The sequence below is a fragment of the Equus asinus genome, chromosome X (genome assembly GCF_041296235.1).
Source record: "Equus asinus isolate D_3611 breed Donkey chromosome X, EquAss-T2T_v2, whole genome shotgun sequence".
Lineage (NCBI taxonomy): Eukaryota > Metazoa > Chordata > Mammalia > Perissodactyla > Equidae > Equus > Equus asinus.
In genome coordinates this window covers 39,634,948-39,779,126 of record NC_091820.1, presented here as the reverse complement: position 1 = coordinate 39,779,126, position 144,179 = coordinate 39,634,948, and the positions used below count along the sequence as shown (strand labels likewise).

The following is a 144,179-nucleotide window of genomic DNA, read 5'->3' as shown; positions in this document are numbered from 1 at the left end:
CCGAGTCTTTGACACCTGGAGGGCATGGGAAGAGGACTTGTCTGTCATAGGAAAGGGGGCCCTGTCATAGAGAAATTTGGAGGACATGCCATAGAACGGAAGAACTGATTCTGAACACAGGGAAGATTCCCAAGGAGGATGGTGACATATTGTTTCAACTGTGGTCCTGTGGGAAGAGAACCCTGGAGGCAAGATGGATTGGCCAGTCACATCTCAGACGCAGGAGTTCGTTATGATATAAAACATGGGAAATCTGAAATAGGGCTGTGGAATTGGGAACGAAAGAAAACAGCAGTAAAGAGACATGAGGCATTGGAGAAGTAGGTCTGAAGTCAGAGGTGAAGAAGAGCAAAAAGCTGTCCAAGACTCATTTGAGTGGGCCACAGTAATGAAAATAATTCAAAGCGAGGTTAAAACATTAGCTTGGACACAAGTAGTGCTTATAAACTTTCATGGCCATTGAAAGGTAATACTTTCTTTAGAGTTCACAGACTGCTTGAGTTCAGCTTGAATTTCTTACCTCCTGCCCCAACCCCTAAACTGGGTTTGAGGTAAGCTGTGAAGATACAGCTGGGGACACTGTCATTAGATGCCACACTTGAATCAGGGAAAATAGTTTCTTAACAGACATATCTCAACATTTTTTGAACTTTGCTTTTCTTGTCAATGATTAGTTAAAGGTAACTGTAGTGTAAATTACAGAATATATTCCCTTTTATCTTCAAGGAATAATATTGAGCCAGATAGATTACAGTAACTGGCCGTTTTGCAACAGTACCAGAGGGATAGGGTCTGTGATGCATTCCTTTGGTCACCAATGGCTAGTGGACATCCCTGTGTGCCAGGCAGTAAACTGGGCACTGGGCAACCAGCAGTGACCAAGGCCAACATTGTCCCTGCCCTCATTTCTAGTGAGGAAGACAGACACAAAACAGTTATGAGAGGTTCAGGAAATGCCTCCATTTCCTTCTTAATTTCAAGATTAAAATAAAAGGAACATGCTTTCTATTATAGTCCATAAGTTCACACAGAAGAGGCTGGTCATCCAGATGGAAAGGAAGCAGAGAGAGCTTCCAAGACCGTGATGCCAAGGCTGGGTCTTGAAGAGTTTGTGGGAATTAAAAGGGCAGTGCGGTTGTAGTCTTTCACAATGAGAATATATTTTTTTCTATTTTACCTTTTGTTCTAATATACTTTTCTTTATTTTACACCATTTAATTGTGTATAAGATTGGAATTTTTTACATATTCATGGTGAATTAAATCATTATGAAATGACCCTTTCGAGCCCAATAGATACTTTTTGTCTTAGTCTTTTTAGTCTGATATTAATATACCTGACCTTGCTGTATTTTGATTAGCATGTGCCTGGCAAATTTTCTTCCATCCTTTTATTTCAAACAGTTCTGTATACTTATGATTTGCTAGGTTTGGCATAAACAGCATATGGCTGTATTTGTAAATTTTCATCCAAAATGACAATCATTGACTTTAACTGGAGAGTTTACTCCATTAACCATTTTTTATTACTGATTATGTAATAAAATATGAACTTAAGATATGAATTTATTCCTACTTTCTCACGTTTTACTTTGTTTTTCCTGCCCTTTCTAGAAATCTTTTTCTACTTTCTTGACTTTTAAAAATTGATTTATGTGTTTTTGTTTGTTTTTCTCATTGCCCACTTCATGATTAAAATAATAGCAGATAGTAAAATAGCAATAATATGAAATTACTCAAAATAATTGGAAATGATGGGGGATCAATTTTCTTGCCATATACAATAATGCAGTGATCAATCACTCCAATATAGGAAACAGTGAGATGCAGGTGTCAGAAGAGACAAGCGTAACCACGCAGGACTGTGGCGGCGTTCCACAGACGGCGCACGTAGTGTAGCCACATGGTTTCTCGGTAACTACACTCTTTGAACTTTAGGCGGTACAGCCACTCCACAGGGGTCGTGAGCAAGCGCAAACCTTGCACAGTCAAGAAGGGGCAGGGCTAGAGTTGATCCCAGAGCCGGAAGTACCTCTAGCCACCTTCTCGCTGCACCCGCTCACGAAGCTTCCCCCGGTTTGGCGCCAACTGGGCGCTGAGGTAGTTTTCGAGGACTTTGACGAGGGCCTGTGGTTTTGTGATTGGAGGGGTGGATGTGGGGTCAGTGAAAGGGATTTGGGGGTTGATCATAGGGGCCCTTGGAGTCAGGATAGGGACTCGTCCTAAATTGAGTTGAATGCTCGGATCAGTAATTTCCGTCTTTCTTCTTTTCTAATATTCTCATCTTAAAGTTCCATCTAAGACCATAGTTGGGTATGTATTGTTTTCATTTCTCCTAAGTTCTAAGTATTTTCTAATTTCGGTTATTTTTATTTTTACCAAGAGTTATTTAGAAGTGCCTTTTCAATTTTCAAAAGTTAAGCCTTTTATTAATTTCTAATGCAACTTATCTGTGCCCTGTGTGATGCTTATTAATTTGAATGTGTTTAGACTTCCTTTAATGCTAAGTCTACGATCAGTTAGTAATATTGCCTCTCTAGCTTAAAAATAGTATGAGTTCTCTAATTGATAATTGTCTTATTCAAAACATGTATATTCTTTCTCTGTGTGTGCTTGCTCTTTTAATCACTGAGTAGTGATTTGTTTGCATGTTTGTGCATTTATACGCCCACGAATGTTTTTAAAAATTTGTATACTTATGTATTTTACTTGGTGTTACTGGGAACAGGTAGAAGTACTTTTCAGAATAAAGATTGACAGATGATTCTAGGTGAGTGAGGGCAGACAGGGCACAGCTTGGCATGTGCAAGTGGGGAGGGGGACAGGGCTTGGCATGGCTCAGCATGTGGGAGGTAAGACAGACCCTGGTATATGCAGGAAGAGGAGAGGGGCATATGAGGCTGAGAGAATCTGGGAAGGGGGCGGGGCATGGCATGTGGCGGGGCTGGGTGTGCCCTGGTACAGTGTATGGGGCCCACAGGGCAAGGAGCTTAAGGCGAGATAGAGTGTGTTCAAGAGAGCAGGGTCGGGTGCTGGGCCTGGAGAGATTATGTGGACTGGGCAGCGCATGAAGGTGAGAAGAGCATGTGGAGGGGCCAAACTATGAGTCTTTGGGTGGGCTGGGCAAAGGTGGCTTCTGTGGGTCCGTGGTGCAGGGCAAGCAGGGTAGCAGGTCCTGGAGGGTAGGGCAGGGCAGGCTGAGTGGAGCAAGTGTAAGGGGGTGGAGTCTAGCTTTTCTGGGCGGATAGGCAGGGCCTTATGCATTCAGGTGGGCAAGGTGGGGCCAGATGGACCTGTCAGGTATGTCTGGATAAGGTGGGCAAGTCATTCCCAGGCAGGCAGGATACCTAGTGTATCCAAGCAGGTGTGGTGGGCCCCAGCCGCGTTGGCCAGAGGCTGAGGCCAGGAGTGTTGGGGCAGGGTGAGCCTGTCCCCATCCACTTAGTGCTGACCCAGAGCCCTCCTCCCACCAGCACAGGAACCCTACTTGTAATCTCTGGTCTCTGGTGAGTCCAGGACACAGGGTGGATGAGGGAGTGGAGCGGAGCGGAGCTGGTGCGAGCTCAGCTCTTGCCTGTAATACCCTTGGAGACTTTGCCGTGGTCCCACTGGGTACTGCCCACTCAACCAGAGCTGCCTCAACTGCAGAAGTCCAGGGCTGTCCCATAAATACCAGATGGTGGCGATGCCATTGGCAGTAAAGGAGGCACCTGAGACAACAGCCACACTCCAGCTGTTGTCCGAAGAGGACCTGCCTCAGGACTGAAACCTATACTAGGACTTTTGTGTAGGGGACTTTTGGCAATCCAAGCCTGATGAGTGTATGACAGGGCCCCTGGGTAAAAGGATGGTGACAGTGAAGGCAGACAGTGAAGGGTGAGCAACGGGGGAGAGAGGAGGCAGGGAGTGTCCAAAGACCATTTAAGAAACAACTTGGAGACACCTGTCAGCATTTTCCTGGCTTACAGCCCTGGATGAGTAACACTGAGGAGCTCCCTTTCCTGGATCCTGCACTGCAGAAGAAGGCAGTGAAAGTGAAGAAAATGGAGAATTTGAAGAAAAAAGTGGAGTGGAAGGTGACGGAAATGGTGGAATGGGGGGGGGGCATGGAGGCAGAGATCAGGGGCAGCATGCAGGGCAAGGGGTCCAGGGTTAGGGGGCTGACATTGACCCACCCCTACCCCTGCCCTGCCCACGCTTCTCCCACAGAAGGAGAAGAAGCAGAAGCTCATGGACAAGAGGAAACACCCAGAGCAGACAGATGTCAAGGACCCAGGCTTGCTGCGGCAGTGCCTGGGACCTGGCTGTGTGCATCCCACCCGACCAGGCTCCAAGTACTGCTCCGATGACTGTGGCATGAAGCTGGCAGCTGAGTGAGTGCACCTGGAGGTTAAGCAACAGGGAATAAAGATGGCATGATCTATGCCATCTGTAAGTCCATCCATCCCCTCTACCCATATATCCTCCCACCATTCATCCACCTACCCACCCATTCATCCACTCTTACAGCCACCCACCCATTGAACTACCCATCCACCAACTCACTCATCCATCCTTACAGTCATTTGCCCACCCAGCCCATCCACCCATCTATCCACCATTCAATCACTCATTCACCAACATTCACTCATTTACCATTCATTATTCTGTATATTCACCATTCGGTCACTCATCCATTTCTTCTTCCTTTGACATCTCCACCAACGCATTCCATTTCTTGCTGCCTGCCCTTCCAGCCGCATCTATAATATCCTGCCCCAACGCATCCAGCAGTGGCAGAAGAGCCCCTGCATTGCTGATGAGCATGGCAAGAAAATGCTTGAGCTCATCCACCGTGAGCAGCAGAACACCTACATCCGACTGAAGGATGCAGAGAGCCATTTCCATGAACTTGAGGCCATCATTCTGCGTGGCAAGCAGCAGGCTGTGTGCAAGGATGGGGAGGTGATCAGGAATGGGTGGGGTGGAGCAGAGAGGTACCTGGTATCTTGCCCTACCCGTCCCCACTCTGCACTGCTTCACTGGCTCTTCCACTATCCTGTGCAGAGCAACGAAGATGAGAGGAACAGCATAAACCTGCAGATCTTCTGTGTCTCCTGCGGGCAACCCATCAGTAGGCATATTGCCCTGCGCCACATGGAGCGCTGCTTTGCCAAGGTTGGGGAATTGGCTGGGGGCAGATGGGGCAAGGGTGTTTTTGGCTGGGTGGGGTCCATGGGGACGGGGGAAGGTTTGGTGCCAGGATGTTTGTTGTAGAAGGGAATACAACACACACACATGGCTCCACCCATTTGTGCTTTTCTTCCATCCCCAGTATGAGGGCCAAAGTTGGGGCATCAGCCAGTGGTGATGGGGGACGTTGGCTGGGCAGACAGGAGCATAGAGTTTACAGGGGACAAATATGTTGTTTGGGGCTTTGTCATGGGAGGGCATGTGGTGTACATCCACGGTTCCTCCCATTTGTACTCTTTCTTTCCAGTATGAGTGCAAATCGTCCTTCGGGTCCTTTTACCCCACTTGCATTGAGGGGTGAGTGTGGGTGCTAGTCAGGGTCAAAGGCATGATGTGAGCAGGGTCAGGAGCATGGTGGGCAAGATCGTGGCAGGATGTGGGTGGGCTCATAGGCAAAGGTGGGCAGGTTAGGGGGGTTGGAGGATTGGGGACAAAGTTTGAACAGGGTTACGGGTGGGACCTCCCTCCTCTTGACCCTTAGAACTTCACTTTCGACTTCATCCAGGGCCACAAGGCTCTTCTGTGATGTTTATGACCCACAGAGTAAGAGGTACTGTAAGCGACTCCAGGTGCTGTGCCCTGAGCACTCGAGGGACCCTAAGGTGAGACTCTTCCTTCCCTACTTCATCACCCTCCATTCCTCCCCTCCTCCCTGCCTGACTACCCTATTTTTCTCTTCCTCTCTGCTTGATTGCCTCCTATTTCCTCCTTCCTTCTGCCTGACTGCCTTCATATGTCCTCACCAACCCCTGTATGTCTCCTCCTCCCTTCCTGTCTGCCCCCATTCCCTACTCCTCACTGCCTCATCAACCTCTATTCTTACTTTTCTCTCTGTCTGACTGCTATTTATTCATATCCACCTTGCCTGACCCCCTCCACCCACATTTCACTCTCCCACTCTGCCTGACCACCCTCCGTTGCTCTGCTCCTCATTGCATAACCATTCCCCATTCTTCTCTTCTCCTTGCTTGACCATCCTTCATTCCTGTCTCACCTCCTTCCTTACCGCTTCACATTCCTCCCCTCCCTGCATGGCCACCCTCAATTCCTCTCTCCCTCAATTTCTGACTTCCCTCCATTCTTATTTGCCCTGCCTCACTGCCTCCAATCATCTTCTCCCTGCCTGTCATCTCCTAAATCTTTCCTTCCTCCCTGTTTAACCAGCCCTCACTTCTCCCACCCTCCCTGCCTCATTCCTCGCCTCCTCCATGCCTTACTAACCCTATTCATCTACTTCTCCCTGCCAGACTTCCTCTCCATCCTTCCTCTCCTTCCTGTTTGATCTTTTTCTTTTATTCTGTCTTTCCTGCTCGATCACCTCCATTCCTTCATCCCTGCTTGGTTAACTTAACCCCTCCATCCTCCGTGTTTGGTCATCTCCCTTTTGCCCCCTCTTCCCTATCTAATCACTGAATTTCTCTCTTCCTCCCTGCCAGGTCGCTCCCCATTCTTCTCCTTCCTGCACGACTGCACTCCATTCTCCTATTCCTCTCATTATGGCTGCCTTATCACCCTCCATTGCTACCCTCCTCCGTACCTTATCGTTCTTCATTCTTCCCCACAGGTACCAGATGATGAGGTGTGTGGTTGCCCACTAGTGCACAATGTCTTTGAGCTCACTGGCAATTTCTGTGCCCTCCCCAAAATCCTGTGCAACCGCCACTACTGCTGGGAGAAGCTGAGGCGTGCTGAGGTGGACCTAGAGCGCATTCGTGCGGTAGGCTACAATGCTGGGTGGGGCTGAGGGCAGGATAGGATCCTAGAATCCCCCTCTCATGCTCACCTCCCACAGTTGCACAAGCTGGAAGAGCTGGAAGAGCAGGAGAACAAGGTGCGCACAGCTATGACAAATCGGGCAGGGCTGCTGGCCTTGATGCTTCATCAGACAATACAGCATGACCCGCTGACTTCTGACCTGCGCTCCAGAGTAGACAGCTGAGCCCTGCTCAACTGAGGTCCTGTACCCAACACCCTGTGCAAGGGAGACACTCCATGAATTCCTCACACACCTGTTCCTCTAACCACTTCTTTCTCAGGGCATCTCAGAGTTTCTTTGTGCTTCTCTGTTCACCATTTGGTCTCCTGTCTCTGTCTAGTACTCCTTGGGAGGGAGGTCCTCAAAATTCCCCTCTGTTCCTGTCCATTCCTCCATCCCTCTGTCTCCTTCTTCCCTGAACCTAGGCGGGGCCAGGGGATCTGCCCTTCCCTCATCTCACGCTGTCCAGAGTTTTGTTAATAAACTTAGGAAGAACAAGAGCTTTTAATATCCCCTCATGTCCCCTAAACCTGTCTCTCTGGCCACAACCCAATTCCAAACCTCCGATGGTGGTGAGTGACAGTGCAACTGTACTTAGGAGGGGGTTGCAGTGCATATGCAGAGATGGTTGTGAAGTGATCCCCACTCAGTGCTCGGTGGATCTTCTTCTGTTAGGGGAGATGTGACCTTACAAAGGGGGAGCCAATGACCCTTGTTCCCTGCAGTCCTCCATCTCAGGCCATCAGGTATGTAGTTGGCACCTGATTGGTGCATAGCCAATTCAGCAACTTTTGTGTAATTGTTAGTATTCCCCAGGCCAGAGATGTTGGAAAAATGTTGAGGTGGGGGACAGGTGAGTGTGGAATAGTCCTCCCTGATGAATCCACTTTGGGACACTGAGGAAAATTCAAGGGGCCATGGCAATCATGCCCCTGCCCCCCCATCTTGTTTCACTCCTCACCATCCCACGAGGTCCCAGCCCTTTCTGTCAGCCTTGGCCCCTGCCAGTCCAGTCCTGGTCTGTCCATCTCCCCATAGCCCTGCCCATCACGCTCTGTCCTTCTTCCCCTACCGTCTTGCTCTGGGTCTGCCTTTTCCAGCCTGCCCTGTCCATTGAGTCCTCATCCAGTCATGCCCATGTCATGCCTATAGGGTTGCCAGAAGAGCACTGGGATCTTGGCCACGTCTGCCTTTGCCCACCCCAGCCAGGCCTCCTGTGAAGGTGTGTCTGGTAACGCTGCCTGTGGGTACTGGTATGTCTCAAATGATAAACTACTTTTCTTATTTTTCCTATACTCAATCATCCATTACTGGATTTTTTCATAGTTACTTTTTTTCTCAGGGACTCATATATTTCACCTAAAATGTTACCTAAATGTTTACATATATTGCTCTAGACTTACACCTCATATTCCACTATAACTAGTTTATATTACTACCTATCTGGTGCGAGATCTCCTTTTTTATTACTAATATTGTATTTTTTTTTTCTTTTCAATTTGATCAAATTTGCCAGGGGCTAATCCATATAATTGTTTGAAAGGATTAGCGTTTGTTTTATTTATACTCCCTAAGATTATATTTATTTTATTTATTTAAGCTTTCATTTTCATTAATTGCCATTTCTTGATTTTTTTATTTGTTTCATTTTCATGTGTTTGCTTAATTTTGTTGTTCTTTTTCTAATCTCTTGAATCAAATGCTTAACTTGATTATTTTTGGTTTTTCAGTCTTTTTTTTGTAGTAAAGGATTTGAGGCTGTACAGTTTCCTCTGAATGCAGCTGTATCTTAGAAACTCCGATATGAACTGTGCAACTTCAGAATTAATTTCTCACTTTGATCCTAACTATTGAGGAAAGTTTCTTAGTTTCTAACTGGCTAAAGTAGTTTGGCTGATTTTCTTTCTTTCTTTTTTGTCATTATGGATTTACTAGGATCAAAGAATGTAGCTGTTGAATATGAACTTGTAAAAATTACTCAAGATTTTCTTTGTGGCCCAGATTCTCAGCTGAATTTTGTAAAACTTTCATGGATATAAGAAAAGAAACTATATTCTCTGTTAGGTACAGATTACTCGTTAGGACTTTTCAATCTAGTTTGATGATTAAGATTTCTTCACTCCAATTTTTTGTCTTTTTGTCTACTTCAGCTGTTATATTATCAAAAGATAGAATAAATGTTATATTTTTAAAGAAATTTCTCCTTGTAGTCCTGTGTTTTTTTGGAGGGAGGGGAATCCTAAAGTGTGTATCTTAGACCATTTTGCACAATGCTATTATGTATTTTCCTTGTTTTGTCTTTGAGTGCTTTTTTTTTTTCCTGAGGAAGATTTGCCCTAAACTAACATGAGTGCCAATCTTCCTCTCTTTTGTATGTGGGTCACTGCCACAATGTGGCTGCTGACAAGTGGTGTAGGTCTGTGCCCAGGAACCAGGCCCGGGCCATGGAAGCAGAGTGTACTGAACTTAACCACTAGGCCATGGGACTGGCCCCTGTCTTTGAGTGCTTTTGACCTTGAATTTCCTTTGATGACTACATCACCACTACCACTTTTCTTTTGCTGCCACTAACCTGCTGTATCTTTGCCTAAACCTTTATTTTGCATTTTTCTCTTTGTTGACGAATACTTCTTGTAGGGCCAACCCGGTGGCGCAGCGGTTAAGTGCGCACATTCCACTTTGGCAGCCTGAGGTTCACTGGTTCGGATCCTGGGTGCGGACATGGCACCGCTTGGCACGCCATGCTGTGGCATGTGTTCCACATATAAAGTAGAGGAAGATGGGCACAGATGTTAGCTCAGGGCCAGTCTTCCTCAGCAAAAAGAGGAGGATTGGCAGCTGTTAGCTCAGGGCTAATCTTCCTCAAAAAGAAAAAAAGAATACTTCTTGTAACTGTGTATATTTTTTGCCCTAATCCCATATTCATGTCTTGATATTCAGTCCATTTAAATTTGTGTAGTTATGATAATCTTATCTTTTTGTGTTATATTATGCTTACTATTGGTTTTACTATTTCCTAAATACAAATTTATCCTTTTCTCCTTCCTAATAGCTCAATGAAGTTTCTGTTCATTTCTCTCCTTTCCTCTTACCTTGTTAGTTTGGAAATTTTATTTTTACTAATTGTCCAATTATATACACTTTGATTTCTAACAGGCATGATTTAACTTATTTTTTCTCTATTATTTGATCAGAATATAATTAGACCTTTCTTTGTAGAGAAAAATGCTCTATCCTCCATATTTGCTTCAGCAAGATGAACAGTATTATTTCTGTATTTTCTAGAAAAATTTAAACTGCTTATTCGAAGAATATATTTTCTTACATTAAGTCAATTCTGCTTCAAGAAAACTTACTTAACATTTTTATTCAAAATCCCGTTACTTTATCATAATTTAACTATAGCTGTATGAATGTGTCCCCAAACGTGTGTATTTTACAACAGTCGTTGCTAACCGTTGTTTTGCTCTCTTATTCTGAGATCTATCTTCTGATTTAGTATTCATTTATTTAGAATACTTCCTTTAGTGTTTTCCTCAAACACAGTAAATTGCTGGACTACTTTTCAAATGTTTTATGTCTCAAACTATCATTCTTTTGCCCTGACTGAGGAATGGTAATTTGGGAAGGGATATAGGATCTCCACATTGGCGTCCTTATTTCTCCATGATCTATGGGAAGTAGCTTCTAAGATGGCCCCCAATTATCCCTGCCTCCTGGCATTCATGGCTTTGTGTAATCCCCTCCATTTGAGTAGCTTGCTTCTAACAGATAGCATACCTTAACATTGAGGAGATACCATCTTGTGATTAGATTACAAGGGATGGTGGCTTCTGTCTTGCCAACAGGCTCTGTCCCTTGTTGGCTTTAGTGAAGCATCTTGCCATGATGGGCAGGCCTGTGTAGCAGAGAACTGAGGGTGGCCTCCAACTCTCAGTTAGTAGGAAATTGAGACTCTTAGTCCAACAGCCCAAATGAACTGAATCCTACAAACAACCATATAAATGACCTTGGAAGAAGATCCTTCCTCAATTGAGCCTTCAGCTGAGGCCCCAAGCCTGGCTGACACCTTGATTGCAGCCTCATGAGAGACCCTGAAATAGAGTACCAAGCTGAGCTGTGCTCAGATTCCTGACCCACATAAACTATGAGATAATAAATGTGTGTTGCTTTAGGCCACTAAGTTTGTGGGGATGTGGAGCCAGGCAATTGGGGCCTGCAGGGTCAGTGATTTTGTGAGGGACACTGGGTTGGTTTCTGGAATGGTAGCCATAACATCCTTCAGGAATGGTCAGTGTTTGCCCTCTCCATAAATCAGTTTTAGAAATTATGTGCATCGCTGATTGGCAGTCTGGACAGATCGATGATTGGAAACCTGCTGGGAGTGTGGCACCGGTGTGCCTGTGTTGGGCATTGTTCGAGGTTCCCATGAAAGGCAGCTAAGGGCCCTTGCTGGGATGTAGTAATTGGCCATCACTGCGGATTAATGATATGAGGAGCCTGAGCCATGTCAGTGATTGGGGGACTTTGAAGTGTCCTCTGGCAGTCTTTGTGGTCCAGTGGCTCCTGCTGACCAGTGAATCACTGGAAGCCAGAGGAGTCAGGTGCATTGTCCAAGAAATTTGGGACCTGAGGTGACCATAGATCAACAGTCTTGAGTAGGTCAGTCACTGGGGGACCTGCTGCACACCTGGCTTCCAGCGTCCAAAAAGGGGGTGGGGAGGGTGAGTTTGAGTTTTCATCTCTATCACAAAAGACGGGGCTATGTACGTTGCCCTGGATGTGCACTGAAACATACAAAAGCTCAGTTTATGCACACAAGATGTTACCCCTCAGCCTGAACATTTTGAAGACAATGGAAAATAGAAATATTATTTATTGGAAGCCGACCCTGTATGGAGGTCAGTATTGCAGAATGGCTGAGTGTGGGCACTTTATGATCAACTGACTGGCTTAAATATCTCCCTGTCCTGCTACTTGCTAGCAGTGTGCCCTTGGGGGAAATGACTTAACATTGCTGCCCTTCAGCTGTTTCTGTCAAGTGATCCTAACGATAACCATTGTCATGTAGCTGGCAGGGTTGCAGTGAAAATTAAATGAGGTACTTGGTATCGGTCACCAGGGCCTCAGGGCAGGGCAGATGGGTCACAGAAGCGGCAGATTCCAGACACGCTGCCCCTGAGACAGATCACCATCCTCCTGCTGAGTGAGCACCATGTGGTTGATGTCCAACATCCGGAGCCCTGTGTGTTTCAGTGGAAAATGTGATGCAGCTGATGGAGGAAAGGTGGGATGGGAGGGTCAGCCCCACACCTGGGGGAGGGGAATGCAGCTCCCTGCAGGGTGTTTGTGGGTGCAGTTGAGGTGGGGGCGGCCACCGGCCCTAACCAGAGAGATGCTACCCACTGACTCCCAGCACAGACCCTGCACTCTCCATTGGCTCTTTGCAGATGCTCAGCCGATCCTCACCAGACCTCCTTTTCCCCTGATCTATGGGGATTTGCTGATTTCTCCTCTGTCTTGATCTAGAGCAAAAGAATTCTTTTCTTTGGAACTTAGAGGATGGCAGGGTAGTAGAGTGACCACAGTCTCTAGGGCCCTTCTAATTCTTCCTCCTCCTTTCAAAGATGAATAAAATGGCCTGAGAAGGGACAAGACTTGCCCTGCCACCCAGATCGTGAGTGACAGCAGTGGAGAGGAACCAGGTCTTCTGAATGTGTCCCCCACCCTCACCACACTACAGCCAAGACCAAGTTTCCCACTGAAAATTCCCCTCGAGATTCTGTAAACAGAGGAAGACGATGAGAGAGCCAGACCCTGCCCGACAGCTCCCTGTGGATGCTGTCAGCTCTGGCGACAGGCTGATTGTCACAAGGACTCAGGGTCATGTGGTCAGTAGGACAGTACACATTCTAAAACTCCAATATTTTGGTTTTGTTTATTATAAAAATAATTATATTCATAGCAGAAAGTTATATACCATAAATAAGTAGAAAGAAAAAAGTTAAAATGACCTCTAACTCTATCATCTCCTAAATATAAATTCTATTAATGTTTTGATTTATTTGCTTCTAGATATTTTTTTTGGGTATGTGCCTCGGTGTTTATGTGCAGGAGTGTTTAGTATATTCACTCATCCACATTTAGCTTAAATGAAAACTAGAATCATGTTTTTTGGTTACCTTCTCTTTTTGCTTTGTATTTTAACTTAAATATTTTTCCACATCAGCAGATATTTTTGTATACAACTTTAACAGCTGCAGAACATCGAGTCATTGAATGTATCATAATTTATATAACCGATATACTGTTAGTAAACATTTATGAAGGATGGTTTTGGTTCTGATTGTTACTAACACCACTGTAGTAAAATTCCTGGATTTAAATCTTCACATGATTATTTTGTAGAAATCAAAATCTTGGGTCAGGGTGCAAGAACAGATATTAAATGGTAAATGACTTGGGAGGGGACAGTTGTACACTTGGTCCCAGTGAGAAACCTGCCCTTTCCAAGCATCACACGATTATATCAGTCACAGATACACAGGGTGTGGTCACAGAAACGTGGTGTTTCCTGGGCCTACCAGAGGGTGTGGCCTCTTGTCCAGCTCAAGTGTGGGGGTTTCCAGGCTGGTGAATGTGAGCTCTGCAGTGCCCCTGTGCATCCTCCTCTCTGCAACTTTAACTTCACAGACTCATGCCCCTTCCCAAGAAAAGCAGGAAATAACCAAGTTTTTCATGAGTTATCATCGATTTATGTACAGTCATGCATCGCTTAACGACAGAGGCATGTTCTGAGAAATGAGCTGTTAGGCAATTGTGTCGTTGTGAGAACATCATAGAATGTACTTACACAAGCCTGGATGGTGTAGCCTACTACACACCTAGGCTATATGGTATTAATGTTATGGGACCATCATTGTCTACGCAGTCCATTGTTGACCCAAACATCATTATACAGGGCATGACTGTAGTTGTTTGTTGCACCCATTACTGTCCATGGTTTTTAGGGAGCATTTTAGAATCTCTGTAGTAAAATGTCCATGTATGGCTCTATAAAAATTAGGTCGGGGAAGATACAGACAGAATGGAGAACATCAGCACCAGAATCTATTTGGGCTGTAGGCATTTGTGCTGTATGGTTTTGCAGAGTAATTAAAATTAAGCTGCAAGTTTGTCTCTGATCTTCCTACCAGGCACAGCTGGAAAGGAAATGCAGTCATTTGTGGGATTTACTTTGTCCAAGGGAGAAAATAGGGCAGTTCTTCCAGGGTAAACATTTTCTGATAATTGAATTTCAAAAACAAATTTGACGTCATTATGGATTATAGGTGAGGTGACCTATATCATCCAAATCAAGACACTTTAGAAAGTGAAAGGGGTATCATTTATAATTATTCCAGAACAACAAGTATAATCTGATCAGGGGGTCAGCCTAATGATAAAGACAGAATGTTGTCAATGGTAACCTTGTCATAAGTGCACAATAGGGTCTGCCACAGCCGTCTTCTAGAGCAATGGTTCTCCCGGTGTGTTCTCTGGACCACCAGCAGCAGCATTTGACAGATTGGTAGAAATGCAAATTCTTGGGTGCTACTCCAGACCTGCTGAATATCTAACTTTGGATGTGGGGTTCAGAAATCTGTGTGTTGACAAGCCCTGTAGGTGATTCTGATACACACTCGAGTTTGAGACGCACTGATTCAGAACTGTCTTCAAAAGAAGCCAAGGGCATAGGGTCAAAGCAGAACTCAGTGGACAGGATTCTTCTTGTGCACACCTCACTGATGATCTTGTTTCAAACCATCTACATTCCTATTTTCCTCAGAGCCTCTGAACACTGCTCGGGCCTTAGGTAGGTCAAGGTAAAAGAATATACTTATATTCAAGCGCTACCTTGTACATCTTAAACGTATACAATTTTTAATTTGTCAATTATACCTCAGTAAAGCTGGAAAAAAATTTTAAAAAGCATATTTGGTCATAGAATATGTCATTTTCAGCATAGACTTAAAACTGTGCAATGACCCTGTTCATGGTCAGTGCTTCTCTTTATGTTGTTAAAACCTAATCTCTATTTTAAATATGACATCCTGAGATATAAATACAATTGCAATACGGAATATAATCCTTTCAAGGTACAAAAACCAGTTCATATTTCTTCCCCACATATATAATCCCTTAGTGGTAATCCATTAGTTCAAATAAAACATCAATACTTTTTCCATGATGGAGTCCAGCATTTGCTCTCAGATTTTTTACTCATTTTGCTTCCCTGAATGTCACAGAGACCCTTCTTCTTCTACATAGAGGTATTTGACATCAGATCTTTTTTTTTAACTTCCACACCTTTGCACTTTGCAGCATATGTCTTATCTTCTTATTTAAGCTTCTCCAACACTGACAGGTAAACTTACTCTCCCATGGAGAATTTACCTTTCCTACCTACTTGTATTTGTTTTGCAGGTCTGAGGGTTGCTAGAAGACCAGGGGTGTGTATAATATATTTCTCTCTTCCCAGTTCTCTGCATAACATCTGGTACTCAACTGCCCAGGAAAGGTGTTTCCTGCAGTTCTCATATTAGCTGGGAGATTTAAGAGGGCTTAGTTTAGTCCTCACCTTTTAGTAAAGAATAACTCTTACTTCACGAACACAGTGAACTGCAAAAATTTCAATTATGTTTTTCTCCTACAAAAGTTATGTAATGTCAATGAAAATAATCCATAACCAATCTATAAATGAAAATTTGAGTGAGTTTATTCTGAGCAAAAATGTGAGGGACCATAGCCCGGGGCTTTCCTTCCCAAAGGAAGGAAGGGCACTAAAGAAGTGGTGTGTACAGAGTGGTTATATAGCCTCAAAGAGGATGTTTCACATATGATTGAAATGTCCCTTTTACAATAGTCATGAGACTGCTCTGTCGGCACAGCGATTGACAGACACAGCACGTAGTAGGTCTGCTGTCTCAGTGGACACAGCAGGTAGCAGGTCTGCTGTCTTGGTGGACACAGCAGGGTGGCAGGTCTGTTGTCTCAAGCTGGGTGGTCACAGGTGAGCACAGCAATCAGTTCCTAGCCTAAGGAAAGATGCTTATCCTTAAGGAAATGCCAATGTCGGGGAGGGGAAGTTGCACCTTTATCTTAAGGGCATTTGCCCTTGCCATAAGAAATGTTTAAAGTGGATTTACAATGCATGCTCAATGGCCATGTCAGGCCCTTTTGGAAAAACAAAGTCAGGCTGAATTAGGTTTACACCAAATGGCTTCCTCATATACTCCAATATATCCTATTACTTGCCATTTCTATTTGTCAGTAACATTAGGTATTTAGTAGGCATACTACGTTATATACCATGATGAAAACTCACTAAAAGCAAATTATTAACTAGGAGATATGGACTATTCTGGGCCAGGACAGGAAAAGTACAAAATGAACCTGAACATTTTGTTGTGGCAGAAAGTCAGGATGTGCTCAAGGAATCATGGGGACATGTCAAAAGGACATAAGATTCCAGCTGGAAGTGACTCCCTCTGGCCAAATCTGAGAATATTTTTAAATTTCAAGATAAATATAGTAATAGATTATAAACTAATTATGAGTCCATTTATAAATAAATAAATGAAAAATAAAGAAATTGGGGAGAAGGGGAACTTCTTTATAGTAGAATGTCAGCTAATAAATACAAAAGAAATGATGGAGTTAGAAAATCATCATTTATGGTAAACTAGCTAAACTAGTGGGTGGGAGTTAGATAAGAAATAGAGTATTTACATAAACTCAAAGTATTTTCCCATAAATTACTTATTAATTATAAAGGGGAAATAGTGATTTACAGTGGAGGAAACTGTTAGACACCACGTTAACTGAGTGATTAAAGCTAATCTTGCTATCTTGGGACAAAGAGACATATCCAAATTAAGGGATATTCTACCAAGTAACTGGTCTGTACTCTTAAAAAACTTCAGATCAATAAAAAAAGAAAGTCTGAAGAACTGTTCCAGATTAAAGGAGACTGAAGAGATGTGATAAGTAAATGCAATGCAATGCATGATACTGGATTGGATCCTGGACTGGGAGAAAATATGGCTATAAAAGATAATTTTGCACAATTTACAAAATTTGTATATGGTCTGTGAATTAGATAATAGTATTCAATCAATGTTCAATTTCCTAATTTTGATAATTGTACTGTGGTTACCTAAGAGAAAGTTTAGCAAAAATTTAACTCCCTAATCTTTACCCAGCAAGCCATGGTCTAGTGGTTAAGATTCAGGGCTCTCACTGCAAGGGCCCGGGTTCATTTCCTGGTCAGGGAACCACACCACCTGTCAGTTGGTTGTGATACTGTGGTGGCTGCGTGTTGCTGTGCTGCTGAAAGCTGTGCCACTGGTATTTCAAATACCAGCAGGGTCACCCATGGTGGACAGTGGAGCTTCCAGACTCAGACAGACGAGGAAGAAGGACCTGGCCACCCACTTCCGAAAAACTGGCCATGAAAATCCTTTGGATAGTAGTGGAGCATTGTCTGATACAGCACTGAAAGATGGGAGGATGGCACACAAAAAGACCAGGCAGGGTCTGTACACAGGGTCACTAGGAGTTGGAATCAACTCAACAGCCCACCCAATAACAAAAGCTTTCCCCAGATTCTCCAATTGTTTATATTTTGCTCCATTCACATCACCAGTCTATTTCTGTCTTTCTCTGTGTGTGTATATGTAGACATGTGTGTATGTATTTAGGCATGTATGTATATAGGGAGTTTCTTATATTATTCTTGCTACTCTCCTGTAAGTTTGAAATGATCTCAAAGTACAAAGTTAATAAAAAAGGATATCTTTGAGACAAACAGGGAAATATGAAACACTAACTGGCATTAAGTAATATTAAGGAATTACTGTTAATATTTAGGTATAATAATGGTATTATGATTAAAACAAGCACTCTTTTAGAAACATTTACTGAACTATTTACAGATGAAATGACAACACGCTTGGGATTTGCTTCAAAACAATCAGGGTGGGTGTTTATAGATGAATATTGGCTATAGGTTGGAAATTGTTGAAGGTGGGTGATGAGCATTTGGGTGTACGTTAGGCTATTCTACCTAGTTTTGTGTATATTTGAATATATCTATAACAAAAGGAAAAATATCAACTTCCTATCTATTCAGGAGTGGCACATTTCTTATATCCCTTGATTTATTCCAAAGCCTCACACCCATTTCTCATACTCTCCCCTTCCCACAGTACTCATGCTCCTGTGTAATCGCCTCCCCTTGAAAGTGGTTGGAACCAATCACTAGCTTCTAATCAACAGAATATGGCAAAGGTGATGGGATGCCACTCCTTTGATTATATCACGTGGTCTCAATGGTCAGATCTCACTGTTGTGATTAGGTTAGTTATGTAAGACTGTCTTGTAGACTAGAGGGAGAGATCCTCCTTGAGGCTTGATAAAGTAAGCAGCCATGGTGAGGAAGTCCACTTGGCAAGGAACTGTGAATAGTCTTTAGGAACTGCAGGCAGACCCCAGGAGCTGAGGATGGCCTCTAGCTGACAGCCAGTAAGAAACTGGGCCCTCAGTCATAGAGCTACAAGGATATGAATTCTGGCAACAGCCCAAATGAGCTTGGAAGTGAATTCTTTCCCAGTCAAGCCTTGGGATGAGAACACAGCCTAGCTGGCACCTTGACTGCAGTCTTATGAGACTAAGCAGCGGACTCAATTAAGCTGTGCCTAGACTTTTGACCCCTGGCCAACGTGAGACAATGTGTGTTGTTTTAAGTTGCTAAGCTTGTGGTAATTTGGTATGCTACAGTAGAAAACTAATACAGATTATGGTATCTGGAGTCTGTACTGCTGTAACAAACACCTAAAAACGTGGGATTGTCTGTGCAACCAGGTGGTAGGAAAAGGCTGAAAGAATTTTGAGGAGCATGATAGAAAAAACCTAAATCACCTTGAACAGACTGTAAGTAGAAATCTGGACTTCAAGGACATTGCCAGTGAGGACTTAGAAGGAAGTCAGGGACATGTTATTGGAAACTGGAGGAAAGGGGACACGTTATGAAATGACAGAAAGCTTAGCAAAATTGTCTCCTGTAATTAGGTTGAAAGCAGAACTTGTAATGATGAACTGGGATATATGACTAAGGACACTGCCAGTGAAAATGTATAAAGTGCTGCTTGGTTTCTTCTTGTTGCTTACAGTAAAATGTGGGAGGAGAGGTAAATTGAGGGAACAACTGTTAAACAAAGAGGAACTAGGACTTGATGGTTTTCAAAAATCTCAGCCTCTTGGACATCAGTGCCTCGTCCACAGTGAGGACAAAGCTTCATTTCCCTCATGACTGACCCAAGGATGCACCACTGTGGCTCCAGGACAACTTGGGGCTGCATCAATAGTGAGTGAAAAGTTTCCTGTTCATGGCCCTGATTGCTGAGGAGGGAGCTGTGCCACAGCTTCTACCAGACTTTTTGTCCTGATGTTTCAAGGATGTGGCTATGGCCTTGGCCCAGGAAGAGTGGACCCTGCTGGACACATCCCAGAGAAAGCTGCGCAGAGATGTGATGCTGTAGAACATGTCACCTGCTCTCCGTGGGAAGTTCAATGTTCTTTAGATTTGGAGGAACTCACCACAAAGGAGTTGTCTGCCATGTCTAGGATGTGAAGCTCGAGGAACTACTGCCAAGGAAGTACTTCTGGCTTCAACGATCCTCAGATGGAAGTCGAGATGGGTGAACACAGCCTGGCAGCTCAGGAGGCCCAAGTGGAGAGGAGGAAACACTGCTGCTTTAAGGCCCAGGCACACTTCTGGGGAAGAGACCATCAGGACTTGACTCTTGGCCTCCTGGCAGGTTTGGAAAAGATTCTTGTGATGTGGTGATTCTTGACCTCTTCTAAAGACTCAAGCATTTTAAACATCACCATCACCTATTGTTTTGAGCATTTGGATCTCTGTTCCTTCAGTTCTCAAACCAGGGAAGTTAATTCCTTCATCAGCATCAGTTGGTCCTCTTCAACTTTCTGTAAGTGTCTGTAAGTCTGGGTATATGTAAAGCCTCTTCCTCTAGCCTGGCATTCTCTAAAGATATCTCAATCCCTGCATACTCCTTTTTTAGCACCACTAAACTTGTCAATGAGTTGGAATTTTTCCTCAGTCTGTGCAGCCAGTGTTTCTGTGAGCTTCTTCTCATGTCTTACATAAAGTTGACTTCTAACAGATTAAAGAACTTGGAATATAATTGAGACCTACCAATAAGCCAATGACAGGTGGACACACTACTGTCTCCCACTGAAGGCTATGGAAAGTGAGTCATGGACTCAGGCTATTAGGCAGCAGCTCCACCACCACTTCCCCCAGCTTCCCAAGGATCAGCCCATAGCCAACCTCTGCAGAGGATGGCAGCTCCTCCATGGCACCGATCCACCACAAGGCTCTACCCAGCAACTGTGAATCTAGCAGCCATAACAAAATCTGGGGAACACCCCAACATCCAGCCTGGAACCCAGCCAGCAGCTGGAAGCTTAGATTGGTCAGTCTAGACTGGTCTGTGATGAGAGGTGATTTGTAAATAAAATGTGCTTCCTTCAATTACTGTCTAATGATCATTCTTCTTTCCCTCTTATTTTTTCATCAATATAAAATTAAAACATAGTGAAATGTGCCAATCTTAAGTGTGCGACTTGCAAATTGTTAAAACTTTATATCCCCCTACAGTACCCAACAAACCTATCAATGCATGGATTACGTTTGTTAACACAGAATACAACCCCCTGTAACTTTTCAATCAATACCCAACCGCCCTCTGTATTTACATCCTCTGTTTTGATTTCTATTCACATGCATCACTTTTGCAGATTCTTGAAACTCATAAAAATGAAATAAATCACAGTGTATGCTTTGATGCCTGCCTTTTTTGCTCAAAATAATGTTTTTGAGATCCATCCGTGTTTTCATGTGGATAAGCACTTCACTTGTTTTCATGGCTGTGTAATTTGACCTTGTATGAATATATCACAAAATATTTACCCCTTCTCTTATTGATAGACATTCAGGTTGCTTCAAGTGTAGGGCATTATGAATAAAGATATTATGAATATTCATGCACAGGTCCTTTTTATAAATATGTGACTTTATGTCACCTGGGTGAATACCTGGGAGTAGAAATGCTGGGTAGGTAGATGTTAAATCCTTTTCTTAAATTTTTAAACAGCTTTATCGAGGTATAGTTTACATGTCACAAATTCACCCATTTAAATATACAACTTATTGACTTTTTTGGTAAATGTACAGAGTTGTGCAACCATCACAATCCAATTTAAGAACAATTTCATCCCCCTAAAAAGATCCCTCAAACTTTAGTCTATTGTCTGCATTTGACACAGTCGGTCTATCTCTCCTTGAAATGCTTCCATTACTTAGCTTCCAGTTGAATACATTCTAATGTTTGCTTTGTTTTGTTTTTCTTTCTGACCTCACTGGCCTTTCTTTCTCTGTCTCCATTGCTGGTTGCCATTTTTCTCCCAAACCTCTCAGCATTAGTTTTGACCAAGGATGTAGTTCTTGGACCACTTTTCTTCCTCAGCAACTCATCCCCTTGCTGACTTCATCCAGCCTCTTGGCTTTGTACTGTCATGACTTTCTACATTTATTTATCCTTTCCAAACCCTTCCATACAGTCCAGATTTATACCCACACAGCCACCTCCACAACCTCTCCACGTGGACATCTAATGTGCCAAAACCAAATGAGACATCCCCCCTCAAACCTACTCTCCCTCGGTCTCCCATTTTCCATGACAGCAACTCCATCCAGAAAGGTGTTCAGGCCCCAGCTTTTTGGTCTTTCTGGACTTCTCCCCTTCTCCCTGCCTGATCTCCACCTCATCAGCAAAGCCTCCATCCCTAGCTTCAGAGTATGTCCACATCTGACCACTACTTTGCCTCCCCTATTCTACCTGGTCAGAGCCACCATCACCTCTTGAGAGGATGACTTTGGCTGCTTCTTACCATGGTCCTTCTCCTGCCTTTGCCCCTGCAATCTGTTCTCCACCCAGCACCAGAGGATTCAGTCAGGTCACTCAATCCCTCAATAGCTTTCCACTCATCAGAGTACAAGCCACAACGCACACATCATCCATGAGTCCTACATGATCTGACCCCTGATTACCTCTCTGGTCTAACTCCACAGCTGGGTCCTTGCTCATTCCACTTCGGCCTCACAGGCCTCCTTGTTGCTCCTCCAGAGCACTAAGATGCTCCTGGCCCAAGGCTTGGCATTTGCTCTTTCCTTTGCCTTGAATCCCTGCCCCGATACCCACATGGTGGTCTCCCTTCTTCCCTTCCACTCTCTGCTCAAAGTCTCCTTGTCGACAAGGTCTTCCCAGATCCCTTGTAGTGATCATCCAGTAGGAACAGAGATGACTACCCCCACACACATCACCACCCCCTACCACCTTCCTGCCTCATTTCTCTTTATAGTCCTCATTATCTTTTGACATGTGAAGTACTGTTCTTGTTTATGTATTTCTCTCTCTTTCCTCACTAGGTTGTAAGATTCATGAGGGCAGGATTCTTTTTTTCCATTTCGTCACTGCTTTGTCTCCAATACCCACTACAAAGCAGACACAACACAATTTATTCATTTTGAAAGAATGAATTACACAAGAGCAAACAATGTATTATATTTTATTTTTTATTTAATAAATCTGTGACCTGCTCCAAATCTGCATATGGATGCACATGTCACCATTTTTTCAGCCACTCCTTAGTCTTCTGATGTAAAATTAATTTCCTTGAAGATCTCCCTGGGAAACATCTATAAACTTAGCAAGTTTAAGCAGTGAAAAATTGAGGAAAAGCTAAAAATAAAATAAGCAATGAAATACACCTACCAGCCATGCAACCTCACCTTGTGGCCACCTGTGGTAGGTAGCTCATTCTTCCCCTTCTGTGTCTCCTGTCTGAGTGTGAGGAATATTGTATGTATGTACATGTGACCCGCATGGGAAGTCATAGCTCTGGAACGCTTGTCAGTACCTGCTTCTGCTCCCTCCAGGTCTGGCCTCATGCAGAACTTACACTCAGGTTCAGTCCTTGGGAATTTTCTGAGAGTGTCTGTTTTCCCCTGGCACAGAGCTGGAGGATTAAAGTCACATGGGTCATGCTCATGCATAAGGCACAGGCTGGGGATTGGAGTTCTCACAAGGACACTTTACTGTACCCACAAGACTCAGACTATGAAAGGAGGACCACAGAGATCAAGCCAGCCCTGTTAGAGGCTCTTAATTAATACTGGCCCTGATATCGGTTCCCCTACATTAAACCCAACGCCTATGGGGTTAAAACCCAAAGCACTCATCCCTTTTCCCTGCTTCTTTAGTTACACTCATATGTAAATATGTTACTTTAACCTTTGACTCCCTGAGCTTTACAACCAAATGGAAGTTAAAAATTGTTAAAGCCCAGGCGGCCTCACGCTGGGCTTAAACTAAAGCTTTGGCTAATCACGGGTCCTTGAAGTTTATTACAGGGACACTGATGTCCAGAGAATATCAAGAAGCTGAAGCTTCTCAGGCCCCAACTCCTCAGCTTCTCGGTGCCAGAATCCACGATCCACCATGGAGACGGACAACTAAAGACATTAACTTGAAGATTCCCTTATCTCACCATCCTCCTCCCTACAAGCAGCCTCACAAATCCAAATGCAGGCTGGTGGGAAAAAGCTGACCAGCAAGGTCACAGGCTCCCCCTTCCTACAAGCAGTAAACCTTTAAAACCCCTACCCGCTTCTTAATGGGGAGCCAGCAGTTCCTAAGGCACTAGCCAGCTGAGAGCCCCCTTTACCTTGTAAAGAAAATAAAAGCTGATTTTCTTTTTCACCCAAAACTCTGTTCTCATTATTTGGATTGGCACCAAGTTCAAAGACTGAACTCTCAGTAACAGCTCCTCATTCTGTGGAGCCCTACAGATCTTAGTTCTGGTATTTGGAGCAGGACCCAAGGCTCTCTTCTCACAGGTCTGTTCTCTTTCCCTTGAATTGGCTTTTCTCTCCCAGTTATGCATTTGGACAGAGGCTGTGGATACCTCTCATTAGTGTTGGTTTTTCTTCATCACATCATGAAGAGGGAGCCCAGCCAAGGCTTTCTTCTCCCTTTGCTGTGGGTAGCCCAAGGCAAAACCTAGGACATTGCAAAACATGAATTTGTATTAATCACCCTCCAGTGTGTATCCTGTTGGAAGACCAGCCAGAGATTCTCAGATCTACGTTCACCATAGGAGGACTCCTGGAAGCTGATTCTTCTATGTCCTGTGGCCAGGCCTGAGAGCTCTCAGAAGGGAACAGCTGGATGATTACCCCCAGGGCCACTGCCCCAGATGGCAAAGATTTTCCAAATATACTTGGGAGAATGGAGGCCACTGAAAGCCCCTCAAATATAAGGTGGTGGCAGTGTAGTGTGTGAAAAATAAATATACAGATTTTAATTTTAATATTGAGTGCAAAAAGAATAGAGAATCACTGAATCAAAGCATTAGAAGAGTAGTCTACCCAGTCATTTCAAACAATGCCATGAAGAGCCCTCATGGGGACATCAAGGGAAGCAACAGGAGTTGAGGAGAGGAGGTTATTGTTATATTTTTATAGCCCACAAAGCCCTCCATGTACTGAGGGATGGAAGGATCAAGAGTGCTGTGAACACCCAGGTGCCTGAATCTGGGTGTAACCTCCTGACCAGAGTTCTCAGTCCTGAGGAGATAGCTTGATGCAGAGCAGAGCCTTATCACATGTTGTTGAACATTTAAATACTGTGCTATTGAATGTGCTTTAAAATAATTCTCAACTTTCCCATTTATGAACAAATAATCTGCACTTGAAATTAAAAACACATTATATACATTAGCCCCAAAATCCGAAATACTTAGGTACAAATCTAAGAAAATACGTACAAGGTAAGTTTGGTGAATAAGACACTGTTGGTTTTTACACTATGTGTACAAATGTTTGTAGAACCAACGGCCAATTGTCTTGTTTGCACACATATTATGCAAAAAAAAAATGTGACTCAAAGTCTGATTCCACAAATCAAACCAGAGAATATATTTAAGGGAAGAGGGCAAGAATGCCAATCAATAAGGTTCACGGAAATGTTGAATGCACAATTTGGTAACAAGTGATAATCAATGAGACAATCAGCTTCAATAGAATTTGTACTTGCTGAAAGGATGGAAAAAGATATTCCATGCAAATGGCAAAGAAAAGAAAGTGGGGGTAGCAATACTTATATCAGACAAAATACACTTTAAATCAAAAACTGTAATAAGAGACAAAGACGGGCACTACATAATGATAAAGGGAACAATCCAACAAGAAAATATAACACTTGTAAATATCTACGCACCCAACATAGGAGCACCTAAATATATAAAGCAATTATTAACAGACATAAGAGGAGAAATAGACAGTAACACAATAATAGTAGGGGACTTTAACACTCCATTTACACCAATGGATAGATCATCCAAACAGAAGATCAATAAGGAAACACTCGCCTTAAAGGACACATTAGACCAGATGGACTTAGTAGATATATACAGAACATTCCATCCAAAACCCACAGAATACACATTCTTTTCAAATGCCCATGGAACATTCTCCAGGATTGATCACATATTAGGCCACAAAACAAATCTCAACAAATTTAAGAAGATCGAAATAACACCATGCATCTTTTCTGACCACAAAGGTATGAAACTGGAAATCAACTACAAAAAGAGAACCAGAAAAGCCACAAAAATGTGGAGATTGAACAAAATGCTACTGAACAATGATTGGGTCAATGAAGCAATCAAAGAAGAAATAAAAAAATTCCTGGAGACAAATGAAAATGAAAACACGACATGCCAAAATCTGTGGGATACAGCAAAAGCAGTTCCACGAGGGAAGTTTATAGCAATTCGGGCCTACCTCAGCAAAGAAGAAAAATCCCAAATAGACAATCTAAAAGCGCATCTAAAGGTACTGGAAAAAGAACAACAAACAAAGCCCAAAATCAGCAGAAGGAAGAAAATAATAAAAATCAGAGCAGAAATAAGCGAAATAGAGACTAAAAAAACGATAGAAAAAATTAATGAAACCAAGAGCTGGTTCTTCAAAAAGATAAACAAAATTGATAAACCCTTAGCTAGACTCACCAAGAAAAAAAGAGAGAAGGCTCAAATAAATAAAATCAGAAACGAAAGAGGAGAGATTACAACGGACACCTCAGAAATACAAAAGATAATAAGAGAATACTATGAAAAGCTATACGCCAACAAATTGGATAATCTAGAAGAAATGGATAAATTCTTAGAAACATACAACCTTCCAAAACTGGACCAAGAAGATGTAGAAAATTTGAATAGACCGATCACCAGTAAGGAGATTGAAACAGCAATTAAAAACCTCCCAAAACATAAAAGTCCAGGACCAGATGGCTTCCCTGGTGAATTCTACCGAACATTCAAAGAAGACTTAATACCTATGCTTCTCAAACTCTTCCAAAAATTGAAGAGAAGGGGAGGCTTCCTAACTCCTTCTACGAAGCAAACATTATCCTGATACCAAAACCAGACAAGGACAACACAAAAAAAGAAAATTACAGGCCAATATCACTGATGAACATCAATGCAAAAATCCTCAACAAAATACTAGCAAATCGAATACAACAATACATTAAAAAGATCATACATCATGATCAAGTGGGTTTCATTCCAGGGATGCAGGGATGGTTTAACACCTGCAAATCTATCAACGTGATACACCACATTAACAGAATGAAGAATAAAAATCACATGATCATCTCAATAGATGCAGAGAAAGCATTTGACAAGATACAGCATCCAGTTATGATAAAAATTCTAAATAAAATGGGTATAGAAGGAAAATACCTCAACATAATAAAGGCCATATATGACAAACCCACAGCAAATATCATTCTCAATGGAGAAAAACTGAAAGCTATCCCTCTAAGAACAGGAACCAGACAAGGATGCCCACTGTCACCACTCTTATTTAACATAGTATTGGAAGTCCTAGCCAGAGCAATCAGGCAAGAAAAAGAAATAAAAGGGATCCACATTGGAAAAGAAGAAGTGAAACTGTCACTCTTTGCAGATGACATGATTTTATATCTAGAAAACCCTAAAGAGTCTACTAAAAAACTTTTAGAAATAATAAAGGAATATAGTCAAGTTGCGGGATATGAAATCAATGTACAAAAATCCGTTGCGTTTCTATACACTAACAATGAAGTAGCAGAAAGGGAAATTAAGAATACAATCCCATTTACAATTGCAACAAAAAGAATAAAATACCTAGAAATAAACTTAACGAAAGAGGTGAAAGATCTGTACACCGAAAACTATAAAACATTGTTGAAAGAAATCGAAGAAGACACAAAGAAATGGAAAGATATTCCATGCTCTTGGATTGGACGAATTAACATTATTAAAATGTTCATACTTCCTAAAGCAATCTATAGATTCAACGCAATCCCTATCAAAGTTCCAACAACATTTTTTACAGAAATAGAACAAAGAATCCTAAAATTTATATGGAACAACAAAAGACCCCGAATAGCCAAAGGATTCCTGAGAAAACAGAACAAAGCTGGAGGGATCACACTCCCCGATTTCAAATTATACTACAAAGCCATAGTAACCAAAACAGCATGGTACTGGCACAAAAACACACACACAGATCAATGGAACAAAATTGAGAGCCCAGAAGTAAACCCACACGTTTATGGACAGCTAATATTCGACAAGGGAGCCAAGAGCATATGATGGAGAAAGGAGAGTCTCTTCAATAAATGGTGTTGGGAAAACTGGACAGCCACATGCAAAAGAATGAAAGTAGGCCATTCCCTTACACCATGCACAAAAATCAACTCAAAATGGATTAAAGACTTGAATGTAAGACCCGAAACCACGAGACTTCTAGAAGGAAACATAGGCAGTACGCTCTATGACATTGGTCGGAGCAGCATATTTTCAAGTCCCATGTCTGACCGGGCAAGGGAAACAAAAGAAAAAATGAACAAATGGGACTACATCAAACTAAAAAGTTTCTGCACAGCAAAGGAAACCATCAACAAAATGAAAAGACAACCTAACAGTTGGGAGGAGATATTTGCAAACCACATATCAGATAAGGGGTTAATATCCAAAATATACAAAGAACTCATACAGCTCAAAAACAAAAAAACAACAATCCAATTAGAAAATGGGCAAAAGATCTGAACAGAGATTTCTCCAAAGAAGATATACAGATGGCCAACAGGCATATGAAAAGACGCTCAACATCATTAGCTATCAGCTAATCAAATCAAATCAAAACTACAATGAGGTATCACCTCACTCCGGTCAGAATGGCTATAATTAACAAGACAGGAAACAACAAATGTTGGCGAGGGTGTGGAGAGAAGGGAACCCTTGTTCACTGCTGGTGGCAGTGCAAGCTGGAGCAGCAACTATGGAAAGCAGTTTGGAGTATCCTCAGAAAATTAAGGATAGATCTACCATATGATCCAGCTATTCCACTGCTGGGTATTTATCCAAAGAACTTGAAAACACAAAGGCACAAAGACACTTGCACCCCTATGTTCACTGCGGCATTATACACAATAGCCAACACTTGGAAGCAACCTAGGTGTCCATCAAGGGACGAATGGATAAAGAAGATGTGGTATTCATACACAATGGACTACTACTCAGCCATAAGAAATGACGAAATCCGGCCATTTGTGACAACATGGATGGACCTTGAGGGTATTATGCTGAGTGAAATAAGTCAGAGGGAGAAAGTCAAATACCATATGATCTCACTCATAAGTAGAAGATAAAAACGACAAAAAAAAAAAAACCACATAGCATTGGAGATTGGACTGGTGGTTACCATTGGGGAAGGGGGAAGGGGGGAGGGCAAAAGGGGTGATTAGGGTCACATGTGAGGGGATGCACTATAATTAGCGTTCGGGTGGTGAACATGATGTAATGTATCCAGAATTTGAAATATGATGTACATCCGAAAAAAATAAAAATTAAAAAAAAAGAATTTGTACTTGCATATATGCATGCAGTAAGAGTTATTGCTGAACAACTGAAGTATGTTTGCATTTACTTTGACAAAACCGGGAAACATTATGTTGAATAAAAATGGGCCATTTTTAAGCCAGACAGAGAAAGACAAATACCACATGATTTCACTCATATGTAGAAGATAAGAAATACATGGATAAAGAGAATAGATTAGTGGTTACCAGAGGGGAAGGGAGTTGGGGGTTGGGCAAAAGGGATAAAGGGGCACATATGTACGGTGATAGATAAAAATTAGACTACTGGGAACGAGCACGATCAAGTCTATTCAGAAACTGATAAAGAATAATGTACACCCGAAATTACACAACCATTATAAACCATTAAGATCTCAATAGAATTACTTGGAAAAAAATGGGCCATTCTTCCTTTAATAATACATCACTGTTGATCATTTAGTCAATTTCTATATTTTATGCAGCTCTAATCCTAATTACAAAGGCTTGGGTCAATCAGAAAATAACATTGAATGAAACTGAAAATTGTAGGACAAAAATAATGTGCTATTATTTAAGTATTGAAATATGTATGTATGTGACAAAAATGAGAGAAAAGTTTGATAAATAAATCCTTAATTTGTGAGTAAATTCTCCTTTGAAAAAGTCACTTAATATTGCTATTGTAATTTAAAACAAAATTAAAATCTAATCTAATCTTAAAAGAGAAAAAAAATTCTCAGCGCCTCTAGATGGCAACAGACACCAAAATTAAGAGAGTCAGTGCCAAAGAAACCTGGCTGAAAAGAAAAGGCTGAGGATGTGACTGAAAGAATTTTTGCTCAAACTTTAGAAAGATCAAAGGTCAGAATGTTTAGTCACATAAAGGGCCCTTTCAAGAGATTTAGAGTATATCTCACAGATCCTCTCACCCAAACCAGAGAGCCTCTTGGAAGCTTCTTAGCGCTCTCAGCAGGAGGCCCAGATAGAGAAGATATTATTTTGACAGGATTGGTGGTTCCTTTTTTCTAATGGAGTGAACCCTGTAAAATCCTCAGAAGATCCACATAGTTTCTGAAAAATTTATTTTAACAGAAACAGTGTCAGCTCAGGCTAAAAGGGACAGAGACAGTATAAAAGGCAAAGAGACTGTTGGATCTGAAATAGCCTACTGGTAGGAAGCAGTCTGATAAAACTACTTGTCTGTAAACACATGAAAAAGGAAGGATTACTCAAGAGGGATCCAAGAACCCAGAGGGCAGACCGAGTGCCAAGGAGGATTATTTCCAAGCCTTGATACCTAATGAAGAGACAACCAATGTTTTCCCAACTGGATTTCAGAACTGTTATGGACCAGTGAGTACTTAATAACTTTCATTTTTCTCCTTTTTGAATTGGAATGTCTATAGCTGTTATCCTATGCTTGTCCAACCATTGTGTGATCAGTTTTAGGGGAAGATAATCTGTCTGCTCAGTTTTCACAGGTCCACAGAGAGAGAGAGGAATTGTGCTCCAGAAGCTGTACCTAAAGAGATTATACCCAGGAGCCTCGTCTGCACCTGGATCTAATTCAGATGGTAAGATTTTGGACTTTGAGCTGATACTGTAATGGGATGAGACTTTTGGGACCTTGCAAAGGGGTGAATGTATTTTGCATGTGAGAGGGATGTGAAGCATTGGGAGCCAGAGGGCAGACTATGGTGGACACACGCTAAGGTGATCCATAGGGAGTCACACACCCTTGTATAATTTCCTCTCCTTGAGCGCAGGTAGAACATGTGACTTGCTTCTAACCAATAGAATATGGCAAATGCGATGGGATGTCACTCCCTTGACTAGGTTACATTACTTGCAAAGGTGATGGGATGTCACTCTCATGATTTTGTTACATTCTGTAAGACTCCACTTTAGCAGACTGGCACAAGAGATCCTTAACGAGGTAAGTATCCCTATTGAGGGAGCCCACGTGGCAAGGAACTGCAGCAGCCTCTAGCTGACAACCAGTAAGAAGCCAGGGCTCTCAGTCACACAACAGCAAGAAAACAAACTCTGCCAACAATCTGAATAGTCTTGGAAGTGGATTCTTCTCCAGTGAAGCTTCCAAATGAAAAGGTAGCCTGAAAATGTAGCCTTGAGTGCAGCTTTGTGAGACCTTGAACAGAGGACCCAGTTAAGCCATGCCTGGACTCTTGAAATATGGAAATTGTGTGGTAATAAATGTGTGTTGTCTTAAGTTGTTAAATCTGTGGTAACTTGTTATGCAGCAACAGAAAACTGGCAGGGTAACTCACACTCTATTTCATTGCTTCACATTTTCCTCAGTGTCTACCATTTATGAAGTTCCATTCTGTATCTGAGCTTCTGATCATTTTGTGCACTGCCTATCTAGATAATATGTGTATTTTCCTTTTTAGTTCAATTGCTTCTGTTCCAAGAAATGGTCCTCAACTATGCCAGCATATACTGCTCTTTCACTTTTCTGATTCCCCAGTCCACACAAACTCTGCAAACTACAGGGTTTTAAGCCATATGATATCTGACACTTTTGCTCCTCTTTTATTTTAAGTAAATCCTCGGTAATAAGGGACTCTATTTTATTCTTCATTATTCTAATGTTAAGCATTTAGATACCGTGTAGAATACTGAAGGTATTAAATTTATGGAGGTAATCAGACGAGACTATTTTGGCTTTTTTTTTTAAGGATTTAAAAAAATGTATGGTAAGAGAAATTCAAAGGAACATAGATTGTAACTGGAAAGGGAGGACAACGGCTTTAAAATTAAAATCATCAGACTTTGTACAATAATCTTTTTGATATAATGGAAAGCTACTAAAAATTGTTTAAAAACAATTGGCAGAGTGTATCTGCTTTTGGAGTTCAAAGGGGGTATGTCTCTCTGGAGATGTGGTGAGACTGGGAGTTAACTATCAGAGCAACGGAAACTTAATTGATCCTTGAGCCCATATAAATTTTGTGTTGATGGAAATGAGCATAAAAATCAAGCTTCCTGAAGGAGGAGAACATAAAGCTAAGATTGGAATTGCAAATAAACTGGATTTTTAAAGGCAATTTTGTGGGTAACTTGTGGAATGCAAGCCCACTTACACACTTATTTTGAAGACCGATGACTCTTAACCTCTTCATTTATGTATATTTTACTGAATCTATAGGACAAGGGGCTTATAGATGAGAATTTCAACCCAGGAGTGAAAGTTTTGCATTGAACATTTGTGATAATAATCTCAATGATATCAGGTACAACACAAGGTTTCATATACTAAATGAAATAGAATGTAGAAAAAAATACCAAATCCATTTTAAGAATCCAGTGCTTAGGGACTCCAGAATAATTGAAAGTCACACATGTAGAAGTAAAAATACAACATAAAAGTGAAAGAAGAGAGAGATTTTTAGACAGGACAAGAATCTGGAACATGGTATATCAGACTGACCAAAAAGGGAAAATAAACTGAATTTAATTAGATAATGCTTAATATCTAAAACTCAAGGTAGTACACGAAAATGGCATAATTTACTCTTTCTATAAATATTTTGTGAGAACTTACTGTCTCATGCATTATCAGAACATTATTTTTTCCCATTCTGGGCGCGGACGATCTATTACTTGTGGAAATTCTAAGCTGCTGTACCAAAGAGACCCAAAGATAAACAGCTTAAATAATGTAGGATTGTGTTGCCATTTTATGGAAGTCTTTTAAAAAATAGGCTTCTCATGTTCCTTCATGGACCCAGATTCCTGCCAACACATTGGCCCTCCATTCTTTTTTTCCTTTATGGCATGTTATTATTGAGATATACATCACATAACATAAAATTCACCATTTTAAAGTGTATAATTCACTATGTTGTGCAACCATTACCACTAATTCCAGGACATTTCCATCATCTCAAAAAGAAACCCCAAACCTATTAGAAGTTAATCTCAATTTTGCCCTCCCTTCATCCCTTGGCAACCACTAATCTGTTTTCTGTCTCTGCAGATTTGCGTATTCTGGGCATTTCATATAAACAGAATCTTACAAAATGAGGCCTTTTGTGTCTGGCTTCTTTCATTTAGCATAACGTTTTCAAGGTTCATCTGTGTTGTAGCACGTAACATTACTTCATTTGTTTTTGTGCAAACTTAACTGCTGCACCACCGGGCTGGCCCCTGCTATGAACATTTTTGTATAAGTTTTTGTTTGAACATCTGTTTTCAATTCTCTTGGGTATAAACCTAGGCATGGGATTGCTGGCTCACATCACCATTCTATGTTTAACGTTTTAAGGAACTGCCAAAGTGTTTTCCATAGCATCTATACCATTTTACATTCTCACCAGAAATATATGAGATTTCCATTTTCTCCAAATGCTCACCAATGTTTGTTACTGCCCCTTTTCTTTTTATTATAACCACCTTAGTGAGTGTGAAATAGTATCTCACTGTGATTTTGATTTGCATTTTCCTAAAGACTAATGATATCGAGCACCTTTTCATATGTTTATTGGCTATTTGTATATCTTCTTTGGAGAAATGTTTATTCATATCCTTTGTCCATTTTTAAATTGAGTTGTTTGTGCTTTTATTATTGAATTGTAAGAGTTCTTTATATATTCTAGATACTAGGACCTTATCAGATATGTGAATTGCAAATGTTTTCTCCCATTTTATGGGTTGTCTTTTCACTTTCTTGATAGTGTTCTTTGATGCACAAATGTTTTTAATCTTGATGAAGTCCAACGTACCTAATTTCTCTTTGCTTGTACTTTTGGTGTCATATCTAAGAAACCATTGTTTAATTCAAGGTCACATGGATTTTCACCTGTTTCCTTCTAAGAGTTTTATAGTTTTAGCCCTTACACTTAGGTCTTTGATCCGTTTTGAGTTAATTTTTGTATATGATGTGAGGTAGGGGTGCAAATTCATGCTTTTGCACATGAATATCCAGTTATCCCAGCACCATTTGATGAAAAGACTATTCTTTCCCCATTCATGGTCTTGGCACCCTTGTTGAAAATCGATTGTCCATAGATGTATGGATTTATTTCTGGGCTTTCAATTCTATTCTTATGCTCTCTATGTCTAATCTTATGCCAGTATCACACTTTCTTGATTACTATAGCTTTGTAGTAAGTTTTGAAATTGGGAAATGTGAGTCCTCCAACTTTGTTCTTCTTCCAAAACCTTGAAAAAGATTTTGGTTATTCTGTGTCCCCTGCAAATCTGTACGAATTCAGTTACAGTTTGCCCATTTCTAAAAAAACAGAGAGGTTGGAATTTTATAGCTATTGTATTGAATCTATAGATCAATTTGGGGTGTATTGCCATCTTAATATTAAGGCTTCCAATCTATGAACATGGATATCTTTCCATTTATTTAGATGTTAATTTCTTTCAACAATGTTTTGTAGTTTTCAGAGTATACCTTTTGCACTTCTTTTATTATTTTCCTGAGTTTTTTATTTTGTTGATGCTATTGTAAATGGAATTGTTTTGTTAATTTCATTTTTGGATTATTCATTGCAACTGTATAGAAATACAATTGATTTTTCCATATTGATCTTGTATCCTGCAAACTTGCTGAACTTATTTGTTCTAATAGTTTTTTAGTGGATTACTTATGACATTTTATATACAAGATTTTGTCATCTCTTGAGAGATAATTTTATTCTTCCTTTTTAATCTAAATGCCTTTTATTCCTTTCTCTTGACTAACTGCCCTAGCTAGAACCTCTAGTATAATGTTGAATAGAAGTGTTGAGAACAGACATCTTTAGCTTGTTCCTAATCTTAGGGTGAAAGCATTCAGTCTTTTATCATTACATATGATGTTAGCTGTGGGTTTTCATAGAGACTCTTTATCAGTTGAGAAACTTCTATTCCTAGTTCATGGGTGTTTTTATCATGAAAGGGTGTTGGATTTTATCAAATGTTTTTTTCTGCATCTATTGAAATGATTGTGTTTTTATTTTTCTTTATTCTATTAATATGGCATGTTACATCGATTGAATTTTGTATGTTGAACCAACCTTGCATTCCTGTGATAAATACAGAGCTCTAGAGACCAAAGACACCTTCCTCCTCCTCCAGAAAGTCTGTCCAGAAAAGGGTCCTGCCCTTGCCACCTGCCCCCTCTGGGATAGGTTCAAAGTTCTGTTCTGTGAGGCAGGAGGTGCCTTTGCTCTCTCTATGGAATGGACACTCTCCCAAGATAATGGTCCCCACAGTGAAAGGACAAGTGGGCACAGCCATGTCCCTTGCCCTACAGCACTGTGTACAGAAACCAAAAGCATAAAGTACCCAGCTAACTCCATGTTGAAATGTTGGGTGACAGTGCTAGTTAACATATGTAAAACCAAGAGCACCAAATAGGATGAGACTGGGGCCTAGATATAAAATAGAATTTGCCTTCAGAGGTCTTGAATTGCTTTCCAAATAGAATTATCATGATGGTTTAGTGCAGACACTGAGGTTATCATGATGGTTTAGTGCTGATGCTGAGGAGGATGGGGCGGTTTGCAGGGTGAGTGATGGGGGTCTGTGGGGCTAGTGATGGATGCTCTATGGGATAAGTGATGAAGTGTCAGTGGGGTAAGCAATTGAAGGTCTCTGGGGTGACTAGTGGGACTCTGGGGTTTGAGTGATTTGGATCTACAGGATGAACGATGGGGTCTGTGGAGTGTACGTTAGGGGTATGTGGGGTGAGTAATGGGTGTTCTGTGAGATGAGTGAAGGGGGGATCTGTGGGGTGAATGATGCGGCATGTGAAGTGTGCAATGGGGTCCATGGCGTGAGCAATGGCAGTCTATGTGGTGATTGAAATTAGCTGAGTGTATTAATAAAGTTCTATGCTGTCACTAATGGGAGTCTGTAGGGTGAGTCACAGGGGGTCTGTTGTGTCAGTGATGAGGTTGTGTGGGGTAGTGATTGAGGATCTATGGGATCTTGAGTAGGGTGTCTGTGGAGTCAGTGAATGGGTCTTTTCTCTAACGAAATTTGGATGACTAGCTCATTAATATTCAGTCATTCTTCTAATATAAACATTAAGGTCATAAATTTCTACCTAAGACATACAGGGTTTGGTATGCAGTATTTTTACTATTATTAAATTCTAAACTTTTTCTGATTTTAAATATTTTTTATTTGACTCATGAATTATTTATAAGTGCATTTTCAATTTCCCAAGAAAGTTTATCCTTTTGATATTGGTTTCTATCCCAATTTCTGAGTAAGAAGAAAATACGGTCAGTATGAAACTCAGTCCTTGAAATGTGTGGAGACTTGCTTTATGGCCTAGATCATTGTTTTCATAAATGTTCCTTCAACACGTGTATCAATTCATACTGCCACCGACAATGCATATAAGAGTTCATTTCCCTACATCCTCTCCAGCACTGGATATTATTACTCATTTTATATTATTATGAGGACTGGAAATCTGTGTGAAATAGGAAATTTGTGCCTATTAGTGGTTTTTCTGGATTACTGGCTATTTATATATCTTCTTTTGTGAGTTTTCTTATCCCTTGTACGTTTTTATTCTGGGTGATTTTTAAAAAACATACAGATTAATAGACGTTCTTTTTACATTAGAGATTTTAACCCTCCATCTCATAGTGTCATTTTTTCATATTTATCTTCATTCTTTGAATTTTTAACAATATCTTTTACACGTATTTGGAAATAAGTTTCATCTGGTTAGAAATATCTGTCTTTTGCTTTACTGCTTGTGGGTTTCCTTTCCCATAATAAGATGTCACCACCCCATCCCAAGGTTACAAGCTATGTATTCCTAAAACACATTTCATTTGCTTTATTTGCATTTAAATGTTCAATTCTGCTGGAATTTATACTTGGGTATGGTGTGAGGTGGGAATGTAGCTTTGCTTTGTTCCAGGCAAATAGCCACTTGTTTAATGAACTGCCTTGTACTCACTAAATTGAATTCTGTTTTTGACATATATATTCCTCCATATAGGTCAATTTCTGGAAGCATTCTTGTGTTTTACTGACCTATTTATTTCTGATTTGATTACTTGGCTTTATAGCAAAGTTTTAAATCTGATAATACAAATAGTCCCAGTGATCCTTTGCATGATTTTCTTTTGTATTTTTATATATTTATGCTTCTAGCTGAACCTTAAAATACTTTATCAAGTTGGAGAATATTGAAAATCTGATTAAAATTGTATTAATTTGATGTATTTAATATTGGAAGATTGGTATTTTATTATCCACATATCCAAAAATGTGATCTTTATTTCTGTTTGTCTAGGTTTTGCACTACATCCTATAATGGTAATTTTTAGTTTCATTTTAATAGGCCAGCACTTTCCTTTTTCAGGAGATTCTTAGGTATTTTTATATTTTTTAAGAATTAATGTCAATGTTATTTTTCCCCATTTCACTTGCTTACTGCTAGTATAGAGAGAAGCTAATTTTGTAATTTTATCCTGTATCCCACCAATTTAACACATATTCCTGTTCAGGTTAGCTTGTCAAACAGTGATATAATATGCAAATAAAGATGGCTTTTTTCTCACTAATCAGTTTCATCTTTTCATTTCTACTGTAGTAGTGAAAGCTGTCAAAACAATGGTGATTAATAGTGATTATGGTGCTTATCTTGTTGGTTTCTTCAATGGAAATGTCTTCAGTATTTTTCAATTCAATGTTATTTTTCCTGAGCACTTTTAGTAAGTGATCTCTGCTGTATTTAAGCAATTTCTTATTATTCCTGATTTATTTTGAATTTTTATTGAGAATGACTGCTGATTTGGGTCCAATGCCTATTTTATATCTACTTATATAATTATGTGGTCCCTTAGGGACCATGTGTACTTGCTGTATACTTACAGTAGTAGGGCCCTTTCTCCCGGGGACCAACCTCCTCTTCAATCAATGAGTTCTGGGCCTGAAAACTGGCCTCCGTTGCTTCACAGCCCTATCATCCTCAACACAGTCAGTGAACAAAATTCTGTAACAGATTTTCCTGTTGTCAGCTCTGGCCTACAAAGGAGAGATACCACTGAACTTAGTGATGCTGGTGTTCCTCTCACCTACAAATTCTGGGTTTTTTTTTTTTTTGAGGAAGATTAACCCCGAGCTAACATCCACCACCAATCCTCCTCTTTTTTCTGAGGAATATTGGCCCTGAGCTAACATCTGTGTCCCTCTTCCTCTATTTTATATGTGGGATGCCTGCCACAGCATGGCTTGATAAGCAGTGCTAGGTCCGCACCTGGCATCTGAACCTGCAAACCCCGGGCTGCCAAAGTGGAGGGCACGAACTTAGCCACTCTGCCACTGGGCCGGCCCCACACCTACAGATTCTTAATGGCCTCTGTAAATAAATAGCATATCCTCCAGGACTTCTCATGGTCATACGTTCATAACTGTTGATAACTGTTGTACATGGGTGATAGATACAAAGGGGCTCAATATACTATTTTCACATTTCTGAATAGCTTGAATATTATGCAGTACACATGAACAAGTTCTGTAATGTCAAAAATTAAAATACAACTTTTAAGAAAAAGGGAAGAAATGGCCACAGGAACAAAAAGTTGGACTGAAAATGATATCTACGACTAATGCCCATTATAATTTTGATCTATCTGTGGTTCAAGCAGTGTCAAAAAGTTGACCAAGAAAAATTATTATGGAGGATTACTGAAGTACCTTCAGCCCATTCAGTGATACAAATAATTTACCCTTTTCTCTTTGTATGCAATCAGACCATCAGGTGTGCCCTTAGACACAGTTTTGGCTGCATTTGCTGAGATCTGCTTTGACCCTAGGCCTTTGGCTTCCTCTGAAGAATGCTCTAGAACAGAGGTAGACAGCTACACTAATTTGTTTACATATAGCAGCAGCTCTCATGCTACAAAAGCAGAGTTGAGCAGTTAGTTGTAACAGAGACTGTATGACCCACAAAGCCTAAAATATTTACGATCTGGCCCTACTGCCAAGTCCTGCTTTCAAAGACAGCTAAAGCAAGCACAGTACTACATTCAAGATGGGGTTGCTGTAAGTGACATTGTTTCTCTATTATTAGGCTGACTATATGTTTAAGTTTATACTAGCTGTCACAGCACAATTACGAACAAAGCCCCTAGCTATCAATTTATGTGAAGCTCTATCAAAAATCTTGTGAAAACCCCATACCAGGAAGTCTCTACCACAGAGGAATTGTCACACTGTTCTTGTGGACAATTTAATCATGTAAGGGCTTGTATTTCTTTCATTTTATATCTGCCACAAAGACCATAAATTTGTAGCTTAATTTTAAAAGCCATGTTACTAAAATTCATTCAGCATTGCATGAATATCTATAGTCTAATTATGCTTGGTTGTTGACTTTGTCCATTTTTTCTATATCTTCCCTGATCCTAACTTTATAGATTCATATGTGTTCATTTTACTATACTGATTATTATATACCTCCTAAATCCAATGGTAAATGGAAGCAGCAACTAAACAAAGAAAGAAACAAATGACAATTCACCAGAGACTGAGTCTTTTTTGGTTCTTCTAGGGAAATAGAAGAGGTCTGTAAAGTCAGAGTTGGGGAGGTGAGGGGGTACAGGTAAGAGGGTACCTTGCAGAGTCTGGAATCAGCAGGGAGCTGCCTCCCCCTCCCCCAGGTGTGGGGCTGACCCTCCCATCCCACCTTTCCTCCATCAGCCGCATCACATTTTCCACTGAAACACACAGGGCTCTGGATGTGGGACATCAGCCACATGGTGCTCACTCAGCAGGAGGAGGATCTGTCTCAGGGGCAGCCTGTCTGGAATATGTTGCTCCCTGTGACCCACCTGCCCTGCCCTGAGACCTTGGTGACAGGTCTGGGCCATCTCCTCACTGAGTGAGCTCCTGCCCCCAGAGACCTCTCCCTCCTCACCTTGCACAAGCTGCCATGTTTCTCTGCAGCCAGGGCTGAGGACCACTGGGGAGAGCTCCGGTTAGCTGGCATGTTCCCACTGGGCCTCAGCCCTCCAGCTCTCTTGTTGACAACTCTGCTTTTCCCAGAAGCTTGAAGCCAGGCGAGCACCTGTGGACGCAGCCAGAGCTGCTGGGGCCAGAAGGAAGATCCCGCAGCCTTCACTACGGGGTCTGGCCCAGGGACTAGGCAGAGGCACCAAGAAACCCTGCAAAGACAGTGTCCACATGGTCAGTCACTCCACATTCACTTCACGAACATTTCCTGGGAGCACCAAGGGCTGGCTCTCTGTGCTGGATACTACAGAAGAGAAAAGTTCAGAAAAAAACTAACTCTAGTTAATAGTCATGGTGGAATACAGGAAAGATGATAAAAATTTGGACTAAAATTAGTGAAAGTTTGAATCCCAGCTCTCTCATATTTTAGCTGGAAGAATATGAAATTACTTTTAGATACAGATTCCAAAACAAGGATGAATATGCCTATCTTAAGGAGTGATGAAAAGTACATGAGATGATACTTATAAAGGTAAGCATTGAATAAATATTAGCAATTACCGTTTTCAAAGGCACATATCAGGCATCTCATTTAATTTTCACAACTCTGACAATCAGTTGTTACTAATATTATTCTACCAATCTTATAGATGAGAAATAGAGGCCTAGAGATTTTTAGCTCATGTACACTAAGGTCACAAAGCTAGCAAGTAGAAATACATGATTCAACCCACATCTATTGGTTCCCAAATTCACACTCTCAGCCACTATGTAATATTGCATCAAGTGCCCAATCTCTGACCTACTCTAGCTTATTGATAATTGGTCACTACAGGCCCCAGATCCCTAAGACCACATCACTATCACCTCTGGCTGATAGCAGAAGCCACCAACGACTGACTGAACCACATCAAATGCAGGGTGCTACTGAAAAACTAACCAAACATGGACATGGCACAGGCTCCTAACATTAATTCAAAGAGATTGCAAATTACTTCTCTGAGAAGGTAATTAGTCTGGCTTTCAAAGCTCCCTCAAATAATCCTCAACACAGGATCCCAATAACACACCAGCAGGAATCCAATCATTGATCTGTCCAGACAGCCAATCACTGATCCTTACAGTATCTAAAACTGACCAAAGGAGAGGCCAGACACTCATATTCCAGGCCCCAATTAACCGACTTCACACGGCCACAATTCCTGATACCCATAGGGCCCCAAATCATTGATTTTCAAAATATGACCCCCAAAAGTCTCCAGTCACCAAAACTCCAAGGCTCTCAGTCACTCACTGACCACATAAGCCCTTCAATCATTATCTTGCAGAGGCCGTAATCACTGACTCTCACAATCTTCTAATCACTTTCCCAAAATATGCCCAAGTATTATTTTCTAAGGGCTCCCTCAAATGCACATTCACTGCCAACAAATCAGCAACTCTAGCAGGACTTCCCATCACTGATACATTAGGCCTGAAATCAGTGGTTCCTAACTCTGCCTGCACATCAGAATCAAGGTGGGATGTTCTAAAAATGCATACTCCAGGTTCTGCTCCTGAGCAAGTGTAACTGAATACCTGTGGGCCCAGGCACTAGCATTTGTGCAAACTCCACATGAGATTCTGATGCACTGTGAGGAGTGAGAACCATAGTCTTAAATCACTAATCCTCCCCCACACATGTCCCGCCAGCATCAGATTTCTCACTTACAACAATGGAAGCAAAAGTCATTTAATATCTATGGACCATGGAGAGAAAAGGAATAAGGAGACTTTATCCCTCCAAAAGATATCATTTCTCAGTCACAGCCAAAGAAGGACAGTTTTAGACTTGAAATAATTTGAAGAGTGTTCCATCAATTTACTATATTTGAGGAAAACATTCAAGGAAGTATTCTAAATAAAGGAAAACTGGATCAGAAGTGAGATCTCAAAATAAAGGAGCAAAATAATGGATAAACACACACACACACAAATTCACTTGACATTATGAGATCTTCGAAACAACAGGATGCATATGTATGTGAGTGTGTGTATAATCGTAACAGAAGAAGAAAATGTGACTGGAATTTGAAACAAAAAATGCTAAGTGTCTTTAGATAGATACCTAAAGAAAATATGAATGGCTTGTGATAAAAATTTTAAATTATCTTTGAAAAGTCCAGAAGTACAAGTGTTCATCTTGCTGAATAAAATCAGGAGGAGAGGGCATGTCTCTATAGGTATAATTTTATTTTAGTCAACTAATAGAAAAAATATTGACTTACCTATGCTTGATAGAAATGGGAAGATATACCCTTGAAGATTCTATAAAAGTTAAAATTCCCTGACTTAAAAGGTGAGTGAGTCGAGGAGAGGGGTGAATGATCATCCCTACATTAAGTCATCAAAAGGAAGAACAGGAAAAAGAAAGCCAAAATTAATATAAATAGTAAACATAAAATAAGAAACAAGGCATGAAATTTGTATTATGTACTATGGCTATACATAATTGAATTGGCTGATTCATTTTGTCAAAAGAGAGAGAGAGATAGGATTGGAATAAAAAAGCAAGCACAATGAGACATACCTATAAGAAGCATAACTAAAACATAGTGACAAATTGCAAAATAAAGCGTTGGGCAAAGATATACCAAGTAAAGTCCACAAAAAGGAAAGCTGGTTTGGAGATATAATTATCAAAGGAATTTCAAGGTCAAAAGCATCCCAATCAGCATAAATGGGTTATATATAAAGGCAGAGCTAGTGGATTAAGGAACTTAGGACAAGTGAACTTAGGAACCCTGATTCAAAAAATTAAACCCAACCACAAATAGCTCAAAACGATCTTGAAAAAGAAGTACGAAGTTGGAGGTCTCATACTTACTGATTTCAAAAGTTATTACAAAGCTACAGTAACCAAAACAGTGTGGTACTGGCATAAAGAGAGGCATATAGACAAATGGAATAGAATAGAGAGTCCAGAAAGAAACCCTCTCATATATGGTCAAATGATTTTTGACAAAGGTGCCCAAAACATTCAATGGGGAAAGAGTCTTTTCAATAAACGGTGCTGGGAAACTGGACATCCACATGCAAAAGGATTACCTTACACCATATGCAGAAATCAGCTCAAAACAGATCAAAGACCTACATGTAAGACCTAAAACTATTAGAAGAAAACATAGGGAAAAGCCTTCATGACATTAGATTTTTTTGAAGTGCAAGTCTCCACAGGTTTCGAGGAATGTTCATGACACAATTCACATTATCTGACCACTGAGAAATTAGGTTAGAAATCAGTAACAGAAGGGTTAACTGTTTATTGCAAATAGAAATGCTCTTCAAAATGATACATGTGAAAAGAAAAAATAACCAAAAATGAAAAAAACTTGGAAATGAACAATAATGATAATAGGATACAACAAATCTTGTGGGTCTTAGATGAAATGTATGGCCTTAATGCTTACATTGGAAAAAGAGAGGCTAATTAGCTGGGCATCCGATATAAAAGATCCTATGACTGAATCCACAGAAGTCTCATCACCCACTCAGATCCCCCTCATCACTCGGCCCATAGCACACGGGTCACCAACCCCCTCAGGCGCAAACCCGTAAGCCCCTGAAAACCTCTCGCCTTTCGAGTTCCGACCTCTAACACCTCCGCCTCTGCGGGGGGCGGGGAGGGATTCTGATGCACATGCTCAAAAACACCTGGACAGTAGAGGACTGGACTCTGATTATCGAATAAGTTCTCTGTCTCTCCCACGGCCCTGGAGTGGATAGTTGTTTGTTGAGTGAGCAAATAAAAGAAAAAATTGAATCTGTGGAAGCTTACTAGCACACATACATGTCTAAAAATGCTTCTGGCATTATCGTTAATTTTGTTGAATGTGATGATGGCACTGTGGTCATGTTAAAAAAAGAAAAAGGAGAAGGAGGAGGAGGAGACAAAGAAGAAGAAAAGGAAAGAAAAGCAGCCTAATATATAAGTTAGAGATTTACACTGAAGTATATGGGTGAAATGATATGAAGTCTAGCATTGGCTTTAAAATACTCAACCAAGCGGGGATATGAGTGAGAGGTGGAGGAGTGATGAAAGGAGAAAGAAAGAATGTTGATAATTGTTGAGGCTGAGTGATGAGTGCATGGGGATTTGGCATGCTATTTGCTCTACTTTAGTATATGTGCAAATAGTTCATCGTGAAAAGCTTTTTTTAAAATGAAGAAATGGATGGAAAGATTCACAAGTAACAATATTAATATTAGACAAAATAGATTTCAAAGTGAAGAATTTTAAGAGAGAGCGCTTTCTTTTTTTTATTTTATTGAGGTCATAATAGTGTATAACATTGTGAAATTTCAGGTGTACACTATTATTAGTCAGTCACCATATATATGTGCCCCTTTACCCCTTGTGCCCACCCCCCAATGCCCTTCCCTTCTGGTAACCACTAATTTGTTCTCTTTGTTCATGTTTTTGTTTATCTTCCACATATGAGTGAAATCATGTGGTGTTTGTTTTTCTCTTTCTGGCATTTTCACTTAGCATAATACCCTCAAGGTCTGTCCATGTTGTTGCAAATGGGACGATTTTGTCTTTTTTATGGCTGAGTAGTATTCCGTTGTATATATATACACCACCTCTTCTTTGTCCAAGCATCAGTTGATGGGCACTTGGGTTGCTTCCATATCTTGGCTATGGTGAATAATGCTGCAGTGAACATAGGGGTGAATAAGTCTCTTTGAACTGTTGATTTCAAGTTCTTTGGATAAATACCCAGTAGTGGGATAGCTGGGTTGTATGGTAGTTCTGTTTTTAGTTTTTTGAGAAATAAATCTCCATACTGTTTTCCATAGTGGCTACACCAGTTTGCATCCCCACCTACAGTGTATGAGGGTTCCCTTTTCTCCACATCCTCTCCAACGTTTGTTATTTTTTCTCTTGGTGATTATAGCCACTCTAACAGGTGTAAGGTGATATCTCATGTAGTTTTGATTTGCATTTCCCTAATCATTAGTGAAGTTGAACATCTTTTCATGTGCGTATTGGCCATCTGTATATCTTCAGTGGAAAAATGTCTGTTCATATCCTCTGCCCATTTTTTTATTGGGTTGTTTGTTTTTGTTGTTGTTGAGTTGTGTGAGTTCTTTATATTTTTGGAGATTTACCTCTTGTCAGATATATGATTTGCAAATATTTTCTACCAGTTGGTGGGTTGTCTGTTCATTTTGTTCCTGGTTTCCTCTGCCTTGCAGAAGCGCTTTAGTTTGATTAAGTTCCACTTGTTTATTTTTTCTTTTGTTTCCCTTGCCTGAATAGATATGGTATTCGAAAAGATCCTTCTAAGACTGATGTCAAAGAGTGTACTGCCTATATTTTCTTCTAGGAGTTTTATGGTTTCATGTCTTACCTTCAAGTCTTTAATCCATTTTGAGTTAATTTTTGTGTATGGCGAAATATAATGGTCTACCTTCATTTTTTTTGCATGTGGCTGTCCAGTTTTCCCAACAACATTTATTGAAGAGAGTTTCCTTTCTCCATTGTATGTTCTTAGCTCCTTTGTTGAAGATTAGCTGTCCATAGATGAGTGGTTTTATTTCTTGGCTTTCAATTCTGTTCCATTGATCTCTGAGTCTATTTTTGTACCAGTGCCATGCTGTTTTTATTACTATAGCTTTGGAGTATATATATATATATATTTTTTTTTTTTCTTTTAAATGGTGTAATTTTTTTTTTAAGATTTTATTTTTCCGTTTTTTTTTCCTCCCCAAAGCCCCTGGTACATAGTTGTGTATTTTCAGTTGTGGGTCCTTCCAGTTGTGGCATGTGGGATGCCGCCTCAGCATGGCCTGTTGAGTGGTGCCATGTCCCTGCCCAGGATCTGAACCGGTGAAACCCTGGGCCGCCGAAGCGGAACGTGTGAACTTAGCCACTTGGTGACGGGGCCGGCCCCTGTAGTATATTTTTTGAAGTCAGGGATTGTGATACCTCCAGCTTTGTTCTTTTTTCTCAGGATTGCTTTAGCTATTCGGGGTCTTTTGTTGCACCATATGAATTTTAGGATTCTTTGTTCTATTTCCGTGAAGAATGTCACTGGGATTCTGATTGAGATTGCATTGAATCTGTAGATTGCTTTAGGTAGCATGGACATTTTAACTATGTTTATTCTTCCAATCCATGTGCATGGAATAGCTTTCCATTTCTTTATGTCATCTTCAATTTCTTTCAATAATGTCTTATAGTTTTCATTGTATAGGTCTTTCACCTCCTTGGTTAAATTTATTCCTATATATTGTATTCTTTTTGTTGCAATTGTAAATGGGATTGTATTCTTGAGTTCTCTTTCTGTTAGTTCATTATTAGAGTATAGAAATGCAACTGATTTTTGTAAGTTGACTTTGTACCCTGCAACTTTGCTGAAGTTGTTGATTACTTCTAATAGTTTTCCAATGGATTCTTTAGGGTTTTCTATATATAAAATTATGTCGTCTGCAAACAGTGAGAGTTTCACTTCCTCCTTGGCAATTTTGATACCTTTTATTTCTTTTTTTTGCCTAATTGCTATGGCCAAAACCTTCACTACTATGTTGAATAAGAGTGGTGAGAGTGGGCACCCTTGTCTTGTTCCTGTTCTCAGAGGGATGGCTTTTAGTTTTTCCCTGTTGATTATGATGATGGCTGTGGGTTTGTCATATATGGCCTTTATTATGTTGAGGTACTTTCCTTCTATACCCATTTTATTGAGAGATTTTATCATAAATGGATGCTGGATCCTGTCAAGTGCTTTCTTTGCATTTATTGAGATGATCATGTGGTTTTCATTCTTCGTGCAGTTAACGTGGTGTATCACATTGATTGATTTTCAGATGTTGAACCATCCCTGCATCACTGGTATAAATCCCACTTGATCATGGTCTATGATCCTTTTAATGTATTGCTGTATTCAGTTTGCCAATACTTTGTTGAGGATTTTTGCCTCTATGTTCATCAGCAACATTAGCCTGTAATTTTCCTCCTTTGTATTGCCCTTGTCTGGCTTTGGGATCAGGGTGATGTTGGCCTCACAGAATGGGTTAGGAAGTGTTCTGTCATCTTCAATTTTTTGGAATAGTTTGAGAAGGATAGGTACTAAATCTTTTTTGAGTGTTTACTAGAATTCTCCTGAGAAGCCATCTGATCCTGAACTTTTATTTTTTGGGAGGTTTTTGATTACTATTTCAATCTCTTTACTTGTGATTGGTCTATTCAGATTCTCTATTTCTTCTTGATTCAGTTTTAGGAGGTTGTGTGAGTCTAAGAATTTATCCATTTCTTCTAGATTGTCCAATTTGTTGGCTTATAGTTTTCATAGTATTCTCTTATAATCCTTTGTATCTCTGTGGTATCCACTGTAATTTCTCCTCTTTCATTTCTAATTTCATTTATTTGACTCTTCTCTCCTTTTGCTTAGTGAGTCTCACTAAGGGTTTTTCAATTTTATCTTCTCAAAGAACCTGCTCTTAGTTTCACTGATCCTTTCTACCGTCTTTTTTTTCATTTTCTATTTCATCAATTTCTGTTCTAATTTTTAGTATTTCCCTCCTTCTGCTCACTTTGGGCTTTGTTTGTTCTTCTTTTTCCAGTTCTGTTAGGTGTAGTTTAAGATTACTTATTTGAGATTTTTCTTGTTTGTTAAGGTGGGCCTGTATTGCTATAAGTTTCCCTGTTAGGACCAGTTTTGCTGCATCCCATGTGAGTTGGTATGGTGTATTTCCATTTTCATTTGTCTCCAGATATTTTTTGATTTCTTCTTTAATTTCTTCATTGATCCATTAGTTGTTCAGTAGCAGGCTGTTTAGTCTCTGCATATTTCTCACTTTCCCAGCTTTTTTCTTGTGGTTGACTTCTAGTTTTATAGCGTTATGGTTGGAAAAGATGCTCTATATGATTTCAGTCTTCTCAAATTTATTGAGGCTTGCCTATTTCCCCACATATAGTCTATCTTTGAGAATGTTCCATGTGCACTTGAGAAGAATGTGTATTCTGCTGATTTTGGATGGAGTGCTCTCTATATAACTATTAAGTCCATCTGGTCTAGTTTTTCATTTAATGCCACTATTTTCTTGTTGACTTTCTGTCTGAGTGATCTATCCATTTTGTAAATGGGGTGTTGAGGTCCCCTACTATTATTGTGTTGCTATTAATTTCTCCTTTTAGTTCTTTTAATAGTTGCTTTACGTAGTTTGGTGCTCCTGTGTTAAGTGCATATATAAGTGTTATGTCCTCTTGGTGGAGTGTCCCTTTTATTATTATATACTGCCCCTCTTTGTCTCTCACTGCCTTTTTTTATCTTGAAGTCTACTTTGTCTGATATAAGTATGGCAACACCTGCCTTCTTTTGTTTGCCATTAGCTTGGAGTATCATCTTCCATTCCTTCACTCTGAGCCTATATTTGTCTTTAAAGCTGAGATGTGTTTTCTGGAGGCAGCATATTATGGGGTTTTGCTTTTTAATCCACCTAGCCACTCTGTATCTTTTGATTAGAGAATTCAATCCATTTACGTTTAAGAGTGATTATTTATAAATAAGGACTTAATATTACCATTTTATAACTTGTTTTCTGGTTGTTCTGTACTTCCCTTGTTTCTTGTCTCGTATATTTCTGACTGCCAGTTCAGTTTGGTGTTTATGATGGTTTTCTCAGTTTTCTCTTTATTTATCATTTGTGTCTCTGTTCTGATTTTTTGTTTAGTGGTTACTGTGAGGTTTGTATACAAGATCTCATAGATGAGATAGTCCATTTTCTGATAGCCTCGTATTTCCTTAGTCTGAGTAGGTTCCATCCCTTTCCTCTTCCCTGTCTAAGTTATTGTTGTCACAACTAATTCTGTTTTGTGTTGCAAGTTTGTGATTAAAATGAAGTGATTGTAGTTATTTTTGATGCTTTCCTTTCCTTTATCTTTAATGTTATAATTAAGTGTTCTGATAGGGAGCTGCAATTTTCTGATCTTGTCTATTTATCTCCCTGCTGAAGGTTTTGTAAACCCTTTCTTTTTTCTTTTCAGGTATGAGGGCCTTCTTGATCATTTCTTGTGTGTGTGTGTGTGGGGGGGGGGGTCTTGTGGCAATGAACTCTCTCAGCTTTTGTTTATCTGGGAAAGTTTATTTCTCATTGTATCTGAAGGATATATTCACTGGATAGAGTATTATTGGCTGAAAGTTTTTATCTTTCAGAATTCTGAATATATCATTCTACTCTCTCCTAGCCTGTAAGGTTTCTGCTGGGAAATCCACTGAAAGCCTGATAGAGGCTCCTTTCTAGGTTATTTTCTTCTGCCTTGCTGCCCTTATTATTTTTTCTTTGTCATTGACTTTTGCCAGTTTTACTAATATATGCCTTGGAGAAGGTCTTTTTACACTGATGTAATTAGGAATTCTATTTTCTTCGTTTAAATTCAATTCCAGCTCCTTCCACATTTTTGGCACATTCTCAGCTATTATATTTTTGAACACATTCTCTGTTCCTTCCTCCCCCTCTTCTCCATCTTGAATACCTATAATCCTTATGTTCAATTTCCTAATTGAGTCAGACATTTCTCAGAGAATTTCTTCATTTCTTTTTAGTCTTAGTTCTCTCTCCTTCTCCACCTGAAGCATGGCTAAATTTCTGTCCTCTATATTACTGATTCTGTCCTCCATAATATCAGCTCTATTTTTAAGGACTCCAGATTTTCCTTTATCTCACTCATTGTGTTTTTCATCTCCAACATTTCTGATTTTTTTTTTATAGTTTCAATCTTTTTTATAGAGAATTCCCTCTGTTCATTAATTTTCTTCCTGAGATCACTAAACTGTCTTCCTGAGTTTTTTTGGTAACTCGTTGAGTTTCTTCATGATAGCTATTTTGAATTCTTTGTCATTTAGATTGTAAATTTCTGTGACTTCAGGATTGATTGGGTACTTGTCATTTTCCTTCTGGTCTGGAGTGTTAATATATTTCTTCATGCTATATTATGGGGTGGATTTTTGCTGTTGCATAGTGGTAGAATCTGGTCACAGATTCCACCTGCCACGACTGCAGGGGCAGGAGCTGTGTCTTCTGAGCCCTCTGTGATGCCTGGCAGATGTTCCTGTCCATTGGAAGCTCTGCCAATGGGGCCCATCTGCATTTTCCCACTGGCTGCTGCTGCTTTATACATGCATGGGTGGATGCTCTGGCAGGGATCCCCTGTTCTGGCCGACCAACCAAGCTGGTATGCCAGGCAGGACGGGGGGTTGGGCACTTTCTTTTGCATGTGCAATCCCAAGTACCCCTACTCTGCACTTACTGTCTCTTGACTTGGCCTGCTCAGCTTGGTGTGGGCACCCCTGCGATTGCTTAGCAGCCTCAGTGTGGAGCATTCCTATGGGCTGGGAGGCAACTCAAAGAGTGCAAGCTTTCCCATGGAGGGCTGCCTTTACAAAAGGGAAACCTTCTCTCAGTGTCATGTGCTGTCAGTGAGGTCCTGCACCCTAAATCACTGCCGATCAGGGCAGGAGAGGAGACCTCCTTATCTCCTTCCATTGCCTCCTTGGGGGGTCCAGCACTCCCACCTTCAGACGCATGTCTGTGTGGATCTCTCAGACGTTTGTTGTGTTGTGTGAATGTCCTCTGCTGGTTTATGAATATCCTTTTTGTTGTATCTTAGTGGGGAGAGACTAAGAGAAGAGCTCACTCTGCCATGATGCTGACATCATTCACCAAATAGATTTCTTAATTTAAAAGCATGCAGTCACCAAGAAGATGCATCAGTCATGAGCATTTATGTATGTGTTGTGTGTATGCTTTTGAAATATATAAAACAAAAAAATTGATACAACAGGAAAATTTTTGCAAATATTCAATTACAGTGGAAGAATAACATATTTCACAGAAATGGACAGATCAAGTAGATGAAATGGAAAGGTACAAAGGTTGCAATAATACAATTAGCAAACTTAATATTTTATATATCTACTTTCAATCTTTATTCTGTACTCAACAGAGAATGTACATGTTTTACACATAAAATGTAACATTCTGAGAAATTCTTGCACTAGGTCACAAAGGAAATAATAAATCTTTCAAAGTGATATCACACAGGCCATATTTGCAAACCACAATGCAATAAAAATGGAGATAAAAACAAAGAGACAACAAAAAATTCAAATGCCTGGATAGTAAAAGCACTCACATATAATTAATATTGGGGTTAAGGAGGAAATTAAAATGGATTATCAACTACTTAGAACTATGAGAGCATGAGAGCACTACACATAACACCTATGCGATGGGAAAAGTGATATACTTAAGATGATTTATATCATAAAATGAATTTATTACTAAACAAGAAAGACTGAAGCCAATTATTTAATATTTTAGTACAGTCTGTAGGAAAGGAAAACAAAATATCCACAAAGGAAGTAAGTAAAAGTTAAAACAGAAATTCACAAAGTAATTAGCAAATTATTAGTGGTTAGGGAAATGCACATTGAGACCACAATGAGATATCATCTTACACCCTTTGGTTTGGCAAAAATAAAGCAGTTGGGCAAGCCTAAATGTTGGCGAAAGTGTGGCTCTATAAGATCTCTTATACACTGTTGGTGGGAGTGTAAATTAGTGAAACCATTTTGAAAAACAGTTTGGCATTCCCTTCTACAATTGGACATTTACATCCCTCACCACACAGTGAGTCCACTCCTAGGATTATCCCCAAGAGACCCTCTTGCCCACGTGCCCCAGAAAACATGTAAAAGGACATTCATGAAAGCCTGTTCACAACACAAAGCCCAGAAACAAATCAGATGCTCACCAAAGGCATTAAAATGAAGAAACAACATTGATACCCAACAATATGAGGAATGTTATGTGAAAAAATATAAATCGCAAACAATTATATATAGTATGATACATTCATTCTAACATTTTATTATAACATTTCCAGACATAAAGAAAAGTTGAAAGAATTTTAAAGTGAGCATGCACAAAAAACACATTTTATTATATTTGTTTTATCTCATATCTATCCATTTATGCATCCTTTTCTCCACTCATCAAGTCATTTTCTTTTTTTGATGCATTTCAATATATGTTACAGTCATCAGCACACATGACCCCTAAAAACTTCAACATGCATATCATAAACTAGAGTTCAGTATTTGTTTACATTTGTAAAGAAAAATTTACATACAGGAAAATGCACCATTTGATGAGTTTTGAAAAGTGCATACAGACTTCCAGTTTCAGCTCTGACATATTAAGAGCTTAGAAGTTGTCACTGTCATCCTTACAACAAGAAAGAAGCTGAACAAACTAAAAATCAATGACTTCTCATAGACTCTACAGAGAATTGAGATTATAGGGCAAACTGTCACCCCCAAATCTGGAGAGACAAGCAAATACAGAGAATCACAGCCAAGATCAGCTTACCTTACCTGGAGCAGAAGCCATTGGAGTCATAAGGTCGTAGGACATTCACTGGTAATTTTGACAAATTGCTGGAGGCTGAGTATGGATTAGCTTGAGAGGAAGAAACTTCTGGGGGTCCAGTCTTGGGAAGCCTTCACATTTTCATGGATTTTGCTTACGGGAACCAAATCAGGTTCTCAAGGTGAAGATCTAAGAAAAGTCCCCTCAGGTTCTGGGAAAGAGGAGGATTAAAGTTATCATTTTGAAATACACCCAGAGCTTTCTCCATAAAAAAAGACTATTCTCCAAGGGACATAACTTTTCTAGAGACTTGTCTATGTTGGGGAAGGGCAATCAGTCAACTCTAGCCCCCTCTAACCTTCCTGTGTAATCTAAAGAGAGGTCAAAATGGCTAAGAAAGACTTCTGAAGGTCACATTCCAGGGGCTCAGCCTCACTAAAAGAATAAGATTTAATTATGTGATTATAGAACATTCCCTCCCCTTCACTCCTTACCACCACATCAATAAGTCTTTAGTAAAACTACAGTGGATTAAAACTGAAAGAGCTACAAGACATAGACTCTACATAATGAAGGAGTTCTTAGGGAAACCCAAAGACACCACTTTTTTTTTTATTGAGTTATTGATAGGTTACAATCTTGTGAAATTTCAATTGTACATTAATGTTTGTCGGTCATGTTGTAGGTGCACCACTTCACCCTTTGTGCCCACCCCCCACCCCACCTTTCCCCTGGTAGCCACTAAACTGTTCTTGGTCCATAGTTTTAAATTCCTCATATGAGTGGAGTCATACACAGATTATCTTTCTCTCACTGGCTTATTTCACTTAACATAATTCTCTCAAGGTCCATCCATGTTATTGCAAATGGAATGATTTTGTTCTGTTTTGCAGCTGAGTAGTATTCCATTGTATATATGTACCACATCTTCTTTATCCATTCGTCTGTTGATGGGCACTTAGGTTGCTTCCACGTCTTGGCTATTGTCAACAGTGCTGCAATAAACATTGGGGTGCACAGGACTTTTGGGATTGCTGACTTCAGGCTCTTTGGATAAATACCCAGTAGTGGGATGGCTGGATCGTATGGTAGTTCTATTTTTAGTTTTTTGAGGAATCTCCATACTGTTTTCCATAGTGGCTGCACCAGTTTGCATTCCCACCAGCAGTGTATGAGGGTTCCTTTTTCTCCGCAACCTCTCCAACATTTGTTGCTATTAGTTTTAGATATTTTTGTCATTCTAACGGGTGTAAGGTGATATCTTAGTGTAGTTTTGATTTGCATTTCCCTGATGATCAGCGATGATGAGCATCTTTTCATGTGCCTATTGGCCATCAGTATATCTTCTTTGGAGAAATGTCTGTTCATGTCTCCAGCCCATTTTTTGATTGGGTTGTTTGATGTTTTGTGGTTGAGTTGTGAGTGTTCTTTATATATTAAGGATATTAAGCCTTTGTCAGATATATGACTTGCAAATATTTTTTCCCAGTTAGTGGGTTGTTTTTTTGTTTCAATCCTGTTTTCATTTGCCTTGGAGAAGCTCTTTAATCTGATGAAGTCCCATTTGTTTATTCTTTCTATTGTTTCCCTTCTCTGAGAAGGCATGGTGTCCGAAAAGATCCTTTTAATACTGATGTCAAAGAGTGTACTGCCTACGTTTTCTTCCGGAAGCCTTATGGTTTCAGGTCTCACCTTTAGGTCTTTAACCCATTTTGAGATTATTTTGGTGAATGGTGAAAAAGAATGGTCAATTTTCATTCTTTTACATGTGGCTTTCCAGTTTTCCCAGCACCATTTGTTGAAAAGACTTTCTTTTCTCCATTGTATGCCCTCAGCTCCTTTGTCAAAGATAAGCTGTCCATAGATGTGTGGTTTTATTTCTGGGCTTTCAATTTTGTTCCATTGATCTGTGCACCTGTTTTTGTACCAGTACCATGCTGTTTTGATTACTGTAGCTTTGTAGTATGTTTTGAAGTCAGGGATTGTGATGCCTCCCGTTTTGTTCTTTTTTCTCAGGATTGCTTTAGCTATTCGGGGTCTTTTGTTGCCCCATATGAATTTTAGGATTCTTTGTTCTAATTCTGTAAAGAATGTCATTGGGATTCTGATTGGGATGGCGTTGAATCTGTAGATTGCTTTAGGTAGAATAGACATTTTAACTATGTTTATTCTTCCAATCCATGTACATGGAATGTCTTTCCATCTCCTTATGTCGTCATCCAATTCTCTCAGAAAGGCCTTGTAATTTTCATTATATAAGTCCTTCACTTCCTTAGTTAAATTTACCCCAAGGTATTTTATTCTTTTTGTTGCAATTGTGAATGGTATTGTATTCTTGAGTTCTTTTTCTGTTGGTTCATTACTGGAGTATAGAAACGCTACTGATTTATGCAAATTGATTTTATACCCTGCAACTTTGCTGTAGTTGTTGATTACTTCTAACAGTTTTCCAATGGATTCTTTGGGGTTTTCTATATATAAGATCATGTCGTCTGCAAACAGCGAGAGTTTCACTTCTTCCTTCCCTATTTGGATTCTTTTTATTCCTTTTTCTTGCCTGATTGCTCTGGCCAGGACCTCCAGTACTATGTTAAATAAGAGTGGTGATAGAGGGCATCCTCGTCTTGTTCCTGTTTTCAGGGGGATGGGGTTCAGTTTTTGCCCATTGAGTATGATGTTGGCTATGGGTTTGCCGTATATGGCCTTTATTATGTTGAGGTAGTTTCCTTCTATGCCCATTTTGTTCAGAGTTTTTATCATAAATGGCTGTTGGATCTTGTCAAATGCCTTCTCTGCATCTTGAGATGATCATGTGGTTTTTATTCCTCAGTTTGTTGATGTGGTGTATCAGGTTGATTGATTTGCGGATGTTGAACCATCCCTGTGTCCCTGGTATGAATCCCACCTGATCCTGATGTATGATTCTTTTGATGAATTGCTGAATTCTGGTTGCCAAAATTTTGTTTAGAATTTTTGCATCTATGTTCATCAGCGATATTGGCCTGTAGTTCTCTTTTTTCGTGGTGTCCTTGTCAGGTTTTGGTATCAGCGTGATGTTGGCCTCATAGAATGTGTTAGGAAGTGTTCCATCTTCCCTAATTTTTTGGAATAGCTTGAAAAGGATAGGTATTAAATCCTCTCTGAAAGTTTGGTAGAATTCCCCAGGAAAGCCATCTGGTCCTGGGGTTTTATTCTTTGGGCTGCTTTTGATTGCTGTTTCAATCTCTTTCCTTGTGATGGGTCTGTTCAAATTGTCTGCCTCTTCTTGAGTGAGCTTTGGGAGATTGTAGGAGTCCAGGAATTTATCCATTTCCTCTAGGTTATCCATTCTGTTGGCATATAGTTTTTTGTAGTATTCTCTTATAATCTGTTGTATTTCTGCAGAGTCTGTTGTTATTTCTCCTCACTCATTTCTGACTTTGTTTATTTGAGCTTTCTCCCTTTTTTTCTTTGTAAGTCTGGCTAGTGGTTTGTCAATTTTATTTATCTTCTCAAAAAACCAGCTCTTTGTCTCACTGATCCTTTCTACTGCCTTTTTCGTTTCAATAGTATTTATTTCTGCTCTGATTTTTATTATTTCTCTCCTTCTGCTGACTTTGGGCTTCATTTGTTCTTTTTTCTCTAGTTCAGTTAGGTGTGCTTTAAGGTTGCTTATTTGGGATTTTTCTTGTTTGTTAAGATGTGCCTGTATTGCGATGAATTTTCCTCTTAATACAGCTTTTGCTGTATCCCATATGAGTTGGTATGGCATGCTATCATTTTCATTTGTTTCCAGGTATTTTTTTATTTCTTCTTTAATTTCTTCAATGATCCATTGCTTGTTCAGTAGTGTGTTGTTTAGTCTCCACATCTTTGTGCCTTTCTCAGCTTTTTTCTTGTAATTAATTTCTAGCCTTATAGCACTATGATCTGAGAAGATGCTTGTTATTATTTCAATTTTTTTAAATTTGTAGAGGCTTGCCTTGTTTCCCAACATATGGTCTATCCTAGAGAATGTTCCATGTGCACTTGAGAAGAATGTGTATTCAGCTCCTTCAGGGTGGAGTGATCTATATATGTCTATTAAGTCCAATTGTTTTAGTTTTTCATTCAGCTCCACTATTTCCTTGTTGATTTTCTGTCTGGATGATCTGTCCATTGATGTGAGTGGGGTGTTGAAGTCCCCTACCATTATTGTGTTGTTTTTAACATCTTCCTTCAGGTCTGTTAATAGTTGCTTTATGAATCTTGGTGCTCCTGTGTTGGGTGCATAGATATTTATAAGCGTTATTTCTTCTTGATGAAGTGTCCCTTTGATCATTATATATTGTCCCTCTGTGTCTCTCTTTACCTGTCTTATTTTGAAATCCACTTGGTCTGATATGAGAATTGCAACACCTGCCTTTTTTTCCTTGCTATTTGCTTGAAGTATTGTCCTCCACCCCTTCACCCTGAGTCTGTGTTTGTCCTTGGGGCTGAAGTGTGTTTCCTGGAGGCAACAAATTGTTGGATCTTGTTCTTTAATCCATTTTGCCACTCTGTGTCTTTTAATTGGAGAGTTCAATCCGTTCACATTGAGAGTGATTATTGATGCATGTGGACTTAATGCTGTCAATCTGTCGCTCATTATCTTGTTTTCCTGTGTTTCTTTTCCTGTGTGCTTTAGACTACCCATTTAATACTGCAATTTCTTATGCTGGGTTTCTTAGACTTTTCCTTATCTATGATTTGTGACTCTGTTCTGTACTTTATTTTAGTGTCTACCTTGAAGTTTGTATTTAGAATCTCGTGTATAATATAGTCTATTCTCTGGTGGTCTCTTACTTACTCGACCAATACTGATTTAGACCCTTTGCTCTTCCCCTCCTAAATAATTATTTTCATTTTTTATTCCAACTCGTCTTATTAATTTGTAGTTAGAGTGCTAAGATCGCCCTTGTTTTGGTAGTTTCCTTATTTTTACCCTAATGCTATAGTTGAATATTTGCTATCCGGTTCTGGTTCTATCCATCGGTCTCCCTAGTCTGTGGCTTGTGTCCCCTTTCTCCCTTTTTTCTTTTTTCAAGTATGAGAGCCTTCTTGAGGATTTCTTGTAATGGAGGGCTTTTAGTTACAAATTTCCTTAACTTTTGTTTGTCTGGAAAAGATTTAATTTCTCCCTCATATCTGAAGGAAATTCTTGCTGGATAGAGTATTCTTGGCTGAAGGTTTTTATCCTTTAAAGCTTTGAATATATCACTCCATTCTCTCCTAGCTTGTAGGGTTTCTGTAGAGAAATCCACTGACAGTCTGATAGGGGCTCCTTTATAGGTTATTCTCTTTTTTTTTCTTACTTCCCTGAGTATTCTTTCCTTATTATTCCTATATGCCAACTTTACTATTATGTGCCGTGCGGTGGGTCTTTTTACATTGACAAATCTAGGAGATCTAAAACCCTCCTCTACACACATTTCTCCATTGATCCCTAGATTTGGGAAATTCTCTTCAATAATTTCATTAAGCACACTTTCTGCTCCATTTTCCTTTTCCATATTCTCAGGAATTCCTATGATGCTTATGTTCTTACTCCTCATTGAATCCATTATCTCTCGGAGATTTTCCTCATTTTTTTTAATTCTTAGTTCTCTTTCTTCCTCTGTCTGGCGCCATTCAGCCTGTCTGTCCTCGATTATGCTGATTTGCTCCTCTAGGTTGTCTACACGGGCATTCAGGGAATCCGTATTCTGTTTTATCTGGTCCATTGTGTTTTTCATCTCAAGTAATTCTGTTTGATTCTTCTTTATGATTTCAATCTCTTTTGTGAAGTAACTCCAGAACTCGGCTTGTTTCTCTATCTTTCTCTCTACCTCATTGAGTTTTTTGATTATAGCTGCTCTGAATTCATTATCACTTAGTTTACCTAATTCCAAGTCCTCAGGACTTAATTCTGTGTTTTTATTGTTTTCCTTCTGGTCTGGGGCTTTTATAAATTGCTGGATGGTAGAGGAGCGGTTTTTTCTCATGGTGGTAGAATTCAGTTGCAGTTACAGCCTGTCACCACTAGATGGGGGTCGAGAGCGGCGTGTTAGCTCTCTGCCTTGGGGCAAGATGGCTGCGCCCACTGGCTTTGTTGGGGGGAGGGGCTGTTACTCACACGCGCTGGTCTGGGTTCAGATCAGTTCTGTTCTCTGGTCTCCCAAGGCCCTGGGTTCATGGGGTCCCCGTGGACGGAAGCTTTCCCCCGTCAGCGGGTCTCCACTGAATCAGTGGCAGGAGTCCTGGATGATCCCCCGGTGGCGTGGCCCCTCCCCCGCTCCTTCCCGACCCGCGCTGCAGCGATCGCAGACTCTAGGGGAGGGAACGATGTTCTCTCCTACCGTTCCAGCGCCTCCAAAGGGGTAAAGCTAGGTTTATGATCTCCACCTTCTTGGTATTGTAGGTCTCTAACGAGCTGGCATTATGTTTATTCTCTGAAATTCAGTTCTTCCAATCTTTTGTTGTATTTTGGAGAGGAGAGAATCCCGGGTCAGCTCACCCCGCCATTTTGCTCCGCCCCTCTCCTCTCCAAAGACACCACTTTTTTTCTTCTTAGGAAGAAAAATAAACAGGAACACAAGAGGAATCTCAAGCCTCTGGCAGCCACAGCCACAGCAAACATTAAACACAGCCTAGCTCCTAGTCAGATTAACATAAAACCTGACATTAAAGGCCTATATACCTCAGATACCCAAAACATCATGTCCAGCTTTGGACAAAACAATTATAAAAGCATGCTAAAAGGCAAGAAAAACAGTCTGAAGAAACAAAGCAAGCATCAGAACCAGATTCAGAGGACACAGATTTTTAAATTATGATATAGTGAATTCAAAAAACTATGTTAAGTTCAAATAAATATGTCAAGGATTCTAATGGAAAATATAGACAACATGCAAGAGCAGATGAGTAATGTAAGAAGAGAAATGGAAACTCTAAGGAAGAATTGAAAGGAAATGCTAGAAATCAAAAACACTGTAACAGAAATGAAGACTGCCTTTCATGGGTTCAGAAGTAGACTGAACACAGCAGAGGAAAGAATCAGTGAGCTGAAAGATAATATCAATAGAAACTTCCCAGACTGAAATGCAAAGAGAAAAAAAAATGAAAGAAAGAAAAAACAAAGCAGAATATCCAAGAACTGTGAGACAATTACAAATGGTGTGGCATATGCACAATTTGAAAATCAGGATAAAAAAGAGATAAAGGAGCAGAAGAAATATCTGAAGAAGTAATGACAAAGAATTATACAAGATTCATGGCAGGCACCAAATCACAGATCCAGCAAGCTCAGAGAACATCAAGCAGGATAAGTATCAAAACAATCTACACCTAAGCATATGATATTCAAACTGTAGAAACTCAATGGCAAAAAAGAAAATTATGAAAGAATCCAGAGGGGGAAAAACCACCTTATCTATAAAGGAACAAGGATAAGAATTACATTGGACTTTTCATTGGAAACCATGCAAGCAATAAGCAGAATAAAATGTTTAAAATGTTGAAAGAAAAACCCCAACAATCTAGAATTCTATAGCCAGTGAAATTAGCCTTCAAAAGTGAAGGAGAAATAAAGACTTTTTCAGACAAACACACACTGAGGGAATTCATTGCCAGTAGATCTACCTTGCAAGAAATGTTAAAAGAAGTTCTTCAGAGAGAAGGAAAATAATACAGGTCAGAAACTCAGATCTACATAAAGAAAGGAAGAGTGTTGGAGAAGGAACAAATGAAGTTGAAAGGGATTGGAGGATGCCAACCCAAAATATACCAGTTTGGCATAAGGACTGTTTTGAGTTGAAGGCAATTAGCTCTCTGCCTTTCCCCTTCCTATCTAAAAGCAGGGCGTAAATTTCGCTTTTGTAAAGAAAATTTCCATTTGTAAAGGTGCCCTCCTCTCCTGTACCAGAAAAAGGAAAAAGACTCCAGAGACAACTCTTACATCACCTGAGATGACTTGCATCTGCATAACAAACTTTACTAAACAACCTTTATTTACCATACATTTTCCTAATCACCTTTCCACAACTTACCCTACCCCCAAGCCCAAACTTCGTTTTTCTTTGTCTAGTTTCTTCTCCACACTCTGTTACCCTTTTTAAAAATGGAACATAAGCCCCCGGATCTAATTGCCTCTTTGGGGTCTTCACTTCTTTCCTATGAAGGTCTCCATATGCATATGTAATAAACTGTTTGTCCTGTTAATCTGTTTTTTGACAGTTTAATTTGCAGGATCCCAGACATTGAACTTAAGAGAGTAGAGGAAAAGGGGTTTTTTTGTCCCCTACAAAGTTAAATTTTTTATTTTTCTTGTTCTTAATCAATGTAATAGACATCTATTTATTCAAAGTAATAATGATTGCAATGTATTACATGATTATAGTCTATAAATAAGTGAAATAAATGACAGCAACATTATAAGAGAGCAGAGGGAAGAATTGGGAATACTTAGCTATAAAGCACCTGTACTACCTGTGAAGCAGTATAGTTAGTTGAAAGTGGCCTTAGATTAATTGTAAATATATATTGCAAACTCTAGGGAAATCAGTAAAAAAATTTAAAAAGAAGTATAATTGATATGCTAAGAAAGGAGAAAAAAATGGCATAACAAAAAATGATCAATTAATCCCACAGCAGGCAGAAAAGAGGGGAAGATTAAAAAAAAGGAAAAAGAACAAGTGCAACGAATAGAAAACAGGTAAAAGTATGGTAGATATTAATCTATATCAATAATCACTTTGTTGTGTGAATGATCTAAATACGCCAATTAAAACACAGGGACCTTCAGAGTGGATAAAAAAACAAGACCTAATTATATGTTGTCTACAAGATACCCATTTTAATATATAACATAGATAGTTAAAAGTAAAGGGATGGAGAAAGATATACCATGCTAATACTAATGAAAAGAAAGCTGGCGTAGCTATATTAATTTCAGACAAAGCAAACTTCAAGACAAGGACATTTATTGGGGATAAAGAGGGACATTACATAAGGATAAAGGGGTCAATTATCCAAGAAGACCTAACAATCAATGTGTATGTACCTAACAACAGAGCATTAGAATATATAAGGAAAAAATGGATAGACTGCAAGGAGAAATAGACAAATCTACTACTATAGATGGAGACTTCAACACTCCTCTTTCAGTAACTGATAGACCCAACAGGCAGAAAATCAATGAGGATTTGGTTGAACTGAACAGAACTATCAATCAACTGGATCTAATTGACATTTATAGAATACTTCATCCAACAACAGCAGAATGCACATTCTTTTCAAGCTCACATGGAACATTCACCATGATAGACCACTTTCTGGGCCACAAACACACTTTAACAGATTTAAAAGAATAGAAATCATACAAGTATCTTCTTCGACCACAATGGAATAAAACCATAAATCACTAATAGAAAGACAGCTAAAAAAATCCCAAAATATTTAGAGATTCAACAACACAATTCTAAATAAAACGTGGATCAAAGAAGTCTCAAGAGAAATGAAAAAATATTTGAAGTAAATAAAAATACAACTTACCAAAATGTGTGGGATACAGGGAAAGCAACACTTAAAAGGAAATTTATAACCTTGATGCATATATTAGAAAAGATGAAAGACTAGAATGAATAATATAAGCTTCCTCCTTAGGAAATAAAGACATACAAATGGCCATTAAGCACATGAAAAGATTCATTAGACAGCAGGAAAATGCTAATTAGTACCACAAGGAGATATTACTTCACATCCATTAGAATGGCTCACATTAAAAAGACTAGTTTTACCAGGTGTGGCCAAGGAGGTGGAACAACTGGAACTATCATATATTGCTGGTGGGAATGTGAAATTGTAAAAGCATGTTGGAAAACAGCTTGGCAGTTTCCTAAACATGTAAACATACAGCTACTGTATGACCCAGCCACTTCACTCTTAAGTATTTACCCAAGAGATATAAAAGTTTATGTCCACACATAGACTTGTACACAAATGTTTCTAAAAGCTTTATTTGTAATAGCCCAAACCTGGGAAGAACTCAGAGGTCCATTAACAGTTGAATGGATAGACGGGTTGTGGTAGTACTTGCAATTGGGGAAAGCAATACCATGCAGCAATAAAAAGTAATTGATACACACAACAACATGAATGATTTCAAAATAATTAAGCTGGGTGAAAGTCAGATACGAAAGAGAAAATACTGTATGATTCTATTTCTATAATATCCTAGAAAAGGCACATGAAACTATAGTGACAGAAAAAATATCAGTGGATACTTGAAGGTGAGGATGGAGGGAGCGATAGCTTCCAAATAGGCATGAAGAAACTCTGGGGGGGCAGTGATAGAAATATTTGTTATCTTGATTGTGGTGATGTTTACATGGGTGTATATTGATCTGTCAAGTTTTGAATAAAAATGAAAATTTTAGAGCATTCTAATTTAGGAACATCAAAGAAAAAAAATCCTACATAAAATATCAGCAAATAGAACTCAACAGTACATTAAAAGAATAATACATCATAAGCAAGTAGGGCTATAGTAGGATTACAAGGGAAATTCAAAAATTTTTGAAGTATATTAATTGAACTAAACATGGGAAAAAATCACTGAGAGAAAAACTGATACATATGATTTTAAACATATGAAAAAATGCTCAATCACCTTCATACTAAGAGAAATGAAAATTAAAACTACACTTGGGATACCATTTCTCACCTATCAGATTGGCAAAGATCTAGAAGTTTAACAACTGCCTCTGTTGATGAAGTTGTGGGAAAACTGACACTCTCATTCACTGTTAGGGCTAGTTAAAGTGAAACAATCCTATGGAGGTGAATATGGAAATATTTACCAAATTAAAAATGCATTTAGTTATGACTCAGCAACCGCATTTCTGGGACTCTATTCTAAGAATACATCTACACTTGTTGTATTACAAGGTGGCTCATTGTGGCATTGTTTGAAATAGAAAAATATAGGAAAACAATCCAAGTGTTCATCAGTAGAGTTCAAAGAAATCAATGAAATAAAGTCATCAGCTTGATTCCAATCATCAGACTCAAGAAGCATCAAGATGTAACATTAGAAGTAAGAAAAAACATGGTTTCAGAGCCAGGACAAAGAAACATCTGGGGACCAGAATATCTGACAAGTTGCAATTGGGGAAGGAAACCGGAATCCATGAGTACAGATTGTGTCCAGGAGTTCTAGTAGAATGTGATGGTAGTACTTACTATTCATTAATTGCACTGATATTTCTTATGCACTAATTGTATGTTATGTAATGTACGTACTGGCAATCAGAAAAGCAGTAAACCTGATGCTGGCACATGAATATCAAGTCTCAACAAACAAACAAACAAACATGCAAGGGGAGGAAAAACTCTTTACGGAAGAATGTCAGCTAATAAATATAGAAAGATGATAGAATTAGAAAATCACCATTTTGCAATCCCAAGTTAATCACTGTTCTAGGCAAAGATCATCAATCGATGCTAAAATCATTTTGTCAATGCTTACTGAGGGTTATGGGCTGAATTGTGTTCCCCCAAAATTCATATGTTGAAGCCCTAACCCCCCAATATCTCAGAGTGTGTGACATATTTGGAGATATGGCCTTTAAAGAGGTAATTAAGTTAAAATGAGGCTGTTAGGGTGGGCCCTGATCCAATCTGACTGACATCATGATAAGAAGGGGAGATTAGGACATACAGAGAGACACCAGACGTGCACAGAGGAGCAACTATGTGAAAAGGCAGCAAGAGGGTGGTCATCTGCAAGCCAAGGAGAGAGGCCTCAGGAGAAACCAACCCTGCCAACACCTTGATCTTGGACTTCCAGCCTCCAGAAGTGGGAAAATAAGCTTCTGTTGTTTAAGCTGCCCAGTTTATGGTACATTGTTATGGCAGCCCTAGCAAACTAATACACTGGGGAAAAGATTATTCACAGGGTCCCTAAAGAATGACCCCACAGATAAGTAATTAAACACAAAAGGAAAAAGATTTCTTTACAATGAGGAAATTAAACTTAGCATTACCAAATATAGGCTGCTTCGAGACACGACTCACTGAGAGGGACACATCATCCATGTAGATTTCTTTCTCAAGATCTCTGACCTGAATCTATTCATGAGGAAGCAATCAGAAATGCAGAACTATCTACAACACAACTGGCACAGGCTCTTCAAACATATCAAGGTCATGACATACAAAATAGGCTGGGAAATACTCTTAAAGGCTGAAGAGAGATTAGAGACAGAAGAGGCATGACAACCAAATGTAATGCATGAACTCTGTTTGGATTTGGAATTTTAAAAAAAGTTGTAAATAAATTTGGGGATAATTAGAAAAATTTGAATCTGAAAAAATCTGAATTTGGACTGCATAATGTTATTGTATTATTGGTAAATTTCATAGGTGTGATGAGATTTTTTTGGAGGGGGGGAGCTGATGGAACTGATCTGTATCCTGATGGTGGTGGTGGTTACACAAATCTATAGATGTATTCAAATTAATAGAACTGTACACCAAAAAGTTAATTTTACTTACGATGATTTTTAAATAAAATTTAAAATCATAACTTGGATTTCTTAGATGTGAGAATGGGTTTGTGGCTATGCAAAATCAGTTCTTGTTCTTAGCAGTGTGGAAATATACAAAGATGACCCAAATGGGAACAAAGGCTAGTTATTCAGAGCTTTCTATAGCAAGGGAGTCAGCCCCCATCACTTGTTGTTAGCAGGGACTCAAAGGCAGCCAGGGAATTCTGGGAAAGCTTCATAGTGATAAAAGGGAAAGCTTCAGGAGTGCTCTGATTAGAGGCTGTTAGCCTGGGGAAGCTGGAGGCAGGTTAACTAGAAGCAGGGCACCCTATGTGATTGGTTTAGGGAGCGGATCTGGCTTTCCCTGGTTGGACCTAAGTGGGAAGTGGAGAGTGGGGGCAAAAAAGGAGGGGGCTGGTGGTCACTGACCAAGTCCTGACCATCTAGACCAATTGCTGCAGAGGTAGTGGTTTGGCTTCCCGGGCTTGTTGCTGCAGAGGTTGTAGGTCAGAGTTCTATTGTAATATATACAGTCTGGCCATTGTCCATTTGTATATTCAGTCCCTCAGGGCTAGTGGTTAAGTTCAGCACCGTCTGCTTCAGTGGCCCGGGTTCAGTTCCCAGGTGCAAACCTACATCACTCCTCAGCGGCCATGCTGTGGCAGTGACCCACATACAAAAGAGAAGAAGACTGACACAGATGTTAGCTTAGGGCGAATCTTCCCCAAGCAAAAAGAGGAAGATTGGCAACAGATGTTAGCTCAGGGTGAATCTTCCTCAGCAAAAAAAAAAAAAAAAAAAACAGAAAAGAAAAAGAAAAAAAGAAGTCCCTCAGGAGATACACACTGAGTATTTAGCTTTGAAGGAGCATAATGTCTGTAGCTTAGTGTAAAAAGGTATTATAAAACAAACATGCTAGAGTCCTCAGTTTCCCCATTGCTTCTACTGTTGTCCCTTTCTTTTTTTGCTATCTACCTCTCCCCCTCCCACATGAAATCTGATTAGCAGATAAGCCACAAGGCATACAAAAATAATTCTTGGAAAATAGTGTTCTGATGGTATGGGGCTCTGATCGAGTGAGGGGCACAAAAACAGGAACGACTCCCCAACTGTGAGCTTCTCTTAAAGTAAAACACTGTCCCCTAAGCCCAAATTGCAAGGACACATACTCAACCTTCCTCTATAAAAACCCTAATCCTGCTCTAATCGGGGAGTTACCTGATGCACATCAGCTGAATAAAGCCTTTAACCTCTATCTCAGTCACTTAAATCATTTTCTTAGGACATTATTTTTAAATGATGGGGCCTGTAAGTATGGATGTATGTATAAAAAGAGAGAAAGCAAACGTGGCAAAAGTTAACAGTTGTTATATCTAGGTGGAGGGTATTTGGATGTTCATAGTACAATTCTTTCAACTTTTGTGTAGGGTGAAAAATTTCTATTAAAAAGCTGGGTGCAAAATAAATAAGCTATCATTGCCTGCTATCTAGGGACATATGCAAATGGTTGTGGCTGTCGGTCCGGAGGTCCCTGCTCAGCCATTGAACCTGACACTCTTATGAGGTTTTCTTGACCTCTGTCAGTGGCAGACAGACAATATCTTACAGTATTGTAAAATATTTTTCACCTACTAAAGGAAGGTATGCAAGACAAGACTGATCAGAAGACTGTGGAGATTACTCCTTGCATCTACTGGAGGACAAAGAGGTGCTCATCATTATGTCCTTAGCTGCAGATATGAAAATACTCTGACCTTGCATCCTTCCTCATTTTCTGCTGGATGCCCACATAAATGTGAAGATTTGACACTGGCCTGCTCCAGGATGCAGGACAGTCAGTGGTAGAGTTTAACAGGAGACGCTGATCTTCCTATTTAAAGTGGCAGTCCCCCGTATTTCCAACTCACCTCACCCAGCCCCATCCATTTCCCTTTAGCAGTTATCGCCTTTTAACACTGTTTATTGCCTCCCTCTCCCACGAGGATGTCAGGTCCGCGAAGCTAGGGATTTGGCCACTGTTTTGCCTCACCACTGACTGGTGATCAATAAACATTTGATGAATGAACAAATTGAGTCTTATGCACTCACAAGTTCTCTCTTTAGTATTTCCTGTACTACTCATACCAAATCAATTTTATAATTAGTTGAGTCATCCAGAGATGGCTGCAGAGTCTTTTGGAGGGAATAATTAATCTTTTAAGAAAATGAATCCCATGTATGTGCTTTGCCGCTCTCTACATGTGTGGTAAAGTTACCAAAAATAAAGCAGTTGATTACTCCACATATGCAAGAGGCAGAAATCACTGCAGTATCAGCACAAACGAGTAAAGAAGCAAACAGTCAATGAATAAGATCATTTCTGATACAAAGAAAGGCTATGAAGAAAACTGAAGCATGGTGAGGAGCTGGAGACTGGTGGGGCAGGTCAGGGAAGAAAGACATCTGAAGAAAAGACATTTGAGCAGATACATGAGCGGCATGATGGACTGAGCCATGGAGCCAGAGCATCTTTGCCAGGGACCACAGTAACTGTTAAGGCCATGGAGCTCCTGCCTCCCTGCCTATCCTACCAGTGGGTGGTATCTCTGGGCTGGGGCCAAAGATTTTCTTGCTCCATTCAAGGAAGGGACAGCACTTTTCTCCATGTAGACTTTCTCTTTTTACCTTTAGATATTCGTCTAACAGTTTAATTTTCCCAATTTATTTAAATATTTAGTTAGTTTTAATCATACAATTAGCACTCAATGCACTTACCACCCAAAAGAAAAGGTATGGCCTTGTCAATAACTTCCATCTATCCATGTGGCCCCCCAATTCATTGCCCTGAGGTGAACATCACCCTGAATCCCAAGTTCATCAGTTTTTTATTTCCTTTTGATGCAATTTTATCACAACTACACAAAATCCTAAATAGTTCATGTTCTATATATCAGTAGCTTTTAATTTTATAAAAGTGTGTTATGCTGTATATAACCTTTTGGGAATTGCAGGTTTTTTCCCCTTAATATTCATCCACATGGTTGGATATTGTTCTAGTTCATTCATTTTGACTCCCGTTGATGAGCATCCATTTTCGCATCCAGGTTTCGCTGTTGTGAACAGGATGCCATGCATAGCCTAGGTTTCCTGTGCAAGTGTTCCTCTTGGATATATTTCTAAGAGTAGACTGGCTGGATTGTGAGGTATGTAAATATTCACTGTAGGAGGGAATGCCAACTGTTTTCTAAAGTGGTTACATTGATTTATATTCCTTCAACAGGGCAAAAAGATCCTATGGGTGCACATCCTCCCCAACACTTAGTATTAAGTATTGTCAGACTTACATTTTGCAAATTGAATGGGTGTAAGATATCATCTCATCATGTCTTATTTGCATTTCCCTGATCACTAATGACTTCAAACATCTCTTCACACGTTTATTGGCTCTATCTTTCCTTCTTCTCTGAAATGGTCTAACAGATAGACCTATTTTTTTTAACACAACTGTAGTACTATTATGACACCCAGCAACATTAACAATGATTCCTGGCACTCAATTACAAGTGTATGCGTGCCAAATGTGCTTCCACTAATTATGTTTCTTCTTTCATTTATTCCTGCAACAAACATCCAGACCAGGGCAATGAGGGCAGAAAGAGAATCTGGACCGGGAGAGTCCAACCCTCTAAGAAACTAAAAATTACCTCAGACTCTAAAAATCTGTCCTGCCATGCATCAGGCTGAGAGAACAGACACAGATAAAGTCAGATGTAAAATTAACAAGAAACATTATTTCTCCCTAGGATGTGCTGCAGCTATGATGCCATAAAGAATTCCTACTTTGAGTGACTACTGCCTTCTTAGGCACTGAGACACTTTGTTCTTTAGAATCATAGACTATCAGAAACTGCTGTTTGAAATGACACCAGTACGAATGAAACATCCCACTCTTGCTGGAGATTCTAAATCACATAGACACAAAGAAGCAGGCAAGATTTCCAACCCCGGTGCAGAGACAAAGGGTATCTAGACATAACATTCTACATCTATCTTAACTTTACTCTTTCCAAGGAAACAGGACTCTGGGTTCACTTTACAGTCCGCATACAGCCCTGCTTTGCTTTGAGCCTACCAAAACATAGCTTCATTTACATTTCATCTGAACTTCACCATCCCTCAGGATCCTATACCTCTATCTTTTCCTTTGTTTAGTGAGCCGTCCCATGGTTCCTCTGGTGTGTGGTCTCCCTCATTGATTGATGGATCTGTCAGACTACAAATTAGTCCCAGATGGTCTTAGGCTGATTGGAGTAGGGTGCCCTTACATTCTAGATTGTCAAACTAAGGCCCAGAGGGGATGTGACTGGACTGAGAGCATCCAGCAAGTCCACATCTGAGCCTGTGCCAGCTCCCCTCAAAATGCCTTCCTCACCTGCGGCTTCAGAAAGGCCTTCAGCGGGCCCAGGGCCTTCTAGCTCTGTCACGGGGTTCCCTGGGGGAGGAGATATTTGAACTTGGTTTTGAAGGATAAGAGGGCATTCTCAGGTGAAGGGCAGCACGACTTCTGCCCCTTCTGCCCCATGACCTCTCTCAGAAGGGCAGGAACATCTCCAGAACGTCCATATTGGAGGTGAGAAGGAGCAGCAAAGCTTCTGAAGGGCAGAATCAGTCTTGTCTTAAAGCTACATTTGCAAAGTAAGGGCACTATCATCACGTAGATTTTATTTTATGAGGAAATAAAAATAATAAAGTTCCCTAAAGATGTTTTTACAGGCATATTGCATTAGATTAAGGAAAAATAAAAAAATTATTATTGGTACATACTTTTATCTTAGCTGGGGTAGCTGGAGTGGGAGATAATGTGGATTGTGGGAGCATTCAAACCCACAGCCAATCCCCACAAGCACAGCAGAGGGGAATCTAACACTGGCTTCTCAGCGCTACAGCCCAGGAGGGCTTGCAGCTCCCTGATTTCTTCCCCTCCTTCCCCCCTGGTATGTTCCAGGAGAAGCTTGTAACCAGTCTGACTTCTCCCCGCTTCTCATCCTGTGGTATGTGCCAGGAGATAACAGCCACTGGCACCTCTGCGTCTTTCCAGAGGCCTCTCAGCTTCTCCGAACGTTACACAGATCCATAGGGTACAGATCTAAAGACCCCTCCTCCAGGGAGCCTGCCTAGAGAAACGTCCCCATCCCTGCTCTTCCCACCTGTGAGACAGCTCCACCGCTCCGCTCTGCGAGTGTAGAGGTTTCCTCATTCTCGGTACGGAACGAACACTCCTCCAACATGGCGCACCCCGTGGGGAAGCGCGACCTGGGCGCGGCCATGTTCCCCGCCTGACAACAATGACCAGGCGCACAGAGCGTCCCAAAGCACCGCCTCCGTAACAGCGCCATGTCGACTCTTGGCCGACAGCGGCTTCGAAAGTGGTTTTGCCCATGCGCAGAACCACGCCCCCTTCGTGCGACGCCCCAAACCCCGAGAAGGGGCGGTGCTAGGGGTGGTGACCGGAAGCCGCTGCGGTTCTCAGCCGGGGGTTCAGAGTTGCTGTCGGGAGGTTGTCGCTGCTGTGTGCTGGAGGGCTGCGGAGGTGATGGGCGGCCCGGGAGGGTGAGTGCTGGGGGAGTGTGTGTGGTCAGGATGGAATAGCTTGTTTGGCTGTAGGTAGTTGGATGATTCGTTCATTATTTTGCAGGTTTTCCTCCTGTCAACGTTAAGGTCTTAAAGTTCGCTCTAAGACCCACAGGGTTTGGTGCGTTATGTTCTAAGTGTTTTCTAAGAGTTGATAATTTTTCTTTTGCCCACGAGTTATTTGGAAGTGCGTTTTCAGTTTCCAAAAGTTTATCTTTTTAGTGGATTTCTAACCTTAGTTTTCTGTGGTCAGAAAAATGTCTACGCGAAATTCTTCTTTGAAATATGAGGAGACTCATGGCCTAGTGTATGGTGGTTTTTTATAGATGTTCCATATATAACTTGGAAATAATATTTGAGTGTTTAGTTGTCAGTTTTGTCGTACAAAATTTGTACTCTTTTTTGTCTGCTGCTTCTACTACTGAGAGAGGAGGGAAAAATTCTCCACTGTGATGGTGATTTGTCCTTTCTGCTGTGCGTGATCCATTTTGAGTTAAGTTTTGTGTAAAGTGTGAGACTTAAATTGAGGTTCATTTATTTGAATGTTCAGTTCAAGCACCATTTGTTAAAAAGGTTGTCTTTCCTCCATTGACTTATTTTGCACCTTTGGGAAAAATAAATTGGTGATACTTGTGTGTGACTATTTCTAGGTTCTCTGTTCTGTTTCGTTGATCTATTTTTATCATGAATGGGTGTTGAATTTTGTCAACACTATATGAATTTATATGATCTTGTGATTTTTCTTTTTTAGCCTGTTAATATGGGAGAATACACTGATTGATTTTTTAATATTGAACCAGCCTTACATTCCTGGAATAAACCTCACTTGGTAGTGGTGTATAATTCTTTTTTATATATTGCAGCAATTCATTAGCAATTACTTCTTTTTTTTGAGGATTTTTGCATCTAAGTTCATGAGAAAGATTGGTCTGTAGCATTCTTTTTTTGTGCTGTCTTTGTCTGGTTTTAGTATTAGGGTAATACTAACCTCATAGAACGAATTGGAAAGTGTTCTCTTCTATTTTCTGGAAGAGATTGTGTAGAATTATGCTAATTTTTCTTTAAATGTTTGGTAGAATTCTCCAGGGAAACCATGTGGGCCTGGAAATTTCCTTTTGGAAATGTTTTGATTATGGCTTCAATTTCTGTAGTAGTTATGTAACTATTCAGATTGTCTGTTTCCTATTTTTTCAGAGTATCTATGTAATAGTGGGTGAGTTGTTTGAGTTTGTGTTTTGTGAGGAATTGGACTATTTTATCCAAGTTATTGAATTTATGTCCTTAAAATTGTTTGTGGTATTCCCTTCCTTTCCATTTCATGAATGCAGGATTCATAGTTATAGCTCCTGTTTCATTTCTGATATTGATAATTTGTACCTTCTCTCTTTATCTTTGTCAGTCTTGCTGGAGGATTACCAATTTTATAGATCTTTTCAAAGAACCAGGTGTTTGGTTTCATTGATTTTCTCTATTCTTTTTCTGTTTACAATTTCATTGATTTCTACTCTTATGTTTATTACTTCCTTCTGCTACTTTGCTCTTCTTTTTCTGGGTTCTTGAGGTGGGAGCTAAGATTATTGATTTAAGACCACCTTAATTCTTTTCAAATATAAGCATTTGGTACTATAAATTTCCCTCTCAACACTGCTTTATCTGCATCCCACAAATTTTGATATGTTATGTTTTCATTCATTACTTTTTAATTTCCCTTGAGACTTCCTCTTTGATCCATGGATTATATAGAAATGTATTATTTAATTTCCAAGTGTTTGGAGACTTTTCTGTTATTGATTTCTGGTTCGATGCTGTTATAATCAGTGAACATGCTCTGTATGATTTCAATTTGTTGAGGTTTGTCTTATGACCCTTGGTATGGTATATCTTGGAGAATGTTCCATGGGTACTTGTAGAGACTATGTATTCTATTAACGTTTGGCTGCGGCAGTGCTGGTATGTTCAGTTAGGCTATCCTTTTCTTGGTCCTTTGACTAAGGGGAGTAGGCTTTTCCTAGAGCTTTTTCATCTGTGCCTGTTGACAATTCTGAGTAATAAGCTTCTCCAGTGCCCTGTTGGTGATATATGGGAAGGAAAGTGAAACCCAGGGAACTCACCACTGTGTTATTCCTCAGGCCCTGAGGTCAGTGGGCTGTCCACCTTTCCTTTTTCCTTTCAGAGTCTTCCAATTTGTATTTGTTGTGTTACATCAATTTTTTTCTAGTCTCTTCTATACTTATTGTTCTCTTCTGTGTTTTTTCCCCAGTATTAACTTTGTTAATTTATATTTTGCTAGGGAAGCACTTGTTTCACATCATTATTAAAATATTTTGCTATACAGTTATGCATAATATCCTGCAATAACTGCTTTAAAACACTGCCCTATTTCAGAAAGATTTTTCCTCTCTCATTTCATATGTGTGTATTATATATATATAATGTATGTGTGTATTATATATATAATTTACATATAATGTATAATATATGTATATTATATAATGTATGTGTGTGTATGTGTGTGTATATATATATATATATAGACTCTTCTCCTTTATGTGATTTGCAAGGGGATTATCTATGGCATTGGTTGTTTCAAAGAACCAGCTCTTTGTTTTCTTTAAATGCCCTATTGTTATATTTATTTGACTTATTTAAGATTTTATTATTAATTATTACTTTCTGAGTTGGGTTTTTTGTGGGTTTTTTTGCTTAATTTTCTTTTTTCTGCTTCTAGTGTTTTAGGTTGAATTCATAGCTCTTTTCTGTTATATTTATTTTTAATTAAAAATACAGCCATTTAAAGCTGTAAATTTCACTCTATATAACTTTAGTGTGTTCTATGACTTCTGGTAAAAATACAGAAGCTATATTGATTTCCCACTTTGATCCTGGATTATTTAAGAAAGTGGTTTTTTTTCTTTTAAAACAGATTTGTTTAGATATACAAAACAGATTTATTTAGATATATTCCAATACCATAATTTTTTTAAGAAACAGATTTATTTAGATATATTTCAATACCATAAAATTCACCTATTTAAAGTATACAATTTAGTGGTTTTTAGTACATTCACAGAGTTGTGCAACCATGGCCACAATCTAATTTTAAAACATTTTCAATACCCCAGAAAGAAACCTTGTATATGTTAGCAGACATTCACCATTCCTGCCACACTACACTCCCAGCTCTAGGCAACTACTAATCTATTTTCTCCCTGTGCATTTGCCTATTTTGGACATTTCACATGAATGGAGTCTTAAAATATGTGGTCTTTTGTGACTGGCTTCTTTCATGTCAGATAATAATTTCAGGGTTCATCCATGTTGTAGTATCACTACTTCTTATTTTCGTTGCCAAATAATATTCCATTGTATGGATATACCAAATTTTGTTTATCCATTCATCAGTTGATGGCCATTTAGGTGGTTTCCACTCTTTGGCTACTATGAATAATACTGCTGTGAATATTTGTGTGCAAGTTTTGGAGCGGACATGTGTTTTCATTTCTCTTGGGTAGATACCTGGGAGTGGAATTGCTGGATCATATGGTGACTCTATGGGTAACATTGTGAAGAACTTCTAAACTGTTTTTCAGAGTGGCTGCGCCATTTTTACCTCTCTAACAGCAATGTATGAGAGCTCCAATTTATTCACATCTCGTCAGCGCTTATTTCTTTTTTTTCTTATTGTAGCCATCCTAATGGATGTGAAGTGGTCTCCTAATGATTGGAAAATTTTGGGTTTTTTTTTTAAACATTTTAGGCTTTGTAGGCTGTATGGTTTTTATTTTTAAAGATTGGCACCTGAGCTAACAACTGTTGCCTATCTTTTTTTCCCCATTCTTCTTCTCCCCAAAGCCCACCAGTACATAGTTGTATATTCTAGTTGTGAATGCCTCTAGCTATGTGGGACACCACCTCAGCATGGTCTGATGAGTGGTGCCATGTCCCAGCCCAGGATCTGAACCGGCGAAACCCTGGGCCGCCGAAGCAGAGCGTGGGAACTTAACCACTCGGCCACGGGGTCGGCCCCTGGAAAATTTTGGTTTTGATTTGAATTTCCTTAATGACTAATGACGTTAAATATTTTATACTAGATCAGAGAATGTAGCTTGTCAATTCCCAACATTAAAACATCTGTCGGGTTTTTATTAATGGATACGTGCATGTGTATGTGTGTTCACACACTTGTATGCTTACATATATATATGGATATACATAAATGTCCAATGTGTTTTATTTTTTTAAATTTATTTTTGAAAATTCAAGTTATTTAAACTAACCTGTGGGCAAGTTATTTAATGGAATTTTGTAAAAGTTCCATAGGCATAAGGAAAGAAAGCATATTCTGTCTTTCTTTGGTACGACATCTTTATGTGTTTAAAATTTAACTTATTCACGCCTTTTATTTTACTCCTTATTTATTTCACTTTCTTGTTTCCTCTTCATGACGTTTCTCACTTCTGTCTTGTGAAGTTCCTCTTCATTTTACGTGAATATTTTCCCTTTCTCAACTAGAATGACTAAATCTGTAGTGCCTCTGTTAGTTGATCACAATAAAATTGTACCTCACCTTGGACGCAGAGACGCTCTTTCCTCCCTAGTTGCCTCAACAGGAGAAACAGTTTTACTTCTGGATATTTTTGAGGTAATTTAAAAATTTTATCCCAGGCTATTAGTATTTTCCTTATGGCAGTCTCTTCTGTTTCAAGAAACTTTACTTAAATTTTTTATTTGAAATCACAGTCATGTTTTCAACATTTATTAAACAGAACCACGTTTATTTTGAGCCTACCATGTAAAAGGTACCATGTGGTGTAGTGTTGAGAATGTGAACTTTGAATCCAGGTAGACCGAGTTTCACTTAAAGTCACTAAACCTCTGTTCTGTATGCATAAAATGAAATAATAATAATTATAGCAACACATAGATGACAGGATTGTTGTGCAAATTAAATGAGGTACCTGCTTCTGTACATTAGATGATTCTTTATAATAATAGTGTTTGCTAATATGAATTAATTGTTTACCTGGGCCAATCTGGTGCTAAGTGCCTTACAAACATCATCTCATTTAATTTTTACAACCACTTGAGATAAATAATTTTGATGCCTTTTGAAAAATAAAACTGAAGAAACGTTTTCATATTCTCATAGCTAAAATTTGGCAGAGCTAGAATTTAAAGCTTTATTAATTTTAGTCCAAGTCTCATGGTCTTGCTCATATTCCATTTTGATGAGTAACTAGAATAGGTATGGACTGGATTTTGTTTACCCCGCAGTATCCAGTACTGTGAACTGTACTTTGGTGCCACCAGGGAATGTTTGTGGGGTGAATGTGGAGTGACTGACCATGTGGACACTATCTTTCCAGGTTTCTTGGTGTCTCTGTGGAGTCCCTGGGCCAGACCCCATAGCGAAGGCTGCAGGATCTTCTCCGGCCCCAGCAGCTCTGGTTGAGTCCACAGACCCTGCCTGGCCTCAGGCTCCTGGGAAGAGCAGAGTTGTCAGCAAGAGAGCCCGAGGGCTGAGGCCCAGCCGGAACATGCCAGCTAACCAGAATTCTCCCGGGCCATCCCTGGCCCTGACTGCAGGGGGACGTGACAACTCCTGTGAGGTGAGGAGGAGGAAGAGGCGCCCCGGGGCAGGAATTCATTCAGAAGAAAAGATAGTATCTCTTTATTTTAATTTGTATGACTTTTTTACCAGGCAGGATAATCCACCCCCCCATTTTTATTGGTCATTCATTTCCCTTGTGTGAAGTTCCTTCTTCTGCCCATTGCTGATTTATTTAGCTTAGCTTATGGATTTTTAAAGAGTTATTTAAATGTGATAACCCTTTATCATTCTTATATGTTTTGTGAATATTTTTTGCCACTTTGTAATTTGCAATTAATTTTTAGTTTTGTTTACAAGTGGTAAAAGGTGTCTAATAGTTCTCTAAGTCTTAAGGCTCTTCCCTGCTGTGTTTCTCCCAGATTCCAGCTTCCTAGAGGCAAGTGCTCTTAATCTTTTTAACAGATTCTGTTTGCTTTAGTGTGGGGCATTTTCTATTGACTTTCCACTACAGAAAGTAGAGATTTGGTTTTTACATACACCCCCACTCGCATACACATTTGTCTATAAATATCGTTGTTTTGATGAGATCAACTGTCAGTTTACTACTGTGAGTGTTTATAGTTGACTCATGTAGTATTCATGCTGTGATTACTATTAGTGTACAACTTTTTCTTTTGCCTGGAATTAACAGTTTTCTGATTTAGACATTTGTTTGCTTTACTACATACATATCTGTAATTTAACTCCAAATTCTTCCCAGGTGTTTAAATCTCCTCTCTGTGTATTCAGACATATTAGGCAATAATAATAGTGACAATAATTACAAACACTCATGTAATGTTTACTGTGTGCCCAGCACTATTATACGCACTCTACGTAACCTAACTCATCTTCACTGGAGAAGTAGGTGCCATTGTCGTCCCCACTTTATAGATGGGGAAACTGGGGCATAGAGAAAAACTATCTGGCTAGTCATAGGTGGGGCGGGTCTTAACTCTGGGCCTCAGTGTCTTCTCTTTGAAGAAATCTCTCCTAGAGCTTGTTGACTTGCTGAAAGCTGGTCTGGTGGCTCCCTCAGCTTCACGCACAGCTATTACCATGGTGTCTTCCCTTTGCCATCCCCCAGGAAATCCTTTTCACCTCTGTCTTATGTCAGATCCCCTTTCCCGGGGATACTATGTCTTTCTTCCTGTTTTCTGGATCCTGTGTCTTCCTCTTTCTTGGTTTACACCCTCATTTTGTGGGAGCACATCCTCCATTATATCCTTGAGAATGGATGCATGTCAGATGGATTTTATGAAGCTTTGCATATCTGAAAATGTCATGCAAAAATATACTTATTTAATATATGTAACTGTATAAATATATTTATAGAAATGTACAAGTTAGTAAATGCCATGGAATGTATTTTCTTTGACCCTGACACTAAATTTGTCTTTTTGGCTAGGTATAGAATTCTAGGTTTGAAATCATTTTTGTGCAGAGTTTAAAAAGCCTGTTTTCAAGCTAGTCCTTTTCTACTCACACACACATTTTCTCTACTTTTCAAAAAACTCTTCTTATTCAGTTGTTGATCTTCCATTTTTTAAAATTCTTTGTTCTATTGATTTCCATTTCTTTCTGTTTTGCTCTCCTTTCTGGTTGTTTTTTTTAAAATTTTATCTTCCAAATCTTCTTTTGTGTCTCTCATTAATACTGTTATAACTTATTTTAAATAGCTTTTTTGTTTTCAGAATATTCCCTTCTAATAGCATGCTATTTTTGTTTTATGGATGCCACATCTTATCACTCTAAGGATATTAGTAATAGTTTTTTAATTTGCTTTTTTGAATAATAATGTAGATACATGGTTCAAAAATATATACAATTTAAAAATATAAAAAGCTGTACAGTTTGAATTCTCTTACTCATCTTTCTCCTATCTGCTCGCTTCTCTCTAATACATATAACCAGGTTAGTTAGTTTTCTCTGCAAGATTAGGGTTTCTTTATACAAATAAAAGCAGCCGAGAACACATTCTTACTTTCTCCTGTTTATTTCACAAAATGTGGCCTACTAAACAAAAAAGAGATTCTCAGATTAGATGGAAAAAGAAGGATAGAAAATGATAGACTTGGCAAACAAGAACCAATAGAAACCTGGGGCTGTGTTTTTAACATCAGACCAGAGAGAATGGAAGGTGAAAACACAAGGGGTGAAGGTAGATGATTCAAACTGTTAAATACTAATAATTATAAAAAATATTGACACATTTATAGCTAATAATATATCCTTAAACTATGTAAAATAAAAACCAGCAGAAATAGTTAGTTCTGCCATTAGCCATTTTAACCCACCCTTGATCAAGCAAAGAAAAATAAGCTTTGCTGTAACATGAATTCTAAATTCTACAATCACAGAGAATTACATTAAAAATAAAAACTAAAAAGCTAGCAAAGATCATATTTAAAAACATTAAAGTATTTTAAATATGTTTTTAAGAGAAAATATAAATAATCTTACAAAATATATCGAGATCGTCTTAGTCAGCTCAAGCTGCCATAACAAGATACCTTAGACTGGGTGGCTTAAGCAACAGAAATTTCTCTCTCACGGTTCTGGAGGCTGGAAGTCTGAGATCAGGGTGCCAGCATGGTCGGATCCTGGTGAGGACCCTTTTCCTGGCTTATAGACGGCTGCCATGTCGCTGTGTCTTCACGTGGTCTCTTCTTTGTGCGTGCACAGAAGGGGATTGCAGAGAGAGAGCAAGCTCTCTGGTGTTTCTTCTTCTAAGGGCACTTATGTGCAGGCCCCGTCCTCACGACCTCATCTAACCCTAGTTACCTCGCAAAGGCCCCATCTCCGCATACCATCTCACTGGGGCTTAGGGCTTCAGCGTGGGAATTTTAGGGGGACACAAACATTCAGTCCCGAACAGAGGTGAACTTCAAGCGAAACATTTTAAAGTTTATGCGGTAAAGCCAAACTCGCAGGTAGAGGGAAAATGATAGATTTGAATGCCTTTATTCATTCCTTTCCTATACCCGTGAACTTTCTTTCCTGTTAGAAGGAAATGAACTCTCTGCTGAACCCCTTCCCCTCTCCTGTAGGTATCTCTTCTCTCTCTTTTATCATCACCTTGCCCCTTCTGTGCTGGTACCTTCTCAAAGCAGATAACATGCAGTAATATCTTCCATTTCAAAAAATCCTCCCTTGGGGCCAGCCTGGTGGCACAGCTTAAGTTCACACGTTCTGCTTCTCAGCAGCCCGGGGTTCATCAGTTCGGATGCTGGGTGTGGACATGGCACCGCTTGGCAAACGCCATGCTGTGGTAGGTGTCCCACGTGTAAAGTAGAGGAAGATGGGCACGGATGTTAGCTCAGGGCCAGTTTTCCTCAGCAAAAAGAGGACGATTGGCAGTAGTTAGCTCAGGGCTAATCTTCCTCCAAAAAAAATATCCTCCCTTGACCTCCAGTCCACTTTCAACCAAGATGTTTCACCAGATAAGTAATTCCTGTAAGCTCACGGACAAAACCTGCTGCTCTGTATGTGTTTAATGTCTTCTCCTGTTGGTTGGGTTTTGAGCCAGGGACTTGTTTTCTTGAGCCGGGATGGGGGAGGGGTCATACCTCCTATAACCCTCCCCTGTGGTACAGATCTTCTCTGCAGGTCCTAGGAGTTTTAGTTAAGCCAACCCCACAGCCTTCAACTCTTCCTTTTTTATGCTTTAAGCTTCCATTCCCGCAACATACTCTACATCCTTGCCAGAATCCTGCCTTCCCAAGGGTCTCTTAACTTTTTGTTTAGTGTTTTGATACAAAAACCTGACAAAGAAAACATCAATGACAGATCATTCTCACTTGTGAATACTGATGGAGCAATTATAAATGAAATGTTATCAAACAGAATCCAATCGTTCCTTAAAAGATCATTCATTCTGAGCACATGGTTCAACATTACAAAATCTATATATAATTCACCATAGTAACATATCATCAGAGAAAAGTGATTTTAAAAAGTATCAACATCCATTCTTGATTTTAAAAAGTATCAAAGTTGAGGGGCCGGCCTGTTGGCATAGTGGTTAAGTTCATGTGCTCCGCTTCCACGGCCTGGGGTTCGCACGTTTGGATCCCAGGTGTGGACCTACACAGTGCTTGTCAAGCCATGCTGTAGCGGCATCCCGCATATAAAATAGAGGAAGACTGGCACTGATGTTAGCTCAGGGACAATCTTCCTCACACTCATACCAATAAGTATCAAAGTTGAGCATTCCATGCTTCTAGTTCCTTCCCAAAACTTACCCTAGGGATTGTCACTGAAGCAATGGGGCTGGATTAATGATATCCAGAATTCTTCATCTTGGGTTGAGTCCTTTATCTTTATAAATTGTCTTCCTTCATCTTGTTTAATACTTTTGTCCCAGAATTCTACTCTGATTAAGATGGAGATCTTGCTTCTTTTCTTTTGGCACTTCCTCATACATTGATGATGTCCAGAATCCTTTATTTTGGATCGAGTCTTTCATCTTTGAGAAGTATCTTCCTTTGTCTTGTTTAATTCTTTTATCCCAGAATTCTACTCTGATTGATATTAAGATGAAGGCCTTGCTTCCTTTCTGCTGACGTGCTTTGATACAGCTTTGCTCATCCTTTTTACCATTATCATTCTGAATCTTTGTGCATTTCTTTCTATGCGATATATGAAAGATATGTTTTATACTGTGCCTTCTGGTTTAATGCTTCTTTTTTATGTCTTTCACTACAAGCTCTATTTTGCTTTGTTTTGTGTTCCTTCTGTAATTTGGAACGGTTAAAGTCTTTTTTGGTCCTTCAAGTGGTTACCTTTATAACATTATAAAATATAATTAATATTCTATTTATTAAAACAGTATCTATTAACTGTTGACTATGAGTAATGACAAGATTTGTAGACTCCTATTTCAAGAGTTCTTTTATTTGTTGTAAGTTTTCCTTGAACCCTGTATTTGAGAGTTTGTTCAATTGGGTCAGTTCTTTACGGATGCAAATCCTATGTATATTTAATTTTCTCTCTTGCATATTTCTGTCATTTTTTCTCTGTTGTATTTTATGTCTTTATTTATTTCCACTTCATTTTGTTTACTGGTCATGATCCTCTTTGTCCCCTGCTATTTTGGCAGGAAATGTTAAAGACCTTTATTTCTGTATTGTTTTTTCACTTTTTTATTGAGATCTGCCAACACATAAAAAATTTTTTTAAGAGAGCTCAAGCAAGCGTCTTTTCAAAGTTGGTTACTTCAAATCAGAATCCAAACAAGGTCCACACGTTGCATTTTGTTCTTATGTCTCTGTCGAGACCTGGAAAGAGTCTGAGATTCTATCCTACTTCCAAGCTAACAAGAGAGCCTGCCAGTGTCCTGGATGCTGGCAGAAGACGACGTGGCCTCCTGAGTGAGAGACAAAGGACTGGAGTACTCATGGCAACAGTAGCCAGAGTCTTAGCGTTTGCGCCAGTCCCCTGAGTCCCAGTTCCTACAGGGTGATGTGAAGGGGGCCAGGTGATGCCTGCACACCCAGTGGGTTGCTTAGATTACCTGAATCTTTTATAATGAGCAGTAAGCAAACTTTTTCTTTGCTCTGGAAGGAGGCACAGTATGTTCCAAGGCTGTTTGCTATGTAAACATCCTTGAAAAGATAGTCTGGAACAAAAGGAAGTAGTGCCTGTGCTTGCAAGACATGTGGAAACATGAGAGACCCATGGAGAATTGTCTCCCAACCACATCCACCCCTTGTTTCTACACTGTCTTGCCTGCTGCAGATTTTCCCATGAGTATGCTACTCTGTCAGCCACTCTGATTAGTATGACAGAGGCCAGGACCAAATCTGTTCAGTTTGTCTCATGCAGCACTTAATTAAGGTTATTATCAACAGAACTCCAAGTGGCAGAATGAGGCTAGTTGCAGTATTTTGTTCAACCATGACCTCCAGGGTTCTGGACTCAGTCAGCTGAGCAAAACCCATAAGCCGTCAAGGTCTACCTTACAAAGCCAGATGCTTTTCTCCTGAAGTTGCTATATTGACCTTTCCACTTGGCCTAAGACACTAACCCAGGTAGCGCAGGATGTGTTAGCAATTGCACAGATTCTGCCTTGGCCCAATAGGCAATTCCATCACCTGTAACAACCCTGAACAGTAAGCTGAGGCTGAACAGAATGTCTTCCAGGGTCAAAGGTAGTGTGGTTGATCACCTCAGCTAAAATCAGGGGCGAATTTCCTACCACCTTTCCTAATTGGATGATTCCTATCGTAGGAATAATTACCCTCAGGCTGCATGTAAATAGCAAGCCATTTATTCCTCTAGGAAGCCCCTCCTAGCAACTAAGAGTAGCTTTCTTTTCGAGAGATCTTCAGTATCATTTAAGAGCTACCTGAGCCACTGGTCCCCACCTTAAACACTTGCAGGCCACTTAAGACGACCCCTAGGGTGCAAATCACCATGTTTTTTGGGGGGAGGGGAGGCAAGTTCATGCCTGGCTTCCACACAAGGCATACAATCCCAGAGTGCCCCCCAGGAGAAAATGTTTACAAATGGGGGGGCCTCCTAAGTAGGACCCACAGCAGTCAGAGGACACAGTTGAAAGTGCCTCCCGTGTGGCCTCTCAGCCAGCTGATAGTCTTCAGCTGTTAAAGACAAAAGTGAACAAGAAAGGAAATTGATTTTGTTCATGCTCTTGCAGGCGGGAGCGACCCCAGATCTGAAGATCGGAGTGTCTCAGCGGGGTGGTTTGCCTTTTACTTTCACACGGAGGAGTAGACAAGTTAGAGTAGGGCGATTTATAGGTGGGATTGTTTCTGCATTTAGAGGAAGTGTCAGCCAGCTGAGAGAAAATGTTTATCTCTGTGTCTGGCTAGTTTAAGGGACACAAACTTCTAATTTCAGTTCATCATTCATGAGAAAAAGAATGGGGAGTTGGAGGGTCTGTGTCTGGCCTTTCAGCAGGTTCAACAAAAGGAGAAAGATCTGTGTTTGGCCTTGTCACAGGTAAACTCAGGAGTCTTATAGGGGTCATGAGAAAGAGTGGACAGCAAGTCTTATCTAAGTCATATGGGGAAAGGCGTTCTTTGCGCTAAGTCATTTCCAAGAACACAAAAGAGTGGGGGGATTTCTTAACTGTCGCTGTTTTTAGGGCTCAGGTGGAATGCAACTTTGTCAGGCCCCATGTCGTTCAAGACAACCATAACGTTTTCCCTGAGCAACCACGTCTGGAAACAAGGTGATGGGAGAGGCCCAGGTCTATACCATTGTCAGTTCAAGTTTGATCTCCACGTGTAAAGCTGTCAGCTCAGACTTGTCCTCTGTGCGTAGAGTCGGTTGGAGATGTAGTTGTTCTCAGGTCTGCTGGATTATGATATATTGTTGAATCCTTTGTCAAGACTGGCTGTATGATAGCATTTAAGACTCTGGGCAGGATGCATCCCCAAATGCAAGACAGAAGATTATAAACAGGAGAAGGATTAACAATCCTTGCAATATACGTCAAAGCCAGGATCCTATATTCTGGCCCGGAGAACATGTTCCATGGGCCATTAATAGCAACCTTAGAAAGCCCAGTAGCCTTCTCCTTGAGTTTAGTGACTGACTGTTCTACTTGGCCTGTGGTGTGCCTCCAAGCGCAGCAAGATGTGTTGTGGGCTGTGGCACAGCCACCTCCCTGACTAGGTAGGAGGAAGTTGAGAGCTGCACGCTTGTCCAGGATAACTTGGGCCAGTGAGTTTAAATTTATTTGCTTCTAAGGTAGAAGTGGTATAATTTATTACTTCTGTAAGGGTTAAGGAGAGATTTGGAACCACTTTTTCTAATTGTATAATTCCCTTAGTGAGTAAACTGGCCCTCATAAAGAGAGAATTGCTGATACCCCTGGGAAGTTCCAGAATACCCTGTAGTTGCCTCCTTTTGGAGTGATTGTCTAAGTCTCCAGAGGGACAGGTGGTCGACAGGTGGGGTAGTGGTTTTCAGTATTTGCAAGTCTCAGACAAGGATTCCGAAGACACAGGAAAGATTGGTGTGAGGAAGGCAGGTATGAGCTGGCAGCCACACAAAAGGTAGTATCCTAGGGGTCACGGTGTTTGTGACGTAGGAATTAGTAGTAATGCTTGCGGTTAACCATAGTGTGGCCCCTCGGGAGAAGAGTCTTTGGGTAGAACTGAACGGTCTGTGAGGCTGGTTGAAAAGTGGTGGAGGAGAAAATGGTGATTATCTGGGATCAAAGTGCCCTTATGTTTTTTCCTACACCTGACCCTGAGGAAGTGGTGTTACGCAGTGTGGAGATTGCAAGAGAAGCATAATTATGTTGGGGGATAAAGGCCAGTTGCATATGCCGAGACGTGGGAATTGATGGTGTGGGGTGGTTTAAATACAAGGAAATTTCGTTCCCCTTTGTTCCGTCCAGTGGACACATTAAGGAGAGAGAGGACCGTTGCAAGGGGCAAAGTCATCCTGCAGTGTTGGATCACAAGGAGATGGTTGGGTGAGAGATCAATAGAAAAGAAGGAGAAATACAACGAAGAGTAGACAAAAAAGCATGATATCAGGGGTTAAGTAGTTGTAACAGAGAGAAAATCAAACTCTAGTTTTGCATCAGTATAATCTTTGATACTAAATTTCTTCTTGAAAATCTTATAAATAAACTTATTAAACTACAGCCAACTTTGAGCACAACAAATAAAATTCCCTTTCTGTGAACTTTCTACAACTTTCTGTATCCATTCAGCTTTTATCATATGTTTTCCCCTCTCTCATTCTGGACCAACCAGTCATTTTACTTTAGGACAAAAGTACTCACATTTTCCTTAACGAAAACAAACCATGCATACCTTGCATCCAAAGTTATCCTTCTCTGCCACTGTTGCTCCTAGTAGAGTCTCATTCACATATATTGGTTACAATTTTTAACCACAATAACTTCTGTTTCACAGAGAAAGCTAAGCTAGGAAGTGGGAATAGTTGTGAATTGTCTGTCCCATACCAGCATTTTGTAGCGGACCAGCAGAGCTGATGAATGTACGTCCCACAGCCTTTTATAGCCATACACATCCTTTGTAGTACAGCTGCCCACAGTGGCAAAACTGAACATGTTCATTAACAGAATCAGTATATGTAGTCTCTCTGTACCATATAAAAACAAGATGAAAAAGGTATATGAACTTAAAGTTATGCTTAATATTTCAATTTTCTGTCTTACTTAGAAATGATCTATATAGCTAATGAGTATCCATTAACTTAATGTAAGTCCAAGGTTTTAGATTACCCAAAGATACTGGAAACCTTCTTCAAGCTAACATACTACAAAATACAGTTACTGTTGATATAAAGTTTGTAGAATGATGATTTAATTTGGTTAAATACAGATTTACATTTTTCATAACCTTAAACATCTAGTAAATGTAACGCTAGCTTGTGCAATCAGTAACCTGTGTCAACTGAGGAAGCATATACCCAGGCAGAGTAAAAATGACTTTCTGTTTCTGTTCAGTCTCAGTTTTTGATGTAGAAAATCACCTGAAAGGAAGTTCTAAGGTCACTCATGGATCTCAGTGTTTTATACTAGAGCCATGTCCACTCTTACCAGGAGTAATCAAGACTCAGCTGGCCTCCGGGAGCCTGCAGTGAAGCCAGCGAGCTGGTGGTTGATGGTAATTTGGAATGAAAGCAAGGTGGCAGTTGTCCGTGAAGCACTGATGTGCTGAGAAGCTTCTCACTCTGCTGCCTGATGGACAGAGAAAGATGCTGACTGTGTAGGCTTCAGTCAGACATTCTAGATTCTTCAGGCAAATCTCTTATCTAATAGAAAATGATATTGCAGCCTGTTGCTTTGCTTGCCCTTTAAGGGAAGCTATCAAATAGAGCAGAGGCTTTCAAACATTTTTTAAAAAGGTTTATTGAGTTTTTTCCCAAACATTTTTGACTGATGCAGTCAAAATTTTACGCAGTGACACATCCTGACTGTGTATCCACACACATGCACACACTACACACACACACACACAAATGTTTTAAAAGCGATACCCTTTAGAAATAATGTGCTCGGATATTTTTTCTTCTCTTCTACTCTATTTCATTAAAAATGAAAGCTAGTTGCAATTAAAAAAATGTATGCTTGTATTATACTTGATGCTGATGACATAGAAAACATGGCCCTTTTTATTAACTAATAAGATTAAACTAGTCTCATTTACCAAAGATTGACCTAAATTATGTGAACTTGAATTCTTGAAATATTTGAGTTAGTTTCTATAAGAATACTTTTTTTTTTAGTACTTTGAAAGTATTAGAAGTTCAAAGTTATTTAATTTGGGGGAAATTTTAAGAATATTCATTTTTCCTCCTGGAGATGGAAAAATATTACTTCCTGACAGACACATAAACAAATACACAGACACAAATAGAGAGCGTATAGCTCATTGGTTCACGTAAAAGAGCTGTTTTCTTCCCAGTGGGCTAACTGGGGTAGTGGAGCTAAGTAGAAACTATGCTGGGTACTGAGAGGTCTAGTGAGACAGGAAGAGGTTTAGATGAGGGTAAATCTTGTGGTAGATTATCCAGTTCCACCACAGGTATGGTTTGTATATTCTGAGGAAGGGTGGTGGAAAAATCAGACATGTTAACAGTGGACTGTGTTGCCCTTGTGTCCACTGGGAAAGTGGTGGGATGTCCATGGCTCGGGGTATTATCTCTCCTTGCACATGAAGTAGGTTGTGGATATAAGCCAGAGGGTCCCTCCGAGGAAGGTCCCTGGGGAGGTGGATTTTTGGACTCTCTTTCCCTTTTGTGTTTTGAGGCCTGGGAATCCCAAGTCCAACGCTCCCCCCCCCCCCCCCCCCGCCTTTTTGTAATGATATCTGCAAGTGTCCCTGTCTATGGAGGTTTTCGGGGGAGCAGATTGCCCTGGCCCGTTTCCTTCTAGTTATTTAAGTTGTAAAGTCATGGGTTTGCGTTGTATTGATTTGTGGAGTTCTTATGGTGTGGAGCTAGTGTATATATTTAGGAGAGAGGAGTAGTTTGCCAGTTCGCATTATGTTTTTGGATAATGGCCCTGATTTCTGGTTGTAAGCCGTTAACACAGTTAGTGCCCAAGGCAGCTGCAGTTTGATTGTCAACAGCGAGAGCAGGACAGTCCTTTCTAATATTTTCTAATCTCTGTCTGTAGTTAGAGATCAGTTCATTTCTTTGTTGTCTGCAATCTTGTATCTTTGCCTAATAAATTTTTGAGGGGGAAGACAGTGGAATGTATTCTAACAGTTTCTCTTCTATGGTTTTAACTTGCGTGTAAGCCTCATGGGTGTTCTGATTTCTTTGAAGGTCCATCTCTGGGGCCCACTAGCAGTTGCACAAGTTGATATAAATCAGGGTGTCCAAGAGAATATGCTCCAAGGACCAGTCTGAATTGATTACTAAATTCTTCTCTATTCTTACAGGAGTCTGGAAAGTCTTTAACAAATAGCAGGTAAATCTGAACAAGACCAAGGCCGAAAGAATACTTGCTCAGGTGGTTGATTTTCTATCACGGTTGGAGAAGGGCAATAATTCAAGTTAGGATGGGGGTTTGGGAGCAGGAGAGTTTAGTGGAGCCACAGAGGGTAGAAGAGGATTAGGGGCTGAAGGGGGGGAAAAGGGGAATCCACAGAATAAGGAAGAATGGTGAGTAGGAAAAAGGGCTGGGGTGGCAAGCATGGAGAGTTCTGGATGAGGAAAGGGTTGCGAGGTTTAGTTGGGGCTGAAGGAGGAGCAGGAGGGGTGGACTGGTGGTGAGAGAGACAGTCCTTGAGGGACTACACAGTTTGAGATAGATTGCAGACATGTTCTGATTTTTCACCCTCCTTGAACCAAGCAAAATAAGCTGACTGTTGGGTCCTAGAACCCCAAGAGTTTAGGGCACTTCATAACTGAACAAGTTTAGGGAGATCCCATATGTCCCAAAGGGGACATTGGAGTTCTAAGTTGTCATTAGTAATAAAATTATGCCATTTGTGGAGGTAATGAATTGCATTGTCGCCATAGTGGTAAAGCATATAATCAGCAGGGATTTTTAAAAGAGATTGAGAATTGGATTGAGAGTGTCCAGTGAGTACCAAGGTTAAACAAAATCCAGCAACAAGACAAAACCAAAAAAGCACTCAAAGAATGAAAATCGCATCCTTACTGTACGCCCATGGACAGTATCCAGAGCACAGGAGCTGAACTCACCCTGGGATCCCCGGATCACCAGTCAGGGATGGAACACAATGGGCTAGACAGGCCTCAGTACCTGGGTGGAGAAGATGAGGGTCCGGAGGTGGGGCTTCCAGTCCTGTTCAGGTCACGGCACCAAACTGTCCAAGACAAAAACCGAATAAGAAAATTGCTTTTATTCAGGCTCTTGCAGTCGGAGTGTCTCAGCAGGGTGGTTTGCCTTTTACCTTCACATTCACAGGGAGGGATAGACAAGTTATTGTGGGGAGATGGACACTTGGGATTGTTGTTGCCATCAGGGGAAGTCTCACATCAGCTGAAAGGGAAATGTTTATCTCTGTGTCTAGCTAGTTTCAGGAGGACAAATTTCTAACCTCAGTTAATCATTTATGAGGCCAAGAATGGGGAGTTGGAGGGTCTGTGTCTGGCCTTGTCCGCAGGTTCAGGCAAAAGGAGAAAGGTCCGTGTTTGGCCTTGTCGCAGGTAAACCAGGGGGGTTGTCAGTGAGTCTTGTAGGCGTCATGAGAAAGAGTGGACAGACAGCCTTATCTGAGTCTTATGGGAAGAATGGTTCTTGGTGGTAAGTCATTTTTCGAGAAGGAACACAAACAGGCAAAGGAATCTCTTAACTGTCACTGTTTTCAGGGCTCAGGTGAAGTTCACCATTGTCAAGAGTTCTCAGTTCTGTTTGAAAACTTGAGTCCAGTTCTTGTTATCGGAGAGACTGCCTGAGAGCATTCATTCCAACCTGTCCTGTATGTCCATGCCACCAGCCACATGGCATTCTTCTGCCCCACAGAATGACTAGTCACAGCTGGGGGAAGTGGTTCGAAGAGACGTTTAGAGGTGTTGACAGGTGTTTCACATGTGAGATGCAGGAGCTGGCGCCCTCTCCTCTATTTCTCATAGACTTCTCAGCAAGGCAAAGGGGGCTGGTGATAATGTCATGGTTGCAGGGATTGGCAGACCAGACAGTCGGTTAAATGTAAGGCCCTTTCAGCAGTTTGAGGGAGATGTACCAGGGTATTTTCTTTTGCGAGGAAGGCTGCAGGGGTGGTTCTGAAAGACAAAAATCATGAATGCCTCTCCCTTCCCTGGACCACCTGGTGCCTAAGGTACTATATTGTTGTGCACCCTCTACTGACACAAAGTCATTGTGGCCCATTCTAGTACCTATAAATTCACCCGTTTCCCCAATCGTCTCCCACTGGTTCCCAGACCTTTCATCTGAGTGGGTCAGGTGCAAGAGGGACAAGGGCATTTTTATAAATTATAGAGATTGTTATGTTCTGCACTGTGGCCCATGTGGGTCACTGTAGGGGGACACAGTAAGCAATGTACTGAACCAAGTGGCAGTTATCCTTATGATCTAGGACAGTGTCTGTCCAACCAGAGAATCCAGGTGGCTGAACCATAATCAACTTGAAATCCCTTAGGCTCTTTCCTTCTGGCTGGGCTGCCACCCAGAGGGTTAGCAACCAGGCTAGTCTGGGGTTGCTGTTAGGGAGAAGAAAGAAGATTATACCCAGGAATGTTCAAGACAGGATACCAAATTGTGAAAATATGTCCATATAACCCTCAACACCTTTTGTTCTGGTTATCACCCAGGGAGCGGCTGAAAGGAGACGATCTTTCTGGGCACAGCCGTATTCCTTGACTAAACTGCCTTACTAAGATGTGTGGATCAGGAGGACGTGAGCGAGGTGGAGTCTGAAATCCTTTTGAGTCCATTTTTGAGGAGGCTGTTCCAGTGCTCGCAGGACCAAATGCCTGTGGATGGTAGTGAGTGTGGAAGTCCATTGACCTCCTTGACTATCAACCCATTATTTCATGGCTTTTGCAATAAAAGGTGTACCATTTTCAGGCTGCAGATAGTCCAGAAAGCTGAAAACCTGACACATGTTAATTCTAAGAGCCACAGTTGTGTGGCTGGAGCTGGCTGAGCAGACTGAGACAGCAGCATTTTAACCTGAAGAAATGTCAACAGTGCTGCAACATCAGTGAAACTCGGAGAGGGAGCTTGAGGTGTGATGCGGTCAGTTGACCAGGAGCAGGTGGGGCCACACTTGGTAAAGTGTTCCTTTCCTCCTCACAACGGGTCATCTTTTGGAAGGAGTCACAAGTTTGGCATGCAACTTGGTAGCTTCTGCATCAGAAATGTAGAGACTTGTACTTTGTGCCCATTCTGTGATGATGGATGCTTTGCGGTGTCTGATGTGATGATGGATCCAGGCAGCAATGGTAGTAATCTGGGCAGGGAAGCCTTAGTCAGCAGCTTGATTTCATTCAGGGTCATCAGAGAATGGACCCTTAGCACGAGCATCTACGTGGGTGACCCAGACTGGTCAATTAGTAGCTGTGATTTGTTTCCACAGAGGGCTGTCTCATTTCTCAGTCTGTAGTCTTCCAAGTGGGAGACTGAACAGCTAGGACATTGGCAAGAGCTCAAGAGTCAATAAATATCAAAGGGAATATTGGCCAGAGTTATGAGAATGGCCTTGAGCTCTGCCTGCTGAGTGGAACGCCCACATTCATTCTCAGTTCTGACAGCCTGTGGAAAACATCAGATTCCAGCATAGCCAAACCATTAGTGGATCAGGTCCAGGCATTTGGAGGAACTTCTGTGAATCGAGGGCCCCATTAAGCTCAGCAGCCTTGCTCCAACTGGCAGAGTGGAAAATAAATTTTCCCCCAGATGGATAGCTGTCCCATTTTCATGTAAAGCCAAGATGCTGCTGGGGCCAGACCAGCTCTACTCTTGAATATACTTTACCTTTTGACGAGTGAGGCTTGTTGGGCCCTTCCCATCTTCTTAGTCATCGGCTGTGAATTGGCCTTCCCCAAAATGGGACTATCAGGCTAGAGAGTCACTGGGCCTCCATTGATCAGTTGTTCAGTTTCATCAAGGATCCAGTAGCAAGCTAATAGCTGCTTTTCATAAGGGGTGTAGCTGGTAGCTCTGTAAGGAAGATGACAAGGCTAAAACCCCAGGGCTTTTCCCAGTGGAGGCTGCCTCCCTTTGCTAGTGACATCAATAAGCAAAATCAGTCACACGGACTAGTGACTCAGCAGGGTCATTTAGGCTTTGGGGACCCTGAAGGTAGAGAGCAGAGAATGTGCCACAGCTTGCTGGACAGCATCTTACACTGCCTGTGGGTTTAGGCTCCACTCAAAGGACATTGGTTTGCAGTGTAGCCAATCTAAAGGATCAAGTAGAGAGTCCAGGTGAGGCACATACTATTTCGCTTACCCAGAGAGTCCAGTATGGTTCTGGGCTTCGTTTTGGGTGTGGGGTTCAAAGAGATGGAAGTTTTTCCTTGACTGCGAGGATAGAGTGTTCTGAGTCCACCCAGAGGTCTCGGATGCTTTACTTGGTGAGCAGGCCCCTGAATTTTGTCAGGGTTTACCAGCCACCTCTGATGGCAAAGGCGTGATCATACTGCAGGGAAGACCATTGAGACTGAGGCTTCTGACTTGCCAACCAAGAGGACTTCATCTGTATAGTGAAGAGTTTGGACATCAGAAGGTAGAGGCAGTCACGCTAAAGCCTGACCCACTCGCTGGTGTGAAACAAGGTACTCTCATTACCCCTGGGAGAGCCCTGCAAACGTGTGTCGAAGGCCTTGCCACGTGAGTGCAAATTGGTCTTGGTCCTTGGTGCCAAGAACTGTGAAGAGATTTTACCCTACTCGTAGGCTAACGAGTGGGCTTGCCATAGTTTCAAGTGTGTTGACAGAAGTCATGAGATTCCTGAGTCAGTGATGAAAGACTTTTATTACACATAGAAAAAGCAGTAGCCAGAGTTAGCTTGGTTGCATGTTGGGGAAAAAAAATAAAAATAAAATCTCCTGGCAACCCAGGAAATCCTCTCCATAAATGTAGAATAGAAAGAAAACAGTTTTCTTATTTAATAAGTTTAAACCAGACTGCAATGCACATCACAAGCAATCTGCTAAAGAGATTGCAGAGACAGAAAGAAATCTCACCCTTTTATGGAGCTGAGCAGACACAGTCCATTACATGCGTGGTCTCAAGATAAACGGTAACTTGTCCTCACGCAAGAGGACTTGACTGTGCTGTTCGATCTGCATTCTTTCAGTTCATTCCTCCTTAGTTCAGCTGGTAATTGGAGTGGCCATCTGTGCTAGATAATTGCCTTTATCCAGAGGCAAAATCAAACTTCTCCTGTCTCTGTGACAACCAGGTAGTTCCAGCTTAGAGCCAGGTGCGTGGGCTAAGCTCCCAGGGTGACGGGGAGATGGGGGCTCTATCTTCCTTGATGTTTGTATTTCAAAGAGATGGCTCCCAGGCCCTAAGAAAAACATTCCTGGGTTGTAATGCTGACAGAAGCTTTACTTAGCTTTTAAAGAGATTTACGTACATATCAAAGGGACAGAGGAAGGATTTACAAATACTAATAAGAAAAGGGAATGGGGAACAGGTCTCTTTCCCTTTTGGCAACAGGGAAAATTCCATTTTTATTCATCCTTACAATTTCCCCCTCCTTTATAATCACACTAGAGTTTTCTAATTATCTCCTTTGTGGTTTCTGCCTTTCTCTGGGCAGTTTGCAGCTGCCTAAGGATCCAGCAAATCTTGTAGTAAAATACAAAGCAAAGCGATTGTGAAAATTACCACAGGGTGAATTTGAAAAGTCAATACAAGATTTGCCTTCGGGGAAAACCTGTAAATATGTCTTATCAGTGGTTCAAGCACATTCTTGACTAGCAATGTGCAAAAATTTCCCGTTTCTCATACATTACTTTTACAAACTGTTATGCTGTCTTTATTGCTTGCTCTTTCAAATGATTATTTAAGTGTTATTTTCTAGTTCCTTATAAAGTCTTACCCAATCAAAGCCTAAGGAGTAGCTCTCCGGAGGCCTGATAATCTAATTTTTAGTTAAGAGTTTTTTCTTATAAGGTCCAATGTATTTCTTGTGAGTTCCAGTCATTCGATAAGTAACATCACTTTTATATAACTTAGCCATACAGTAGCTGTTCCATCTCCCCAAATAATATTTCCCAGATGCAAAGGACAAAGACATCCATGGCCATTATCTAGTGTATTATTATGAGGCACTCTTTGAAGGGTACAGATTGAACTTCCAGTGTTTAATGTATTTGACTTTGTTTTAAATCTTGAGGAAAAACCCAACCTATGGGCCATTGTTTGCATTAGTTCAAACCAATAGTTATATTATTATAACAGGCGTACAAGTCTCCGTGAATAACAGGCATCCACTTTTGTTTATCCATCCTGGGACTGGAGAGAACTTGTATCCTAAAATTAATCCAGGGGGCGAGCCCTGTGGCCGAGTGGTTAAGTTCGCGCGTTCCCCTTCGGCGGCCCGGGGTTTCACCAGTTCGGATCCCGGGCGCGGACATGGCACTGCTCGTCAGGCCATGTTGAGGTGGGGTCCCACATAGCACAACCAGAGGCACTCACAACTAGACTATACAACCATGTACTGGGGGGCTTTGGAGAGAAGAAGGGGGGAAAAAAAGATTGGCAACAGTTGTTAGCTCAGGTGCCAATCTTTAAAAAAAGAAAAAACAACCCAGTGACATTAGATCTATCTTCTGCATTCTCTATCTATAAATGCCAGATTAGATGCTTTCTTACAACATTCTTCTGTCTCTTCTCGTATAGTTGTAGTCCGATACCTGTTTGTTCCCTTAAACATCAACAGTGCTGTAACTCTGAACTAGTGCTGCTCTCTTGGAGCTCTCTGATAGCTAATTGCTCCTGGACTGTACAAATGAATGGCTCTGAGACCTTTGTGGTCATCTTTTGTTCCATCATTAAATTATTCCAAGCAGTCCAATTCCAGAATTTTCTCCATTTCCATTCTACTTGAATTCCCGTGGCTTTGAAACATCTTGCGTGATGCACTTCCATCCAGTTTGCAGTTGTATTATGTGTTTTTGTAATTACCCCAAAGCACTAAAGTTTATTATTCGAAGTCTCAATATCAAGAGTTAGTTGTGCCTGTGCCTGTTCCTGTTCCTCCCAGGATTGTATTCTAATACGTCTCCTGTTGCCCTTGTATGGCCCCAAATAGGCCCCTTAAACAGATTCCATAATGGGAGGGCTCAAGGGATATATGTCTGCTTATGAAGACTGATATTAGCCTCAGATATCTTAAGAGAAACCATCCACCTCACCTGTAATCCTGGGGGCTATTAAAATAGGCTGAGGGCATTGCCATGTTCTAAATGGAGTAGGCAGATCTCTTTTATATGTATCTTGAGGGATCCGTTGAAAGGATTCCCGCCAGTTTGGTTGTAATGTACCATCACTATCTTTACAGCTATCAGTAGTTTTGTTTAACCAAACCCCTGCCATAGTAAAGGTGAGAAAACAATTCACTAGTGGGGTTACTCCTACAGTTCCCTTGATTGTAGTGTAGCTTAGGATTTCTTTTTTCTATAAGGATCCTTCCAGTCAAACCTGTTAACAAAACATTTTTGTGTCAGATTTAGGGCTTGAGTATCTTGATGCATGTTATTTACTTTACTTTGGTATTATCAAAAATTACTAATGAAGATGGTTTCACCTTTGCTGATAATTGGGTTGTTGGACTTAAAGTCCAGATGATGTCTGTTCTGGGAATAAATATCGAGCTGATCAGAAATATGTAATTGTGGAGACCATTACTGGGAGTACAGAAAAAAAGCAGTGTAACAAATAACATGTTTATTTTCTAGTAAAATGTTATTCTTAAGTAATTGAAATAAGCCTACTGTGACTAGGACAGCAAGGCAGTCTATGAGGATAGTAGTAAGTTCACTAGAGTACCTTGGAGGGGAGGAAAATAATTCTCCTTCTACCCTTCTGAGTTCTTGGCTGAGATTAACAAGGGAAAACAAACAAGTTTATTAACTTGTATACCTCATGTATACATGGGAGATACCCAGAGAAAAATGAGTAACTCAAATCGGTGGCGTAGAACTTCGGCTTATATAGCATCTTCAACAAAGAACGATGAATTTGTGAAGAAATGATAGGACAAAGGGAAGCAGTTTTAGGCTTCCAAGGGTGGCAAACTTTGAGAGGGTAACTATAAGGGAGGAAACTAATGGTAGATAAATGCCAGTTAGTAAAGCTTGTTAGATAGATTCCTCTGGTGTCATCTCCAGGCTGATAGGATCTAAAGTTGTCTCCAGTGGCTAACTTTTGTCCTTCCTGGTAGAGAGGGGAGAAGGGACATCTTTAAAAATTTATGTCCTGCTTTTAGGCGAATGGGAGGGCGGGGAGCTTTTCTTGTATCTGCTTCTTCTCAGTTGCCTTCAGCTCAAAATAATGCTTATGCTAAAGTGACATATTTTGGGGTGGTAGTATTACAGGTGAATTTCCTTTTTAAAATTATCCCTGGTTTTTCTATTATTTTTTAAAAATTTTTTTATTGAGGTGAGTTTGGTTTGTAACATTATATAAATTTCGAGTGTGCATCATTATATTTCGAATTCTGTATAGAGTGTATCATGTTTACCACCAAAAGTCTAGTTTCCATCCGTCGCCATGCAAAGGTGCCCTTTTACGTCTTTTGCCCTCTTCTCTCCCTGCTTCCCCTCTGGTAACCACCAATCTATTCTCTGTGTCTATGTGTTTGTTTGTTGTTGTTTTTTTATCTTCCATATATGAGTGAAATCATACGGTATTTGGCTTTCTCCGTCTGACTTATTTCACTTAACATAATACCTTCACGGTCCATACATGTCGTCACAAATGGCAAGATTTCCTCTTTATGGCTCAGTAGTATTCCATTGTGTATATATATGTAACCACATCTTCTTTATCTTTAATCTGTTAATGGGCATTTAGGTTGTTTTCAAGTCTTGGCTATTGTGAATAATGCTGCAGTGAACATAGGGGTGCATATATATTTTTGAATTAGTGTTTTTATGTTCTTTGGATTAATACCCAGAAGCAGAATTGCTGGATCATATGGTAGTTCTATTTTTAATTTTTTGAAGAATCTCCATACTGTTTTCCACAGTGGCTGCACCAGTTTACGATCTCACCAGCAGTGTATTGGGGTTCCCTTTTCTCCACATCCTCTCCAACACTTGTTATTTCTTGTCTTTTTAATAATAGCCATTCTGACTGGCATCATTGTAGTTTCTTGTTTGTTTTTCTTTTCAAAGATTGGCACCTGAGCTAACATCTGTTGCCAATCTTTTTTTTATTTTCTTTCTTCTTCTTCTCCCCAAAGCCCCCCAGTACATAGTTGTATATTCTAGTGGTAGGTCTCTCTGGTTGTGTTATATGGGATGCTGCCTCTGCATGGCCTGATGAGCGATGCCATGTCTGTGCTCAGGATCCAAACCAGTGAAACCCTGGGCTGCCAAAGGAGATCATGTGAACTTAACCACTCAGCCGTGGGGCCGGCCCCGCATCATTGTGGTTTTGATTTGCATTTCCCTAATAATTAGTGATGTTGAACATCTTTTCATGTGCCTATTGGCCATCTGTATATCTTCTTTGGAGAAATGTCTGTTCAGATCTTTCGCCCATTTTTTAATTGGGTTGTTGGTTTTTTTTGTTGTTGTTGAGTTGTATGAGTTCTTTATGCATTTTTTATATTAACCCCTTATTAGATATATGATTTACAAATATCTTCTCCCAGTTGTTAGTTGTTTTTTCATTTTGGTGATAGTTTCCTTTGCTGTGCAGAAGCTTTTCAGTTTGATGTAGTCCCATTTGTTTATTTTTTTATTTTGTTTGCCTTGCCTGAAGACACGTGTTATTCAAAAAGATACTGCTAAGACTGATGTCAAAGAGTGTACTGCCTATGCATAAAACTTCTTCCAGGAGTTTTATGGTTTCAGGTCTTACATTCAAGTCTTTAATCCATTTTGAGTTAATCTTTGTGTATGGCATAAGATAATGGTCTGCTTTCATTTTTTTGCATGTGGCTGTCCAGTTTTCCCAATACCATTTACTGAAGACACTTTCTCCATTGTACGTTCTTGGCTCCTTTGTCGAAAATTAGCTCTCCGTAGATGTGTGGGTGTATTTCTGGGCTTTCAGTTCTGTTCCATTGATCTGTGTGTCTGTTTTTCTGTTAGCACCATCCTGTTCTGATATATTTTTTTATTTTTTTAAAGATTTTATTTTTTTTCTTTTTCTCCCCAAAGCCCCCGGTACATAGTTGTATATTCTTCGTTGTGGGTCCTTCTAGTTGTGGCATGTGGGACGCTGCCTCAGCGTGGTTTGATGAGCAGTGCCATGTCCGCACCCAGGATTCAAACCAACGAAACACTGGGCCGCCTGCAGCAGAGCGCGCGAACTTAACCACTCAGCCACGGGGCCAGCCCCCCTGTTCTGATATTTTTATAAGGGATTTTATTCCCTCTAATTGAGCTCTCAACAGAGGATATTGTTTTATATATGGCCATAGCTTATACTTTTGGTAAGCTGTTTTTATCAAGTCTGTATTTTGAATTAAACCACTGTCATTATTCTCTAAGGCCCAAAGTGATACATTGCTTTCTTTCAGTTTGGGGTACTTTTTCAGCACAGTGTGAGACTGACACTCTCTCCTGTACTCCTTTTCTTTCTGAAGGCACACAGTAACCAAATCAGGTGCCTTTTCTCTAGGGAGCACCACAGGCACTCCATCTGGAGTACAGAATATGGAAGCCTTTATTTTGCACAGCAAATTTGCAAGCAGGTCTCTCGCTAATAGGTTTACAGGAGAAAGTAAGAAAGCATGTTCTTCGGGGCTGGCCCCGTGGCCGAGTGGTTAAGTTTGCGCGCTCCGCTGCAGGCGGCCCAGTGTTTCGTTGGTTCGAATCCTGGGCGCGGACATGGCACTGCTCATCAAACCACGCTGAGGCAGCGTCCCACATACCACAACTAGAAGAACCCACAACGAAGAATATACAACTATGTACCGGGGGGCTTTGGGGAGAAAAAGGAAATAATAAAATCTTTAAAAAAAAAAAAAAAGAAAGCATGTTCTTCATCAGAGGACCTTTCTTTATGGGAACTGTGGAAGAAAAGGAACTAGTAGAAGGCTGACCTAAAATGTCAACAGCCTGTATTGACCTATCACCAGATGGAAAGTGACAAATTTCTGAGGAAATTACAGAATAAGTAGCAGCAGTATGTACCAGAGAAGGTAAGTGAAGATTAGCCTGAGGGACAGTTATTGAAACTTGTAGTTCACTGTTCCCACCTCCAAGATTCCCTCAATCTGTCGGTTTTGAGCCATTTACCAATTGTTCTCTAGCTGAGGGTTTTGTCCCGGGCTGTGCCGTTTCCCATGGTCCTGCAATGTCTGTATCCTTTGGAGTCTCCTTCTACAATCCCTCTTCCAATGTCTTGGCTTCTTGCAGTAGTGACATACAGTTTTCCCGTCTACCTTGGCTCCCTTCGTATGTTGTCCAGAGTAGGGGTTGTTCCCTTTGAAAGTAGTTGTAACTGAGCAGCTAACACAGTGATTTTTAATTGCTTTTCCTCTCCGTCTTTCTCTAGATGGCCCCTAAACTGAGCAGCTGCTGCTAAGATTTGAGTAATAGTCTGTCCTAGGCTGAGACAAAGGTGGATAGGACCAGAGGGTGATTGTGATCTGTCTCTGGATCCATGTTGGTAAATTTTGAGAAAGCCCTGACAAACTGCTGATGGAAATGAACAGGGACCTCTCTCGTCTTCTAGGTATACTGCTCTAATTTCTCCCAGCTCACTTTTGGCAGAAAGGCTTCAAGTAGGGCCATTTGTAGCCCCTCTCAATGGGTTCCTAAAGCCCTTATTTCTCCCATGGTTGTAGGGGGTGGCAGACAGTTGGAGTCTTTTGGCCATGATGACCCCTGATGCAGTGGGTCATCTTCCGGTCCTGACATGCTTGCTCCATCAAACAAGCAAAGCTGCTGGTTGCAGAATTCCATGCAGCAACCATGCACATCCCCATATGTGGGGCTATAAAATGAAAACACGCTGCCAAGTACATGTGCAAACTTCTGTGGGTCTTCCCTGGACACAGGAAAAGAAGTGCTCAATGAATAATATTGGTTGAGTTAAAGGGCATGTAGATTCTTATTGTTTCAAGTCCCCTCCGGGGGCCTGGGTAGCTTTTTAATGGCATCAGCTTAATTGGCAATGTGGTTAGGGAGGGCTGGCTGTCTTCTCATTGAGTCAGGAAGAATGTAGAATTAGATGGCACTTTGGTCTCCTTTCCCAGGTTGGTATTTTTCAGCCTACCACCATTTTTGCTTGTCTTTTCCAAGTGACTGCCGCCACTACTCTCCATCCCGCTGCCTTCATATGGGGACAGTCTTTTATCCAAGTTCCCAGTTATTCCTTGATGGTGTTGCTTTATCATCTCTGCTTTCCTGGCTGCGTGATATGTGGATTAGAAGGGACTCTTGGAGGTGGAATCTAGGCTGAGCATGAAATGGAATCCGAGTGAGGGCATGAGGCACACAAACCTCACACAGGGCAGATAATTCCTGACAGGCCATAAACAAACGAAGTTGTGCCCTTTCCCTCTTTTCAGGGAAATCTACTAATTAACAGAACTGCCCATCTCAAAAATCATAGCTTTCTCTCTTACCAGGAGTCGGTTTGAGGCAGAAAGGGATAAAGAGGTCCAATGGAAGGGCAGCAAAGGGAGTGGGGACAGCAGAGAAAGGAGGAGGAGGGTTTGGTGAAAGAGAAAGTGACTTTAATTTTCCCCTTTCCTCTTCCATTTTCCTCACTCCTTCCAAATAATTAGTAACTGTCTTCCTAGAATGATATTCATCCCACGAACACAAGTAATTCATTTACTGAGGATGAAGTCCTTCTAAAAACCACTAGAGGGGCTGGCCCCGTGGCTGAGTGGTTAAATTCAGGCGCTCTGCTTCGGCAGCCCAGGGTTTCACCAGTTCGGATCCTGGGCGTGGACATGGCACCACTCATCAAGCCGTGCTGAAGCGGTATCCCACATGCGACAACTAGAAGGACCCACAACTAAAATATGCAACTATCTACTGGGGGACATTTGGGGAGAAAAAGAAAAAAAAAGATTGGCAACAGTTGTTAGCTCAGATGCCAATTTTAAAAAAAAAAACCACTACAGATAAGTTAATTCACTCAAATCAAAGGAATCATCCTCAGGCCACTGTGAGACTGGATTCTCATTCCAAATGGATTCCATTCCAAATGTTATGTGGAGATATATTAGCCTTTTAAGAGACAGACCTTCAGGCAACATTCTTGGCTTCTCATATTTTTCCACCATCAAAGCTAAAGGTGATCCTGGTGGATTTTAGGTCCACATGTTTACTCAAGAATAAAATCTGGAATTTGGAGAGCATGATTCATCCAGCTAGTATTTGAAATGAGCACAGAGCTAGATGGGAGACATTGTATAATTCACCTTCAGGTGGTCTGCTCAGTTCAGGAACTTTCAGGCCACCCCATCCTCAGCAGATTGTTGGGGGAAATTAAAAATAAAATCACCTGGCAACCCAGAAGTCCTCTCTCCAAATGTAAAAAAGGCTGAAACAATTTTATTTCTAAGTAGTAAACCAGACTGGGATTTGTGTCATGGGCAATCTGCTAAAGAGATTGCAAAGATAGAAGGAAATCTCGCCCTTTTATGAAGCTGAGCAGGCACAGTCCATTACATGCGTGGTCTCAAGATAAACGGTAACTTGTCCTCACGCAAGAGGACTTGACTGTGCTGTTCGATTTGCATTCTTTCGTAGTTCATCCTCACTTCAGCTGGTAATTGGAGTGGCCATCTGTGCTAGATAATTGCCTTTATCCAGAGGCAAAATCAAACTTCTCCTGTCTCTGTGGCAACCAGGTAGTTCCAGCTTAGAGCCAGGTGGGCTAAGCTCCCAGGGTGACGGGGAGATGGGGGCTCTATCTTCCTTGATGTTTGTATTTCAAAGAGATGGCTCCCAGGCCCTAAGAAAAACATTCCTGGGTTGTAATGCTGACAGAAGCTTTACTTAGCTTTTAAAACGATTTACATACATATCAAAGGGACAGAGGAAGGATTTACAAATACTAGTAAGAAAAGAGAATGGGGAACAGGTCTTTTTCCCCTTGGGCACCGGGGAAAATTCCATTTTTTAAAAACTTTATAGGCTGTGCGTTCCCTAAGCCCCAGTTCCCACAGGAGTGACTTAGATTGTCCTGCACAGATGCCTGCACGTGCATTACAGGAAATGAAGACTGAGCCCTGGGAAACTGCTGCTTAGGAGCAGCCTGGAAGCTAGCCTCAAAGTTGCTTGCTGCAACACAATCCTGGGAAATGCTCGGGGAATGAGCAGTCAGGGCCTTGCTTGCTTAGTACACCTAGCAAAATGTGTAGGAGCAGAAGAGACCCATGGAAGAGTGTCTTCCAACTCCACTGGGACAGAAAAGACCTAGGCAGTGTGCAACCCAGCATCCCAAGTGTCATGAATCTGTGCAGTGTATTCAATTACAGTCACACTGTCTGGAACAGCCAGGGCCACAGGAGTGACAGCTGAATTCCATTGGCAGTAATCTATAGGGAGCCTGCAGCCGTTGGTGCTGTTGTGGGGACACGTTAACATATCTTACTATACCTGCTGCATAGTAGTCTTAATCAAGGCTGCGACCTCCCTTTGTCCTCCAGAGATTATCTGTTGTTTCTGTTGGGCCACCGGGGAGAGGATAGGAAGATGAGCTGGGGAGTGATTTGCACAGCCCACTACCGTGTCTCTACATATGGCAGTCCCTGAACAGGAGAGCCCCCTTTGGACTGGATGAGCATTCACAGAACAAGCATGTAAAACACTATCCCAGTGACACACTCAGCCGTGGAAGCCACAATGACAGTACATTGAATTGGCCCAAAGGGCCCCCCACCCACAAGGTCACTTGAGCTTCCTTTCCTCGCTAATCCCTGCCTACGCTCCATCAGTTGAGTTTGGGTGCTCCCTCACCCCCTCGAGATCAGATATCCAACAGAGCCTTAGGAATCTGAGTTTCTCCCTTCCCTAAGTCTCCAGCATACTCAGAGGGGTGTGTGTGGCCTTTGGTCCCTCTGTCCAACGCCTAATTATTTCTTCAAAGCAGCTGATTTCAGGGTAGAAGGGGAGGGAGGGATGAGGCGTGGAGCGAGAGGGTGGCTCCATGCCAGCAAGCAAGTCTTATGTTTACCATTGGTTTTGAAAATGTGGCAGCTGCTCAAGGCTGAACCAAACGAACATCTCATGTTTTCAGTATGCCCAGAGCTCTGTATCAGGCAGCAAAGTCATCTTGACTGACGCCATAGAATCGTGTTATCATAGAAATATGAGAGGTCGGAGAGTATGGGGTAAGTGTAGTAAACCAGGGGAAACTTAGCAAGGCTTGTTTGTTACAATTTTTCTTGGTGTCTCCTTGTCTTCGGAGATAAAGATGTTCCTTTCCTCCAGGTCTAGGGAGGGCACCTCTCACATGAGAATTTTATGACCTGTTTCAAGGGATAAGGGTGAGGGGAAAGGTCAAAGTGCCTTCCTGCTTCTGCTGTTTTCTCAAACTCCTTTAGCTTAAAATATTCAATATGCCAAGGTACCATATTTTGGAGTAGCTTGTCCTGCACCCCATCAATAAGATATCTGAAGTTTTTGCTTAGTTTTAAGCTAAAGGCTAAGGAACTTTTTTTTTAGGTAATTTTTTTCTTATTGAGTTCATAATAGTTTACATCGATGTGAGATTTCAGTTGTACATTATTTCTTGTCTGTCACCACATAAGTGCTCCCTTTCACCCCCTGTGCCCACTCCCCACCCCGCTTCCCCTGCTAACCACTGAACTGTTTTCTTTGTCCGTGTATTTGTTTATATTCCACATATGAGTGAAATCATCTGGTGTTTGTCTTTCTCAGTCTGGCTTATTTTGCTTAGCATAATTCCCTCCAGGTCGTTCCATGTTACTGCAAATGGAATGAATTTGTCTTTTTTTCTGGCTGAGTAGTATTCTATTATATGTATATATATATATATATATATACACACACATACACACACACACACCACATCTTCTTTATCCAATCATCAGTCGATGGGCACTTGGATTGTTTCCACATCTTGGCTATTGTGAATAGTGCTGCAGTGAACATAGGGATGCATATGTTACTTTGGATTGAGGAACTTTTTCAAGGCAGTAGGGCTGACCTCAAAAATTTATCTAGAATTCTTTGGGTCAGTTTCTCATTTCCCAGTGGGTCATCTTCATCAGCATTATAGATCCAATATGGGGCAGTAAGAGCCCAGGTGCTAGTCAATGTGTCGTCTGTGGTTTCCCTCAGGAGTTTGTCTCAGGGAAATCTCACTGAAAAGTCTAAATTATAGCAGGCAAGATCTACTGCAAAATGCCAATGAGACCTTTTACTGTTGTTTCTGAATAAATCTAAGGTTGGCATGATAGACTGTAGGAGGGACTGAGCTGTAAGACATTCCAGCTATTGCCATTCTTCTGTAATAGGCTGTACATGCCCTCCTGCTCCTCTCAGCCAACCAGCCAAAGTTCTAGCCATTTGCCTGGTTTCTGTCGATACCAGTCATGAGTTCCCTCCTTTTGCCATGAGTGTAGGTGCTCATCTCAGTAACTATTGTCTGAAAAGTGTCAGCAATTGCCCCCACCTCCTGCTGAATCTTAGTACTAGTTGTTGCAATGGGGTGGACCTGAGACTGACCACCAAATTGGTGAGGAAGTCTGCCACCTGTATGAGAATTAGGGCCAACAAGGACACTGTTTAGGCAACTGTCCTTAAACCTACTTCTTGGTTCTTGGTGTGCAATAACTTCTCCAACTTCTACTCATTGACAGGCAGTAATGTGAAGGACCATCTATTGCACAGTTGACCATACAATTTGGTCAACATACTCACTACTGATTCCCATGGACCTCCCTCAGATGCCCTCAATTGGCCCATGTATTGGTTTTCTATCACTGCTGTAACAAATCGACACAAACTTAGTGGCTTAAAACAACACAAATTTATTATCTTATAGTTCTGTAGTTCACAAGTCTGAATAGCGCTCACTGGGCTAAAACCAAGATGCCGGTAGGGCTGTGTTTCTTTTTGATGGCTCTAGGGAGGAATCCATTTCTTTGCCCTTTCCAGCTTCTGGAGGCCGCCCGTATTCTTTGGCTCATGGCCCTCTTCTTCCATCTTTAAAGCCAGCAACAGTGGATTGTTTCTTCTTACATTGCATCCCTCTAACCTTCTCTTCTGCCTCACTCTTATACTTTTAAGGACTCTTGTGATTACATTGGCCCCACCCCGATAATCCAAAATAATCTCCCTATTTTAGGGTCAGCTGATTAGCAACCTTAATTCCATCTGCAACCTTAGTTCCCCTTTGCAATGTAATGTAACATATTCAAAGCTTCCATGGATTAGGATGTGGACATCTTTGGTGGGGGGAGGCATTGTTCTGCCTACTAGAGGTCCACAAGGCCCTCATTCTTCCTTTTCCAGAAAGCCACATCTCTGTGCATAGCCCATCCCAATCACCAAAACTTCCAAGAACTGGGAAGGGTCTGAGATTTTACCGTACTTGCAAGCTGACTGGTTAGCCTGCCACAGTTTCATGGATGCTGACAGAGGACTTTAATACTCATGGCAATAGTGGTAGCCGGAGTGTGAACGTTTGCACCACTTCCCTGAGCTTCATTTCCCAAGGGTGCTACAAAGAGGGCTAGATGATACCTGCACTTGCAGTGGGTTCCTTATAGGGAGGAAACCCCAAGCTCATGGACCCAGAGGGAGAAATTATCTTGAATACAATATCTAGTATAACGTACTTTTTGCTCTGGAGGAGGACTCTGTCTTCTAAGGCTGTTTGCTATATAAACATCCTTGAAAAGATAGTTTGGAAAAAAGACAGTCAGTGAGTCTCCTTGCAAGATGTGCAGAAATGTGAGAGACCCATGGAGAATTGTCTCCTCATAGTCTCCCAAGTCCCTTTTGTTTTTTATTTTTTTGCTAGGAAAGATTCACCCTGAGCTAACATCTGTTGCCAATCTTCCTCTCTCTCTCTTTTTTTCCCCTCAAGCCCCAATACATATATATATATATATATATATATATATATATATATATATATATATATATATATATATATTCTAGTTGTAAGTCCTTCTAGTTCTTCTGCATGAGCTGCCACCACAGCATGGCAATGGACAGATGAGTGATGTGGTTCTGCACCCAGGAGCCAAACTCGGGCCACTGAAGCAGAGTGTGCTGAACTTTGACCACTAGGCCATCAGGGCTGGCTTGAAGTCCCTTTTAATTTATAACAGATCCCTGCCTCTTGTTTTTCCCCTTGCTATTTATTTGTTGAAGAAACTGAGCCATTTGTCTTGAACTATGTCCCCACATTTTGCAATTTGCTAATTGTAGTCTTGTAGTGGTGTTTAACAGTTCCTGTATCTTCATTTTAATGTGAACTGATGATCTAGAGTCTTGGTCATTTTGGATTCATTTTTCTTTTGGCGAGAATAGTACTTCATAGGTGGTGGTGAATGCTTGCTGACTCGTGCCTCCAGGAGGCACATAATGCCTGGTTCTCTCACTCGGTGTGTTCAGGGCTTGTCAACCTGATCCACAGATTATAAAATCCCTTCAGTCTTTCACCTCATGGTTTGGGCGGCCATTGGTAATCTTGGCTTTTATTAGCATTTATTAGCTGGAATACTTCTGTAAAGAATGAATTTTCATAGTCAACTATTTGTTTATCCTGAAATGCAATACTTAGAGGGAGGATAATCATCTTAATATAAAACTCAAGTGATATCTCTTTCCTTATGTATAAAACACTTCAATCGTGATCTTTTATGGAAAGAATTCTTGCTATTTCCATGATCAGACTCCAGCATACTTAGGATTTTTTCTCATAATCACCTCCTATAACATAGTTTTCTCCTTTTTACTGAGATATTTACTCTTTCCATAATTACCATGTATTTTTCTATTTCTACACCATTCTCTGTGTCTTTTCTAGAAAATATTTTCCCCCACTCATCTCCATTACACTTACTTTTTTCCAAGATTCAATTTAAACTGTTCTAACTCTAAGGAACCTAAACCTACACCCCCAGTCAAATTGGCTCTTTTCTCTTTGGGGCCCACAGTGTACCCTGAATATGTTTCCAACATGCACTTTTGTTTTTTGAACCTGAGTTATATTTGAAAGACATTGAATTGTCCAGATCTTAAATGTATAGTTTGATGAGTTTTGGCAAATATATATATATAACCATCACTCAAATTAAAATATGGAATGAACATGTCCATCACTCTTGAAAATTTCCTCTTGACCAGTCAATATCCTCCCCCCAGGCAACCACTTTTAAGATTTTTAATCCCTACAGATTAGCCCTGCCTGTCCTTGATTGTCATAGAAATAGAATCATACGGTCTGTGTTTGGCTTCTAAATGTAAAATAACAGAATATTTTTGAGAATCATCCAGGTTGTAGCATCTGTTAGTAGCTCTTCCCTTTTCATTGCTTCCTATTTCATTGTATGAATACGCCCCAGTTGCTTTACGCATTCACCTGCTGATGAATATTTGGAATGCTGCTAGTTTTTGGTTATCATGAACAAAGCCTGTTCTTGTAGAATTTTTCTGAGGATATATGTTTTCCTTTTTCTTTAGTAACTACCAAGGAATGGAATTGCTAGATAGTAGGGTAGGTTTATGTTTAACTTTATTAGAAACTGCCAAACAAGTTTCCAAAATGCTGGGTCAGTTTTACATTCTTACCAGCAATTTTCGAGTTTCTTTTTAATTTTAGCTTTTCTAGTATATAGTACTATCTCAGTATAGTTTAAATTGCATCTCCCTTATAACTAATGATGTTGAAAATCTTTTCATGTCCTCATTTTTTGGCCATTTGTATGTCTTTTTTTTTGTGTCTGTTCGAGTATTTTATCCATTTTTAAAAATTGGGATACCTGTCTTTTTCTTATTACTTTGTAAGAGTTTTTTCTACATTTTTAATATGCATGTTTTGTATATGTATGGATTGCATATGTTTTCTCCCAGTCTGTGGCTTGACTTTTCATTTTCTTAATGGCATCTTTGGATGAGCAGAAGTTTTAATTTTCATAAGGTCCCATTTATCAAAATTGTCTTTTATGGTTGGTGCTTTTTATACTATGTCAAGAAATCTGTGCTTACCCAAGGTTGCAGCGATATTCTCTTAGGTTTTCTTCTGAGGCACTTTTAGTTTTAGTTTTTATGTTTAGGTCTATAATCCAGCTTGAATTAGTTTTTTGTTGACTTTTTCTATCGTTTATTTTCTATTTCATTAATTTTTGGTCTTTGCTAGTTCTTTTCTTTTACTTTCTTTGGGTTTACGTGGTCTTTTATTTTCTAGCTCCTTGAAGTTAAATTTTAGGTCATTGATTTTAGACTCTTTTCTAATATAAGCATTTAAAGCTATAAATTTCCTTCTAAATTTGTCTTTATCCATTTCACATATATTTTGATATGTTGCTGTAATAAGCAGCCTTCTAAGATGATCCCCACTTCTTGATATTCATACCCTTGTGTAAGCCACTCTGCTTTGTGTGTGAGCTGGGTCTAGTGACTTGCTTCTAATAAATACAGTATGGCGAAAGTGATGGGATGTCACTTATGAGATTAGGTTATAAAAAACTGTGACTTCATCTTGCTGGCACTCTCTGGCTCCAGCATTGCTTTCATGGAGCCAGCTGCCATGTTGTGAACTCCCTTATGTAGAGGTCTACACGGCAAGGAACTGAAGGCAGCCTCTGGCCAACAGCCAGTGAGGAACTGAGTCACTCAGTGCAACAGCCTGCAAGAAACTGAATCTTGTCAACAATCACTTGGGTGAGCTTAGAGATGGGTCTTTCCCCAGTCTGTCTTCAAGATGAATGTAGCCCCAGCCAACACCTTGATTGCAGCCTTGTGAGAGACCCTGAGTGAGAGGACTCAGCTAAGCCACACCTGGACTCCTAACCCACGGAAACTGTGAGATAATAGATATTGTTATAACTTACTAAGTTTTAGGGTAGTTTGCTATGCATCAAATAGAAAATGAATCCAGATTTTGGTACTGGGAGTAGAGTGTTGCCAGATAAAATGCCTAAAAATATGGGAATATCCTTCAAACTAGCATGTGGGTGGAAGCTGGAAGGATTTTAAGGAGCATGTTAGAGAAATCCTAAATTGCTTGAACAGAATTAGTAGAAATTTGGACTTTAAGGACGCTGTTTCTGAGGGCTCAAAAGGAATGAAGAACATGTTTTGAAAACTGGAGGATCCTATGTGATAGAAACTTAGCAGCACTCATCTGCAGTTGTGTGGAAAGTAGAGCATGTGCTTAATGAAATTGGTGCTTGTTGGTTCATAACCTCGTGAGTTCCCCAGGTGAAATTCAAACCTGGCCCCTGTACATGGAGGGCAAAGAGAGACTGAAGAAGGAGGCAGACCACTCCAGATTATTGGTAGCTGGCAGTTTTAATAAGCAAAGGAACTTACATACAAGGCTTAGCTTGGGTGGCCATAAGATGGGTAGATCTCCACACCCACCTGCCAGAATCTTAAAAGTTTATGTAGAGCCCTTAACTGAGTTTAGTCACATATACAGTCCAGTTGGTCTCAACAACACATTCCTCTTTCAAGGCGCATCCTTGAAAACGGCTCCTATCATGGGAATAGTGGGCAGAATGTAGATTCTAAGGACAGGGGAGGGAGTAAGGATCCTCCAGTTGCCCAGGTCCAGTTCACGAGTCAACCAGTGGTCACATCCTCTCCATGCTCCTCCAACACTCCACGCCTCTTTCACAATGTGCCCTGAGTGGTCAGCAAGGAGTTTCATTAGCACAGAGGGTGGAGGTGGCTCATTTGGTGGCTGTATGGCTGTGCTGGAGGCAGATACCACAGCAACAGTATAGGCACACGCAAGAGAAAACACAGATTAAGATAATAATCCCCAAAATAAGTTATAATTTTTGTTCCACCAAGAGCACCATGATCTGAACCACTGATTTAATAAGTCCCCTAGGCTGGGGGTTGGATCCCCCAGGGCGTTCACTTGTGGCCTCATGTGATTTAGTAAAGATGATATGTTAGCAGACTCATCAGGTGTGAACACACAACATTCTGTTTCGATAATGGCCCAAGTGCCTCCTTGTGGGGCAGTAATAATGTCCAAGGCCATCCGATTTTGGAGGACAGCTTTTCTCGTTAGAGACATTTCAGTGTTCAGTAAGGACAGAGTTTGCTGGCTATCATTTAAGGCTTATTGGATGAACTTAATTAGGGCTTCTATGTGTGCTGTGACATCCTCCAGGCCAATGGAGGGGACAACGATGACAGCCAAATGATTGTTTTAGTGGAAAACAGAACGTGCCCATATGGCCTCGAGGAGAGGGAGGTTGGCAGCTTTCATCACTGTGAGGCAGATTGTCCCCTGTGCCCAGGAAAACCCAAGGCACGCAACTGGAAGCCACAGCCAAAGATTTGTGCCACCCAACCATTGAGTCATTCGGGGCTACCCAGTAAGTACCTGGGTAGTGCAACTAATCAGTGCCAAACCAGTCACTATTCTTGAATGTGACAGAATGACTACTTAGTTCTGGTGATATCCATCCCATATCCCTGGTACAATTGGGTTGATTCTTTTTGGAGTGATTTTCTGTTCCCAAAATAGGGGTGTGTGAGTGCTCAAATGTCCATAACCCGGGGTAAGCCACATGAACCTATCCCAAATCTGAGTGTAGCCACCTGTGGCTCTGATGGTGGTATTTTTAGGACCCTTACAGTCAGTGGTTTGATGGGCTGCCTGTGTAGTTTGATTGACAGAAAAAGAATACCCATGCTCAGCGTTATTGATAGCGTGTGCTCCAGGCCAGGTTTGTGGATCAGTTTTGATGATATCAGATGAATTAAGAGTACTAGTCCTAGCTTGTTCTTCCTTAATGCACTGCTTTAGCGCCTTCTAATCCCCTCTCTGTAGTGGTGATACCCATGATGGCAATCCTCACAAGCTAGAAAGGGGCAGCTGCTCACATACCCAACAGTAGGATTGATTCCTTTGCCAGGCATACAAGTGGGCCCACTGTAGAAAGATCTTTCCATCGGGGCCATTCTGTGACTAGACACCACAGGAGCAACAGAAGTCTAAGGTTGAAAAGACAGATATTTAGTAGGATCTTATATGGGAAGGTCTTTCCCTTCTATAAGAATTACACTTGTGGCCTGATCCCTAGATGTTAATGTGGCTGCAGCATTAGGAATTTGACCTGGTTGTGCATACCATACATGTTGGCGAGGGGAGGCAGCACTGTCAGGTGCGAGGAGATGGACTGGGGGTGGGAGATGACAGACTAGGACTCCCATCTTCTCCCCTCTTTCTATGATGCATGTTCCATTCCAGGTATAGTGCATTTTAACAGGTCCAGCTTGCAGCAGGACGGTGGGATCCCAGTGGAGATTTAGTATCCCTCACCCAGGGGTGCAAAGTAACTCACCCATCCCAGTGGGATGTCCTATTGCAAATTCTAGTAGTTAGTGTGTTTCCCAGGTGTGATGGGGCTTGGTGTTCTCAGCAGCATAGCACAATGATCCACAGTGAGGGTCTGGGCAGTGGCTATGTCATGGGACTTCCATACCTTTACAGTGTTGAGTGTCTCAGCAAGGGTCCCCAGTCTGGCATATGGGACAATAGACCCTACTGGTTGATCATTCAAGTGTATTAAAGCCTGGGACAGTACTTTAGTCCACCTGGCCAAGGTGGTTTTGCCTGTTAGTACTTTAATCTGCTGGTTTAATGTTCCAATCTTCCTTTCTCCCAGCCCTGCTGCTTGTGGGTTATAGGGGAGATGGAACCTCCATTCAGTGGCATGTTCTTTTGCCCAGTCTTGCACATCATGACCTTTGAAATGTGACCCCTGATTACTGTCTATTCAACAAGGGTATTCGTCCATAGTACTCAGCTTCTCACATCCTCTAATGGTGGTAGTCTGGTTTGTACAGTGACAGGGGAAAGCTTGGGTTAGGCCAGACACAGTGTCCACACAAACCAAGGCATATTTAAAACTCTCCCTCGGAGGGAGGGAGCTAATATAATCAATTTGCCAATCCTTCACTGGTTGGGAACTCTGGTGGATGGCCCCAGAGTTTGGCAGCTGCCTTGGGCATTATTTAGGACGTTCTGTTACTGCATTAACCAAGTCACTGTATTTCAAGGACAATCCGGCATCCTTGGCAATATGCCATCCTACCCAGGCGTTACAGTGGCCGTTCTTTCTTATGCACCAAATCTGCTGTATTTACTGAAGGGTTAGTTGCTAAGGCTCATCCCTGGGCTAAGGCATCAGCTTCGTGATTGCCAGGGAGTGTCAGCTCCTTATAAGCTGGGATGTGGAAGGCAGTGAGGATTGCCTCAGGCTCTTGTAGGTGAACCAAAGGTCTTTCCACATATCTTGACCCCACAAGGTCTTTTTCATGGTCATCCATCCACACCTTAGCTTCTCTTTTTCCGAGCCAAAGGGTTAATCCCTTTAGAAAAGCCCAACTGTCAGTGCAAAGGGATGATGGCCAGGGCTCATGAGTGATCACCAGCCAAACTGGTCTGAGTTGAGCCCACTGGCTTCTTGCTTCCACCCAGATGGTGTCAGTGTTGGGCAGAATAGCAGCTGCAGTTCATGCGGGTGGGTTGCCCTGACTAGACCCATCTGTGTACCAGGCATCAGTGGGAATTTCCCCCATTTGCTCTCTATAGGGTGCAGGGGCTGCCACAGGAATAGGGGTGGGGGCATTTGGAGGATCTCATACTCCACAGGGCCTAGTAGTGCCTGCATTTCTAGAGACAGTAGCCTGGCAGACAGGGTGCTCCTTTGCTGCAAATGGGCATGCCACTTAGTCAAAGTGGGAGTCTGAGCCATGGCAGAGGTGGGTCGATGGAACGTATTCTCAACCCACCCCTTGACAGGAAGGGAAGTTTTTACCATGATATGCTGTTCTTTAAAGCTGTCTGGTCATATCTGATTCTATGCACATTCTCAATTATGACATTCCAGTCAAAGCCTTGGTAATAATAACCAGTGTTTTCAATTGTGTCCTGTTACAAGGAGAACAGATTCTTATTGAACTTAAGTAACTATATTGCCATGAAAATAAGAATACTCAGTAAGAGTTTCTGAATTCTGGAGGGATCAGGTAGGGAGAAAATGATAGATGTTTCATCTTTGTTCACAAAGGTATATGTTAGCAAGTTGCTGATAGTTCAAGAGAAAAGATAAAAAGGTTTTCTTAAATCTGGAAAAAATATATAAAAGAACCAACAGTATTTCATCTACAAGTCATAAAAATTATAATCATCTTCATCAGTTCACTTAGTCCCATGTAATTAAGCCTTGTCGATCTTGATTTTTTTGTTAGGAGTTTTATGAATTCATCAGTTTTTCCATTGGAGTTTGTAATTCTTACTCAGTTCAGTGGTATGATCTTAATTGTCAGAAGCCTGTACTTGTCAGAATCTTTTCCATGAATCTCCTTGAAGATGAAGCACTTTTTCAGGAATACTTTTTCAAAAGCATCAGAGTAAAACAACAACTGTCTGTAAATGACAAAAGACTTAAAAATGGCCATGGTTATGGGGCCGGCCCTGTGGCCTAGTAGTTAGGTTTGGTGTGCCCTACTTCAGCAGCCCTGGTTTGGTTCCCAGGCACAGACCTACACCACTCATCAGCAGCCATGCTGCGGCGGCAACCTACATGAAAAATGGGGGCAGATTGGCATGGATGTTAGCTCAGGGTGAATCTTCCTCAGCAAAAAAAGCCCCCCAAAAACCAAAAAAAAAACCTACCTGAAGAGCCTGTGAGACAAGGTGGGAAGGAGACTTTTCAGTATTTACTCATTGCATCTTTTGAATTTAGTATCATATGAATGTATTCCTTATTCAGTAAATAAATAGAAGTATAAAAGTACATTAAAAAATGGCCATGGTTAAAGATCTGATGAGAGTTCATTATAATGCACTTGAAAAGGAAATTTGTTTATTTCTGTGACATACATCTTAAGATGATAACTAGAATTGTGACTGATAACATTATACTAGGACATAAGAGATTTTTAGGAATTTCATGCAATTTCTGGAACACTTATATTAATAACATATATTTATACAAATATAACCTAAAGAAGATTTAGAATCACTTCTTATTTGACAGTGCTCCCCATGTGATTTAACATATCAAATAAATCTAATTCGTTTAATATCTCTCTCTTATAAGGAGAGAACAAATCTTTTGAGATGTTCCAGGGGCCCTTTGGAAAATCCCAAAGTTAGTTGAGGTCAGAAAGACTTCATTTAAAATTTGATTTTTGGGAAGTTTGTCAAAAATATCAAAAGGTTTTAAAACACTTGATTAGGGGCTGGCCCCATGGCATGGCCTAGTGGTTAAGTTCGGTGTGCTCTGCTTTGGTGGCCCAGGTTCAGTTCCTGGGCACGGACCTACACCACTCAATGGCAGCCATGTTGTGGCAGTGACCCACATACAAAATAGAGAAAAATTGGCACAGATATTAGCTCAGGGCAAATCTTCCTCAGCAAAAAACCCCCACAAAAACCAAAAACACCTGATCAAACAGGATCATAGATCACTGTGAAACAGTACTTAGTAATCTATTTCACTGAAGTGACAAAGACTTCAAAGGCAAATACAGAAAATTACATAGTTGTAAAAAAAAACAGCTCTTTTAATAGAGAGGACTCAGTTTTCTTAAGTAATCAAAGACCTGATAAAGATGACATAAAGCACAGGAAGTTATTTTTATAAAACACAGAATCTTTGTTGTCTAGGCTGGTGACTTACAAGGTAAAGAAAAACCTTTCACAGTTTTGTCAACAACAGACTAATAGTCCAAGAAAATTTTGTCTTTTTGTCAGATGAAAGAAAATTGTTAGTTTTACGTAAGTATACTATTGATATTAAAATTTATTTTTCTTTAAGCTCATTAAATAGAGCTCTTTCACAAATTAATTTGAGCAGTACTATCCAGAGGTAGAAAAATATCACATATACATAACACACATCCATAGACATACATAAACCTACAGACAGACACAGGGACTCTATAGCTGTCATTCCAGAATTTAACCATGAATCAGGTACAACAATATAAAGCTCACTAGTTTATAAATAACAGTTGAATCCAAACTGTGTCTCTGGCAGACAGAACAAGTTAAGGTTACCCACTCACATGGCTAAACTTTTTACTAATATTTGTAGAGAAGACTTTTAAGATTTGTATTTGCCCTTTATGAATAATCTTATGGAGGCAGTGGACTAGATTTTGGGCAAGGGAGCTTCTATAGCAGTCTGTATTTTAAAAAACCTCTTTTCCCCTTTTTTCTCCACTCAGTCTCAGGTGATTGTGGGCAGTGTTTTAGTTATCTCCTTGGGTGCTTACATTTCAAAGATTTACATCTTCACGGGTCAGGAAAAGAATGCAAGTTTTTCACCTCAGAATTTGGGATACATTTCTCTATTATCAGAAATCTAGGGTAGTTATTATTTAAAAGTTTTCTTTGTATTAGTGGTTGTATGGCATGGGGTGCTTTATCCACTTTATTATCAATCACTATGGTATCCTCCTATTCATTCCCCTCACTTTCCTAGGGATTCCACCTCTTAGCGCCTCAATCAGGCTTTGTCACTAGTGCTCAGACCTTAATCTATGGCAGCTTGTGCCCTCCTAGCTTTGTAAAACATTACACTAAGGTCTCCAACTTATTATCTTGCTCTCCCATCTTGTCTGCTAGCCCTGAAGCTAGCAGAAAGGTGGACAACCACACGTTCATTCTTCAGCTCTTCTTCCAACTTTCTACCTTGAGATTCAGTTGGGAATTGGTGGTTAGTCCAACTGCCCACAGTAGAGGCTAGCCCACTGGGGCAGCCATCCATTTCTCTGCTTTGCTGCAATTAACAAATGCATTAAACCAGCCAGCATTTTCAGGATATCCCCATACTCATGCAGCAGTCCACAAGCATCTAACATATGGGCTACTCTTCCCCACATAGCAGCTGATGGTCAACCCGGGATTTCCCCACAGATGCCTCTTTCTCAAGACACATTTCTTTGGTCTCCTGGCTGCCTCTCCAACTGTTGGTACACAACCTTGGGAGTTCCCCAGGTGAAATTCAAAGTTGGCCCCCATACACAGAGGGCAAGGAGAGACTGAAGAAAGAGGCAGGCCACTCCAGATTGGTAGGTGGCAGTTGTAATAAGCAAAGGAATTTACATATAAAGTTTGTCTTGGGTGGTCACAAGATGAGTAGATCTCTACACTCACCCACCAGAATCTTAAAAGTTTATATAGAGGCCATAATGAGGTTCAGTCACAGATATAGTCCAGATGGTCTCAGTAATACATTACTTTCTCAAGGCTGCATCCTTGAAAATGGCACCTACTGCAGGATCAATGGGTGGAACATACATTCCGAGGACAGGGGAAGGAGTAAGGAGCCTCCAATTTCCTGGGTCCAGCTAATGGGTCAACTAGTGGTCACGTCCTCTCAATGACCTCCTTCAACAGTGATCTATGTAATATTTCCAAGTAAAGTGTTGAAGGCACCTAGTTCCTTCTTGCTGCTTATAGCAAAATGTGAAAGGAGATAAATTAATTGAGGGAAAGACTGTTAAACACAAAGGAACCAGGACTTGATGGTTTTGAACACTATTAGCTTCAGCAGATAGCACAAGATGCTAAAACTAAGAAATGGCTTTGAAGCACTATCAAGAAAATGTGGTCTAGAAATAAAGGAAAAAATGTGACTGTACCATCTTTGTTAAGACCTGAGAAAAATCAGAGAATCAGAGCATTCAGCCATACAAAACTCCCTTTGAAGAGATTAAGGATACCTCATAGATCTTTTCAATCAGATAAGAAGGCCTCTAGAAAGCTTAAGAGTGTTGGCCCTCAGCCCTCTCAGGAGTCCAAGGTAGAGAAGGCTTATCTCAAAGAGATCTATGAGTGCAGCTTTTGTCTAACACAGACAACCCATAAAATTTTAGAGCAAACTGTATCAGCAGAAACACTACCACCTTAGACTGAAAGAGATAGAGACTATACAAAATGGAAAGAAGAGGTCGGATCCCCAAAATTCTACTGGCAGGAAGCAGGCTGAGAAAACTCTTCTGCTGCTTTTTATGAAAAAGTAAGGATGACTCAGAGGGTGGGACCAAGAACCCAAAAGCCATGAAGAATTGTTCCTAGGGCTTGAGACCTCATCAAGGAGCTCCTAACTTTGCCCAGCCACATAACACTTATTTTCTTCAGCGTTTTAAAAGTACCATTCAACAGTATTTTGACCTCTCTTTTTTCTCTTGAGCAGTAAGTGGTCATTTGAATCACTGTCTCCCTGTATGTAATATGTTAGGGATTTTTTTTTCTGGATGCTTTCAAAATCTTTTCTTCTTCGATTTTCAATAGTCTGACTATGGTGTGCCTACATATGGTTTTCTGTGGATTTATTCTTCTTGGGGTTTGCCAAGTATCTTGAATGTGTAAATTTATGTCTTTCTCTAAATTTGGGAAGTTTTCACCCATTATTTTAAAAAATACCTTCTCTGCCCCTTTCCCCTCTCCTTCTGAGCCTCAAATTATGTGTATGTTAGATCTTCTGATTTTGTCTTATCCATCTCTGAGACTCTGTTGTTTGTTTCAAAAATTTTCTTTCTGCTTTTCAAATTGGATAATTTCTGTTGGTTTGTCTTTATGTTCATTAACTTTCTTCTGTTGTCTCCATTCTGCTAAGCCCATCCAGTGAATTTTTTAGTTTCAGATTGAATTTTTCAGTTCTAGACTTTTCAGTGGGTTATTTTTTGTAGTTTCTATTTCTCACTTGAGTTATCGTGTTATTCATTGTTAACATGCATACTTGTAAATAACTGATTTGAAATCCCATTTTGCTACAATCAGAGTCAGTCTCTGATTGCATTTTCTCTTGTACATCTTCTCTTTCTATTGACACCTTTCTCTCTTTCTATGTTGAGTTACTTTGGATTGAATCTTGGTTGTTGTGAATTATATATTTTAGAGATTTTGGAGTCTGTTTAGTTCCCCTGAAGACTGCTAAATTTTTGTTTTATTTAGCAAGCACTTAACTTGGCTGGACTCAGACTGGAAACTATCTCCCCTGTGGCATGTGGTAGCTCAAATTTCAGTCCATTTAAGTAGTCAGTCAGATTGGGCAGAGTTCATAGCCAGAATTTAGACACCCCTCTCTGTCAGGATTCCTCTTTGACATTCCTATAAGTTGTGATGACTGTGAAACTCTCCTTTGATTCTTCAAGTCAGTAAGACTAAAGGTTTTCTGTCGGAAGTTTAGTTACCTGCAAAGCACTGACTGGACCTATTCACAAGCTAAAAGCTGTAAATATGATAAACACATCCAGTGCCATCCCTTGTTCTAAGTGTCAGCTCTCCTCCAGTAGCTGCGTGATTTTGGTTGTTCCTCAGTATCTTCAGATAGTAGTATTTTATATTTTGTTCAGAGTTTATAGTTATTATCTATATGAGGGTTGGTGTGATAAAACAATTCAGTCATATTGGAACTTAGTTTTTGGAGTTAGTTTTGTATATGATGTGAGGTATGGATCAAGGTTTGTTTTTTCCTCTAATACTGACGTCCATTTGTTCTAGCACAATTTTTTGAAAGGATTTTCCTTTCTCCCATTGAATCACATTGGCACCTTTGTCGAAAAATAGTTGTCCATATGTGTGTAGATCTGTTTCTGGCCTGTTTATTCTGTTCCATTGATATATCTGTCTGTACTTACATCAATACCACACTGTCTGAATTATTGTATCTTTATAGTAAGTCTTAATATTACACAGTATAAATCCTCCACACTGTTCCTTGCTTTGGCTAATCTAGGTCCTTTGCAAAGCCATGTAAACTTTAACATCTCCTTGTCAGTCTCCAGAAAGTTGACAAATAATTGGTTAAACAAGTAGAAGACAAATGAGTATAGTGATAGGAAATTTCAACAACACTCAACCAACTTGATTTATATATTGTAGAACACTACACCCATCAACAGCTGAATATATGCTCTTTTTCAGGGACACTTGAAACATTCCCCTAGATAGACCATATGTTGAAATCATATGCAGTATATTTTCTGATCACTATGGAATTAAATTAGAAGTGAGAAATAAAAAGTCAACAGAGACAGTAGCCATATTTTTGAAGAGTTAATGAAAGCAACAGTAGAGGGAGCTATGTGAAGTTTAAAAAAGTATACGTGTTTCCTTCTAAAAGTTACAGAACACAAATTTCCCGTTAAAATGAGCAACAAAATAGGCCCAAGGTCAAATCCTGTAAAAAATTCTTGCTTTTAAAAATGAAAGACTGCTCACAAGGTTGTAATCTATCATAACATTAATAAAAAAAAAATGAAAGACTGGCTAAATGATGTATACAATGAATAGCAAAAATTTATGATTAGATATTTGTATTCTACGCAACATATAAGTAGGTATTTTAGTAAGTATACCGTATGATATATTATGGTGAAAATCATTAAAAACAATTTCCTATCTATCTTCTCCCCATCCCCCAGTGCTGACCATCACCCTGAACAGAATTGTGTTGTTACAGGTATCAGTGTCATTCGAGGATGTGACTGTGGACTTCAGCAGGGAGGAGTGGCAGCAACTGGACTCCACTCAGAGGCGCCTCTACCAGGATGTAATGCTAGAGAACTACAGCCACCTGCTCTCAGTGGGTAAGCACAGCCATCCTATGAATCTGCGAGGAGCTTGTTCTGGGTAAAATTGTGTCCCCAGATAAAATATGTTGAAGTCCTAACTCTTGGTACCTCAGAATGTGACCTTATTTGGAAATAGAGTCTTTATAGAAGTAATCAAGGTAAAATGAGGTTGTTAGGGTGGGCCCTAATCCAGCATGACTGATGTCCTTATAGAAAAGGGTAATCTGGACACAGAGACAGATACATACAGAGGGAAGACAATGTGAAGACACACAAGGGAAAAATGGCCATGTGACTGGAGTGATGCATCTATTAGCCAAGAAAGGCCTGAGGCTACCAGAAACTAGGAGAGAGGCATGGAACAGTTCATTCCCTAGCACCTTCAAAAAGAGCATGGCCCTGTTGATACCCTGATTGTGGACTTCTGGCCTCCAGAACTGTGACACAGTAAATTTCTGTTGTTTTGAGCCCCCCAGTTTGTGGTACTTTGTTACAGTGGCCCTAGGACACTAGCACAGATTTCTGTACTGGGAAGTGGGGTGCTGCTGTAACAAATACCTAAAAAAACCGTGAAAGTGGCTTTGGAATTGGGTAATGGGTAGAGGCTGGAAAGGTTTTGAAATGCTTGATAGCAAAAGCCGAGATTGCATTGAAGAGACTGTTGGTAGAAATATGAATGTTAAAGGTGCTTTTGGTGAAGTCTCAAATGGAAGTGAGGAACATGTTAGTGGAAACTGGAGGAAAGGCAGTTCCTGTTATAAAGTGGCAGAGAATTTGGCTGAATTGTGTTCTGTTGGGTGGAAAGTAGAACTTGTAAGCAATGAACTTGTTTAGCTGAGGCGATGTCTAAGCAAAGCATTAAGGGCATAGCCTCATTTCTCCTTGCTGCTTACAGTAAAATGCTAGAGGAAAGAGAGAAACTGAAGAAGGAATTGTTAGTAAAAAGAAACCAGAACATGAAGATTTGGATAATTCTTAGCCTATCCATATTGCGAAAAATGAGAAAGTGTACTCTGGAAAGAACACTAAGGTTTGACTGGACAACCAACTGCTGAAGAGATTAGGTGTATGAATTATGGCTCCATCCAAACATCTCAGTAGAAGTGCTGCCAGTTTGGGCTGAAGAGGACAGAGAAGAAAAAATGAAGGAAGGCTGCTGGACTTTTGGGATTTTATAGATGGAAAGCAGGCTGGTAAAGCTTTTTGGCTGTGAACATGAGTTATCCTTCAAGAAAAGGGATGAGTGACCCCAAGGATGGTTCAGAGGCCAGCAGGGCTGCTGCTGCCACCACAGGCCCACAGGGCACAGGCCAGGAAGATGAGGGGAGTGGTAGTGACAGGCTGTTACCTCCTTGGTTCCAGAGGGCGAGCCATCTTCTTGCTTCCAGGGCTGAGGGAGCAGGGCCGCCACCCAGGGTCAAGGGCATAGGGTTGCCGCAACTGATCTGTGGTCACACCTCTTAACAGTTTCATGTTCTTTTGAACTCTGTCTTCAAAGTTCTTTTCAACTTTCCCTTCCAGTGACTATATACTTCCTGCCATATTTAGCCTTAGATGGACTTTATTACCCACTTTGGGCTGTATTCTCAAGCAGCATGACTCTGGGAAGACCCAGGCTCAGTGCTCTAGGGGTTGTTACTAGCCTCACACCATCCACAAGCTGGGCCTCGATCAGAAGGACTTGAGCCCCCTACAAGTGGCACCAGGGAGCGAGTCTACCATATGCCACATTTCCTGTGTCACACTGTGGGGTGAGGATTCAGCACTGGGCTCTTCTGTGTTTATTCACCATTACTGAAGGAATCCTTGTTAAGTTTCTTTTCCTCTACTGACTAATATGCTTAAATTCAGTGAGGGAGTAAATTGAGACCCAGTAGCAAGCCATAAGTTGTTTCTCAAAAGGAGAGAAGTTATCCACAGAGGATGGCAAGGCTTTACTCCAAAATCCTAGGATCTGCACTGTGATTTGTCTGTAGGGGACTCCCAAAGGCTCCATGCCTGTCTGCCACTGACACTTCGAGCAACACTGGATCTGCTGGATGATATGGCCCAAGTGACAGAGCAGATGGTATGGCACCCTGGCCCTGTTGCAGAGCCTTCTCTCCTTCCGGACTCTACTCAAAACTAGCAGCTTTCCAGGTCACTCAGTAAATAGGCCAGAGTAGCACACCCAAAAGAGGTGTATGTTGCCTCTGGAATCCAAAGAGGCCCAGTAGGCATTGTGCCTCTTTTTGCTGGTAGGAAGAGCCAGATGCAGAAACTTATCCTTCACCTTAAGAAGGGATAGCTCAACGTGCCCCACACCACTGGACCCTTAGAAATTTCACCGAGGTGGAAGGCCCCTAAATTTTTGTCAGATTTATTTCTTACCTTCTGACATATAAATATCTTACCCATGATTCTACCAAGACTAGTTGGTACTTCTTGTTCACTAGGTCCAGTCAGCATAATATCATCGATGTAATGGACCAATGTGATGTCTTGGAAGGGAAAGTTGATCAAGATCCTTGCAGACTCAATTATGACATAGTATTAGAGAGTTGATCTACCTATGAGGTAGGACAGTAAAGGTATATAGCTGGCCTTGCCAACTGAAAGCAAACTGCCTCTGCTGGTGTTTGCTAACAGGTATTGTAAAAAAGGCATTTGCTGGATCAAGAGCTGCGTACCGGGTACCAAGGGATGTGTTAATTTACTCAAGCAGTGAAACCACATCTGGTACAGCAGCTGCTATTGGAGTCACCACCTGGATGAGTTTATGATAATTGACTGTCATTCTCCGAGACCCATCTGTCTTCTGCACAGGCCAAATAGGCAAGTTGAATGGGGACGTAGTGGGAATAAGCACCCCTGCGTCCTTCAAGTCCTTGATGGTGCCACTAACCTCTGCAATCCCTCCAGGAATGTAGTATTACTTTTGGTTTACTGTTTTCCTAGATAGAGGCAGTTCTGGTGGCTTCCACTTGGCATAATAGCCCTCACTCCACAGGTCAGAGAACCAATATGGGGATTCTGCCAGTTGCTGAGTATGTCTATTCCAATCATGCATTCCTCAACCAGGGAAGTAACCACAGGTTGGGTTCAGAGACACATTGGGCCCACTGTGAGATGGGCCTGAGCTAAAACTCCATTGATCACCTGATCTCCATAAGCTCCTACTCTGGTGGACCACAATGATGTTTTGGGTCTCCTGGAGTTAGTGTCAGTTCAGAGCTAGTGTCCAGTAATCTCTGAAAAGCCTCATTATTTCTCTTTCTCATGCACAGTCACCCTGGTAAAGGGCTGTAGGTCCCTTTAGGGAAGGCGGGAAGAAAGATTAGTAGTATGAATTTCTGGCAGTGTAGTGGGGTCCTTTCTCAAGGGAGCCAGCCTCCCCTTCACTCAAAGGGTTCTGGGTCTGTAAACTGGCTCAAGGCTGGGAATTGATTGAGGAGCCAGGACTCTGTTTTTATGTTTCAAGTTAGACTTCTGTTCACTTGACCTAGAACTCTTCTCCTTATATAGACCAAGTAAGAATTTAATAGATTACCCTTCTGTTTCTTTTCTAGGGACATCGTGATCAACTAGCCAATGCCATAGGTCTCTGCGAGTCAGACTATTCTGATTACTGTTTTGACCCTGCTGTCCGTTACAGTAACTGTGTCCACCTTGCATTTGGCAATTAAATGCCTCCATTTGGTCCCTGCCATCCCAGAGTCCAATTACTGCCATTACATTTAGGTTTCCCAATTCAGATGCAGCAGTTCCCACTGTAATTTCTGACCTACAGAGAAGAGCAATCACAGAGCTCTTCAAGGATACTGGGGCCCCGTCACAAATTTGTTTGTCACAGTCATGGTGACAGGTGTGTCCTCTGGACCCTCCAGTGTGGGTGAGCATGTCTTACATGATAAATTCACTCTAACATTCCAAACTCTCTGAGCCTTTGGGTGCCTTTCTCTATAGGATACCAGAGTAGTTCTGGTATTTCAAGTGCATTTAGTATAGGCCACATTTTGGTCCACGTTTCAGCCAGCCAAACAAACGAAGTGTTCAGGCCCTTTTTAACCCCTCAAGTGGCAACAGTAAATTCAGAATCTACTTAGTGTGCACATATCAATAAATTCTGCCTGATCCATCTTTATGTTTTTTCTGTTATCTCACACTTTTAATATCCATTTCCGCCTATGGTTCCCAGATTTCTGTCTATAAATTGGCTAAATCATGCAGTTCTTTTGGTATGTAGTGCACCTCCTCGTTGGTCACACTCTGTACCTCACCCTTTGGGCCCTGATGAGAGTTGGGTCTAGTTATAGGTCTAGAGGCAAAGGAGGGTGGTGGAGGTAGTCCTGAGGGGAATCAGCTGGGCCTTCCAAGGCAGGTACCTCAGGGGCAGCCACTGTAGGCTCCTCAGGCAAAGTAGGGTTCATCTTCTCAGACAGGGGTGGAAGGGCTGCTTCTACTGGCAAAGAAGACTCCTCAGAATTTAGAGGTTCAGTGTCCTCACATGTCCCCATTCCAGTTTCAGGATCCTGTTCCTTCCCAGTCAGTGCCCTCACTTTAACAGCAGTCAGCCTGCGAGATTGGGAATTCCGTGTATGTTGTAATTTAACCCTCGCAGGACGAGACTTTGGGTTTGGTTTTCAGCAATCTCAGCTCTGCAGCTGCAAGAGTTAAGGGTTTCTTTCAGGACGGACATAGAAGATTTTAGGTCATTTACATGGTACTTGAGCTGAGCAATTAAATCCCTGAGCTCATCCTTTTCTTTTCCCACTTTGTCCAGTGCAATTAGGAGCACCCAGGCAATCTTATTAAACTTGTAAGTTTGACAAAAATTTCTCAGATATCAAATACATGGTCACCTAGAACCTTGCCTCTTATAGACATTTGATTAGGAGTACCCAGTGGTGATAGCTTGCATGTCTCTATTGCCACATCACATCATGGACTCTCAGTGCCCTCTTTACTACTAGAAATAGGGTCATTAATGCCTTTAAATCTAATCAGAACAGGGAACAAATTCCAGAAACCCCATAACCAATTCAGAAAACTCATCCTTAAGATTCTGTGCCTCTGGAGCCACTCTCACTACCAAAATCTGTATTATGGTTCTCCAGAGAAATGGAACCAATAAGATATGGGTATATACATATATTGGGGGGGGATTTATTTTAAGGATTGGCTCACCTTCGTTCCTGAAGGGTCTGGGCCATTAGTAGTCCTGCCTGAATTGGATTGTTGTCGTTTTCCGTCGACTTTAATCACAGGGCATGGTAGTATGCCTTAACAGATCTCCTGTATCCTAGACATACTCTTCCTTACCTCCATTGTGGAGTAGCAGTCCAATTTCCCCTTGGTAATCAGGATCAGTCATCCCAGCCAGCACAGTAACTCCCTTCTTCGCCTGTTGATTCAGAGGCATAAGAAACCCGAAATGTCTAGGTGACAGACTTAACTTCTAGTTCAGCAGAATTGCTATGTTTCCCAGAAGAAGAAGCAATCCTTCCTTTAGAACTAAGACCTCTAGAACAGCAGAGTATAAGGTCTCAGGAACAGGAAGCAAAAATTTTTCTAGTGGACCACTAAGGGTAATAGTGAGGGGTGCCACTCCTGGCCCAGGGCTGAGGGGGTGGGGCCACCACCCTGGTGGGCTTGGAGGACAGAGCATTGAGCCAATGAGAATTATTCTCAAGCCTTAAAATCTAATGGGATTTGCCCTGCTGGGTTTTGGACTTCCTTGGGACCTGCACTCCCTTTTTCATTCCGATTTCTCCCTTGTAGAATGGGAATATCTGTCCTATGCCTGTCCCATCGTTGTATTTTGGAAGCAGATAACTTGTCCGCTTTCACAGGTTTGCATGGAGAGGAATTTTGTCCCAGGATGATTCTCACTCAAGTTTCACCCATAAGTGATTTGGGTGATTTAGATGATGAGATTTGAGACTTTGAGTTGATGTTTAGATGAGATTTTAGACTTAAGAGTTGATAGTGGAATGATTAAGACTTTCAGGGATATTGGGATGGGGCTAGTGTCTTTTGCACATGGGAAGGACATGAATTTTAGGAGTCAGAGGGCAGACTCTTATGGGTTGAATTGTGTCCCCTCCAAAGAAGATATATGGGAAGTCTTAACTCCCAGCACCTCAGATGTGACCTTATTTGGAAATAACGTCTTTACAGAGGGAATCAAGTTAAAATGAGGTCATTAGAGTGGGGCCTAATTAATATGACTGGTGTCCTTATAAAAAAGGGAAATTTGGGCACAGAAATAGACACACGTAGAGGGAGGATGATGATAAGACACACAGGGAGAAGATGGCCATGTGACTGGCGTAATGTATTTACAAGCCAAGGAATGCCAGAGACTAACAGCAAACACCAGAAGCTAGAAGGTGCGAGGAAGGATTTACTCCTGTATCTGCCAGAGAGACCATGACTCTGCTAACGCCTTGATTTCAGACTTCTAGCCTCCAGAACTGTGAGACAATCAACTTCTGCTGTTTTAAGCCACTCAGTTTTTGGTACTTCGTTTCAGCAGCCCTAGGACATTAACACAGAGCTGGAGTGAGGTATTTCCGTCCTCAGCTGCCGAGTGCTCTGGCACATCTGGAGTGTGCGATGGTGTCCTCCTTGCTTGGTCTGGGATTCTTCAGGCCCTTTTCACCTCTGTGATTATTACTCTCTTCCCAATGAAATGTGATTACTTTTCCAAATCAAAAATGGAAAGCAATTAGCTGGACTCAATTCTCTATCATGTCCTGTTAACAGGATATGAAGTTCCCAAACCAGAGGTCATCTTCAAGTTGGAGCAAGGAGAGGAGCCATGGATTTTGGAGGGAGAAACCCCACATCAGAGCTGTTCAGGTGAGTAAGTGTGATCCAGGCAGAAGGGACGCATGGAAATATATTTTTTTTCCCTAAGAGATTGTTGCCTTTAAAGTGCTATTATTTCTACCTTTCTTAAAGCCTATACTCTGGATCATATGCCAGGCTTCCTCATTAAGGATCTGGCTTTCTTGGAGATTCTCTCCTTCCGTCACATCTTTATCCTTCATTACTGAAACCCCACCCCCAGGGTCTTAGATTCTTATCGTATACATTCAGGTTTTAATGGATTTGCCTTCTCTGAAAATCAGTTGGTTGCCTCACTCCTGTTCTTCTTAGTGTCTTTCACTTGCTTCTTCCTCTCGTTTTCATCTTCTCACTCTAAGATACCAATAAACTGTCATCTACAACCAGCCTCACTTCCTCTTCTCTTTGTACCACTTCAGATTCCTCATTCCTCTCCACCGCCCCTATCTCTATGCCGCTCTCCCATCTTCTGACTTTATGATCACTGTCACTTAGCATTTTCCTATTAAAATCAGCCTTATTAAGGTATAATTTACATATAATAAGATGTCTCCATTTTAAGTGCACAGTTTTATGGGTTTTGATAAAGGTACACACTGGTATAACCACCACTCCAATCATGATATATAACATTCCATTACATAAAAATGTGCCTTCATGCCCCTTGTAGTCAATACCCACCACCACTTTGGCCCCAGGCAACCATTGACATCCTTTTTGTCACTGTAGATTAGATTTATCTTTATTAGGGTTTCATATAAATGGAATCATACTGTATGTAGGCTTTTGGATCTGACTTCATTTGTTCAGCATAGTGATTCATCCATGTTACTGAATATATCACTAGTTTGTTCCTTGTAAATGCTAAATACTATTCCATGGTGTGAATATATTGTAGTTTGTCTATATACCTGTTGATGACAGGTGGTTATTATTTGGTTATTATGAATAAAACTGCAGTGAACATTCTGGTATCTTTGTGTGAACATATGTTTACATTTCTCTTGGGTAAATACCTAGGAGTGGAGTTGCTGGGTCGTACAATAAGTGTATCCTTATCTTTATAAGAAGTTGCCAAACTGTCTTACAAAGTGGCTGTGTCATTTTACATTACCAACAGCAATACATGAGATTTCTGTGCTCCGCATTCTCACCAACACTTGCTATCATCAGTCTCTTTAATTTTTCCTATCACAGTGGATGTGTAATGGTATCTCATTATGACTTTAAGTTGTAGTCCTCTGAGGAGTAATGACATTAAGTATCTTTTCATGTGAATATAGACCATTTGTACATTTTTTGTGAAGTATCTATTCAAATATCTTTCCTGTTTTTTTTTACTGGATTGTCTTATTATTGAGTTTTAAGAGTTGTTCATATTTGCTGGCTGCAACTCCTATGCCAGATAGATGTATTGCCAATGTTTTGTTCCAATCTGTGGCTTGCAGTTTTATTTTCTTACTTGTGCCTATCCAAGGGCAAACATTTTAATTTTGATGGAGTTTAATTTATCATCTTTTTGAAATGTTTAGTACTCTTTGTGATCTCTTTAAGAAATGTTTGCCTACTACAGTCACAAAGACTTTCTTACGTGTTCTTCTATAAGTTTTATCACTCGAGCTTTTTCCGTGTAGGTCTATGATCCATTTTGTGTATTTGATGTAAGGATTGATTTTCTTTTTTTTTAAAGATTGGCACCTGGGCTAACAACTGTTGCCAATCTTCATTTTTTTTTCTTCTTCTCCCCAAAGCCCCCCAGTACATAGTTGTATATTTTAGTTGTGAGTGTCTCTGGCTGTGCTCTGTGGGATGCCGCCTCAGCATGGCCTGATGAGTGGTGCCGTGTCCGCCCCTGGGATCTGAACCGGCAAAACCCTGGGCCACCGAAGCGGAGAGCACGAACTTAACCACTCAGCCATGGGGCCAATCCCTGATTTTCATTTTTTTCAATATGACAAACAGTTGTTCCAGAACCATTTGTTGAAGAGACTCTCTTTTTTCCATTGAATTTCCTAGGCACATTTATCAAAATCAGTTGAATTTATGTATGTGAACCTATTTCTGGACACTATTCTGTTCTATTGATCTATATGTATTTCCGTTTTAAAATGTGGGTTTTATTATTATTCAGGTATGGTGAGGCCAACAGATCTGGAGATGACTGCCATTGAAAAGATGGTTTGTAACTCACATTTCCCAGGAGGAGGGGGCGTGCCACACCACACAAGGCAACACTGGGAAGCACCAGGGTCAGTCAGGAGGCAGAAGTTGTGAGAGGAAAGCGTGGGCAAGAGCTTTTATTGTGATTTTCCTGAGAAAGAATGGGTGAGGCAGGTTAAGCAGGCTGGGGAGGTTTAAGCTTGGCTAGTTTGAGTAATTCCAGCAGGTTCCAGGGTGTAAGGACTGTACCTAGTTGCCTGATACCTGGCCCTGAGCTGATCTGGGCAGGGGGATAGTAGCTCACCCTGTGAGTTTGTTAAAGGAGATAATTGGTGGCTACGGGCTCTGGATTGGTTGGTTTGCACATGAAGGCCTGTTTGTAGGGAAGTCATTTGCTATCTCTAGGAATTAACTAGCCCTGGGAGGAGCAGTCCCTCTAGGATCAGCTAGGCACCGGATGCATCAAGAATACAGAAAATGAGAAAATATAGTTGATACACTGTCCTTTTGGCAAACCCATACTTTCTTTATTACTGTAGCTTTTAAATGAGTCTTCAAATCAGGTAGGAGAAGTTCTCCAACTTTGCTTTTTTTTTTAATTACTTTGGCTCTTCTAGGTCATTTGCATTTCCTTATAAATTCTATAATCAGTTTGTACTTTTTTTGAAAAAGCCTGCTGGGATTTTGTTTGGAGTTGAGTTGCCTCTGTAGATCAACTTTAGGAGAATTGACATCTTAACAATGTTGAGCCTTCTGATCCATGAACATGGCAAATTTCTTCATTTATTTAAATCTTGGATTTCTTTCAACAATGTTTTATAGTTTTCAGTGTAGAAGTTTTATGCATCCTTCATTAAATTTATCCCTAAGTATTTGATGTTTTTTGACACTATTGTAAATACATTGTTTTTTAAATTTTATTTTCGGATTGTTCACTGCTAGTATAAATTGCTATTGATTGATTTTGTACGTTGACTTTGTATCCTGAGGCATCCCTAAATCCGCCTGTTAGTTTTCTTGTAGGTTCCTTAGGGTTTTTCCTGTAATTAATCATTATCACTTTAGGGACACTTGTATTTCTTCCTTTCCAATCTCATATTTTTAATTTCTTTTCCTTTCCTTATTTCACTAAGACCTTCAGTTCAGTGTTGAATAGAAGTGGTGAGCATGGACATGCTTGCCTTGCTCCCAATATTAGGGACAAAGAATTCATACCATTAAGTATGATGTTAGCTCTAGGTTTTTTGAAGCTGCCCTTTATCAGGTTATGTAAGTTCCTTTCTAATCCTAGCTTGTTGAAGAGGTTTTTTTTTTTTTGTCATAGTTACATGTTGAATTTTGTCAAATGAATTTTCTTCATCTTATTAGAGTGATCATAGAGTTATTGCTTTTGTTTTATTAATATGTGAATTTATTTATTGATTTTCAAATGTTAAATTAACCTTGCACTTCTGAGAAATAATACTAGTTGATTATGATATATTGCCCTTATTATGTATTGTTGGATTCTATTTACTGATATTTTGTTTTAAAAATTTGCATTTTTCATGAGTGATATTGGTTTTTAGTTTTCTTTTTTTGCGATATCTTTGTCAAGTTTTGTTATTAGGGTTATGCTGGCTGCATAAAATGAGTTGTGAAGTGTTCCCTTTTCTGTTTTCTGAAATAATTTGTGTAAGATTGTTATTTCTTCCTTTACTGTTTCGTGGAATTCATCAGTGAAACCATCTGGACCTGGCATTTTCTTGATGGGAAAATTTTAATAACAAATTCAATTTCTTTAATAGACATAGGACTATTCAGATTTTCTGTTTCATCTTTTATCAGACATAGTAAGTTGTATTTTTCAAGGAATTTGTCTATTTCCTTTGTTGTCTAATTTAAGTCTGTTGTGGTCTGAGAATGCACTCTGTATGATTTCAGCATATGGTCTATCTAGGGGAATGTTCCATGTGTCTCTGAGAAGAATGTATATTCAACTGTTGATGAGTGTTGTTTCTATGATATATAAATCAAGTTGATTGTGTTGTTGAAATCTATTGCTTTACTGGATTGTACTCTACTTTTTCAATCAGTTTGTAATTTTAGAGGGTAAAAACTGACAAGGAGATTTTAAAGTTTATATGGATATGCAAAGGACCTGGAATAGCCAACACAGTCTTGAGAAAGAAGAAAAAGTATGAGAGATTTACAGTACCTAATGTTGAGACTTAGTATAAAGTTACAATAATCCAGATGGTGTGGTATTGATGTAAGGACCAACAGATATCTAAATGGAACAAAAGAGAGAATCTGAAAATAGACCCACACATATATGGACAACTGAGTTTTGACAAAGGTGCAAATACAATTCAGTGGGGGAAAGGAGAGTCTTATGAACAAATGAATATTGGTATTGAAGGAGAAAAACCTTGACCCATACCTCACACCTTATACAAAAATTAACTTGAGTTCTAGTCTGAATGAATTGTTTCTATTGGAGTAGCCCATCTAATAGAAACTGTTAATTCTGGAAAGTATACTTTAAAAACTACTGAAGACATGAGAATGACAAAAAGAACATTTTTTTCTGGGACATCATATATTGAACAATTTTGGATTGTATCCTGAACGTTATGAGTGTCACAGTAACACTGTTTTATAATGTTCTGTGTTTTTGTCAGAGTAGGCAATTAACTATGTTAGACTCAAACTGGAGATGCTGTCTCACCTAAGGTGGATAGCAACTCAGATCTCTGTTCAGACTTTCTCTAACTCCTGACTCCTCTGCGAAATCTGCCTGTTTTTATTCACTCTGCCGGTATCTGTTTTGTTTTATTTTGTTTTCCTAGGAATTATAGTTACTGTTTGTGGAAGGATTTTTTTAGGAGCTTACTTCTCCATACTAGAAGTTGAAGGCTTACAATTAATTCCTGTACGTTGACCCTGTGTTCTGAGACCTCACTAAATTCACTTATTAATTCTAGCGAGTCTTTTTATAAATTCCTTAAAATTTTCTGCATCCATTATTGTGTCTTTTTATCATTTCCTTTTTTGTCTGCGTGCCCTTTATTTTTATTTTATCTGTTTTTATTTTATCTTGTTTCCAATCTTTGCTCATTTTCCTTTCCGTAGAGGCTTTTCCCCCATTGAGATGCCCTGGGCTATAGGTCTTGTTTACTGTCATCTGAATATTTGTTCCTATAGTAATTAAAAGAGTCTTCCATTCTGAAAACTTAAGCTTTGTATTTGTATTCCGATGACTTCCATATTGATACCACTGGTTGCTATATTATTACTAGACCCTAGCACCACATTTGTCTGCATACTAGACAGTTCCCGTAGAATATTCTGCTTTACTCGTCTTCATTTAGTATGTGAGGAATTGGCACCATCATTGCCCAAATCAGGAATTCTCACATTCCAAATTTTGTCAGATTCTGCTGTGTTTTTTGTTTCTTCCCTCTTAGTTATCTTCTCTTACTAATTACTCTGCAATTCCTGTTTTTTCTTTTTTAATGAATACTATTTAGATATCTTTTTATCTTAATTCTTAGTAGCATCACCCAAAAGTAAGTCTATATTTTCTTATGCTTGGATTATTCTGTTCCTAATGGGATTTGCAGATTTTGTTTCTTGTTTCTAGTTCATCTTATATGCTACTGATAGATGTCACCTGAGACGACGCCACATTTATCTTTGTCATTAACTTCGTGAAGTAAACTTACAATTATTTCATATTATATAACACATGACCAGTAGCTCTTCTCTCAGTGCCATCTACAATGTGGCCATGTATTTATTGCCAGTTAAAGTTGTATCTGTATAATTTCCTTAATTCATGCTTTCCTCAAATTTTCACCTTATCTTTAATGCCTACCAAATATGAAGTTCATCTCTGCATCTGGGCTCTTTATTATTTTGTGCTCTGCCTATCCAGGTAATAGACACTTTCATTTTGTTTCATTTCAGGTTTTCTATTCCATGAAATGACCCTTTACCTACTCCAAGTTTATTGTTCTTCTCCATTTCTATTGCCTCAGATGCTTCTGCCTCTAGTAATTTTGAAAGTCCCTGAAAATAAGAGCCTGTATCTTATTTTCATTATTTGAACACTAAGCATGAAGAAAATACTTACCAATATTAACTAATTGAATTTGTGGGGGATAAGAATATGAGAGTATTTTGCCCTATTTCAGAAGGATTTTAAAAAATTCTACTGATAGGAATTCAATGGAACATAGATTGTAATTGGAAAGTAAAGACAATGGCATCAAATATTAAAAAGTTTATTGTCTGTGTATTGTGTTTCTATTCTAATAGAAGTCTGTTGAAATGATTAGCAAAAGGAATAGCACGGAGGGTGTCTGCTTTTGAAGTTAAAAAAAAGTGTCACTAGCATATGATCAGATTAATTTTCAAAATAAAAAACTCTCAAACTGCTTCATGAAGTACATATGTGTTTTTAAACAGCACAAAAGAAAATGCTAACAAGCAGGCTAAATGGAGGAAGAGAACATGAACATATCCTTCGATCTGAGAATAAACTGGACTGTTTTTGAGACATTTTTGTGAGTGGCAAATAGAATGCAAGCTTGCACGCACAGCTCTTTTCTAGACTGATGACTCTTCATTTGTGTACTTTTCGTTGAATCTGTGGGCTCAGGAAAGGTACAGAGAAGTTTTTATTGCAGGAGCAGATTTTTTACAATGAATATTGGTACTGGTGACCTAAATATTGTCCAATACAGCAGGGGTTTAGAAGTTAAGTTTTACTTACAGGTTATACATTTTATATATATTTATAAGTTAAATAAAATGAAAAGGAGAACCACTTCTAAAACCATGCCTAGGAATCTAGTGCTTAATATCTCCAGAATAAATTAAAGCTCAATGTGTGAGAATGAAAATGCAACTTAAGAATAAGAGGGTGAGATTTTGGATGGGATGTGTGTTTTGAGTGCATTATCAAACTGATTAACAGGGAGAAACTGGAGTTGATGACTCAGCATTCTCAGTATCTAAAATCTCTTGCTGATGAGATAATGTATAATTTTTCCATTTAAAATTATGATTGAGAATCTGATACGTCCTATGTATTGGTAATGGAAACATTTGTGATGCCCATTCTGGGCAAGACAAGTATGTTAATTATGTTAAAGCTAATTTACAATAATAAAGAGATTATAAAATACAGTGGCTTAAATACTAAAGAATTTTATTTCTCTCTTATATAAAGTTTCTCATATCACAGGCCATTGTAAAACCTCGTTGCTCATGTTTATTCAGGAATCCAAGTTCCCTCCATTATAGAACTCCCTATGTCTTGGGGTTTTTGTGAAATCTGCATGTTTGAGTCTGCGTTGCTGCCAAGTCGAGGTTTTAGTAAGCAAGAAGGTAGAAGAGGGCATAGAGAAAAATGCCTACTGTCTCAATGTGCTGCTTTGAAAGTGGCACCCATCATTTTTTCTCACATCCTATTGATGAGAACATGGCCACATGGCAACACCAGTTTTCAAAGGAGGCTGAGCAGTGTTATATGACTGGGCAGCCATCTGCCTGGCTACTACTCTATTAATGCAAAAGAAAGGTAAAACAAATTCTGGTGGACAGCTTTTGATGCCAGCCCTGATATCAGTTCCTCTACATTAAACCCAGCATATATGGGGTTAAAACCAAAGCACTCTCCCTGCTTGCTCCCTGGCTCCAGAATCCACTGTCTGCCATGGAGACAGACAGCCAAGGTTGCCCACCTGCAAATTCTGTTATCATCCTGCTCCCTGTAAGCAGCCTCCCAAGGCTGAACACAGGCTGGTGGGAAAGCGCCCAAGGCCACAGGTTCCTCCCCCCTCCACAAACAGAAACATTCCTTGCAACCTTTGAAACCTCTCGCCTCCCATCTTCCGGGGAGACGAGACAAAACGAGACAAATTTGAGGGCTTGCTCTTGTCTCCCGGCTGATATCACCTGAAATAAAACCCTTTCCTTGCCATAAGCCTGGCATTCCAGTTTTTATTTGGCCCCTCTTGTGTGGCGGGTAAAGAACCTATGTTTGTAGGCACTAACACCTTCTAGTCTACCACAGATGGCTTGTCCTCTCTGATTTTATACTTCTTGTTAGATATATATATAATTTTAGGTCCAAGAAAACAATTATACCTGGATGGAGTGTCGGAGTATAGACATCCATTTATTTATTGTTTGTATAGGTCAAGATGGCTCTGACTACAATATTTTTCCTATGGGTATGAATAAATTGTGGGTTTTTTTCAGTTTTATTGAGATATAATCGACATACAGCACTGTATAAGTTAAGGTATACTGCATCATAACTTGACTTACATATATTGTGAAATGATTACCACAGTAATAGTTTAGTTAACATCCATCTCATAGATATAAAAAAGAAAAGGAAAAAATGTTTTTTTCATTGTGACAAGAACTTTTAGGATCTACTCTTTTAGCAGATTAAATTGGTTTTTTGATCACATTAAATTGGTATTGTTGCTAATAAGCAAGAAGCAACAAGATTAGTGAGGATTTAGAATGGAAAGCTAATGAAGACTTAGACTCTGAGTCACACCCTCCAAGCCTAGGCTCTCCAGGGATATTTCCACTTAAAACCCTTGTCGTTTTTTTTTTTTAACCCCCCGGTACATAGTTGTATATTCTTCGTTGTGGGTCCTTCTAGTTGTGGCATGTGGGACGCTGCCTCAGCATGGTTTGATGAGCAGTGCCATGTCCGCGCCCAGGATTCGAACCAACGAAACATTGGGCCGCCTACAACGGAGCGCGCGAACTTAACCACTCGGCCACGGGGCCAGCCCCAAAACCCTTGTCTTTTTAATCTTCATTTTACTCTACTTGATATCCAAGTGTCCTCAAAAGAGAGTTAGGTTGCTTATGTTGAACTCCAATCTCCAAAACGTAATAACCATATTTTAGGGCAAATTATATATATAATCATTCTGAGCTTCACTTTCCTTATCTACAATAGGTGAATAATAATAGAAAATACCACATAAGGCTTTGAAAGGATTAAATTTCTTTTAATCCTTTCTTAGAACAATTTCTTAGAACAATGGTTGGAATGTCATAAGTATCATGCAAGAACTTGGCACATAATAAGTGCTATACATTTATTTCCTGTCATTGTCATCATCATCATCAGATTTACTGGTTCCCCTGTGTTTAGTTTGGATTAGCTTTTGTGTACCTTTTAATCTTCTGTTGTCTATTCTTTGTGTCAGTTTTACTTTTCTTTCTCTTTTTAGATGGGAAATTTGGGATTAAGACCTCCCAAAAAAGAATTTCTGGAAAAGCTTCATTTCATAGTGAAATGGAGGATGAAGATACAAGAGATGATTCATTGTATTCCATTTTAGAAGAACTGTGGCAAGATGCCGAACCAATAAAAAGATATAGGGAAAAACAGAACAAACCACTGAGTCATGCGGCTTTCATCAATAAGAAAATATTGAATACAGAGTGGGATTATGAATGTAAAGACAGTGAAAAATTTGTTCATCCAAGCCCAAATCATGTTTCTTCACAGAAACGACCCCATAAATATGACTCATTTGGAAAGAATTTTAAGCATAATTTAGATTTACATTTTCATAGTAAAAACAATGCAACAAAGAACTTTGATAAAATTATTGGACGTGGTCAAGTTTTCACCCAGAGCTGCTCTTATACTAACCATGAAAACACGCATGCAGGAGTGAAATTCTGTGAAAGTAATCAGTGTGGAAAAGTCCTCAGCCTGAAACAAGGACTCAGTCACAATCCAAAATTTCCTGTTGGGGAGAAAGCAAATATGTGTGCTGAATTTGGGAAGATCTTCACCCAGAAGTCACACCTCTTTGCAACTCAGAGAATTCATACTGTGGAAAAACCTCATGAACTTAGCAAATGTGTAAATGTTTTTACACAGAAGCCACTACTCAGTATATATCTGAGAGTTCATAGAGATGAAAAACTATATATATGTACTGAATGTGGGAAGGCATTCATTCAGAATTCAGAATTAATTTTGCATGAGAAAACTCATACTAGAGAAAAACCCTATAAATGCAATGAATGTGGAAAATCATTTTTCCAAGTGTCATCTCTACTTAGGCATCAGACAACTCATACTGGAGAAAAACTCTATGAATGCAGCGAATGTGGGAAAGGCTTCTCCCTGAACTCAGCCCTCAATGTACATCAGAAAATTCATACTGGAGAGAGACACCACAAATGCAGTGAGTGTGGGAAAGCCTTTACCCAAAAATCAACACTCAGGATGCATCAGAGAATTCATACAGGAGAGCGATCCTATATATGTACTGAATGTGGGCAGGCCTTCATCCAAAAGGCACACTTAATTGCACATCAAAGAATTCATACTGGAGAGAAGCCTTTTGAATGCAGTGACTGTGGGAAATCCTTTCCTTCTAAGTCACAACTCCAGATGCATAAGCGAATTCACACAGGAGAGAAACCCTATGTATGCACCGAATGTGGGAAGGCCTTCACCAACAGGTCAAATCTCAATACTCACCAGAAATCTCATACTGGAGAAAAGTCTTATATATGTGCTGAATGTGGAAAGGCCTTCACTGACAGGTCAAATTTCAATAAACACCAGACAATTCATACTGGAGAGAAACCCTACGTTTGTGCTGATTGTGGGAGGGCCTTCATCCAGAAGTCAGAGTTAATTACACATCAGAGAATTCATACTACAGAGAAGCCTTATAAATGTCCTGATTGTGAGAAATCCTTCTCAAAGAAACCACATCTCAAAGTACATCAGCGAATTCACACAGGAGAGAAACCATATATATGTGCAGAATGTGGGAAAGCCTTCACTGACAGGTCAAATTTCAATAAACACCAGACAATTCATACTGGAGATAAACCCTATAAATGTAGTGATTGTGGAAAGGGCTTCACTCAGAAATCGGTTCTGAGTATGCATCGCAATATTCATACGTGAAAGTAACCCTGTTGCTTGAAAATGAGACAGCCTTATCACAGAAGTCAGGTCTAAGTGTATATTATAAAATTCACCCAAGACAGATCTTATGTGACATTGCATAATAAAAAGCATTCATCAGGCTCTCTCACCTCAGATGAGCAAAATTTTTCAGAATAGACCCTCTAAGAATGCATTGAATGAAGGGGAATTTCTATATTTGCACGGCCTCACAATATATAATAGAATTCAAACTGGGAAAAATGCTGTCTGTTTGATGCATTAGGAAAAACCTTCCTTTAGAAAGCAAACTGTTACTAAATTCTTTATAGATGAAGTGTGCAAAATTATGTAAATGACAGTCATGTTTACTGTGTTATGTTAAGTAATTTAAAGTGGCAACTAAATGAAAGGTAGGACAACAAAATAATATATTTGATGTGTAAACCTACTCTCAGTTCTGTAGGGTGTTTGTGGCAGAACACATTGTGCAACAGGAGGAATAATTGAATTGAAATTCTCTTTTTGAATTTAATACAGTTGTGTCTATCAAGTATGTTTCCAATTGAATATTTCTCTCACGTGAATCCACAATTTCAAAGTCATTATGGTTTTGTATATACATACATCTGCAGATATAATTTTACATGAACACATGAATACAGTCCTATCATTCATACTGGTTTTCATGACATCATATTTTTATCTTCTTTCATTGTGGTACATTGGAAAATGGCCGCAAATTCCTCCCATCCTTTTATCCACATCCCTTTGCAATGTTACTCTTGTTTTTCTTGTTAAGAGGTAGAGTCTCTCTCTTTCTACTCCTTGACTCTGAGCTTGGCCATGTGACTTGCTTTGTCCAGTGTACATTAGCAAAGAGATTCAAGAAGAGGCTGGAGAAGTGTGGAAGCCTGCCTTGAGGCTTACCCTCTCTTGCTGCTTTTTGGAATTCTGAGACCTTTGTGTAAAGAAGCTCAGATTCCTCTACAGGGGGATGAGAAACCACAGGGAGCAGAGATGACCCAGCCCAGCTGGAGCCTCTTAGACCAACTGCCAGACATGGGAGTGAGGCCTTCCTCAACCTCCATCCCCAGTCAAGCCGGCCCACACCAGAAGAGCTATACCAGTTATCCCAGCCAACCTGGAGAATTGTGAGATAAATAAAATGATTATTGTTTTAAGATACTAAGTTTTGGGGTAGTTTGTTGCACAGCCAATGCTAAGTAATACCTGAAAGTGTATGCATGTGAGGGGTATTGTACCAAAACATAAGACTTGTGGCATTAGCTTTGGGCCTGAGTGGCAGGTGGAAACTGGAAAAACAATGAGAAAAACTGTTAAGAAAGGCTGAAAAAGACAGCAGCCCATGTTACTTAGTAAGGAAAAAAATAGCAAAACAGTCAGCATGCTCTGTGGGAAGATAGAGAATGTACCAAATGAACTTGTGGGTCTGGTTAAAGAGATTTCCAACAGAATCTTGGAAGTATCAGTTTGCTGCATACGATAAGGTACAGAAAGAGATGAACCAAGAAAAAAACTGTTCCATTTGCAAGCAGTATTCAGAAGAAATACAAAGAAGCCAGGACTTGGTGGGTTAGAAAATAACTGTTTCACATCTCTGGTCTCTCCAGGCATCAAAATATTCTCAAGGTGAAAACAGGCCTCAGGGTGAGATCAAATCATGGGTATGGCGGGAAGACCTTTTGTTAAAATGTGCAAAATATTTAAGTTGGTGTTTAGGAGACCCTCTCAGCTAAGCTAAACAGCTTCCAAAAACTTCATGACATTGTCCCCAGTAACCTGACACACTGCTCAAAGTAGAGAGGAGCCTGTCTTAAAAAGAATTGTTGATGTGGCATTTGGAGCATGGAGTACATACAAACCAGAGTCATGGAAAACCTGTAAAATTTTTAATAGAGTTTTACTAGCAAAACTACCTCCAGGTTGGACTTAAAGGGACTGAAACAGTCCAAAATGAAAAGTGGCCTCTGGACTCCCCTCCCTAACTTCTGTGAACAGGAAGCAAGCTAAGAAAGTTACTCAGCTGTAAGCATGGGCCATTTCTTATGGGAATATAAGGATGTCTCAGAGAGAAGACCCAAGAATAATATATTAAAATAGACTGGGAAGCCATTCCCAGGTACACGTATGACCTTATCAGGAAACATTATCTGCCCCTGGAGCAGGGGGACCTGAGAACATTTTCTCTGTGGGACGTCTCAGTTGTTATGGGACAGTGGCTGATAATGTGCTTCTTGTTCCTCCCTCTTTTGAATGAGAGTTTCTATTGTAGTATCCATCCCTGTGTCACCATTGTGTATGTGGGGGGTGTGTGTGTGTGTGTTGGGTCAGGGTGAGGAGGTGGTCATATAACTTGTCATTTAGCTCACAGGTCTCTGGATCAAGAAACAGAAATGGCACCCAAGGAGCCTCAGCCACATCTGAACCTGATACAGAAGACTTGAGGTCCTGGATTTGAGCCTGATGCCATAATTTGGGCTGAGACATTTGGAGGTCTTGGAATGGGGGTGAACGTATTTTGCATGGTGTGGTAATGAAAATGATTTATGACCAGAAGATAGACTGTGTTAGATTTAAAAATGCTACAAATTTCTCCCATCCCTATATATGCCCCCTTTCAATCTTTATTTCTCTTTGTGTTTCAGTTGGGGTAATTTCTATTGACATATCTTCAAGTTCACTGATTTAACCCCTACCCTGGCTCTGTCAGGTCTACTGATGAACCCATAGAAGGCATTCTTCATCTCAGTTATGTTTTCTTTTTTACTTCTAGTATTTCCATTCGACTTCTACAGTTTTCAGCTTTCTGCTGAAATTCCTTATCTGTTCATACCTGTTGTTCACATTTTCCACTGTCCTCTTTAACATATTAATCATTGTTTTTGTTTTTTTTTTTTAAAGATTGGCACCTGAGCTAACAACTGTTGCCAATCTTCTTTTTTTTCCTGCTTTTTCTCCCCAAATCCCCCAAGTACATAGTTGTATATTTTAGTTGTGGGTCCTTCTAGTTGTGGTATGTGGGACGCCGCCTCAACGTGGCCTAATGAGCAGTGCCATGTCTGCGCCCAGGATCTGAACCGGTGAAACCCTGGGCTGCAGAAGTGGGGCACACGAACTTAACCACTCGGCCACGGGGCCGGCCCCTATTCACTGTTATTTTAAATTGCCTGTTTGATAGTTCCGACAACTGGGCCAGCTGAGTCTGGATCTCTTGATTGCTTTGTCTCCTGGTGGATTGTTTTCTCTTGCTGTTTTGCATCTAATAATGTTTGGCTCAGTGTCAAATAGGAGAGTGGAAACTGGATATAGGAGATATATATCCTGAGGTAAATAATATTCACTCCTGGAAATAGACCTGACTGCTCTTCTAATAGGTTATTAGTTTGAGGGGATTGAGTCCATTTAGTCAGGATTTGGGCTGGGTTTGGGTGGTGTTGCTCTGGTTACCTTCAATGTACCATAGTCTTCAAATTTCTCTAGTGTTAGGTTGTGTTTAGGGGAGGCACTGGTTTTCCAGAGAATTTTTCTCAGTGTTCCTGGACCACCCTCACCTTTATGCTTTCCTGTGTGTCTGCATGTCAGGGAAGACCTCTCTCCATGCTCTTGCCTCTCCTTTAGTAGTAGACTACTATTATTACTTGGGTCTTGGTGACCTGATGAGTTTTAGGCAGGCCCTGTATCCCTAGGTCCTGAGGGTGGGGTTTTTTCAGCAGTCCTGCCCCTCCGCATTGGTAGAAGGCCTTTAATGGTCTGGGCCCAGGATGGTTTCCTGCTCTTCCCCACAAGTGGAAGATGTTTTTCCTTTTCCCTTCCTCTAGTCACAGTGGATCTTCACCTGTGTCCTGGAGGCAACAGAGTTTGCTGCACTTCCCCCAATGGCTTAAGGCGTTTGTTCTGTAAGGGAGTAGGGTCCCACTGGGGCTTTGTGCCATTTGTGTATCAGAAGCTGCCCCCTTGCAGGCCCATCCCACTGAGAGAGGCTTTCTCCAGTCTCCTGCCCTACTCTCAGTGTTTCTTGTGAGCACCCAGTGGAGGTCTATGGAGAAGAGCCTGCAAGAGGGGGCCACCTACCCTTAGGTCTCCAGCTCTCAGGAGTCTATCCTCATACTATCCCATACTCAGCCTTTAGAAATTGATTAAAAATTCTTGCTGCTGGTATGGGGCACCTATCTTCCTGCTCTGCCACAGGTGACCCAGTAATAACTTCCTTACTCCTTTGAAGCAATTGTCTTATATATCAAGCTAATTGATTGCTCTGTGATTTTAGCTCTCTGATGAGTTCAAAACAAGTTATGATTTTGTAGATTACCCAGATATTTTACTTTTTATAAGAATGGGAGCTATGCTCTTGCAAGATGTCTACATCCTAGGCAGAAACCAGAAGTCTGAACGGTCTCCCTTGGCCACTACCGCAGAATATATGCCCCCTTTCAATGTGACTTTGCCACTTCACCCATCAAGAGGTAGAGATCATTTCTTCAATCTGTGAAACTAGGCTTAGCCATTTCTTTGGTCAATAGGTCATTAGCAAATATGACATAAGCAAAGGCTTGAAAAGTGCTTGCACCTTGAGGTTTACCCACTCTTGCTGCTCTTAGGAATCTGGAGCCCATGTATGAAAAAGCCTGGGTTGTGCTATTAGATGATGAGAGTCCTCGTGGAGCAGAGATGAGCCACCCCAATTGAGGCGCCCTAAACCAATCAGATTTTCATCTGCTAGACATGTAAATGAAGCCATCCTACCCATCCAACCCTGGTCAAGCCCACTGTGGTCAGCAGCCTCTGAGATGACCCTCCATGGTTCCCACCTTCTGGTATCCACACCCTTGTGTAATCCCCTCCCCTTGAGTTTGGATTGGATTTAGTGACTTAGTTCTAGTGGATAGAATGAGGCAGAGGTAATGGGATGTCACTTCCAAGATTAGGTTACAGAAAGACTATGGCCTCCATTTTGGGTGCTCTTTCACTCTCTCAGATTGCTCACCCTAGGGGGAAGCCAGCTGATATCTCATGAGGCAGCCCTGGAGAGGCCTACATAAGTGAGTTTGCGAGCATATCCTCCCCAGTCTAGCCTTCAGATGAGACCATAGCCCAAATTGATAGCTTGTCTGCAATCTCATGAGAGACCTTCCGTGAGAGGCACCCCTCTGAGCCTCACCTGAATTCCTGACCCACCGAAACTGTGAGATAATAAATATTTGTTGTTTTAAACTGCTAAATTTTAGGGTAATTTGTTACATAGTAATAGGTTAGTAATACACTGGCCCAAACTAGAAAAGCTCGGCCATCCATCCCACCCATCCCAGATAACCCATGGAATTATAGATTAAAATGTTTATTGTTTTAAGCCACTAAATTTTGGGTGACTTGTTCCACAGAAAAAGCTAACTAGTACATTTATTATTTACTGAATCTCCTCCTCCACTGTTCATCACCAGCAGATAACCAATACTAATCAACTACTATGTACACTTTCATGTTTTAATCTGTGCTCATAATTATATATAGACATACATTATGTCACATGCTTGTAATCAGATAGAAGCTATATTAGAACTATTTTCTTCCTTGATTTTCAAATATGGGATCATGTCATACAACCATCTCTGCATCTTGCTTTATTGCTCAACAATGACTCTTTTGAATGGTTGCATGATAATTCATGGAGTGGATGTGCAATAATTTATTCATACTCCTCCCTTTCAAATTTTTTTGTCACTAGGAGAAATGCTGTTAAAAATATTAAGAGGCAGTTTGCATAGTGGTTAGGTAGATAGGCTCAAGAACCAGTCTGCTAGGGTTTCAATCCTGGCTCTACCAGTTACTAGCTACGTGACCTTGGGCAGGTTAGTTAACTTCTCTGTCCTGATTTCTTCAGCTGTAAAGGATGTTCACAGTAGTACCTAGCTCATAGATTTGACATGAGAAGTGTATTAGCTTCCTAGGGCTGCTATAACAAAGTGCCACAAACTGGGTGGCTTAAAACAACAGAAATTGATTGTCTCGCAGTTCTGGAGGCCAGAAGTCTGACATCAAGGTGTCAGCAGGGCCACGCTCCCTGTGAAGGTGCTAGGGAAGGAACTGTTCCATGCCTCTCTCCTAGTTTCTGGTAGCCTTGGGCATTTTTTTGGCTTGTAGATGCGTTACTCCAGTCACATGGCCATTTTCTCCCTGTGTGTCTTCACTTCGTGTTCCCTCTGCGTATCTGTCTTTGTGTCCAATTTCCCCCTTTTTATAAGGACACCAGACATATTGGATTAGGCCCACCCTAATGGCCTCATTTTAACTTGATTACTTCTATAAAGATTCTATTTCCAAATAATTCACATTCTGAGGTACTAGGGGTTAGGACTTCAACATATCCTTTTGGAGAGACACCGTTACCCATAACAAGAAGTTAATGCACTTATCTGTGTAAAGCACTTAGAACTGTGCATGGAGAGAAGTTCTTGATGAATTTTAGATATATCCCACTTCCTGAGCCTGCGCAGGTGCCCCTACAATTCTCTGTACTTAAGCAGGATTTGAGAGTTGTCTGTGGTATTGGTCTCATCCAACTACCTAAAGAAAATGTATGGAGTAAACAGGAAAAGCAAGCCTAGGACCAAGGCTTATGCTGCCAACATTTGAGGACTGGACTAAGGATGAGTCATCTGTAGAGGATAATGGGAAGGAGCAGCCAGAGAGGTAAAAACATACCAGGTGAGCAAGAGGCTCACAGAAGATAGCGTGTTTCCAAGGAGTGTTTCAGTGAAGGAATTATCTAGACTGGAGGCCAGTTCACATGAGGATGGAAAACTGGTTTTTGGATTTTGTGACAAGGAGGTCATTGTTGACTTTGGTGAGTGTTATTTTAGAAGTAAATTTAACTAAAGAGAACAACAAACCTGAAGGAATTTCTGAACTCATGCAATGTTAGTCACCATAAGACTTTTCCAATAGAAAAAATATTAGGTCATTGGGCTGTATTGCTCTATTGTTGTCTGAGTTGTATCGAGAAATGTGTTTTCAAGAATCCCGTTTGACTCCAGGTTAGAGTTAGCCAGAAGTAGAAATTGCATGAAATTTGGGATGTCAAAGGAGCAACCATTACTCTGGAAGTTTGAGAATCGATACAGTGAAGGACAGACACAGAGGTACTCCGAAGGTTCTAATTTTTCCTCACTCTCTTCCACTCTATTCAGCCCTTCTTTGTATCTCCCAGCCCTGCTGACCAAC

At 40.5% G+C, this 144,179-nt stretch overlaps 2 protein-coding genes across 5 annotated transcripts; both read left to right on the top strand.

Annotated features, from left to right (window-relative positions):
- Positions 1 to 3,684: 3,684 nt before the first annotated feature.
- On the top strand, positions 3,685 to 7,170 carry LOC106847980 (CXXC-type zinc finger protein 1-like). The gene is given in 10 exon segments (XM_070501753.1): positions 3,685 to 3,818; positions 3,862 to 3,868; positions 3,968 to 4,075; positions 4,209 to 4,372; positions 4,736 to 4,943; positions 5,046 to 5,156; positions 5,479 to 5,528; positions 5,737 to 5,833; positions 6,796 to 6,948; positions 7,024 to 7,170. Coding segments are annotated over 10 exon segments (1,179 nt in total).
- Positions 7,171 to 70,413: 63,243 nt separating this feature from the next.
- On the top strand, positions 70,414 to 138,651 carry ZNF81 (zinc finger protein 81). 4 transcript variants are annotated; one of them, XM_070502733.1, is made up of 6 exons: positions 70,459 to 70,531; positions 75,065 to 75,194; positions 75,919 to 76,161; positions 118,894 to 119,020; positions 125,753 to 125,848; positions 135,250 to 138,651. In XM_070502733.1, exons 1-6 carry the CDS (start codon positions 70,515 to 70,517, stop codon positions 136,956 to 136,958), a joined length of 2,322 nt encoding a protein of 773 aa, XP_070358834.1. In that variant the 5' UTR covers positions 70,459 to 70,514; the 3' UTR covers positions 136,959 to 138,651. The 4 variants fall into 4 exon arrangements, with proteins under 4 accessions (XP_070358835.1, XP_070358836.1, XP_070358834.1 ...); XM_070502734.1 differs by lacking the exon at positions 75,065 to 75,194 and having other exon boundaries at positions 70,414 to 70,531; XM_070502735.1 differs by lacking the exon at positions 75,065 to 75,194 and having other exon boundaries at positions 70,436 to 70,511.
- Positions 138,652 to 144,179: the final 5,528 nt, after the last annotated feature.

Bases quoted from the DNA above. Each gene is read 5' to 3' on its own strand.
- ZNF81 (XM_070502733.1), top strand. The intron at 76,162-118,893 runs GTGAGGAGGAGG...GTGTTGTTACAG, and splicing joins GACGTGACAACTCCTGTGAG to GTATCAGTGTCATTCGAGGA. The intron at 119,021-125,752 runs GTAAGCACAGCC...TCCTGTTAACAG, and splicing joins CAGCCACCTGCTCTCAGTGG to GATATGAAGTTCCCAAACCA.